General features: G+C 29.8%; 4 protein-coding genes across 5 annotated transcripts; 1 reads left to right on the top strand and 3 right to left on the bottom strand.

Moving 5' to 3' along the window:
• Positions 1-14,036: 14,036 nt before the first annotated feature.
• On the bottom strand, positions 14,037-37,442 carry Ttc26 (tetratricopeptide repeat domain 26). Its single transcript, XM_067273470.1, has 18 exons — positions 37,367-37,442; positions 36,126-36,260; positions 32,550-32,642; positions 32,328-32,442; positions 30,515-30,710; positions 29,919-29,988; positions 28,594-28,695; positions 26,064-26,138; positions 24,573-24,675; positions 22,494-22,603; positions 22,291-22,354; positions 22,090-22,178; positions 21,922-22,005; positions 21,784-21,853; positions 15,980-16,086; positions 15,488-15,621; positions 14,943-15,055; positions 14,037-14,495 (listed from the first exon to the last, which is right to left on the bottom strand). Exons 1-17 carry the CDS (start codon positions 37,367-37,369, stop codon positions 14,944-14,946), a joined length of 1,662 nt encoding a protein of 553 aa, XP_067129571.1. The 5' UTR covers positions 37,370-37,442; the 3' UTR covers positions 14,037-14,495; position 14,943.
• A 507-nt stretch (positions 37,443-37,949) lies between these two features.
• On the top strand, positions 37,950-84,368 carry LOC136977878 (mitotic spindle assembly checkpoint protein MAD1-like). 2 transcript variants are annotated; one of them, XM_067273468.1, is made up of 16 exons: positions 37,950-38,226; positions 42,152-42,315; positions 44,473-44,655; positions 44,750-44,802; positions 45,127-45,198; positions 45,577-45,658; positions 45,754-45,884; positions 45,956-46,135; positions 50,102-50,188; positions 53,405-53,549; positions 63,142-63,270; positions 65,615-65,706; positions 76,716-76,809; positions 76,892-77,108; positions 77,450-77,640; positions 84,114-84,368. In XM_067273468.1, exons 1-16 carry the CDS (start codon positions 38,043-38,045, stop codon positions 84,276-84,278), a joined length of 2,169 nt encoding a protein of 722 aa, XP_067129569.1. In that variant the 5' UTR covers positions 37,950-38,042; the 3' UTR covers positions 84,279-84,368. The 2 variants fall into 2 exon arrangements, with proteins under 2 accessions (XP_067129569.1, XP_067129570.1); XM_067273469.1 differs by lacking the exons at positions 77,450-77,640; positions 84,114-84,368 and having other exon boundaries at positions 37,951-38,226; positions 76,716-76,828; positions 76,920-77,113.
• Positions 84,369-86,396: 2,028 nt separating this feature from the next.
• On the bottom strand, positions 86,397-99,363 carry LOC136977871 (matrix-remodeling-associated protein 7-like). The gene is made up of 3 exons (XM_067273460.1): positions 99,087-99,363; positions 92,531-92,706; positions 86,397-87,002 (listed from the first exon to the last, which is right to left on the bottom strand). Exons 1-3 carry the CDS (start codon positions 99,207-99,209, stop codon positions 86,891-86,893), a joined length of 411 nt encoding a protein of 136 aa, XP_067129561.1. The 5' UTR covers positions 99,210-99,363; the 3' UTR covers positions 86,397-86,890.
• A 12,487-nt stretch (positions 99,364-111,850) lies between these two features.
• On the bottom strand, positions 111,851-123,006 carry LOC136977877 (homeobox protein engrailed-1-B-like). Its single transcript, XM_067273467.1, has 2 exons — positions 122,535-123,006; positions 111,851-112,221 (listed from the first exon to the last, which is right to left on the bottom strand). Exons 1-2 carry the CDS (start codon positions 122,848-122,850, stop codon positions 111,887-111,889), a joined length of 651 nt encoding a protein of 216 aa, XP_067129568.1. The 5' UTR covers positions 122,851-123,006; the 3' UTR covers positions 111,851-111,886.
• Positions 123,007-123,220: the final 214 nt, after the last annotated feature.

The raw sequence follows: 123,220 nt of genomic DNA, 5'->3' as shown, positions 1-123,220 counted from the left end.
GGAAACCTCTAACGTTTCCAATCCAACAATCAGATTTATCTATTGTTAAATTTCCGACATCGGTTTCCATCTAAACTATCTCCATTCACTCTATTTTTATCCTTATTTTGTCAAACCAACGAAGTAAAAGTACTTTTCTAAGGACTTTTAACAAGCAGTTAGATCGTGCCTTTAAAAAAAATGCGGTCGGAGGCACCATCTGTTTGTTTAAGCGATTTATAGTCAGACGGGAAAAAAAACAATACTTTTCCCTTCGATAATAAAGTAAACCAGCAATCGTTTCTTATGTGAAAACTGGAAAAATTGAGACCAGAATAACAATTATATCCAAATGTAACTGCAAAGTAAAGAGCAAACTTTGTTTCTGGCGTTCTAGAAAGAAAGGACATTTGCCAGTGCTTCAGGCTATTAATTAACGTCTTGTGGATCCTCCAGAGCTTTTATCATCCGTAAAAGAAGCTAAGCACAGTTGGAGTGAATAGTAATTTAGACGATGATTGAAAATAATAAAGGAAAATACTCGAAAAGATTAACTTGGATAGGAGAAAAGCATTCGATTGATTTTCGACAGCCAAAATAAAAAGGATCATACGAACCGAACGTAATCATCTACAGTTCTATTAAGAAGTCTTCTCGAACTTCTTCCGATGGATACTGGAATTAACTTGATCAAACCATCGACGTGATAAAGATTCTAACGTCAATATATTAATAAAAATAACGAAATTTACTTGTTTACTAACTTCAGCATTCTATAATATATTAACTGTAGGAAATAAAACTAGTTGCAATTTATATTTTGTACTGGCGGAGTAAATGGAAAAGCAAAGACGGGAGCTTTGTTAATTTACAAAGTAGTTGAGCGGTAGAAGGTCTTCGATTTAATTTTACCGGGGTTAAACGATTAGAGAGGGTTTAAGAGATTGTTTTGCGACAACAGAGGCGGTAGCGAAGAGGACAGCCATCTCATGGTGGGTAGGAGTTAAGTAGCGCGATCGGATCCGCTTTAATCCCGGGATAATTCAATTTGGAAGAGAAAGGAGGGAGGAAGCAATTACGACGTTTCGACGGAAAAGTCTGTCTTTCCTTTTGCTGGAAAGTAGTCGTCGGATAGACTAGATCGTCCCCGTACCAGTCGACGCCACTCGTTTCCATTTTCGCAAATGTCAACGTTCCTCTTGGGAGTCCGGGATCGAATCTCGTATCGTCCGATTGGTTAAACGGTCGAATAAATTCTATTGGTCAGTTACAATACGATTCGTTTTAAAAGCTTGATAAAGTCGAAGGCGCCATTACATTCGATTCGATATTGTCGGTGTCGGAGAGGGAAAGAGATGAGACGAGTGGCAACGGCGATGAATGGACGGAGACACGGCTCTTTTGGTAAAAACCCAGAGGAAATTGTCGAAAGAGATTAGAGAGAAAGATTTTAAGTGATGTAGACGACAGGTTGGTCGGGCGCCCGTAAACCGGGCGAGAGAATGGCGGACGATTCTCGAGCTTTATCTACAGATACGAACTATAGCCGTTACACAACGCGAAAACAAACGCCTTCGCTTTCTTATTTTCCTCCGTCAAATTTATAACCAATCGGTTTGACCGTTATTATACATTATAAAGGAGCATTCGGCTCTGTTATTTCTCTTCTAGACTCGCTCGGATTACGGAGGAGAAAACAAGACTTCCGTCGTCGTTTGAATGCGAATTTATTAAATTCTCGACTGTCGTCTCCAGTCACCCCCCTTCTCCGGTAGGAAATGTTTTCCTTTAATTAGTCACGGCACTGGGTGGGCAACCGACTCGCGGGAAAGACGCCTTCTTTAATGAAGATGCCACCGACTGAATTGGTAAAGGAATCGTTTTAGAATTACTCGGGTTTGCCTAAATCCAACAAGCTGCTTTTAATTAAAAAACTCCGCAAACACCTCACGTAGAAAATGCAATAGAGATTTTCACCTATCCGCAAATGCTTTTTCTTCCCGATACAATTTAAAAAAAAAAATGCAATTTTAAAGTGGAAATTCAATTCGTTTGCTTAAGATATAATTGAAATAATTTGAGAAATATTGCTGTAAATCTGTTATTTTTTAATTAATAAAATACATAATGATTTTCTTTATAGACGTGTGGCTGTATGGAAACGTGTCGTGTTTCCACAAGAAGAACCGAATTTGATTTTCATTTAAGGCATAGGCCGCCCTTGGTCGGGCTGAAAGATTATCGTTCAGAATAACTTCTTAGTAACCTTAGAAGAAACTTAAAACAAAATAAAATATAATCTTATTTAGTTATATTCTAGGGAATTAAATAAAAAAACATGTAGCGAATCTTTCTTGGCTCTGTGGGCTTTCTTCTGACTGCAGGAAAGGTCGTCTCTCTCGACTTTAAACGGAGAAAAAATAAATCACTAAATTAAACAAATTCTAGTAAAAAGAATTAGAACTTAACGAATCGAACTGAATAGAACCTCTGCCAGTCTGCCTAACTAATCCGTAGTAATAAAGATTTGCATTCATAATTCCCAATTACCGAATCCTTTCTTTTGTGTGAACAGTAATCGATAAAGGCAAAAATAAGAGTTAGAAAAACTAAAGAGCAGAAATTTAGCAAAGTGAAAAAGGGCGAGCCTCAATTAACCCAGGAAAAGTTTAGTTAAAAAGAAAGAAATAGTAAAGAAAGCTTTTAATTCGTGATGGCATTCTTTGTTTACGTCCCCACTTCTCCATCTCTTGTCAAGCAGTCGTTCTCCTCTCCGATTGCTTACTCCCCACGATAATGGCCGTCGACTATAGAAAGCAGAAACTATTCTTGTGGGATTCATAATTTTCGATTCTTCATTCTGCTGGCATCGGCTATGCATCATCTTAATAAGGAATGCAAAAGATATGTGGTTCTGGTTAGCCACGCTTACAGGAAAGAATAGCGCCGCACTTTAGTAAATATGAGAAAGGAGTTTAGTAGGAGGTAAAGTAATTGGACAACTTTAGGAATATCACCGAATCGAAGTCACGTGCCCGGTCCGGAATAGTATATTAATCTCTGGAGAAAAGTGGACGAAGCGGGAACACGTGACAATTTTTTACTATTAAATAATTGAGTGCAAATAGAAGAAATTCCTGGTCCCCCCTCCATTAAGAAACAGAAATTATTAATTCGCCACACTGAATTTTTTATGGTTCAAATTTCAGAAACTTCTCAAATTAAATCAGGATGATTTCTTATCCATTAACCCGAATAAAAATGGCTGCTTAGCCAACTTCGAGTTACAAACGGCAATGAAATATTTTAAAGATATAACCCGAATGCACGGTCAACGGGGCCTAGAAACTGCTCCGTTTTCTTAATTGAAAAAGCGGAATAATCTTTCGTCCCCATTCCTTAATCCTTTGCTTCGGCACTTATCCTACTCTCCCCTTCCCTTCTCGGGTTTCGACAAAAATATATATATATATAAACGAGCAATTATTTATTGTCACATCGTCACAATGCCGGAATGCAATTTTAATAATATTTTTTTAAAAATTTGTTTAATTTATAATATATGCTCTCCACCTCAAATTAGTAGCGACTTGCCCCTGTAAATCATACTTTCCCTGCTAGCGATGGAGTCGTGCCGGTCATCTATTAACTCCTTTCGGAGGAAAAGCTTTGAATTGAAATAAGGTGAATTCCAGTTTGCATTGAAAGTTTGTATATAGTTAATTGGGGCCTCCCGCCCCTAATCTTTCCATATCTGGTCTCGCCTTTCATCTATCTAACTCTGTTCTTGAGATTGAGGAAATAAAGACAGTGGGCATTCATAGGTCTACAATGTTTTCAAATTGCAGCCCAAAAAATTAATTAAGGCGTAAATATCCCTAAAACGATGTCGAATTTCCCTATTTTGGTATTTTTTCCTATTCTTTATTACATTGTTTCTCTACCATTTCCCCATTCACCTCTTTGTTTACGAGGATGGAAACGGTGGGAAAGATAAGTTTAATTTATCGCTGGGATTTTGAAAGAAGACAAACAAGAGGGGGGAAAGGAAGAACGCATCTTTCACGCGTCTGTCACCGACGTCGAAACGAGTTGTAACGACCACATTTTATTTTCTCTTCGGTTCTAAACCGAGCGTGACGCTTGGCGTAACGTCGCGACGGGATACATCCGTCCAAGCCCATTTGCTTAATATACTAGTTATAGTCTATTCGTGTGTTATTCGTCGGATGTCGTTCTTCATCCCTCCTGACGCTCGTACAACCGGCCATTGGAAATAAACGGCGCGCATCCACTTATCGCACTCTCTAATCTCTAGCATACTACAGAAATGAATTACGCCAATGCAAACCGTGCAGGGAAAGTGCAGGAAAACTAATAATTTTCCTTACTTTTATTTTAATTCGCTAAATAAACAACGAAATTAATTAAAAAGCATCTTTATCACACTGAAAATATTTTAAAGAAATCCCTAAAAGTATTGTATTTTCGTGCAAAAACATTTCTTTCTTGCTTCTTCTGACAATCATCGGCGGTTAGAAGAAAGTAGAAGAGAGAGGGAAAAAAGGAGCTTGTTTTTTGGTCTCGAGGGGCAACTCTCGCCGATAACCTAACTTCCGTTTCCGGATTAGAATCTAACCGGAGGGATTCGGCGCTTTGATATACAGCGATATGATTTTGGAACTGGAACTCGTTGCGACTACACAAAGAGAAGGGGAAGAGGAAGATTACACTCGGATTACTACGAATAAGTTAGTTTACGATTAAAGCTTAATACATAAATCTTCCACTCTTTGAGTTCTTATTAAGAATCGGTTCATGCATCAATCGCCATATTAACCCGAAGACCTTAAGTATAGATTGATATCCGCCTCCATTACCAGTAGTTAGTGCAGCGGGTGGAAGCGCCCGCGCGCGTGTTGATGTCTGTCTGTCCGTCCTTTTCTCTCGGAATCATCGATTTACAAAGAGAGACGAGAGCTTCGGTGCGGTGGACCGACATGCCATTCTCTAAACGAAGCAACGGGGAGCCCGAGGCACAGTGTTTCTGATCAAAACCGGGAGAATCTCCTGTCGACTGGCGCCTTAGCATCTAGTCCGGAAGGTAGTAGAAAGTCGCTGGCGCAGAAATCGAAGAGGAAAGACGGAGCAAAACTTGAAATTTGATTATAGTATTGTTTCCGGTTGTCTGAGAAAGTCGAGATCCTTTAAATTATCGATCGATAAATACACCGTTTCAATATCGTGTCTCTATTCTGTTAATTTAAGGGATAACTTACTCCTTTACGTCAATTCGACGTCACACTTTTACTTTTATAGATACAAAAATGACGTCGAATTGACGTAGACCAGTTCGCCCACGTTTTCTTCAATCGGTTTTCGTTTATTCTACAAATGTCATCGATTTCTCTCCGTATTTTATTAATATGCACTTTAATATTAATTAAATACGGCATCATCACAATTGTACGGCTTATATACGTATAAAGTGACAAAAAAGTCTTACTAGTCTCGTGTATTCTTAATGTAAATCCCCTCCCAAACTTCCACTTCCAACACGACTAATCTAACTGACGATAGAAGATGAAGGAACTTTCTGCACGTTTCTATAAACCCTACAGCAAAAATTCTGTTAAAACTCATTTTAAAAACTCCAAAAATAAAATTGATAAGCTTTAAAAAAAATTTAAAATCCGTGTAAACATGTAAGAAGATTATCTTTTATTAAATTTGCTTATGTTCCTCCTCCTAGTTGATAGAAACTATATAAAGTTTCACTCATTTTTTCTTTAAGTTTTAAGTAAATTATAAATATAATTAATCTTTAATTTGATTATTAATGTAAAATCAATAAGGAAATTAGTAGATTGATCTATAAGTCTTTAGGTATAATTATATAAATTACACGTCAATCCAAAACATTCTTGAGATAAAATTACTTCACCAAATTTACTCGTCATTAGATATACGAGTCGTTTCCTCAATTTCTTATCGATTTTTCTGTTAATTTGAGATTTATTTTATGAAAAATTTTACTAATATCATATAATTACTTTACTAACACGTGTAATTCTGCAAGATAAAAACACGATACAAGAATTTACTGCTGTTAAAATCTTAAAAATCTGTCGTGCTGTATATCTCCGCTTTACGACCGCTCGCTTTACGACATACGACTTTTACCAGTAGAAATACCGTATTTAAATACTGTATTTTTTTACTGTTAAATAGTTTACGTAATTAATTACTAATTACTTCATTATTTAAGCTTATGGGCAATTTCAATTTCGACCAATTTCTACCTTGGATATGTCCCCGTCCCTCACCATCCGGCGCTTCATTTTGGAGTCTAGCCGAACCTACAATTAGTTGTGGGTTCAATTGTTCGGGCCTTTCCGGTTAGTAGGCATTAAAAGGGCCTAAAAAAGGCTATCTTAATGCCTACTGACTGGAAATAGACGAAAAAACCGCATTTAAATAAGCGATTTATCTCGTAAACTGATAAAATTATAAAGGAAACTCAAGAGAAAATTATTATGTTTACCGGTAAATATTAAAATTAATATAAACCGAGAATTGTTATAAAAATAAAAAGTAAAATATTTCTCGTATAAAGATTGTTTTAAGAATAAAATTTACAAATTTTATACCATTCGTCGCTGTTTCTCAGACCTCTGTGACACGTTTATGTATCTTAAATTTATGTAGGATTAACGTGACCTTTACGTAAGTTATCTCGAGTTTCAACCATTTATTTTGCCTGTAGGCATGAACTATATAATTCTCAGTAATGAGATAGAAATATATATATACACATATATAGATCAGAAGGAATTTTGAAACAATTTTTAGTAATTTATTTCCTCGAGTGCATCATTTGTAATCCTTTCGCGAAATGGATTTCAAGTAGCACAGTGAAAAAAAAGAAAGAAAAGAAATGTAATCCCTAAAAAATAGTATAATAGAACCGTACGAACGAGACTACATTTATTTATTTGTGGTCCATTCCGACTAATAACAATAAAATTAAAAGCGCGAGGCCCTAAATTGTAACCCGGTATCGTGAAGCCCCAGGCTGTAACCAGGGCTGTATTAGGCTAATCCAAACATCGGAGGGGGCCCTAAATATCCGAAAGCCTAGAGGCTCGGCCTCTAGGCTTTCGGATATTTAGGGCCCCACCGCTACTTCAGCCTTTTATCCCACTACAGCTGACCCTGGGACCACAGAAATGGAATTCGATCTTGACGTAAACAAGTTCGAGATTAACAACCGAAGTAATTTAAAATAAACGTTAATTTTGGGGGAAATATTTAAAATTTAACAATTAAGAAAACACAAAAAGAAAAATAGATTGGTTTGTAGTGCACTAGTCTTATTTATTTAAAGAAAAATCGAAGATAAACGACTGCAATTAAGATAAAAGTAGCTCCCGAACGAGAAGAAAAGAAAATTCTCCTCGTTTCTAAAGCCGATTCGGTACCAGAAAAATGGAATTTTTGTGAAAAATTCTACGTGTTTCTACTAAATCCGTGATTAATTTCTAAGAGTTTCTTTACCACAAAGTTTTTAAATTTTGTACACCACTTAAATAACCCATTATTAAGAAAGAGAGAGAGAGAGAGAAGAAAAGGGATAAAAATACTTTCGAATTTTTAATTTAGTACATAAAAAACTTCAACTTGGCTGTTCAATTTTTGTCGAACCATTTTTATTTTCGTATCTTTTTTTCTAACGACAAGATAATTAAGCTTTTAATAATATCATACAAGTTGATGGATATAAATTAAACCTCGTCCCGCATTAAATATGCAATTATTTTTATTGTTTAAGTCTTATATGGGATGCAGTTCTCTGGAAGACTGGATCTTTACCGTAAAAGTTTTTTGTTTGTTTAACACACAAAAAATGGAATAATTTACAAAACGTTTTTGGGGCCCGTAAATATGAGTTTCGGGAAGGAGGATTCTGGTGGTCTTACTGCGATGGTTCCTGCTTATATCTCGTTCATAAACAGTGGCGCGTTATGGGCAAAAAAGGCAATTGCCCGAGAGGGCCCAAACCAATCTTTTATAAACTCATGAAATTTAAATTTAGGCCACATCCGGGGACCCTAGATTGCAGGAGCAGGGTGCACTGGCACGGCATAAAAAACGAGGATACTGGAGAATTCCTCCCGAAGAAAAATGTTTGAATACTGCACAGTGGCCCCCTAATTTAAATTTGCCTGGACCTCACAAAGCTGTAAGCGCCATCGTTCGTAAACAACGAGAGAAAATTGCAATAAATGTTTTTGAGGCCTCCGCAAACGAAGGCCCTGCTGGGACAAGTAGACCCGCAGGTCTGCCGCGATAAGCCCAATTTATATCACATTCACACAACACAAAAAACTCGAGATTCTCAACACGAAACATTAACACATTAATAAAGATTCGGAATAAGAATTAAGTGAAATTACCTTGTCTCTGACATGTTCATAAACAATCGACCATCCAACATGTACAGAGTCAATACAAATCCTAGATAAATAATTGAGTAAGATCAACTATAGAACTATAAAAGGATCGTTAAATGGCTTAGTCTAATATTGTTTCTTTCTTTTTTATTTGTTTTTATTGTGGCAATGTTAAGTATTGTTCTTTCATAAATTGATTTATCGGACAAGATAATAAAATCTTAACACTTCTCCTCGTATCGTAATCATTGACGCGCTTTATTTAATGTCAGAATTGCTGTAACTAGCCTAGGAGACATTTATCATTTGTTAATTCAATAAATAACGGAGAAGTGACATTACGTTGCAATTCTCTATTTCGAATTTAATTCGTTTAAAATTGCTCACGTTGTAGTTAAAGAGGTTATTAGTAAGCCAATAATTATCTGATGTTTAGTTTACGTATCGAACTGATTATTCGCTCGATGGGTGACAAACTACCAAGTAATTATGAACGACAACTGTAAAGATTTTCGTTACATACAGGAAAGATCGCCCACAGGATAACGGGGGTCTGGGGCAAAATATAACGAGCAATTATTTATTGTGACATGACCACAATGTTCTCAATTTTAGTAGTGTCTCGCACCTGTAAATCATACTTCTCCTGTTAGCAATAGAGTCGTGAGGATCATCTATCAATCTCTTCAGGAGAAAATTAAATAACGTATATAGTAATCGGGCCTCATGCCCCTAAGTTTTCCGTATCTGGTCTCGAATTTCATCTATCTAACTCCGTTCTCGAGATTAAGGAAGGACAGACGAGCAGACACAATGGAAATTTATAGATCAATTTTTGAAAATTGCAGCCCAATAAACTAATTTAACTAATAACTAATATTTCTCGAATACTTTTTTTTATTTATCGACATCATATAAGACCTTACTTCCTCGGGGCCCGGGGCGATTTGTTTCTTTTGTTCCCTCTGGACCTTGCGTTCTTAGGGACCTCATTACTATTATCTTTGTCCTGTATAATGCAATCAAAAGAAATTGGACCCTCAATAATGCATAACACAAGCCTGGGCATACGAAATTGTTCGCATATAAATCCATTGGAATATTTTTAGAATCTAAAAATATAAAATTACAATTTGAAATCGTAGATTTTTATAATATAATAATTGATCATAAGAGAATTTTATTTGGAATTTTTTCTCTTATTTAAAATGTCGAAATCTTTTTATTTATTTATTTTTTTTAATAAAATAAATTGAAATAATAAAATATAATTCTTTCAATCAATTTATTTTCCATTTAAATATTAACATGCCGTTAAAATCATTTTAAATTTATTCATTAGTTATAATATAACCAAATCGTAAAAGAGGACGTATAATACAAAATAGATAAGAATTTCAATTTCGTTTGTAGTTTTACGTTCGAGTAGACACGTCCGGGAAAAAGAGGACTTACCTCTAAAGTTAACATATAAATAGAAAATCAATTACTACAGCCAATCGGGTCCTATCGCAGGAAGGGGATTCAGCAGAATTATTCGGATGGGGCATAATATTTAAGGGGTTTCAAAGCAGCATTAATCGTAAATTATTCCAGTCCATTCCATTCCAACGATGCTAGATGAAAGTCGAGACCAGACATGGAAAGGTTATGGGCATGAAGCCCCGAATAACTATATAAAACTTCCGATATACGGCTTTTCTGACCGGCACGACTCGATTGTTAACAGGAAAAGTATGATGTACAGGGGCAAGACACTACTAAAATTGAGAGCATTGTGAGGAAAAATTGCAGCCCGGCATTGAGACCATGTCACAATAAATAATTTCTATTTTTAACATACGAAGGCCTCAAAAATTCGGGCCTCTCTCGACTCGAGAGGTCTTTCTTTCTATCATGATATTAAAAAAATATACAAAGCTAATCCCACGTTGATGTTTGATTTCCTAATTAACCTTTCTTAATTTTTTCTGTATAACTTCAGTTATTATTATTATTATTATTTAAATAAAATTTCAAAATAAACTGGATTAACTCAAATTACAGTTTTCCTAAACGACCCTTTTGCTCCTAATTTTAAAGTTCTTTCCGATATTCGAATATCTTTTAAAATTGTGGACTGAAACTAAAATATATTTCGATAAGTAATGGTCTTAGGATATATTAAAAATGCCAACCATTAACTTTTTACTCCGTTCGACTCCAACGAAATCGATAAAGTTCGAAAAGAAATGCTGATCGAATCCAAATTTTCCAAACTAAATTTCATGCGGGGGAAAAAAGAAATAAACATAATTGAGACATTGACGAGAATCTGATTAACTAGAGCGTAAATTTTGAACGAATTTTTTAAATAAATGTAAATAAATTTGCAATTTAATCTATTTTATTTTTATTTATTAAAATGGAATGTTGTGATTTAACAATTCTGTATTTTATTTTATTTTTTATTTTTTGCAAATCTAATAAAATATTCAACATCGATTCGAGTTGCTTCAAGGTTTTTCCATTGTCGCATTCGGAACATTACACTTAAAAACACTTTATATAGAGGGAACACTTTATAAAGGAAGAAAAAGGAGCAACGAATGATGGCCTATAGAAAACCTATCGGAATTATATTCTTATAATCAGGCCCTATTACAGTGGTGGATGTATCTAGGATTCCGAGGGGTCCGGTTAATTAATAAACGTAAAATGTGAGGCTCCGTGACATTGCACAGGGCCTCACATTAGCAGTAAATCTAACACAACCTTTAAACACTGCTTTGTTTTTTCTTAACGTGCACTGGGCCTCAAACACGTAAAAGTAGACTCCTCCTCTCACCTCCGAGATGAATTTTTAATAGTGCAGGAAACGTGGGACGAGTTTAAAATGTTGTTCGACTAGAAATATATCATACAGAAGTGAATATTTACAAGAAAGAAGTACAGAGAAATGTAGACCCGCAACCGATGGAAATTCACGCTGGGAAACGATTGTATTGATTGAGTCGAAGGAGTAACAATCTTGGTTTCAGATAAGAATGGATTTACTCCAGAGTGTCTTCGAAGAGAATTTTACTTACGATCAAACCGGATAAGAGTTAGACAAAACGAGTAACGAGTTACACGAAGTATATTGTTAACTAGTGTTACTTTAAGTAAACCTTTGCGCCATGTACTTGCATATTAATGAAGACAAACTAACGTCCTCCTCTTCGATATTAATTTTTAAAGTTATGATTATAGACAAACATAATTAAATCAAGAAGGCCTTATTATGCATATAAACTCGATATAACGTTAAATTTATTCTCGAGAATTTTCTTTGTAACTATGCATCGTTGCCATTAATTTTGATAGATTAAATGCATTCGACATGAAGTATTACTCGATCTGGAACCGCTCTTCCGGAAATGTTTGTTTCGTTCTAAGTTTAGAAATCAAAATACCATACATCACTATCGAAGATAATTGGATTCTACCGATATTTTCGTCTACGTCGATAGTTCAGAGTTTAATATTGGCTTATCTTCTAATCGATCTCCTGTCAATTTATTATCAATCATCGTGTAAATCTTTCTGTTTAATAACTAAATAGGAACTATTGAAATATATATATATATAATATATATATATTATCGTTTAGTAGAAGCAATTTAAAAAAAAAATCTCTGTTGGATTGGATAGATGAATGGATTAATGGGGTAAGGTAACGCAACACGCGGGTGATCTGCCACGGAGGATATTTCCCGGGAGGACTTTCTATAGGAAACTGGCACCTATATAGGTATTAGGAACGTGAAAAAACCCGGAAAAAATTCAGCCAATCCGTGAGCGAAACTGCGACCAACTATTCGTTGTTTCTATGAAGTTATCCACTCCCCTACTGTTGGGCAACCGATTTTGGGCCACTTTTTTCTATAAATAAACAATTTGAAAGCTGTAAGAATGATTTTTAATGCTTTAAAACGATTTCTAAAATGTTAAAATTCTTTCATTGGTGTAAATTTAATGATCTCCGTTCGAAAATTTTATGATTTAATAAATTAATATTTAACATAATTCAATAACGCAGATCATTTTACTCTATCATTTCTCATCAGAAGTAATACTAATTCAATTATTTTATGTGATTATCCTTAACCATATTCATAACATTAAACAATGAATATCTTTTTTTTCTAAATATGATGTATGTTTAGTTAACCTTAGATAAACAGTATCCAATATCATTATCAAACTTAATAGATGGAGTTAATTAAATAAAGTTATTTTGAAGGCATAATTCAATTTGGAAAATCATATTATGATATAATTGTTAAGAATTAATAGCAAACTGAATGATGTATTATACATATATACACACATATACTTGTATAGCTTTTGAATATTTTTATAGTGTAGTTTATTAACATATATTATCTATAGTATGTATGCAAATTAAAGTTTAATTTCAATTGCTAATGTCTTTGTAGCTCAGGTATATATTAAATTCACTGTACACCAGGGTATACCGACAATTAAATTACCGATAGTGTAATTAGAAGTTTTACAATTTCGGGAAACATTACATGCGTACAGTACATAACTACATGCACATGTAATATGTACGAGTATATAGGTGTACAGTTTATTACGTTAAACATACAGCAGATTCTCAACTTTATCAAGCTAGCGTCACACTTCGCAATTTCAAAGTTTAGGTGGCACGCCAAGAATGTCCTTATATGTATAAAATGTTAATGGCTTGCAATTTTTTGCATAAAATGTGGACAAATTATAAGAAATTTTCAGATTATTTACTAAATTCTATAGCAAATCTATGTAAGTTCATTGCACACTGCTTATCATCTTTAAAAATACATTTAATCAGCTAAAGGTTTTAAAATATTCATTAACTTTTATACTTTCTGAGAATGAATATGCACAATTATTATTTTGATTTATTAGTTTTATAATTTTAAATATATATTATTATTTAGCATAAAATATTTCATAAGAGTTTCGACAAATTTGAAAGTACATTTTGTGATTTTGTGTAGATGGATTATTAATATTTTTATTTTTAATTAACTTCACAATTTACTAAAAATAAAATCAAATTTTATAAACACGTTATACTTTTATACTTAAATTAAACAAAAAAAAACAATACAGTAGTGTAGAAAAATAAAATTTTGTTTTTACAAATAAATAGCGTATTGACAATAAAGTATAATTTATGAAGACCAAAATTTAACAAAAGTATTATATAGCTACCAAGAAAAAGAAGAAAGGAGGAAAAAAGCCTTTTATTTTGGATTAATCAATTTAATTTGTGACTTGGTAAAAACAAATACACCAGAGAAAAAAAATTGCAAATCTCTGCAATAAAAAATGGAAAAGAAATTGTCAATAAGAATTAAAATAAAGTTATAATCCCAGAACAAGATTTCAAATAAAACTCAATGTTTTCTTTGTTTTTAATTAGCCTAAAAAATTGTTTAATATGTTAATGATAACTAACTTAAACTAATTTAATTGTAAAATATACAAAATATCAAAAAAGTAATTTAATTTTCACTCACAAACAAAATTACCTTTCTTTTGTTTTATTCAAATATCAATTAATTGGGCTTGTTCAAAAAAATTGACTTCCTGCACAAAGATTACCTTTCACTTTAATACTTCCTAATCTACTTAATAAAGTAATCACCACGCAAACAGTTGTCTGTTTTTTTTTTCTTTTATTAAACTTTTTTAATTACAGTTCTTTAAAAAACGAAAAAATTCGAAATTTTCTTTTAAATATACATATATATTTTCAGATTAAATAATTTATAATTCATCAACTCCAGTTTGATGATTTACAAAATGTTTAACCTTTAAAAATCCTAGAATTAGATTGTGTGGATATGACTAGAACAAGTGGAAAATTTACAATTCTTTAAGGTGTAATTGCAGTTCCTAGTACAATGGAATGCTTAGATTCCAATCAGATTATTAAAATAACGGCTCTTGATATTTTTATTAAAATAATGAACGGAATGCATACTCTCAAATGGACGAAAAAGCCAAAACTTTTCACCTTTTCGAGATCTGTAATAAAATATAGAAATTTTTATGAATAATCTCTATTTTAAAAATTTTAAGATTAAAATTTCGATTTATTAATACATTTTAAGAACCGAAAGAAATTGATTATAATTTTTCGTGCAAATAAAAATAGCCACAATTAGTAAAGATAAAATAAATGAATTATATTATGTTCCTAAAGTAAAACAGCTGCTATTCATTAAATAATTAAACAGTTTTAGTCTATTGTTTAAAGAAATTAATACCTGAGAGAGATAAGATAGAATTAATTTGAGAATTGTAAGGACAACATTAAATTTAAATATATCAAAATACACAATTTAATTAAATGTTATAATTATTTTATAAATAAACTTTGTTTAGTATTTTCAAAATTACATTAAAATTTATTTAATAAAACATTATTATTTACATAATTTTAAAAATTATAGATTAAAAAAAATTTCTCACCTTAAAGTGGAACTCTATTTTCTTTGGCCCAGTTTTTCATGGCTCGGACAATGTTCTCGACTTGGGGATTCGAAGTGTTACGTAGTATTTGTAAAACTTCGTGTATTGATTCCCTAAAATTTTATACATTAAGTAATTGCAAACTCTTAGACTATTTTCTGTAATTAACAGATAAGATGTAAATTGAATGTTTCTTTACAAACTAAAGTTTGAAATAAGTTATAAGGTAATAAAAACAAATTTTATTTAGTAATAAAACTTGTAAAAAGTTTATATGCAAATTAAATAATTTACTCTCTCTCTCTCTCTCTCAACTAAGTATTAAAATTTAATCAGAATTATTTATAATCTAATTTCAACAGAATCAGTCTTGCAGATGTATTAATCATTAATGGATTCTTTAATTATTTTCTGTATATGCAAATTTAATTTTTTAAATATGATTTATGTTGAAATAAAAATTAATATTAAGTAATTAAGAAGTAAACATTAAATAATTTATTTGAAAAACTTTGTGCTTATTTAATGAAAATATAAAAACTTACTTTGGTTCATTTCCTGCAATGATCATTTGAAGAACTCCAATACAAGCTCCTCTCTTACCCTCCCAATATTCTGGATTTGGATCCATTTTTTCTAAAATATCAAATGCCTTAGCAGCATAAAAAAACTGACCAACCTATCAATTAAAATAAATAAATAAGAATCAAAAACAACAGTTTTTGCTGAAACTTGTAATATATATATAACTTCAAAGACTATGCTGTTATATACTGTATAGTCAATTCACAGATTTAAAAGCCCCAAGTTAACAAAACACACTAATAGATAACAATTAAAGCTACTTAAAAGTTACATAAACAGTAAGTGCTTTTGTAACTTTGATATTAATATATTGAACATTTGCATTATACTTCTAATTACTGCTAGACTTATGTACACTTTTCATCTATAGAAAATTAAACAAATTAAATAAGAGATGAGGACAGCTGGCACTGAGCCATTAAAATAAAGTCTTATCTGAAATTTAATTTTACCTTATAACAATCATTGGCAATTAGTTGAAGGAGACTGAACGATTCTGCAGAAGTTTCCATTTTTAGATACAATTCCCATGCCAATCTTGATTTTTTATTCATTATATCTAATTGAAAAACATTTCGTAATGTAATTTGTACATAATTACAAATTCAAAAATTTGTTTATATTTAATATAAAATTATCACTTATTTTAAGAGTTAAATAATAGGGGAAAATATTCATTTCATTTCAAAGTTTATTTCCATTTTATAGTAATTTTTTGCTGATTATTTTAAATCAAATTGGCTTCATATTAATAAGTAAAATGTTTAATAACCTTATTGGAAAGCAGGTCTATATATTTAAATTAATGTATTTTTTCAAATAATTTTAACTAAAAAAATGCTTAACAATGTGAAAAAAATGATTATGACATAGGTTAAGGTATATACTTCCACTAATTATCTATTCAACTGTAAACAATTAAGCAGAAAATAGTTTTTAACAATTAAATAAAATTTTTAATCTCTTAATATGGATTTTAAGTATTTATAATATGTAAGCTATGCGTTTTAATAATAATTTTAAAAATTTTAAATAAATAAAAAAATTTTTAAATATTTTACTCTATTTTTTCCTAAAATTAAAAATATATTTAATAGTTGTTAATCTAAAATATATAAAAATACAAATTCTTAGTAAGATATATATTAATTTAACATTATCATCATTCATCATATAGTTTAACTAATACAACTATGCAAATTAGAATAATTCTCTTTCATTCATTTAATAAAGTCAATAAAATTCTTATTAAATTAACTGTTAAAAAATTAAAAGATTTTACAGTTTAAAAATTCATTCAATGCAATGGAAAATTTAAATATTTATTTTCCATTTATTTACTTATTTAATAGTTATTGAAAATGCAAATCTAATTCACATTACAATAAAAATATATGTTCTATTCAATATTAAATTATGTTACTTTAAATTAAATTTATAAGTAACAATGGTTTCTTTAATTATTTATATATAAATTTCGTATAAAAAAAAAATATAAGTTATATAACAAATTATGAATTTAAATCAATCGTCATCGTCAGTTTTCAATAATTCTTATAATTGAATTAGTTTAAATATTTTGTTTTATTAATAATTTAAATGTAACATGAGGCAATTACATATTTATATATTTTACATTATAATTAATTAAAAAAAAATTCAGATAAACTTAATATAAGTCTATACAAACAAGTTTAAATATTACCTGAATGCAAGACTTTTTGTTTACAAAATGTAAAAGTCAACTAAGCTCTTTTAAAATCATTAAACTAATATTTGTTTTGTATATAATCTTATAAAAAGAATTTTAATATGTTATATAAAATAGATTTTTAAGAAATTATAAGGTAAAATTCTATCTAAACTTGTCTAAAACAATTTACTTTAATTTCTAAAAATAACTTCATAAATTTATTAATTAATCTCATCTGTATCCAATGAATCTATATTTAATGATTAACTGCAGAAATTTCATAAAAGTGAAAAGCATTTAAACCGATTTATACAATTTAGATAAGTGAATTTATAATATATCTAACATTTATTCATAATAGATCTAAAGTTAACAGTATCATTTGATAATTAGTCATTTATCATATCATATACTAATTTCTATGCATGTTAAAAATAATTATTAAAGGAATAGCTAGCTATATGAATATTAATATGCATATTATGCAAACTTTATTAATATCAATCTAAAAAAGTAACATATGTATTAATTAAAAATTTTAAATATTTATATATTTAAAATTTTAGTGCAGATATTTGCCCATCTTTTAGAATTATATAAATAGTAGTGATGTAACGAATAGTATATTCGGCCTCAGCCGAATACCGAATATTCGGCCAGGAGCGTGGCTGAATGGCCAAATATTCGGCCAAACTATTTGGCTTGATTAACGCACATATAAAAATTAGCGCGCAAATCTCATTATGCAAGGATCGCGCACCCTGCTCTCTATTGGCCCAATGACACTACAATTTTTTCTTCCAGTAGGTCTAAATCATTTAAATTAATTAATTAAATTATAATTATTAAAGTTAATATGAGATGGAGCCTAACGTCTACCTCTAGTGCCAAATTGGTTTATAATTTATGTAATAGCCGTAAATAGCCCGATATGATTCGGCAGTTGTTGGTATTTAGATGTAAGTTATAAGTTATTTGCAATCGATCTTTTTAACTCTTTAATTAAGCAGTAAAATTTTACTTTTACTACGTATTTGTAGACTGAATAGTACCCTAAGGATATATACTTTAGTGGGGACATATGGTCTAGTTTCTCCCCAGATGTGAAACAGTTCAAATATATTATTGGGGGTTTCTATTTGTGAAGTTTTATGATATTTTGTTGCTATTGTTTTTGTCAATATTTTTAAAATTAACATGATTTCAAACGTTATCTTTTGCATATAATGAGAAATGCTCATTCTTTGCTTTATATATAAAATAAATTATATAGTAGTTACTCATCTTCTAGAAATAAATAATTCTTTCATTAAATACGATAAGTTTCAGTAAAACGTTTCGTAAATCATTTTAAAATATCGTAAAAAATATTAAAATATACAAGAATACGAATATAACATAATTAACTAAACAATAACACTAATGCCTGATACATTCTAACCTACATGCCATCAATGCCATAAGATATCGGGCTAGATAAAGGCTATAATATTATTTTAATTACGAAATAATTTACTAGAGTTAGACGCTATTTCTTATTAACTTTAATAATTATAATTTAATGATTAGCATTAATAAAAGTTTCCAAAATGATTAATTTACTGTGTTTTTGTTATTTCTTACTCCTGTTTTTAGGTATTCAGTATTCGGCCGAATACCGAATATTTAATCACTATTCGGCCGAATACCAAATAGTGATTTAAATATTTGGTATTCGGCCGAATAGCGAAAAATAGGCCGAATAGGCTGAATACTGGGTAGTAACCGAATATTCGTTACATCACTAATAAATAAACAAAAACATTTTTTTAAATATTTAAATTAAAAATTATAAATAAATAATCAATGTGTTAATGCTTAATAAGTAATAGTAAATTTATTCATTGTAACAAATACTCTATTCAAAGTATTGTAATTAAAGAAATTATTAAATATCCATTATGAAAATCATAAATGTTTTCTTTAATTATAAAGATAAACTTTATTGAAATAACAACTATACTTCTTACTGTAGACTGGATGAATTATAATTCTTTCTTCCACGAAAAACCTTGACAATCCAGTGTGTTTATACAACTGCTAACGTTTTCAACCACTTCGGGGTCTTCATCAGGCACAGCACAAAGGTAGTTTCAAATGCCCGTGAATGGAACCAAGAAAAATAACTCTCAGATTATATTATTCTTTAAATGGTGGTTGTACTCAACTATTTTTCTTGCACTAATATCGGCGGATCTTATGTTACTATTATCTTATGTTGTGTTTATTGCTTTTATGAAATTGTACAAGTAATTATTAAAACGGATTTACTACAGACAAAAGTTATCAATTACCAATACATTCAGAACTTAAATCATTTTGTTAGACTCATAACTAGATAAACTGTAAGACAAAAAGAAATGATTTCATAGATCTTAATAATTATACACAATAAATATTATTGTAATGAGTAAAATTCTCTAAGAAACATAACGTCATGCAAAATGCTTAGCACTGCTCTGGGGCATACTCTTACCTCTGAGAAAGTCAGAGATAATGTATACAGGTATTCCTTGATTAATGCAGCTAATTAATCCCACCACATATATCAAAATTGCACTGATTAAATACAGTGGTAAGCACTCGACTGAACAATCATGTCCCATTAGAACAAATTTTTGATTAATAACAAATATTTTTATTTTTATTTTATCATTGGTAAAAATGGTTTCTGTGATAAAAATGTGTAACTAATTTAAAAATAAAATGAAATCTTAAAGCTCCCTTGGAGATTAAAAAAAGGGCAATCCAACAACAAAGGGGGCACATGTCAAATGTCCGGGCACCCCAATCCTAAATGTGTCTTAACATGTGTCCTAAATGGCTTTGCTGCTTTTGCTGAATGCCTGCACTCAACGTGCCATTAATTGATATGGCAATGCTACATTGCCACATGCTTCACACAGTTCCTAAAAACGTTCTTAAGCATTATAAACTCATGCCATCTTGCCAGCTTCTTTTAGGTGCTTGCACTTTGAGCCAATGCCCACTGCTACATAAAAATCATGACCATCACCACTACAAATACTTGTACATCTCACAGTTCCCTATCACCTATCAACATCTGAAATAAGCAGCTTGTGTGAATGAATGTGAATGAAGCTTTTTGAATAGATACACCATTTACATCTTTGCTACAATATACAGTCAAACCTGTTTTTATGCGCTCTTTTTATGTGCGATTTTTATTTGTGCGATATCAATATTTTATAATTTGTAAAATTTTTGATTATCAAATATTTATATTAAACAAACATCATCATTTTCTTTTAATAAAAATAAATTATCAAAAGAAAAAATAATAATCTTTATATGAACTTATTCATTTAATAAATTAGTAATCAATTTTAACATATGCCATTGATTACTAATTTATTAAAAGAATAAGTTCATGTAATTATAAACGTTTTTATTCATATCAGATTTATACAATGTTCTAAGATAAATTTTTCTTGCTCTAAACAGATCATTTTAGCCAATTCCAAATGAAATTTTAAACATAAGAAATTTAAATCAAGTATAAATATGCTAATAAAATTTTAAAAAATAGTTATAATCAAAGTTATAAAAAGATTAAAATTTATTATTTCCTGCAGATTTCAAGCATATTTATTTATATGCTTTTTGCTTATGCTGTTTTTTCTTATATGCTATTTGCTACAATATTGTATCTGCATTTCTCTGAATTTTATATTTTTATTAGCAAAAAGAAATAATACTGTTTATAAATAAATTTTGCAATTCTTTCAAAGATGCATTTGTTATAAAAGCTTAAACTGGTAAAATACAAAAGATATTTTATTGTTCTACTCAGCCAGTTTTAAACAAAAAATTATATTAATTTATTAAAAGTACTCACTACCAAGCAAAGTTCATTTGTATTTTTGTGTTTATTTTATTCTCTTGAAAATTAAACAACATTTAAACATAGAAAGATAGTATTCGCAACTATATTTTGATTGATTTCATTGATGTTAAATGTCTCTTATCTTATTAAATTAAATATCATGATCACAAATTACTGATACTGAAATTGGTAATAACAAAATGTATAAAGTAATATAATTTTAAAATTATAATACTTACAAATATTAAAATAAAAGTTAATGAACAAATGAACAAATATTAAAAATATATTGTATAAAGCATAAAACATTATAACTTCCATTTCTATACACAAAAACACAAATATTAATGTTTACCACGTGTAAGACAAATATTTATATATATATATATGTGTATAATATATTTTATTATATATGTAATATAATCTATATCTACTACAAATAAAGTTGTTATTCTTCTAACTTATATCAGCATTTCATAACATAAAAATCATATTTATATTTTTATTGGAAATACCTTTCCAGCACTATATGAATAATTAATTAATCTCATCTTCAGACTCTCACAAAAGCAAAACTTTATAGCTTTTATAACATGATATATTGTTTATTAAATTAGATTTATTTTAAACAATATAAGAAAATAACATAATGAATAATAATAATAATTTTAACTTACAACATCTGGCTAGCCAACTTAAATAAACATAATCATTTTTGATTTTCTCATTTTGAATTAGAGAAAAAATCTGAAAAATTAATTTCAATATTTGAGAATTTTAAAAATATAAATTTAATTATATAGAAATTTATATACTTCTTCAGCTTCTTTATAATTTCCTGTAGCTGCTTTTGCTTGAGCATAATTAAAATTAAAAGTGTCATCATTGTAAAAGTAACTCTGAAATTTTATAAAAAAAGATTAATATTACATTAGATAAGAAAGACACAAAATAAGAAATTCCTGAAAATAAATTCAACATACTTTGATGGAATTGAGATATAATAAAACATCATCAAATTGCTTCAAAAGAAAAAAACATGATGCCATACACTGTCTTCCTGGGATGGTATCTGATGTAAAATTACTGATATTATTATAATAAATATTTTTATTTACATTAATATTTAACTTAAAAATGATTATTTTAACTATTTTTTACAGTATAAAAATTAATTTCCTAACCACATTCACTGGCAGATCCTCCTACTAATTGAAAAAATTGCTGAGCAACCTTTAAGTGTTCTCTCTAAATGATATAAGAAAGTAGTAAGGAATAAAAATAATTTATATAAATATTGATAAATAATAAAATAATAATGTGAATTTTAATAGAACAGTGACAAAGAAAAAAAGACCACAATAAATGTATGTCATAAAAAACTCACAGAGCCTTGTTCTTGTCCAATAGCTGCATTTACTACTCCTTTTAAAATGTATTCGTGTGGAACAGCTGGTTCCAAATCTTTAATTAAATTGTAAGCTTCATGTACATCATCTAAAAATACAATTCATCATTTATTTCTTAATAATGTTCTAATATAATGCTTTCAAAATTACAAAAAAGAAAAACTGTCCTTAGAAAATTTCATTTAGCAAAATAAGTAACATAAAATAAAACTATAATTTTTATTTTCAGTTAAGTTTTGTTTCAATTATACATTATTTCTTATAGTATTTGCAGAGTTACTAAAAACTTCTTTCAATTTATAAAGATAAAATAAAAATATAATTTTTGATAATCAACTTTTTTATTTAAAATTATTATCTTTTTATTTCTGTAGTAATATTTTAAGTCATTTAACATTGTTAACATTTTAAAAAATTCTTAATTTCTTAAAATAGTTATACAAGTTATTTTATAAAGTATTTTCATATATTTTATCAAATAACTCAATTAATTTATATTCACAAATTCAGATAAAATTTATCTGTTTGATAATTAAGTAAACAACTACATATTAACTTAGCATTAAAACAAGTTTTTAATTAAAACAGTATAGGATAATTTATAATTATAATATAGTATATTTGTCATATAAATACTATATTATATTACACTTGTGTACAGGGTGTCTAAAAAGTCTGTGTGCACTTTTAAATATTAATACTGTAGTTTTAGAACTATACATGATAGGATTAATTTATAAAAAACATTTATAAGTCTGATATGTCTTTTTCTCATTATTTCAAAAATTGATTATTATCGTCTTCTCATCCATTATTAATTAATTTTTTTTTTTTAAATTTCAAAATGACTGTTTTCTTTTTAGAATTGTTATTGACCCATGGCTTCTCTAAAAGGGAAAGTAAACTGCATCCTTTTGTTGGCTGAGCTGACATCTGTCATTCTGTCTAAAGAAGAGTCCATAGATCAATAACAATTGAAATTTCAAAAAATATGTATAAATAAATAACAATGGATCAATTTTTAAAATAATGAGAAAAAACTAGATACATCAGGCTGTTTTTATAGATTAATTCTACCATGTATAGTTCAAAGACTATTAATATTTAAAAATGCACATGGACTTTATAGACACCCTGAATTACAGTAGTTCATTAATTTGGCACCTAATAATTTAAAATGTCTGATATAAGCAGAATTACCAGTATGTATATACCAGAAACTCCACTTATAGTGATCTACACTTGCTGTTTGGACTGATGAGGAACTGAGTCTGAAATGCATTTTTAAACTAATAAAGTGTATATTTTTGAACTTGATCTCTGACTTCATTTTATCACTTAATCTATGAGATGTGATAAGTCTGTGCAATCAGCCAACTTTGAGCTGCATCATGAACATCAACCCAGACAAATAACGAGAATATTTACAAGTAATCAAGAAAGTTGACTCATTTTGTTACAGCACCTTATTTGTGTTGGGTTGAATGCTTTCACAGATATATTCCAATGCCTAATGTATATTTATGCAATAACTGCTAAATAAATTGGTGTAAACATCTATTTTGCGAAAAACACAAAAGCATCCAACAATCCAACATTTCAAATAATTTACCACTACCATGGTATGGTAGCAATGAATTAGTGAACTTCTACTGTACAGTCTATATAACTGTTATTTTAATGTTTTAATGAGTAAGCTGAAATATCGTATCTACATATTATGCAGTTATTAAATATGCTCAACAGAAAATTTGAAAATTTGTATACATTTATAAAGCTAACAGAAAACATCAAGTACATAATTGACTGTAACATAGAATCTCATTCAAATTACATTGATGGTTTTTGGTAATATATTTTGAAAATGCTTGAAAAGATTTTAAAATAGTTTTTAAAATAACCTTTATCTTATAATTTTCAAAACAACAAAATATATAACAATCAGTTTTAGACCTCATCATCATCAGAGAAACTAATTTTTCATTAAATTTTTTTATTTCAATATCATATATTTTTATTGTTAATTTTTAAAATGATAATTATTTTAAATTTTATACCTTGTCGAAGATAATAAATTACTAAATTTAATCTTGCTTCTGGTATCACATCTACCAAATGAGGTAATACTTGTAAGGCACCTTCTCCTCCTCTAAATACAACCTACAATAACAAAAAGTGCATATTAATTAATTTTAATTGTAATAATACAAAAACATTATAAAAATATATTAATATAATTTTTACTTGAAAAAGGTTTACAAACTTTATTTGTTTTTGTTTAGCAAATAAATTAAAAACAATTTTAAATTACATCATAAATGATGGAATGAAAAAGTATAATTTTATCTATTTTTATTAAAAATGAGTTAATTTCTATAAAGATAAAAGAAACTAATACAAATAAAAATATATTGTAATAACTGATATGCCAAAACATTTAAAATAAATTTTAAAATTTGCCATATTAAAAAATAATTATTATTATATAAATATGTATTCAAATTTTATAAATCATATGCATTATAAAGTGAAGCATCATTTATGAATTTCTCAAAAGACTAGACCAAAAAAGATATAACTGAAATTTAAGTAAAGATGCATCACAAGATGACAGAATTAATAATTTGTCATAAAATTTGTTTTTTTACAGCTTTAACAAGTGTTTTAATTTTTATCTTTTATTTTGTGTTTCATTATAAAAAAGAATTAAAACAGCAATATCCTTTAATTGCATAACTTTTTTAAAGTGGTAATGGCCAGGTAGACATATTTCATTTATCTGATAAACAGCAAATAAATTCTAGACTGATTTTTGCCTATTGAAGACTCAAATGCTACTAATAAAGATTTGTCCTCTGCAAACTTTTTCTTTTTAACTTTAGAATGCCCATCAAGAACTGCTCTAATTCTTAACAATTTCTAATATAGAATTCATATTAGTATGGTTAAGTCTAATCTTATTATATTGTATATATTGCAGAATTATTCATTTAATATAAAATTGAAGTTTATATTCATTTAATGAAACAAGTTTATTTCAGGAATAGATCCTGAAATAAATTTGTTTTGTTAAATGAATATTCTTTGTTCAGAAATGTTTTGCTGTTGTCTATATGTTTATATATAATGAGTGTAAAGCAATCACAATATACAGGAAGTATATTGAGTATTCCTGTAAACTGTGATTGTTTCACACTCATTAAGAAATAACTTGTTGCTAATCTTCTCTCTATGAGAGATGATAACTTATTTGGGTCAATTTTATGGCATTTAATTCTGTGAATATGAGGAAAATGGTGTGAGAATACAACAAATATATTTCTAGAAATTCAAAATACATTTTATAATATAATGTTGTGATATCTATTATCTGTTTCAGAAAGGAAAATCATTTAAGTAAAATATTTCACTATTGAAAGGAATAGGAATGTTTTGGGACCAATGTAAAACACTGTATAAATGATAAAGACACATAGATGTAAAATGCATAAACAGTTCTATATTATAATTATAATTATTATTACATTTAGAAAGAAAACAGAACTCACTAAATTGTGTTTTATAAGATCTTTTGCAAAATTAAAAGAAGGTGATGCCATTTCTTGTAAACTTTTCAGTTCTGTCTACAAAAATAAAAATTTTTTTATTAAAATTTATGCTAAATATATTTCAGTTGAATAATAAATGATATTTAAATTGAAAACATTTTTAATCGACGTTAAATTAAAATATACAGGCAATGAAAAATTGTGTTCTTTCTCATAATGCACTAAATTGTTGTTTATGTATTTGTGCTATTGTATAGGGTTGAACCAAAAGTTTGTTCAGGTATTTACATAATCGCTCGTCTGTGTTGCCTTTGTTCTGCTTATCAGGTTTTAACTTGTTTAGGTCAGCATTATGAATATTTGCATATTTAATAAGTAAGTCTAGTTACAGTTAGTTTTTTAAAATTCCATTATCTTTCAAGAAAAAAAAAACATTAAAATGGAAGATAAGAAGGTGCAATTTCGACATCTCATGCTCTGTTATTTCTGAACTGGAAAAAGTGTGACAAAAACTCAAAAGAAAATATGTGCTGTATGTGGCTGTATGCAGTTATTGATTGAACAAGCCAGAAATAATTTGCAAAATTTAGGACAGGAGATTTTTCTCTCAAAGATGCACCTTCACGACAGCCCTCAATCATAGAAGATGAGTCCGTAATGGCTTTAATCCAAAATGATCGGCATAGAACAACACGAGAGATAGCTGACATTTTAAAAATATCCCAAACATCCATTGTCAGACATTTGCTATCCTTGGATAAACTTCCCATTATGATGTTTGGGTTCTCCATCAGTTAAGTAAATGAAACCTTATTGAGTGTGTTTCTGTTTGTGATTCACTTTAAAACACAAGGAAAATGATCCATTTTTGAAGCGATTAATAACAGGCAATGAAAAATGGATCATCTTCATTGAGTCACCCTCCATATTCTCTGGATATTGCTTCCTCAGACTCTCATCTTTTTTGTTCATTGCAGAATAATTTAAATGATATAGAATTTCAATCTTTAGAAAGTATCAAAAATTACATTGATAATTTCTTCAATCAGAAACCCACCCAATTCTACGCAGATGGAATTATGAAACTACCCATCAAATGGCACAAGGTTATCAAACAGAAGAGTGAATACATTGTGAATTAAAAGTTTTTATTTTTTTCAAAATAGTGTGTTATTTTTCTCTAAAAACCAAACGAATTTTCGATTTAACCCTATACTATGTTCGTTTTAAAAAATAAATTTTTAAAATTATATGATAATGCACTAAGTATATTAAATAGCACAATATCTTCCCAATCACTGAAAATTTTTTTAAAAAATTTATATTGTATTTTTAAATAAATATTATGCAATTTATTAAAAATTTAACTGACAAAATAACTTATAGTTAATTAGATTCTGAAGATTATAAAAATTAAAACAGAACTCAGTACAAGGAAGTAACATTAAACAAACATTTTGTTTAACATATTCATAGTATAATCTGAAGAAATGAATTCTGATTTTTATACAGAAGTCCTTATAAGGTATACTTTATAAATTTAAATAAAAATTAAAAGATTTTTCCATGTTTACATTAATTTTTAATTTAACAAGGAAAGTCAAATAATATATTATTTTTCTTTAAATTTGTTGATAAAAAGTTGCATAATCAATTAAAGGCATGGATAATGTGGAAACATAGATAATCTGCAAGTCTGTTTTAATGAAAGCTAATCAATTTTTATTTTATTTAGTTTTTAATTTCATATTAAATTTAACATAATAGTTCATATATTATGAATAAAATACACGTTTCGACAATGATAATTAATAAATTAACAAATTAATCAACAGTAAATTCAGAAAAATTTATTGAACTAGTGCCATGCAGTTTGCAATCAATTTCTTGTACTATAACACCTGTCCAAAATGAAATCTGAGTAAAATGAAAACGGACCAAATGGGAAAATCTTCAGAATAGAGCATTTTCTATGTTAAAAAACCCCATGATTGTATTTATCCTGCCAAACCGGAAAATATTTGGTATAGTATGATTCCAGTTTACACAGGTTTAACTGTATTATTAACCAAAAATGACAAGTTTCCAGCTAGATATTGTTATAAAATATTATTAATTCTGTAATGTAATGATTTATTAATAAGTAAATGATTCAAAATATCTTCTTCAAACAATTTTACAAGTTATTTAATGAAAAAAAGAAAAAAAAAATTACAGTATACACATAAGTAGTCTTATTGTTCAAGAATCAACTGTACTGTACTTGTGTATTTGTTAAGTCATTTAATTTATGCCTTGATGTTCTGGAAGTAGTTATGATGCTCAACATACTATTATAAATAGCAAAAGTTAAAGCACATTTTTTTTAATTTTAATGCTAATATTTGTATTACTGACATAAATTTTTATCAAGACAAGCTTACACAAATAATCTGCAAACTGGATAATCCACATATAATAGAGAGTATACTATATTTTTAATGTAGATTGATTTTTTATTATTTAAATAAAGGAACGTAAGAACACTTACTTCTGCTGCCTTTCCATTATACAATCTGAAATGATTGCATGCTTTCAAATTAATTGCCGTTGCACTATCAGGAAAATTTTGTAGATATACTGCTAAGACCTCCTAAAAATTTTTTTTAAAATTTAGTTCATGTTTTACATAAATATACATTACTAATTTATTATTAATAAAACACAGAATTGTGGTTTATAAATTAAATGTATTCGTAATAAACAACATAACTAAAATATATGCAGAATTTATTTAGAGTATTTTTGCTAAAAAGTAAAGTACAACAAAATAGACAATATTTCTACTCTCATTAAACCCATACATATGATTTGTAGTAAGTATAGTACAGTATTTTAAAAATATAAAATTAACTAATATTAATATTAAAGTAAAAATACAATATTTATAATAAAGAAATTAGTATTATTCACTGTTGTTATTAAAAATATTACAAAAAAAAAAAACAAAAACAAATATTAATATTAAACTTCAATAAAAATAATAATAAAAAATGTGTGATTTCACATAACCCATCTTTTTCTATTTTTTCTTCATTTTAATTAAAGTTCAGTTAATAATAATTGTTTGGGTAGTTATGACTTGACTGTAGTCTGGCATAGCACTTGGCACCAGTATCAGCAGAGCACAACATTTGCAATATAACAATAATAAATGTTTGTTTTTCTATAAATGTTAATCATTTTCAATTAATTTAACTAACATAATTAAGTTTAAAAACTAAGATTTTAAAAAAAAAGTTGTTATATAATTTTCAAATAAATATATGAATGTGATAAAATTAAAATTTGAAATAAAAAATAAATAACAATAAAATAATACACAATATCCAATCATATTTAACTGCAAGAACTGAATTAGTGACAATTTAAATAAGAAAAGAATTTTTTGCCATTAATTAAACTATCCATTCACACAAATCCAATCTAGCCTACTATGATGATTATTATGGATTGTTTTTATGGACAAAAACACAATTTTATATGTAAGCAAAAATAAGAATAAATAAAAATAAAAAGTTCTGTTAATGTATATTTTGTCTCTCACCTTCAAAATGAACTAAATTATTGAACATATGAAAGAAAAGACTAAACTGTTCATAGCTTATAAACATAAATCATAGAAAATTTAGAGAATAAGTATTTAAAGTATAAATTTAATTACTGTACATAAATTTTTAGAAATATTTTAAAAAATTTTATATTTTAATATAATAAAGCAAACAATTAAATTTTTAAATGTAAAGTAAAAAGTTGTTTAATAAATAACAAAAATCAATCAAAATTATTCATATAAATTAATTAATTTATACATACTTGTGATACATCATAATAATCAAGTTTGTAGTAACAAAGAGCAACATACACATTAAGAGCAAGATAATCTCTATAAAATAAATAATGCAATATATCAGTTTAATTCAATAAATTACATAAATTATATTAATAAATGTAAAAATTCAATACAATTATAATCTATAACAATAATTTATAATCACAAAAATTCTAATATTTTCAATACTTAGAGATTGAGTAAATGTTTTCTTTAGTATTTTCTAGAAAAAATTTTAATTAAACTCATAATAATAAAATTACATATTATGAAAACTCTCATTTTCATATAGATGCTTAAAAGTCCACTATGTTCAAGAAACAATATGAAGTGCTATAAAGTATTTCTTAACATTTATTTTTGATTGTGAATTAATTCTGGAAAGAAACAATATTTTTCAAGGCAATCGTAATTTGCAAATTGAATTTGTTTGTATTCATATCATTGAAGTTTTTGTAATTGTGTCAATATTTTAGTCTTATTTTGTAAGATTATATGTTCTTATAAAATATAGATGAAATATTTGTAGGCATTTATGTGGTTTGTATCACATGATTCTAATAATAGATATTTTTATTACCTGTTGTCCAATAAAATATGCTTATATATATCAATAGCTTCTTGATAGTGAGATCGTAGATAATGTATAGATGCTAAAGAAAGTTGATCTTCTATAATATCTTGGAGTTGCTGATGATATGTCATTAATTGTTTTTCTTCTCCAAATTTATGAGCAAGATGAAACAATAAACGATTCTGTAACTGAGAGCTTGGACCTTCAGATAAAAAGTCTTTAATTTATTTTTATACCTCTAAAGACTTAATTCAAAAAATTACAGAATTAAAACATAATTTATTATTTATTTATATTTAAATGTCCATATCAAAGTACAAAAAATCTAAAATGTAAATAAATAACTATTTATAACATATATAGAAAATTTTATAATAAAAGTTGAAAAAATGAATTTATAAAAAAAAATTCCCATCAGATTTAAGAAGAATAGAAGATAAATACTATACAAAACCAAACAAAATAAAATTATGTTTGAACTAAGAAGATTCTAATAAAATCATATATATATACACAGTGGGTGATCGGTTAATGAACAGTTTGGACAGTGAACAAATCGGATAACGAATACTTTCTCGAAAGATTTTTATGTTCAAACAATGAACACTTTACAGAACAAACACAAAAAGACATGACATAAAATAACAAATACTGATTGGTTTTCCCTTGTCTACAGGTAACAATTCAAAACCTTTCAGAGTGCAGGAGATGCTCAACCCAATACCAATCAGATATTATTCCTCTGAACTTTGAAACTCTCTATTGTAATTCCAGCTTTTTGTTTACCTTTCTGACAAATAATTTTTAGTCTTTGTGAGACTGTTGGGCACTCGTTAAGTTTTATGTCAGTTTTTATTTTCTAAAGGTGAGAATTTAACTGTCCTATCAGATATTCGTTAACAGTTAGCTACCAAAATTTTGAATTTCATTTGGGCCTCACATTTACATACTTCTTTTGTGTGCTAGTTGATTTCTGTTCACTGAATTTTTCTAAGTGCTTTTCTAAACAATTTATTTAAAAAGACATTGATAATATTAAGAAGCCTAAAAAGAGTGGAGTGTCAAGAACTGCGCTCACCTTAGAAACAAAGCAAGAGATATTAGCCAAGGTAGAAAATGGGCAGGTGTCTGATGTTGCTAGGCAGTATGGCTTGAACAGGTCTACAGTAGGCACAATTTATATCTTTCTTAGCTAAGATAATCAAGAAGACTCGAGCAGCTAAATCACATCTCACAAAGATGTGCCATCTATGAAAAAAAAATGGAGAGATTGCTTTTGTTTCTTATTACATGTAAATGAACATAGTAAGAATGTATATATTTTTTTAATTTTTGGGGGGAATTATCAAAATGAATTAATCAAATTCCCATAAAAATCTATGGTAAATCGATAATCAAACAATTCGGATAGCAAACAAAATCTTGGAATGAATTATGTTCATTAACCAATCACCCACTGTATATTTTTTGACACTTCCTGCCCTATGGATACTAAGACGGCCTTTTTAATCATATCCATTGTAAGTTTGGCCAGGCCCACAATGGAGTAGCTGGGTAGTGAGGACTGGGCCTGACATATCTGGTAAAGATTACCTCCAAAACATTGTTGGGGTTTTTAACTGTATTAGATTATGGGTCCCAGAACATTAGTCTGACACCTTAACTCTCAACCATCCAGCTGTCAATACAATCTTATATATCAATCATATTTAAATTATGATTAACATAATTACAAGTACAATATATAGAATTAATATAGTTACAAATGAAATTCAGTCAGATATTAAGATAACAAAAACTATAAATGCTAATTAAATACCTTTTTTAACAAAATTTTCAGCTTCTTTATACATTCCCAAATAAAAATAACAACATGCCAAGTATATATTTACAATAGGAGGCACATTATCTTTCTTCAATACTTTTTCATATATCTAAAAATATGTATTAAAATTGATAAAATAAACTATTTTTATAAATTATTATATAAATTAATCAATAAAACACACTTTCTGCCAATATGAATATTCCAAAAACATACCTCCATAGCATGTCTATATTCTCCTAAATGAAATGCGCAATAACTAATCCATAAATCATTTTCTATACTTCCCTTTCCACTGTTTTTTGCAAACTGAAAAATTAATTACATATATAATATTCAATATTTAATATAATAAAAATGCTTATTAATTTACATGAGATTAAAAGATATATTCTCAATGACAAAATTTTCTCTATATACACTCAACTTTTCATATTCATAGATCCCTGCTGCAAATTTATAATGTTTATGACTAGTTTATTGTTACTCCATGGACTTAGTGTAGCTTAAAAAAATTAGTAACAATAAAATAAATTTTTAATTTCTTCAATTGTTTATATATTATTGCAGGAAAAAATATGTTAAAACATAGAATACATGAAATAAATGAAAATCATTTATTCTTATCTCTATTCCTAGCTACACTGAGAAATATGTAGGCATATCAAGTACTTACTATACTGATGTCATATATAATTTGTAATGACTGGAACTTTATGTATTTGCATAAAAGTATACGAAAAATGTATACTTTCACCTTTCATTGAATAAATACATATTTGGTATCTTTTTTAACCACAGTTTGCTCCAAAAATATGTCAAAGATCATTCAATATTACTCCCTTGGATTTCTTCCTCTGGAATTTTGTGAAAGACCATATTTATATGGCAAAACTGATTTCTATTCATGAACTTATGAACAGAATTTTGGTGATTGATCATCTTGTGATACCAGAAAAATTGTCAAAAATCTTTGAGGAAACAAAATGCTGTATGAAAATGTGTGTCAACGTTGCAGGTAGCCATACCAAAATAAAGTGAGACTCAAAATTCGTTGCTGAGACACATTTTGCAATATCATGCAATTTAATGTGCATGAATTTCAACATGATTGCTTATAAATAAAATAGGCCCAAACATAATTATGGCCCACCCTGTATATTAAAAATTTTTATACTATATTTAATACATACATTTATAATAAAATGTGTAGTACATATTAATTTTACAAATTTATCATGTTTTTAATACAGATATAATTTGTAAATATTTTTTATATTTTTGGCCAAAACATTTTGCAAATGAACAGATTTTTAGTTCATATTAGCCAGGGGCAGACTAAGGCCTAGGCAACCTAGGCACGTGCCTAGGGCCCGTAATTTTTGGGGCCCGAAAATTAGGTTTTTAATTTTTTAATTTTTATAATTAATTTTTATTTTTATTTAACAGAAAAACGTGATATTCATAATTATTGCTGAAACGTATCCAAATTATGCCGAATCGATGATTGATAAAGTCAACAAGTGTGGACGAGCGTTCCCGTGCTTATGCATCCACGCCCGCGAGTGTCGATGTGTGTAAATACGATCGAGCCTTGCGCCTATCGAGCCTTTACTATGCACGTGTTTAAAAAGTCAAATGTAGCTATTTAAAATCAGTGTCTCCTGAACGTATTGCATCTTATGTGAGTTGTGATTGAAAATGGTGCAATTAAGACTTAAGTACCTAGACTTGATTGCAAATAGATTGTTTTGGATTCATAGTTAATACTTTCTGGAATTCCTAAAATAAAAATGTAAGTTTTCATAAAAGTATTATATTATTTAATTAAAATAATATATAATATAAAATACCACAAATTGTGATTTTGTTTGTGATTGTGATAGGTGCTTTGGAATATTTATCCGAATTCGATCCATTTTTGCGGGAACACGTGAAAAAATGTGCAAACTGCGGCACCGGTACTATAAAATACCGTCTACAATATGTGATGAATTTATTTCTATTATATCGAAGGATTTACAACTCACAATAGTGAACGAAATAAAGGAAGCCAAATTTTACTCTCTAATTATTGATTCAACACCTGATATATCTCACGTAGATCAGCTGACCGTCATTATTCATTATGTTCTTCCAAGTGGTATAAAAGAAAGATTTTTGGGATTTCTACCAATATTTTCTCATACGGGTGAAAAGTTGGAGAAAGTTATTTTAGAATTTTTAAATAATATAGATTTAGACATCACTAACTGTCGGGGACAGAGTTATGATAATGCGTTCCATATGTCAGGTAAATATAAGGGACTCCAATCCAGAATAAAACAACATATTTTTTCTGCCCATTTTATACCATGCGCAAATCATTCATTAAATTTAATTGGAAATGCGGCTGCCGAAAGTTGCATGGAAATGACCACTTTTTTCAATATCGTTCAGGAATTGTACGTATTTTTTTCAAGTTCTACACATAGGTGGAATGCATTACAAAAATTTTGTAAGAGCAAACACTTGAGTATTAAACCTATTTGTGACACCTGGTGATCTGCTCGTTCCAATGCTGTGAAATCCTTAAAGGAAAATTATGAAGAAATTAAACATTGTTTATGTCATTTTTCCTCAAACAAAGATGAAAAACCATTAACAAGGTCCGAAGCTGCCGATTTACATAAAAAAACTTGATACATTTGAGTATGTACTGTTACTTACTATATGGGAAAAGATTTTAGAGAAAATAGATGCTTCAAACAAGACTCAACAAAAAGACGAATCCCTAAATACAGCAGTTTTAATATATGATTCATTGATAGATTTTATACAAACTGTTAGAGATGATTTTGACAATTTAGAAAAGGAAGCAGAAAAAGTTAAAGATATTGCATATTCTAATGATAAAAAACGGCAGAAAATACGAAAACTATTTCATGATGAAATTCCAGAACATGAAATAAGATTCAGTGGCAAAGAACATTTTAAAGTTAATAATTTTTTGTTGTATGCTTAATTAGCAACATTAAAAAAAGATCTGAGGGATATAAAACTATTAACAATAAATTCAAAACAATTTTTCATGATAGTGATGTTAGTGACTCTTCAATAGAGGAATTAAAATGTTATAAACAACATTTAAACCTAGCAGATCTGAAAAATGAAGTATTACAATTTAAGACTTTTATAAGTAAAGAAAATGTTATTTCGCCTGTATGCATGTGGTCATTTATTCAGGAAAATGATTTTATTTCAACATTCCCTAATATAAACATAATTCTGAGAATTTATTTAACCCTTCCAATATGCAATGCAAGCGGTGAAAGATCATTCTCAGTAATGGCCAGAATAAAAAATTTTTTAAGATCCACATTAGGCCAATAAAAATTAAATAGTTTATCATTACTTTATATAGAAAATGAGTTATTAAATAACTCTATTAATTATGACAAACTAATTGACGAGTTTGCAGAATTAAAAGTGAGAAAAAAGGCAATATAACTAATCAATCTGGGTATATTTGTTTAAGTATTATTGTTTGTTTTAATAAATTATGTTTATTTAATTTTTGTACATGTATATTACTTTTTCCTTTTTTTTCTTGGAATCCGATAATTAAATACAACTACATATTATATGCTTTAAAACCAAACTACCAAACGCTAAGTATGTGTCATGACTGAAAAATAGGCCCGGAATTACAATGTTGCCTAGGGCCCGCTTTAGCCTTAGTCCACCACTGATATTAGCACAAATTTGGATTAGCAATATGTATGGTATATTAATGAATACAATTTATATTACCTCCAATAAAGTCATTGCGCCCGTAAAATCTCTATTCTTTAGAAAGTCTTCCAAACTAGGCACTTTGGATTTATTACGCGATTCGGTAGAGGGTGCGACTCCGGGTCCCGTCGCAGGTTTTGTTCTAGACAGTAACTGCATGAATAATTAATATTAATAAAACTATTCTAATTAAATGTTTGCTAGTTAAGAATGAAGTTAAAAACAAAATTATAACATAAATTATTTATACATAGTTAATAAAAGAGGAAAATAGGAGAAAGTAATTACAAACCTCAGTAAAATTGAGAAGAAACATAAATGGTCATGATTCAAATTTTAAAAAAATTAAATACAGTAGACCTCCCTATAACACGAATTCATATAAGACGGATTCGTATAACACGGTGGAAAAATTGCGATCGTGTTCATATAACACGCTAAAAGAATGAGACAGATTGTCATGGCCGACTCGTGTCTCGACAAGATTGATCGAATCTGGACCAATAGTGGACATTACATAAACCGTTGAGTTTAAACAAGCAGCGGACCTACTAAAAACATTTATTATTCAACGGCCATAAAAATTATATTTCTATTAATGATGTCTCCAAAGTTCAGCAAATTTTTTGCAGAAAGAATAACTTATCAGGAAATGTGTCCGCCATTTGATGAGCTGCTCCGTGACAAAAACAAGCTTAAGCATCTTTGAATGGTGCACACTCGGTAAGTATTCCTACAATTTTTTGTTTATAGCATAGTTTATATGGGTTATTCCCAAAAAATTATACCTGTTTTGGAAATGTTCGAGTCAAATTAGTCTAAAATCAATTAATTTTATGGAAGAAAACCCTTCAAACAGCCGTAGCCCCTAAACTGCACAAGTGCCGGGCTGTGAACGGCTCGTGTATTTGTAAAATCTAAGTGACTCGTACAACACAGAATTCATATAACACGGAATGTATCTACCATGTTATAGGGGGTCTACTGTATAGTAACATACAGTATATAATTTGTCTACAGGTAGGCGATTAAACCGCCATCTGGTAATTATTTTAATAAATTAATTTTAATTTAAAGGACTCCTTCGAAGGTTGAGGGTTCTTGTCCCGTTCCGGGACTCGAACCCGCAACCTGTTTACAGTGCAGATGTTATTAACATTATAGTACCACATAAAATATTTTAATTTATTACAAATATACGATTATTATTAATACATCATAACTGAACGTAAATAAGACGATTAAAAATACGTTTTTACCATTTTTAATTCATGCAATCGTAGAATTTACTCCTCCATACAATAATATAGTCTGCTATTTGTCGAACTACGCCACCTATTGGCAGATACAGTATTAAAAATAAAACATTATAAAATCATAAAAATCTTATCAATAGCAAATATAATTTATTATTCATATATTAAAAATATTGATTATTAATTTATATAAAATCATTCGCTATACGGCATTTAATATATAAGGACATAGTACAGTAGTTCTGGCACCACCAATATGTCTACGCTTGCTCTTTTAATCAGTTCGAAAGACGTGCAGTACATGTTACACGGTTACACCGCGTTAAGAGCGATTGCAAAACTTACAAAAACTTTAATCGACAGAATAATTATTGTCCTGAGTATTTAGACTCCGGACCACGCGTCCGAACAAACCCCGATTCGCGGAATATTAGTGTGCCGGATCCATATCGGTATATGTACTATATATTACGAAAATTTAATTAAAAAATTTATATATTATTAAAAAAAAATTAATAAATATAATTATTGATTTATCAAATTAAAAAATAAATAAATTTCTTTATTATTTCGCCCTCTAGTGAGATTTTAAGAAAGTACGAGAAGCGTGTTTAGTTTTGTTCGTATGCGTAGGCAGGAAGACTATCGTTGAGTTTGTTATTGTTTTAAAATATAAAATATGGAAATGTCATCGTCTACGAGTCACATCGGAGTGATCCGCATGATGAGAGATTACGCCAGTTTTGTTAGTTCGCCTTCTCGAAAATCTAATTGTCTTCGTCAAGAAGAATTCCTACCGAAACTTCAGTTCGATAACAGCGATTTGGACACGACCACTTCAGAACCTTCCACTCCCGAGACAGGTTCCACCTAATTTCATTATTATTATTATTAGTATTATGTAATTGAATTGTTTAAATCAATCATTTAATGTTTGATCAAACATTTGATCAATCATTTAATATTCGATCAAAGTATTAAGTGGTGTAGATTTTGGTAGAACTTTAAAGTAATTTGTATGTTTTCTGGTGTAAAGTGGATTAGCTAAATTATTTCTCAGATTTTTATATATATAGACCACATGTTGTAATTAGAATTAATTATAAGATTTCTAGGTTAATGTTACCTTAGGATACTAGATGGAGAGAGGAGGAAAAACTATTAATGTCAAAACAAACGCGATGCAAAGATGAACGGTGTAGGGGAATGTCCACCGGGAGAGATGGGACTTTGATGGGATGCTCTGTATACAAGCAGTTAGAACTTAGGAAATCGGGGAAAAGGGGATAAATTGATGGTCTAAGGGACATTGTGTCAGATCGTTAAAATTCTAAAACGTTACAGAAAAGACAACAATAAAGTAAAATACAAGCACAGGTTTCAAAGTTTCGTCAACACTTCCCAGTCAGTCTGTTCTGATGGTATCAGATGGGATGGACTTTATGAAGCAGACCTTTCTTGCCATGCAAGCAGGTCTCATTTTTCACCTGGGATGGGAAGACTAATCGAGAAATGAGAAAAGGGATGCAGAGCCAATCAAAAGGCAGATGGAGAGGGAGAAATCTATAAAAACCCCGGAATTCAAGATCAAAAAGCAGTTTTTCGTCAATTGTGTGCCACGATTAAGACCCGCATTCCACCACACAGTGGTCGAAGATATCTTACGGATACCCCAAGTCGCAGGCTCAAAGTCACTAACTTGTGCCTGCTCCTCTAAGTTCTTGCTGGACACCGCACGCTGCACAGTCGTAGCCCTGGGACTGTCGGCCGTCCTACCTAGAGCTCGACATTCTCCGAAAGGAACTTTTAGCTCTGAATGAGCCTCGCAACTGTTACTTGTCTCGAGATCAAATTGAGATTGATCTTATGTAAGTTATCTTAAGCTCCAATAAATGGTTTACTGTTAGACATTTGTCATCGTTGTCTCTTCTGTCACTACCCACATGCAAACAGACCCTAGACCAGGGGTCAGCAACCTTTCAGTGGTGTTATGCCAAACCTAAGTTATAGTGTTATTCTGGGTGCCATCATGATTCTACCAATTTTGTTATATATAGTATCAAAATTGGTTCAAAAATTAATAATTTAAATTTAATTTTTACTAATTTCTATTTAATCGAAGTGCCACTGAAAATCGTCCCACATGCCGTGTACTATAGGTTGCCAATCCCTGCCCTAGATCATCACCAATGCAGAGTTAATGGATTCCCCCTAAAAGTTGGATTCTTACAATTGGTGATTGTGAAAGTTAAGTGGGAAGATGCCAATAAACTGGGGTGTTGAAAGTGGGATTATTTTTTAAAAACTGAAGAAAATATTAGAAATTATCATGCAAATGCTTTGTTGTAGATACTAATAAGCTTATATTTATTTCTGTAAGGCAAATGTCATATTTAATCTGCCACCGTTGAGAGGTGCTAATTTCTATTTTGCGGGAAGGTGCCTCTTAAGATTTATTCTGGGTGGATGTAAGCGAGTGTGGTCCGGACACTGCATTTAATGTGTGTGTCACAGACATTTATGGGAATAGTGGAGGTGGCAAATTACAGTATATTTTCTTACTATAATATGAATGATTTTATTAGTAATGGAAAGTCTTTCAGAGTTTAACAATGGTATCAAGTTCTGTATGTTCCATTTTGCTAATGGAAAATAGTTTAATGAAACTGTAAATATTTAAAAAAAAGAGATGTAACAAAGAAAAGATTTATAAGGACAGGTCAATTATAGTGAATTTCATCACTTGAATTTTCAATTATTAACAAACGAAAAGGTATTTTGCCAATACACAAGAATGATACCTTTAAAATTTCTCTTTTGAACTTCGGAAATTAATACTTCCGTTGCAAAAATTAGACGACTACTACAGAAAAAAATCAAACTGTTGCAATGTAGCATTGTTTCAATCATGTGTGTTGTGTGCTTAATTTGGATATATTCATTTGTTCCGTACAATTTTATTGTGAACAATTACCACATTGCTTGCATTACATCACTCGCTTCATACTGCCCACATTCACTTGGGACATGGACTCTGACTCACATTCCATTTCCTTTGTTCATTGTTATACTGTATTACATTTTTATTTTTATTTTGTAATTTTATTCTTATGTTTATTTATTTTTGTTATATAATCCATAACATTTTTATATGCATATATACTTTATTGTATAAAGAAGCCAATTTAAAATATTAACACACTAAAAATTTAAGATCAGAGCTATAAATATTGATTAAGTAGTATAACAAACATCTTTTTCTTTGAAAAATAATTAATCAAGCATTTATCAATATTAGGAAATTTTATAAAACTCGTATGTCCTAGAATGTAAACCTTGTAAGTCACAAAATCACTTTCTGGCCTGTCTGTCAAGTTTACCCATTAAAATCTAAAAATATATTAAAACACTGTTAAAAAATACAAAGTGAGCAAAAAGCCCTAAATACAAACATCTTTTTATCCAAATAATAGGACCAACTTCTAACATTTCTGAAAAATGGGACACTGAAAATTCAATGTTTAGTTTATAAGTCTTTAGTTTATTAGTTTATTTTCACATATTTTTATTTGTGATTACATGCTATGTCAGCATAAGCAAATAAGCTTCAGACTGTACTGTAGATAGACAAAAAAAGAGAAGGTTGATATGAAAATAGGTGGCATAGTCACAATGTTTTTTTTAATTGTTAATGTTATGGACAATTTCCTCATGCATTCATGTTTGTTACACTTCAAATATAACAATACCACAAATCTGAAAATAAATATGAAGAAATAAAAATTTTATTTAACAAGATACAAGAATTAAATCTAGAGACTCCACTTTTGCTAAACAGGAAATGACATCATATATTTTTAATTTCTTGTTTTATAAGCTTTAAATGTGAGGAATAATAATTGTAATAATAATGCAAATTGATATGGTAAAATAATAAAATAATTTTGCTACACATAAAAAAACAATTGAAATTGCAAAGGTTCAAACCTTATGTAGCTATAGAGCAGCGGTTCCCAACCTTTTTTTGACCAGGGACCACTTTGATTTCATTGTTGTTAGCAGGGACCACAAGGTTTAAGAAAAATAAACTGTGTCAATTTAAAAATAAACTTTAATCAAAACTTTTAACATAAGTAATCGTTAAACTCGAGTAACATGCTTTAACAGTACTATTATAATAGAAAACATGACATTTTTAGTAAAAATTAAATTCAGTTTGTATCAATGTGGGAATAATAATTTAAAACGAATAAAAGTTTTAAATCTTTCGCGGACCACTGGTTGGGAACCGCTGCTATAGAGGCTAGCATCTTATCCACTCTGCCCTCATCATTACATGAAGAGAAACTTTCAAACTTACAATCTAAACACTCAATTTTCAGAGGTTCATTTTTCGGAAATGCTTGAGAAGTGGGTCCTATTATTTGGACAAGGAGCTGTTTGTGTTTAGGGTTATGTGCTCATCAAGTTTCGATCAAATCGGAGACTTGAATAGACATTCAAGTCTGTCTCTTTGCTAGTACAGCTGTCTCCTTGTTAGTACAGGTTAGACTTCCTCATTGGTATTAAGTTGCTTTGCTTATAGTGGATATGTAAAATCACAGCATTCAAAATGCACCAGTAACAGGTACAGGTGCATTTTGTTTACATCCCAGTGTTCTGTGGAAGTAGAAGATCACAGTATTCTTTCGAAATTATCCTGTTGAGGATAATAATTTTTTAATAGATGATATTATTAATATTTTACATAGTTACTGTATTTATAATTGCTTTTTATTAATTTCTTAGTTTCAAAATTGAAAAGAAAACTTTTGGAAAAAGATGCAGAGATTCAGCACAGTCATGCTACCATTAGTCATCTGAAATCATCAATGCAATCTTTAGAGCCAAGTAGCAAGCATTTGTGTGTTGAATTAGAGAAAGAACTAGAACTTTGCAAGCAACAATGTGAAGTAAGTAAAAAATGAGTTGTCATTACATTTTCATTTGGTAAGAAATGATTTTATTATATTGACAGAAATGTCAATATATAAGAATTTAAACTATCAAAATTGCAATTGAGAAATTCTAAACGCTTATTACATATTTAAAATACAGTAGAGAGTCGTTAATCCGAATCAATTGGGGACTGGGGTTGTTTGGATTAGTGATTTGTTCGGATAACCGATTACGTACGAAAAAATATATTAACCTGTCCGATGTTCAAATTTTTCTCCGTTGCGTGTCGCTTTGTGTTGAATTTTTCTCCGTTGCGTGTCGCTTCGTGTTGAATTTTTGTCGATTTTAAGCCTAACGAAAATTTTTATAATAATAATCGAGGCTATTGTATCGTTAAAAATTATTTCTTTATTTTGTACAAACAAAGTAAATATATTGAAGAATATAAAAACATGAAAATTATACTTTAGAAGTAAATCTAGTATCAAAAACGTTCGATTCAGCACAACACAGTCTGACTGAAAATCGTTCGGATAACCGGCGATTCGGATTACCATGGTTTGGATTAACGACTCTCTACTGTACTATAAATTTTATGAGATTTAATTGAAATGATTAATTCTATGTTGTATCTGATAAAATTGTTCAGAATATTTTTACACTATTAAATTTCCTGTAGTATAATGTTAATATTTGTATGTTGTATGAGATTTTTGGGAAACTAAATAATTGCTCTATAATTTCTGTTAGGATTGAATGGTTTTTCTAATTTCATTTAAAATCTGGCATATCTTAGAAACTGCAAAGTTTCTTTAAAATTGAAAGTTTGTATAGTTGATTCTTTTATATTTAAATTTTTTTCCATTAATTTTTACACACTATTCTTCATAAATGATTTTAATTAATTTTTATAAAGAATTTTAGTTAGCTGTATGTTTAATGCATAAGTATTGTGGAATACGTCAGAATTACAGTAGAGCATCGATTATTCGACTCAATTGGGGACTGAGTTGGTCAGATTACTGAAAAAAATGGATAACCGAAAAGTATGAAAAAATACATTATTAGTATATCCCATGTAATTAGTATATTAGTATATCGCTACTAACCTACTTTGCGTTGAATTTTCATCAATGTTAAGCCTAACAACATTTTTTTTAAAAATAATAATTGCCGCTATTGTATCGTTAAAAATTATTTCTTTATTTTGCACAAAATAAATACAGTACTGTACTGTATATTGAAAAATATATTTGGGTTACATATTTTACATAAAGTAGGCCTATACATTAGAAAAAGAAATCCAAAATTTTCTTTTGCTTCACAGCTGACACTCGGTTTTTTGCCGCTAAATCTCACAGACATTTTGAAAACAGCAATTGGATAGCATCGTTAAATAAAATTAAGCCTCGTTTAAATACTGGCCTCCCTTTCATAGTCGAGCCAGTGTTGCCAGCTAAAACACGCAAAAATTTAACAAAAATAATAATAAAGTAGCCAAGACATAGCCAAATATTGTAGCGCCACATCAATAGCGGACATTTGAATTTGCTGACTAGAACCTGGTCGGTTAACCGATGTGACGGTTAATCGGGGGGTCAGATAATCGATGCTCTACTGTATTAATGAAAATATCTGGAGAAAAGTCATCTCTTTTGCATCTAATCTAGTACAATACCTTTTATCAATTTTGTTTTCCTTTGCTTTCTGTTTAGCTTTACTGTGAAATTAGAATAATTTAGAAGATTAATAATAAATTCTAACAACAGGAACTAATTCAGTGATTGAAAATTTCTTTTCTTAAGATATAACTAAGAACTGATTTCTAGCAATTTTTTAAACACTTTTCAGACTGATATAAAAATATTAATTTTTAAAATAACAACAAAGAATAATACCATTTGTAAAATTAAATTAAAAATTTCTTGTATTCAGTATTGAATTTTAATATTTTTTAAGCTCTATTGATGCAACACTTTTAAATATAAGAAAGTAAACAAATTTGTTTTATGACGTGTGTTTGAATCATTTTCTCCATGTATGTTAATGTATCAAATATTTATAACAAATTGTTTTAGAACAATGTACTGTACATAATATATAAATACATTTATTAATAAAATTTTAAAATTTAGAAATAAGTAATTTTTATAATATTTTATTATTATTAGATTAAAGAAGAACGTATAATTGAACTTCAGAATCAACTTCAACTTCTAAAAGAAGAAGAAAAAGACTTTCATGCAGAGTTTTCCCAAATGAAGGAACAAATGGATACATATCAAGAGAATTATGAACAACAAATTAAAACTTTGCAACAGAAATGTCAAAAATTGCAATTAGATTTAGAAGAAGTAATATTAAGTGTTTTATCTTTTAAATTTTGTAAACAGTGAAATAAGAATAATTTTCTTATCATATTTTCTTTATATCAATGAATTTTTATAGGCAAAATCTAGTGAAAAAAAGATAGCTCAGGATCTTACTGCTGAAATTAAAAGGTAAATAAATATAGTATTCCGATTTGAAATTTTTAAATTTTAATAATTAATTATAAATGTTTGGCAACTTGTAATATTTAATATAAACTTAGATTTTATTTTCACTCTCAATATTGAGATTTTGTATTTTCCTCTTTTATAAATAAGCCTGAGAATTATAATAAATTATAAATTATTTTTAGTTATAGTTAGTTATAAAGCTTAGTTTAGCTGAAATTTTACTTTATCACTAATAGTATAATTTTTTAAAACCAAATTTATGTAGAAATCAAACAATGAAGAATTTGTTTTTATGATTTTTATTTATTTAAAAATTACTTTTAGATTACAGTCTGAACTGAAGTTAAAGAAGAAAGAAATAGAACAAAATAAAGATCAAATACAGTTGTTGTTAAAGTAACTATTTCCTTATTTCTAGCATTTTTGACAAGACTATGTCTCATCTCTAAAATCGTGCTGCCGTGAATGGCTGCACACTTTAGAGGTATGAAGGAGTACATGTCAGGAGTAGCAATTTGGCACAGAATATTTGGTGCCCAAATCATGTTCCTTATAAATAAACCAGACTTGTAGGTAGTCAGGGGACTGAGAACCAGATCAAAAGAAAATACAAAATGCTGAGACTGTTTCTGCAAGCAGGTGCAAGTGCAAGATTTGCGCATGCATTGCTCGTGCTCTCCGAGACATAGTCTCATCCCAAAAATGGCTTTGCTGTTTTACTTGTTTCATATTTTAATAATTTGAAATTTAATGTTTAATTTATTATTTATTTAGACAAACACAGGAGCAATCAAAAACTATTCAAGAAAGTGAAAATCTCAAAACACTTTTAAAAAAGCTTCAACAAAGAGTAACTGTAAGTAGGTTTTTTTACATATTGAATATAGATATATTTTTACATTTTACACATTAAATATTTATGAGCATATTACTAATTCTGAAAAAATTTAGGAATTAGAAAATGAAATAGCATCTAATGAAGATGCTGCAATCATTGTTCAAGTTAAACAAGAAGAACTCAAAGTATTACCTGACCTTAAAAAAGAAAATTTAAAATTAAAAGAAGAAAATAAATTTATGAAGTAAATTTTGTTATATAATTAAAATAATTTATATAAACATAATATATTCTAAAAATAATTATATTTTACAGAGAAAGTTGTAAGAATTATTTATTATTAAAAGAACAACTTCAATCTGCTCAAAAACGTTTAGAATATCTTCAGCAGAAAAATGCATCTTTACCACAACTTGAACTAGAACATGAAGCATTAAAACAAAAACTCTCTGAATGGGAATCACTAATGTCTGATGGAAATGAAAATGTACAAAGGTATGTAGTTATATTAATATCTTGAATTAATCTGATTGTTAGTTTTTAGTAGGTATTAAATTGAATGAACTTTATGTAAATCACACGTGATTATAAATGTTTTTAATAATCTCATTATTATACTTTAAATTAATTAAATATGATTAGAATTTCAGATATAAAAATTTATAAATTTTGTTCTGGTAAATATAATATCAGTTAGAAAACATTATTTTATGACTTGATAATAGACAGCTTTATATCCAAAATTATTTATAATTTTTAGCATGAAATAAAAATATATTGAGTATATACTATTGAAGAATTAAAAAATAATAATTCTAATAATTTTTAAAAAATACAGAAAATATAAATGTATAATGAAAACTAAAGTGCAGTTTTAGAAATTACCTTCAAGTAGCATTAGTTCAAAATACTATTAGATGACAAAAATATTGTGGACAGAAAAACTATATAGAGTAAATAAATAAAATATGAAATAATATAGCATACATAGCAAAGAAAATGATGGAAAGTAGCTGATGATGCAATTAATTAAAAATAATTTTTTTAAATATCAGGTCAGTCCATAACTTCATGCATATTTTTATATACAAAAAAAGCAGCAAAAAATTTTAATTAAATTTTATTTCAATCTATAATGTATTCACCATTATTTTGTACAATTTCTTGCCATCTTGATGGTAGCTTTTTAATCCCGTTAATCCCTTTTTAATCCTTCGTAAAATGATTTCGGTTTTGAATCAAAATACAGTCTAACTCATTTATAAGGTCATCCATGAAACCGGCAATTTTTTGACGTTATAACCAAGTGTCGTTATCTGCGAAGTCTGTTATTATCATAATAAATTTATTATTATATGTATAAAAATGCAAACTACATGTTTAAATCAACTTTATTTACATTATTATGTCGAAGTTTACATCGATGTAATTAAAAATTTCAAAAATTTCCTTTTATAAGAAATTTATATTTGTCATAAGTTTCAATAATGTTGGAACTTCCGGTTTTGAGAATAATATCGAATCAAAAGGCAACAAAAGGTTAAACTAATGTATGCCAATTAAAAATAATTCAATTATTTCTTTATAAACTATTTAATGTAATGTTATATAAAAAATAATAGAATATTTAACAATTTAGCATAAAGTAATTTAAAAATGAGTACATAATAACCGATCATCACGTCGTTAAAAGGGTAGCAAACCTCACCCCACCGAAGTCAGGTGGGGAGAGTACCACCCACAGTCGTTCTAGAAAGTGGACTCTGACCCTAGGTCTAAACACAGTATTTTCTTTGTGAAATAAAATTTGTAAATTTGGGAGTGCTCCAAATATGACGTTAAAACAGGGTATTATGTCGTTACAAGCAGGATTTTTAACATTATCTAGTATAGTAAAGTCGTGGGACCGATAAAAATTTGACGTTACATAAGGGTTGTCGTTACATCCGATGACGTTATAACCAAGTTAGACTGTATTCAGAAATAGCCTTTTTTACATTGTTCTCATCCTCAAAAGTTTTCCCTTTTAAAAAATTCTGCAAACTGCGAAAAAGATGATAATCACTGCGAGCAATATCTGGCGAATATGGTGGATGAGGTAAAATTTTCCAGTTGTAGCTTTCAAGTTTCTGTACAGTTATTTTTGCAGTGTGTGGTCTGGCATTGTTATGCTGCAAGAGAACCTGCTTTATGTTCACTGACGGTCGATTTTTTTTTCAATTTTTCATTTAAACGCTCTAATTGCTCACAATACATTTGAGCTGTAATTGTTTGATTAGGTTCTAACAGCTCAAAGTGAATTACACCTGACATATCCCACCAAACAGACAAAAAAATTTTTTTTGGATGCAACCCACCTTTTGCAGTCGGTTTTGGCTGCTTGTCGCGATCCATCCATTGTCTTTTTCTCATCACATTATTATAGCGGATCCATTTTTCGTCTCCTGTAACCAGCCTACCAAGAAAAGGTTCTAAAGCAATATGGGATAAAAGAGACGTGCAAATGTTTACACGTTGTTGTCGGTTAGCTATTGACAGTTCATGTGGTATCCATTTTCCTAGCTTTGAAACTTTTCCGATTTGTTGTAGGTGTCTATGAACAGTTCCATGGGATGAATTTAAACGTTCCACAATTTCATCAACTGTTAAAGATGTTCTGCTTCAACTAGTGCAGAGAAAGCATCATTATCAAAGTCAACAGGTTTTCCAGTACGAGCCTTATCCTCCACACTAAAATCATTGTTTCTAAATCTTTCAAACCACTTCTTCGCAGTCCTTGCACTAATTACAATTTGATTATGTACAGTATTTATTTTTTTGGCTGCATTTGTAGCATTCTCACCACTTAAAAATAAAAAGTATAAAACATGTCTTTTATATTCATTGGTTACTTCCATTTTAACGAAAATAAACAACTGAAATGTTCACAATTCTGAACAGCATTATATGAATGAGATCCAATTTAACACTTCAGTGTAAAAATTATCACATTAGACTGACATTTTTAACAGCAAAACAAGATTTTTCTCAAGGTCATAAAAATGGCATGGACTTATGGACTGACCTGATAGTTTCAACATGTATTTTTAATTTTTCAAAATCAGTTTTATTGCTTATGAGGATTTGTAATGAGTAACATTAAGATGCCACAGTGGCGTAGCATGGGTGTCAGTCACCCGGGGCAGAGGAAAATTTCGCCTTCCCCTTATTTAGGTATCTCAGTTTAAAAGACTAAAATATACAGTAATTCTAAAGAACTTTTCAGCAAGAACAATTATCATTATTGTGTATTGTATAGGTGTATTGTATTATTATTATTTATTGTGAAACTTTGCCGCCCCTGCCGCCCCCACTAAGCTACGCCACTGAGATGCCAGCATCATTCTTGATATTATCATTTGTGATATGTGTGGCTTGTGTTGTACATTGATACCACTGATTATATTATTTGACATTATTGTGCAAAATGAAAACAGAATTGTATTTGCTGAACAAACATTGCTTCATTAGAGCTAGCATATGTATTCTGTGTCAAAAATGTGTGAGTGATGTATTTTTTCCGCTTAGGCCAATGCAAAGGCAAGACACCTATGGCAATCTGGCAAAAAATGACCCCCCCCCTAGATTTTTACATTTTTGGACTTAGGACACATTGAAACATCAAGAAATGCAAAAAAATTCAGGGGTAATTTTTGTATGTATGGATGTTTGTGTGTGGAGCATGATTTTGTTTGCTCTGTTTGAAGCTCAATAACTCTCATAATTTTTATCAAAAATTTCTGATATTTTGCAGGGAGGTTTGCTTATTAGGGAGGATTGATACTATTAAATTTTGGTGGTTAAAGGTTGAGGGATGAGGAGATAATGGGTGTTGTGTGTATCTCCAATAGGGTTGGACTTAATGACAATTTTACTCATTATTAGCATTTCCAATTTTTTATAAAATTCATCCCTACCCTTCAAATTAAGGTTTTTGATGTTTTATAATAGTTAAAAATATGACAAGTTTTTTAAATAAAACTTGATAACAGTTGGCACCACCAAAATTTTAAATGTTGCTGAGAAAGTTGAGCAACTCATTGCTGGTTTATTAACTCTTTCTGCTCTATACATTAAGAGGGTCTATATCCAGACTGATTATGGGTTCAGCTAGGCACATAACAGGGCAGCCAAATTTTGAATCTAGGAATTTAATTTTATTATGAATCTTAGTTTATTATTTACTACATAATGTCATTATATTAATTACATAGTTAAAATACTGTTGATAAATAAAGTTATTAACTTAAAATGAAAGTTAACTCCTAAATATCTTTATTTTCTATTAGAAACAACTTTCATATCTAAGTTTTGTTTATAATTATGAATCTGAGAATATAAAAAAATAATCATATTATTTTTTAAAGGATTAATATTGATGATAAGTTACATTTCCAAATTAATTTTTTATATTTATTCTAGATCACCTTCTGTTTTTTCAAAAAGATGGAATGAATTTCAAAAGAATGAAGCAATCTTGATGGATACAATAGGAAAATTAAAAGCAGAGTAAGTAAAATTACATATCTGAATTATATAATATCTTTTATGTATGAAAAACAGCTTAAATGTAATTAAAAGTATTATCAATATTAAACTTTTATAAAATTTTATCTTTGACTATCATCTAGTTCTAAAATTCTTGCATATATTTCATTTCTGTAGTTTGTCTTTAAGTTAGATATGATTCCTAGGTTGCATGGCTGAATTAATGGTGATGTATTCACAGGAAGGAATATTATTTTAATAACACATTAACATGTGAATGTTCTGTACAATTGTCTACTGACAAAACAATTTTTCATTTCAAGCTTATCTTCCATTTAACTAACCAGTTATTAAAAATGTCAGTTTTCATCTAGGGCTTTACATTTGAACAGTAATCTATTAGTAAATGTTTGCACCATTAACACATCTAGTATTTTTACTTTTTTCAATCACTAGATGTCTTTGTTTCTAGCTTTGTGTATTAGCACAGTAAAGAAGTCTAATAGTTGTACTGTACATTGCTTTAGTGATTTAAATCCTTTAGCATTTTTTTATATTTAAACATATAAGTTTGGTCATGATTAGATATCGCACAAAAATAAAATGCTGTTTCATCTGTATTTTAGATATTCCTCAGTGAATAAGTAGCAACAACTTTTGGTCATTCTGTCTTTAGCCACAGTTCAGCTGACACACAATCAGAACTTTTCTCCTTGCCCTGATTGCATCTGTATACAGTGTTCTCTCATTTTCTCCATTGATTGCAATAAAATTATTCTTTTCCATATTTTTAGCTAATTCTTCTGTTTTATGACATATTAGTGTGTAACCTCTGGGTCAGCACCAGACTGGTGATGCCTACAACAGGACTAATATTACTGTATCCTTTAAGGCTGATACAGAAACCTACAGCTGCTATTCCAATTGTTTCCGCGAGCGATCGCGTATGTAAACACTAGGAATCTGGGATGGAGACAGACTAAGAGACAACGCAGCTGAAAGAAGTGCACACTTCAACTTATTTATAAAGGAAAAAATATCCATTTATTTATAAATCCTATTTACACATATACATAGGATAACAGAGAGTTCTGTTTAGCTTTTACACAGCATCTAAAAATTGGATAAAGCTATATAGCGTAACATGTTTGTATATTTAAGTTATCGAGTTCCTAGCCAAGAGAGAGCTTACAATATTTTGCGTGATGTGAAATATCTTGATTGGAGCGTTGATTGTCGAGGCCATAGATCAAATTTGTAGATCGCTTGATGAACGGGATCATCCTGGATTGTTGAGGGAATTTTAGCTTGTCAGGTTCGGAGAATGGTAACAATGGACAAGAACGGCGGTCAAGGTATCAGTGGAAGGGTGGATGAAAGGATCAGCAATGGAGCACTCGCATGAAAAGCAGGTAGATCAGCGAACTCCCGTACTCTCGACGACCTTCTTGCCCTCGATTCAATCCTTTTATATTGGGGTCCTCCTCCTTTGATTTTGATGCCCTCTTTTTAGCTAAGTTACTAATTTCAACCAATGGTGAATATTTGTTGTTAGTCCCTGGTGACACATTCAATGAGTTCTCTGAGAAAGGAAGTGACTCTGGGGGAATGTGATCATCTTCCGGTAATTAAATAGAAAAAATTTTGTTTTTGTTGGGTTTTGAACTAGTTTAACATTCTAAAGATAAAAAATTTTTTCTAAAAAATTTTGTTAAGTCCAATCTCTCACCAGTGGTTTATTAACATGAACATCAATAAATCAAAGTTTTAAAGCTATCAACTTCACTATCTTCTTTGGTTTGATTTTCATTGCACAAATTGTGGTTTAATTTTTTCCTGCTTATATTTCAATATGTTCTTGTTTTTGAAATCTTGCACAAAACTAGCTTTGAAATTTTTAATTGTGAAGCAGCATTGTATTGACTCATTTTTTGGCAACTTAGTGTTGCATTCTAAAATTTAAAGTTTTTCTTGAGGAACAAGCCTGCATTTCTTATTTTCTTCTTCCATTAAGCTAATTACAATACAGTGTTGAAATTCAATTAAATAGTAATGAAAATCACAGTCTTTGACAACAGCAACAAAACTAGTCTATAAATGAAGTAACAAGTGTCAGAAATTGAAATTTAAACCAGTGTTGTATATAGTATTGAAGGCAAGATTAAAATTTACATTTAACACGTTAAGAGTAAGTTAAATCTGATGTGATTGCATGATTTAATTAAACTGTTTTGTCAATTGACTGTTATTAATCATTTAAGTAAATTCAAACTTATTATGTTGTTTACTGATAAGTTTATTATTAACAATCTATTTAGATTGTTAATAATATAATTGTTAATTGTTAAATAATTCAATCAAATTTCTGATTACAATAAGCTAAACTTTTGTACTTATTTAATTTATATGTTGATATAAAATCACCACTTATTATATTTTAATGTAGATTAGAATGGAAATTCAAAATGTTATTTTTATTGTTGATGGGTTAAAGAAAAACATCAATTTGCAGCTAATTTATTTTTAGATCTAAATTGTCTAGAATTAATAAAATTCTGACAGTTAAATCTTATATTCTGTAAGTCTACTATGAAAATGTTTTTAGTAGATAAAGTGCATACATTTTGTTTTTATTTAATACTAGATGCTTATTCATTACACAGGAAAAACATAAGAATAAATGTCAAATTAATTTAATCAAAGAATATATTGAAAAAACTTTATAACTAACTTTTACCAAACTATGATTAAATAGTACAAAATAGCTAAAATTTTAAAATAAACTTAATATATACAGAATTTAATACACACCCCAAAAAAAAAAAACAAAAGCTATTAAATAAATATTAAAATGACTAAAACCATTTTGTCACAGTTGATCAGTACTAAATCAAACTGAAGATAAAAAAATCCCAAGATATGTTTATAGCAAATAAGTAATAAATTGCATAAATATATATTAAATGTTCTATTGAAAGTTTGATATAAAAGTAAAATGCAACAGTTTATAAACTTTTTATTTTTAAATGTGAATATATTAATATGATTAATTTGGTTAAAACATAACTCTGAAAATTAATAATTAATTTAATAAGTTTTTAGTATTTCTTTTAGTATGTAATAATGAATTGAATTTCAATACTAAAAATATCTGAATTTATCTTTTATGTTTATATGTATCATAGAAATAGAATCATTTTTAAGTTATTGTTACTAATTAATGCACTTTTTCGATAGTATAAGTGTTCTAGAGACATCTAATCAAAAGCTATCAAGTAAAGTCGCTTCTTTGACTACAGAATTGCAACGTGAAAAAAAGCATGGTATTGATCAGGCAACACTCTATAGACGACTACAAAAAAAGGTTCTTCTTGTTAGTAAGGTTGGTTTTTATCTGTTAATCTAATTTTATAAATATAATTTTTTAATCAAAGAAATAACAAAAATATTTTGTTTAGTAGTTAAAAATGAACTGCACGATTTTGATGATGATTATATTTTCCATTTATATTTAATTTAATATCATCATCATTTATATTTAAAATCATTACTTTTTAAAATTGCAGTTATAAAATTAGTTAAAAAAGAAATGCAAACATTTGTCTTTACAAAGTGATTAATATGGGCATTATGAATAATAACCAACAAAATCAGTCATTGTAATAAATTTCAATAATTTATCAAATTAACCGGTCTTTATGAATACTGCTATCACCTAGTCGGGCAAAGTGATAATAATATGTTGAGGAGTGATCATCTGACATATGCTAGCCAATCAGAACTTACATCTTAGTTGTGCATGCGTATTGCATTTAATACCAAATTTTAAATTTATGTGACCAGTAGTTAATCTTTCTTCTTTGACAAAAGTAATGATCATGGTGGAATCATTAAGTGATATGAATAATTGCTTCAACAACTTATTAAACGAGTTAATAGCAGAAAAGGGTGAGAACAATCAAATTTTTACAAAATCAGTGTATTTGTCAATGATACAAAAAGTGAGAGTCAAAAATGAAAGTTACTTCTAAGTTACCAGAAGAATATCAGTTAATAGTACTTTGAAATAATTCACAAAAAATAAATATTTCTAAATGAAATAAGTGGAGTTTTTTTAATCAAATTTAAAACTTGGTACTAAACATGATATACGCAACTGAGTGCCGATTGGCTAGCGTATGTCAGATAATCACTTCTCAACTTATTATTATCGCTTTGCCTGACTAGGTGATAGCAGTATTCATAATGACTGGTCAATTTGATAAATTTATCAATATTTATCAGACTGTGCACCCTTTTTGGTCATTATTCATAATGCCTGACTAATCACTTTGTCCATAACATATATATATGGTTAAGAATGTAATATTCCAGAATATAAAATACAATATATAACTTACACCAAATGTAATTGAATGAATAAGTATTTTAAGACACAAAAGATGTATTTAGTTTTAACAAAATTAATCTTGATATGATTTTACAGTCATCCCTTACCAACTGCAACTACTTTCATGCTATAAAAGGTACGGTGTGGTTGGTAAAACTACAGTGGGCTAAACAAATTTTTAGTTAATAAAAAGTTATGGGAAGAATGATAATTTCAACAGTTAATGTATTGATATATTGCATAATAAAAACTTTAATTCCACATTAAAAATACAACAATAAAATACAAATTTTTGTAAACCATAAGAAGCAAAAACTTCTAAAATTGTTTCAAACTGGTTGAGAAAAATCACAACTTTTCTTAAAAAAGCTAAGAATTGAAGACTAGTACATTTTGCATTTTCAAATCTTTGTGAATGTTATTTAAGTTGTATTTTTGAACAAACAAAAATAAAACAAAGTTCAGTCACTGATGTGATGTAAGTCAAGACAAAAATTTATTTACTTCCATGTAAGTTTATCACAATAATACATACAACAAGAAATTACAGTAATTTTGAGGTACATATACAAAGTCACTGCTACAATCCTTTCCCAAATAGTTCCACAATCTATCACAATATTGGGTTTATTACTCCCAATCTTCAATTCAACACCCCTTGGTGTTATTGTTTGAATTTGATTAGAAGAAAAACATTTTTTTTTTCATTCTCAATACCCGACAATGCAACTCTGTCATTCAGTTTGAATTTTCTCCAGAAATTTTTTATTTTGACATTCTAAAACAAAAACATTTGTTCCTTCAAATATTTTTTCTTGTGCTTCCATTCCTCTCATTCCATGTTTGATGCTTTAATTGGGCTGCAATTTGAAGAAATTGTAGATCTATAAATTCTTTCTGTTTTCTCTTAATCTCAAGAACAGAGTTATACAGTTGGTGATCAGTTAACGAACATAATCTGTTCCAAGACTTTGTTTGCTATCCAAATTATTCGTTAACTGATTATCAATTTACCATAGGTTTTATGGGAATTTGATTAATTTGTTCTGTAGACCCCAAAAAATAAAAAATATATACTTTCTTACTATGTTTATTTATATGTAATAATAAAAATACATATATACACAGTCTTGCATATTTATTAGTCGTGTTTTTTCCATTTGTGGGGGTTAAAGAATCTGTCTAATGTTGACTGTTTTTCTCTCTCCAGGATTTTTCAGAAGTAATTAATAGCATTGTAATTGTAGAGATCCTCAAGCCTATTAACCTCAACCTGGTTTGGATGCCATTCTAAGACCATTGTTCTGACATCCTCCCACTTCTTCAAAAATTCTTTAATAGCAGATATTGGCATTAATCCTCTTTTTCAGAAGAAAACATATCTTACCAGGATTCTTGGTGTTCTTCATTCAAGAGTTCTTGGCTTTCTTCTGTTGTCCAATCCGTTTCAGGTTTCATTATGAACTCTTCAATGTTCTTTATTTCTCAGATGTGGTTTTTGTTACTCCTTAAGCTGCTGGAGTCTTCTTGATTACACTGTATCTTTCTTAGATAAGATTGAACTGTGGCCTACTGTAGACCTGTTTAAGCCATACTGCCCAGCAACATCAGACATCTTCTGTCCACTCTCTACCTTTGCTATTATACGCTCACCTTTCGAAAATAAAAACTCACGCAAAACGTAACAAGCGTCCACCCAACAGTTTCGCGAATACTATAAAAGAATTGTTTCTGTCAGAAAAATAAAAGGATGGAATTACAAGGGAGAGTTTCAAAGTTTGAAGGAATACTATCCGATCAGTACATACTAGGTTGAGCGTCGATTTCAACATCTCTCGCAATCCGAAAAGTTTCGAATTGTTGTTTGAAGTTAAGGGAAGATCAATCAGTATTCATTATTTTACATTGCTTTTTCTTGTGTTTGTTCTGTGAGGTGTTCGTTGTCCAAACATAAAAATATTTCGCAAAAGTGTTCATTATGCAATTTGTTCGTTAACCGATCACCCACTGTATAATGAAATCCAAGACCTGATATGGAAATCTTAAGGGCAGGAGGCCCTGATTAATTATATATGAACTTTCAATGCAAACCAGAAGTCAATTCAAAACTTTTTCTGAATGTAGTCAATAGCATGACTTTATTGCTAACAGAGAAATATGATGTACAGGGGCAAGACACTATAGTACTAATTTGAGATGGAAAGCATATAGTTTAAATTAAATTAATTAAAAATATGATTAAAAATTGCAGCCCAGCATTGTGACAATGTCACAATAAATAATTGCTCATTTAATTCTTAAATTTTTGTAGATTGAATTCTGTGGGACTGATTCTCTATCCTAACAATTTGTAAGGCATCAACAATGCTTCCAATCCTAATTTAAAGTTTAAGGTATGTTCTGTGACTGATTTGATTCTTATAACATTATCTGTATAGTTGTATACTTTCAGTAAAAGTAAATAAAAAGAATATTATTTTTGGCATTTAATTACAAATAAATTTTTGCCTTTTTTTTTTTAATTTATGCAGAAAAGGCTTCTTTCCGCTCAAAGAGCACTAAGAGGCCCAGGGAAGCCTAGGCATAGTTGGTACATGAGAATCAACATGATGGCACAAAGAAGGGACAGCGGGTGAAGCGACATATCCTATTCTAATATTAGAGTTAGAACAGTGCATACGACACCCACATAAACACACACATATAACTAGAAACATATACACACAACAAAATATAACAAGTATACGAAAACATATATTACCAAGATAGACCCTGTAGAAACACCAAATAGCCCAGCCAGGAACAGTGACAGTATGCCGCAGCCAGCAGAAAGAGGGGACCGTAATGACTAGCACATTGAATAAAGCAATCTTTTAGTAAGTTAAAACCCTCAACGTTCTCTACTAAAGCATGGAGAGGAGCTGGCCAGACCTGCAACCGGTCGCAAAGGAAGGTGATCAATTTTCTTTGACAGATATCAAAAAGACTACAGTCATACAAGATATGCTCAATAGTGTCCGGAACCTGGCAACCACAGTTACAATTTGGGTTATTTATGATTTTGAATCTATAAAGATAGCTATTTAGTTTACCATGCTGCGTTAATAAAGTCATAGTGAGATGGTCATGATGCTTCCAATTAATTTTAATCCTGTGACTGACAGTAGGAAAGAAGCTATGCATAATGGCACCATTTGTGTCTGCTTGCCATCTGGAGTCCCACAGCTGAATTGAACTCTGCCGAAGAATATGCTTAGCATGCCCTAAAGGAAGAATAGAATAGTCTATATTACTATTTAAATGTGCACTAGTAGCCAGGAGTTCAGCCAAGGCATTCCCCGGGCAAGCAGAGTGTGCCTTAATCCAAGAGGCCTTAGTGTTGTACAAGGCGACACACTTTTTGAATAAGTTGTAGATGTCTAAACTTAGCTTGGTAGATATCTTAGGCTTTTTAAACAAGCCAATGCAGTCTGCGAATCAATGCAAAGTAACACATGGTTCAGCTTATTTTTAATTATGTAATTTAAAGCATGCCAGACAGCTAAAATTTCAGCCTGAACAATGGAACAATCCTGATGTAACTTAAAGTCTAAACAATGCAAAACTTGCATGCCTGACAGGAAAGCCACAGCTGCCCCGTGCCGCGCTCGGACCTCGACCCATCAGTGAATATCTTAAGCGGATGGTGGTCAGCATAATCGATCAATGCACCTTCATGTGAATATGCAGGGTGAGGAAGCTGCTCCACACTAGCATGGATAGCATACTGAACACAATAATTATTAAGGTGCAATGTACCTTCCCTCTTAATGTTAAAATAATCATAATGCTCTCTAAGCAGAAGATCCAATGGTAATTTGTTAGCTAAAAGTAAAGCAGTTTCTCTTGAAATAGTCCTATATCCCTTAATTATTTTAATACATACAAATACGTCGTTGAAACTTTAAAAGCATATCCCTATTCTTTTGGTACTTGAGCATTCCCCCATACCCCTACAGCATATCCCAAATACGGTAGTACAGCTCCCTCATAAATAACATCTAAAGTCTTAGAAGCAAGTCCCCACCGTAGGGTCGCTATTCTATTTAATGTGTAGCAGTTTCTCAGCCTTCCCCAACTGCACACGGATATGGGGCGACCAGCTAAGCTTGTCATGTAATGTAACCCCCAGGTATTTAATTGAATTTACATACTCCAAGACTTTCCCATTTAAAGTCAAAGGTGGTTTATTAATCTTACGCTTCCTCGTTACAAATAGCAATTTAGTCTTGTCAGTATTAAATTTTAATTTAGTTTCATTAGCCCAATTTTGAAGACTGGCTAGTATGGAACTAGCTTTCTTTTTAAGAGAATAAATATTTTTGTCAGTTACCGTCACAAGCAGGTCGTCGGCAAAGGCAAAGAGTTCACTACCGGTAGGAAGCTTGATTCTAAAAACAGTGTTCATTAAAATATTCCACAGGGCTGGGCCAGAAGCAGAACCCTGAGGAACATCCAGCGACACATCCCTAGTGGATACTACAGTATTATACCGTAAAGATACCTTCCTGTCCTGAAAGAAACTTACCACAAGATCATACAGATTCTTTGGTACTTCGGCAGTCCAAAGTTCGCGTAGAATGAGGATGGGCCAGGTGGTATCAAATGCCGAGGAAATGTCCAGAGAGATTACAATGCATATTTTTTTGTTACTTAAGGCATGCTGCATAATATCTCTAACTTTAATCAGGGGGGTCAACAGTACTCATCTGAGGAGTGAAGCCAAATTGGTTTTTATTTAGGAATTTTTTAAGATTTAAGTGGTAATTTATTCTATTGATCATTAATTTTTCTAAAATTTTACCTAATACAGGGAGCAAACTAATTGACCTAAAGGATTTCGGATTATCCAGAGTTTTGCCTGGTTTCGGAATGAGTTTCACCACTGCATGCTTCCATGCTGTGGGGAAGACACCAACAGCTAAACGCATATTGTAAATAATAACAAGGGAGTCTGGCGAGGTGCTAAAGGCATTTTTTATGATCTCCGCATTCAACCCATCCTGACCAGGCGCCTTCTTATTCTTTTGAGCCAAAATGATTTCTTTAATTTCCGAATGAACAAAGGGCAGATCATCGCCCATATGGTAAGGTTGCTGAATACAGTTCCTTATATCTCTGTGAGAATCACTATCATTATCAGTATTATCAGTATGAAAGAAATGATTTAAGAGCATATTGACAATTTCTTTGTCATCGTACAGTCTTGCCTTGTACATTTTTGATAGTTAAATTGGAAGAACTAGTAATAAAACTCTTCTTTAATAATTTATAAACGCGACCCCATGGATCAATGTTGCCCTTGTCTGTACAGAATCTCTTCCAGGATTCAGTTTTTGAAGACTTAATTAAATTTTGATAGCTCTGTCTAGCTTCTAGATACCACTTCTTAAAATCTGTACGATCTGGACCACAAGATTGCTGAAACCTACGCCTTAACCTATTAACACTTGCTCTGGAGAGCGTCAATTCACGACTCCACCAGGGAACAGAGTGTCTATACCATTTTTTGAGTGGAATACTTTTGTCAGCAGCTTTTTGAATAATTTCTATGTATTTTTGAATAATGTATTCCACTGGATGATTATGATGAATTAAATTATTAATCTCTGGAATATCTTCAGAGAATGTTTCGCTAAAACTGCTCCAGTCAGCTTTATGGACGTTTTTTACTAAATGGCATGCACGCTGGCTGTACATAATTCAACGTCAAATAATATATACCTATGGCCTGAAAGTGATTCAGCTAGCGAGACTCTCCAATTTTTGATATTAATGCTACCTTTAGTTAAGGTCAAATCAATATAGCTTTCTCCCTGGTGGGTAGAGAATATAGGCGGTCCCCCTAAATTATGTATGACTAAATCTAAATCGTATATTAGTTCTAGTATTCTCACTCCTCTTGGATTTTGAAGTCTGTCAAACCAGACAGGCAACCTACCATTTGCATCAGTACCAATCACGTAAGGAAATTTAAAGGCAGAGAAAAGCCTATTAATGGCCAGAATCTGTTCATCAATATCACCAGATGGTTTTAAATAAGTAGAGTTTACAATAAATTTAGAAGTATTTGTACTAATTAAAACAGTGCTAGAAAACTCATTCGATAGCTCCTCGATAAGAGAGGACGAGATGCTTTTATTAAATACCAGCACTGCAGAGGCCAAACCTAGGCTATAGCAATTGATCCACCCCAGAATACCCAGTGTCTGAGAGGAAGCATATGGATCTTGAATCAATGCTATATTGATCTTGTGGTCTAAGGCAAACTTAATTAAGTGATCTACAGCAGTAGAGCAGTGCTTGAGGTTAATCTGCACTATTTTTAGTTCCATTATTGCTTAGTGCTGTCAGTACTTAGTTTAATGTAATAGTTTAACACAGGGCAGTGACGGCTACGGGCCCCATGCCTGGGATCCACACGGTCTGCTTCCTGGCTGCACCTCTTATTGTAACACAGGCAGTTGATACACAGCATTTCGTGAGGTTCCACGTTACATTCTCTTGAGCAATGATTTGCTTTTGCACATTCGGTACAGCGAAGTTCACTGTGGCACATTTTAGTAGTATGCCCGTATTCCCAACACTTGCCACATCTTTTGTAGTAGTGAAAAGTATATACTTTCCTCTTCCTCCAGCCCATGTATAGAGTGTCACCCGCCTCCACAAACATCCTCCTGAGCTCAGGAGTGATGACAAACACCCACGACCGTATACCCCTCTCTTCCCTGCCCAGGAAGAAGACGTGCTTAATATGGTTCTCAGTGAGCATGTGAGCATTTTGTTTTAGGATGTATTCTTTCATCTTCTCTTCACTGATCCCCCAAGAAACCCCTGGGATAATAATCCTTGGGTCCCTTAGACTGGGAGCTCTTACTTTTACATATCCCCTGCTCTTTAGAGTGTTTAGCAACTTAACTGATCCTTCTTTATTGTTGCAGTTTATAGCAAACCCTTTTTTGATTTTGTGGACACCCGCTACACCTATGCCCAAATTGGTGATGTCCACCTCCTCCTCAATTTTTCCAATAATTTCCTAGCTGTCAGCATTCTCATCTGGATAAACCAATACAACTTTATCGTTAGCAGAACGTGAGTGCCTCCTCACAACGTCCGCATAAGTACATTTGTTTCTTGTGGGACTTAAATTCCCCAAACCGTGGCCATTATTAACAGGTTGCTGGAGGGAGTTAATGTGGAGTTTTTGCTGTTGGATGACATTATTAAAGCTTTTCTCGAGCTACTGCATCCGACTGCCTACACCAGTCAGACTCTGTATGGCTTTATCTTTGAGATCCGTCCGCATGTTGCGGGCTGCCTCTAAACATTCTTTAATGATGGACAGCTTCTTCTTTATTTCCTCTCCTAGCCCCATGATGATATCTTGAGACTCAGCCATGTTAACACAAATCAGCAAAACTTCTTAACAGAATGAGCAGACAATTGGGATGTCAAGAAAGATCCAGAAAAAATGCTTGAACTAGAGTTCGCCAAATGGCTTGGCAGCGCGGACAACTAGATAAAGACGGACAGCTGGACGATGCCGAAAGGAAAATAGATACGCCGATCAGCTAATGAGCCACGTGTACTGAGACAACTGGCTTTGTCCTTCCGCTACAACATTTACCCTTATTGTACCGTAAATAATGACTCGACTTTCACGAAAAATAATATATACAGTCGTGACAATGTACACAGTCTACAAGCTACAGTTGAGCTCGATTGCGATAATACGAGGCCCGCGATTAACACAATTATGGCCGAGTAGGCTGGTTGGCGTAACAGCACAAAAACAGTTTATAAATGTACAGTAATAGCACAGTGTATAGAGCTTCAGATGCTGATCCCAGTAATACCCCACACAAAAGGGCCTTCACAGTAGAAGCGAAGAATGCGACCACATGGTTCTAAGAGAACAATGGTCTTTGTTCTGGTACTCCTAGATAAAGCGTATAACATCGTACAAAAGTGCTTGATTGATATAACATTTGATAAAATCACTTACGGTGTAATCCGCTAAGCTTCCGTGCCGGTGAAAATCCTTACTCCTACGCTCGAAGCGCGCAATAAGGCCAAAGCCTACTAAAAAGTCTTCATTATAGTTCCTTATAAATGGCACGACACATAAAACACATATCAGATGAAGGCTCTCGTTGAGACAAGTCGAACGATATATATGTTCCACCAGTAAATCAAAATCGCCGCCGAAAAAAACGATCGAAAGCAGGAGCACATGCACCTATGTGCCTGCTCAAACGCCGACCTAAACTACCTCCTCGTAAATTTTTGCCTATAAAAGAACACATGTTAATTTTTGTTTTGGTTTAAAATACAGTATAATTTATCAGTAATCAAAGTTTTAAATAATAATACAATATTATTAAAATGTTTTGTAATATTTTCATTAATTCATTTTTTGATAACAATTGCATCATTTAAAAACCACAGTTGGGAAAATTGCTGTTGAAAAGGGATGTCTGTGTATTTATATGAAAAATGACTTATATATGTATACTATGCATTTAAAAGTTTTTATTTATACCAGGAACTAGATAGTTACAAAAGGGTTGTCAGTTCATATGAAGACGATAAATCCAGTATTTCATCTGTACAAAGTGAACATATTAAATCATTAGAAAACATTACAGAGAATTATCGAAATAGAGTTGATCAGGTTTGTTTTAGTCCATCATCATCTTATATAAACAATTATATTACTTAGTTTTAGTAGTTAGTCTTGGAACATTGTTATAATTTACTAATTTTTTCTGCAATAACTAATATTAGTCCATATTAGTTTGTCTTATCAAACATTTTTATTTCACAAAATGTCATTTAATATGTGCAGATATGTTTTGAGGTCATTTATCACCTCTTCAGTATGGCTAGTAAAATACATAACTTTTTATTAATAAATGTATTAACAAAAAGTTATGTATTTTACTAGCCATACTGAAGAAGAAATAAATGATCCCAAAACATTTATGATAATTAGAAGTAAATTTTTGTGAAATAAAAATGTTTAACAATAAGACATTTCTATTTCGCAAACTAATCTGGTTTTAATAGTTCTTGCAGAAAAAATTAGTATATTTAGCTATGGTTTGAAAAATTTTGATAATATTTATATATATTAAAGTACATATAATATTTAAACTTATTATTCATATCAAAAAGGGTACTTTTAGCAGTAGAATTTACTTATTGTAAAGACACAAGAGCTTGGGACTTATCAGTCAGTTAGTGTTATCAGAATAGGTAACATTAAACAGGGTAAGTAAAGAAATTTACAATTAGTAGAAATTCTGGTTTTATTGACTCTGAAATATTGTCTGGCTGGCAAAAATGATATAATTGGTATAATAAATGCTAGAAATTAAAGTACTATCCTGTGAGCAAATAGCGATTAAAAAGTATATCTATTTATTTTTAATTGGAGTGAAGGTTTATTTATTATTTTTAATTATTGATTAATACTAATTCATTCAGTGTTGTTTGCAGTACACTCTTTAACAGGACTGTTTAGAGGGGAGTGGGAGATTTTTCAATGCGCCATAAGTTTTTTTAGGGATCTTTGTTTATAGAAGTAGGAATCTCTGTGTTTCTACTAACAGAAAATAAAATCTTTAAAACTCCCTTTTATTAATAAAGAAACATGCTATGTATTTTATTTGATAAAAAAGTCAAAACACTAAAAGGTTCTGTTCTACACTGGGCTCCACCCAATGTTCAATGTTTCTTGGTCTTTAAAGACCATTTACACCTGGTCATTAGCCATGCTAGTATATGATTGAAATAAGAAATGCTAGCAATTTAAAGTATTGTTCTATGAGCAAATAACAATTAAAATGATTAACGTTTAACATTTCTAAGTACTGATTAAGATACGATAACTTTTTTAAAACCTCTTTTTATCTTGTAGGCACTGAGAGCCTTTTTCAGACTTACAGTGGGTTTGGCCAGGCCCACAATGTGGTGGTCAAGTGATGGTGGACAGAGTTGACATATCCGGGACAGCCCACCTCCAAAAAATTGCTTTTAATTGCTTTAGTGTATAGTTTTAATATCAGAATTCAATAAAATTAGAATTTCCTCTAATTGTAATCTTATTTACTTAACCTACTGCAAATTTCAGTCTGTTGTTGTTATCAGTATATGTGAGTTTCAAATTGATTAGAATAAATGGATTAATTGTATAGTTGTACATGCATGTACATATAAATATAAAATCTTATAATAAATTAATCAGTTATTAAATGATGAGTATTATTAATAAAAGTTTAGCTAATAAAATTATTTTTTGCAGTTAAAAATTTATAAAAATTTGAACAATGATTAAATTAATTTATACATTAACTAATATTTGATTACCTTATTTTAATGAACAAGACAAAATTATAAGTTAAAGTTTTGTATACCAGAGAATAGTACTAAAACTAAATAGTATTTATAACATTAAAGTTTCCTCTTAGTTCTTTGTTAATTTGTATTTTTTATTGTGTAATTGGAATTCATAATAATATAGTAAAGCTAAATAATAATAAGAATATTAACCAGTTATAAGTTCTTATATTTAATCCAGTAACAAATAAATTTTAAAAGTTCAATAGCAGTAAAATTCTGCTATAGAGTTTCATGTTTATTATAACAAAATATTATTATAAGTTAATATATATATTAACTTATAATATTACTAACTTATAATTTATGTATACTAACTTATTAAGATTATAAGTTAGTATATATTATAAATAAGTTAAAGTTTTATTTTATTTGGACATTAAAAATTGATATTAAAACATAAAAAGCTTTATAGCTTAAAGTAAAATTACCTAACATTTTGCATTTAAATTGAAGTAAAAAAATTAAGAAAATTGCTGAGATTTACTATTAACTATTTAAATGAAAGTGTTATTTCAAAATTATATATAATAGAAAAAATTTGTTTTCAGTCTTGTATAATGTAATACTTAAACAAAATAAAATTTTAACTATTTATATTTTATATTACTTTTCAGCTTGAAAAAGAATGCAATGAATTACAGAAACAAATAGACAAAAATAGTCAGTTTATTAATTTAGAAGAGGCAGAAGATATAGAAAAGTTAAGGTTTGTATTTTATCAAATTTAATTTTTACTAACTTTTATTTATATATAGCTTTATTTAAAATATAGGTAGCTGTCAGTATTTACGAAGGTTTATTCATTAGAAATGTTGCAAATACCAAATTTACAAAGCCCAAGTAGAAAGGTCTATGGGAAAATCCAGTTAGAAAATACAGGTTGTGTCAGTGTGGCTGAGCTGAAGCATCTGCTACATTGGGAATATTTAAACTTTGTAAATGATTCAATAAGCAAATACAGTAATATTAACTAATGTTTATTTTATTCATGTATTTAATTATATTAAAAGCCTTGTCTTGCATTTTAAGATTATTGTGGAGGAGTTAAAACAATTTGGAAAAATTGAGTTAACATTGCTTGATGAGAGTGATGTCACATCTGTTGTGATGAATTGTTTTATCTGTGAGTATGGCTCTGTCGTAGTATATTTCGCATGTCATTTTCTAATATTGCCTGTGGAGTATATTTGTAGTTTGGTACTTGGATTTTAGTAATCTGTGTTTGTGTGCAAGCTCTTCATATGTAATATTTGCTATTTGATTATGCCTATGTAAATAGTCTGTTTTTGCTAAGAGCTTGCAACCAGAAGTTATATGAATTATTGTTTCTGGCAGAATGTGGCATTTTCTGCAAGAGTCATTTGTGAGTGATATGTCCTTCAGGATATTTTTTGTAGTTTTTGGTTTTTATGACCTGGTCTTGAATGGCAACCATAAAACCCTGTCTCTCCAAACAGGCAGCCCTTAGTCAGCCAATAGTTTGATGCAATTTTGTCAACATAGTCCTGAGCTAGGTCATAGGCATACCTGCCGTGAAGTGCATTTTGGGCCCTGCCATGATTTCTTAGTGGTGTCTATGTTTATTATGTGTTGAGCTATGTCCAGGTGCTCAGATTGTGCCAGAGTTATAGTTTTATTTAATTTTGATGTTTCTTGTTTTTTGTGGAATTTTTCCACACGACTCCACAGAAAAACTCTCACAGTGTCAAACTTTGTAGTGCAGGTTAACTATATTAGTCAGGCCACAGCCACTATCTTTACTAGAAACAGTTAGTCTTTCTACAGAAGATTTAGGATGATATTGTTCATGTTTAATAAGTGTTTTTCTTATTTTTCTTTGGAGTTGCTCAAGATCTGTGCATGTCTAGTGTATAACTCTAAAAGAATAAATGAGTACAGGGACAACATATGTATTAGTAGCCTTAATAGTATTTTTTCCGTTTAGGTGTGTTTTCAGTACTGCATGTAATTTGTTCTTATTGGGCTACAATTTGAAAAAATTGTAGACCTATAAATTACCACTGTCATCCATCCGTCTGTGTGTCTGTCCTTAATCTCGAGTTAGACAGATGAAAGACAAGACTAGATATGGAAACCTTAGTGGCAGGAGTTCCCAATTAACTATATGTGAACTTCTAAAGCAAACCAAAAGTCATTATTTCAATCTAAAAATTTTTCCTTGAAAGGTATTATATAGATGACCAGCATTACTCTATTGTTAATGAAAAAGTATGATGTACAAGGACAAGCCACTACTAAATTGAGGTGGAGAGCATATATTTTAAATTAAATAAATTAAAAATATGATTGTCACAATGCTGGGCTGCAATTTTTAATGCCACAATAAATAATTGCTCATTATTATTATTATTATTATTAATATAGAACTACGTTATGGACGAAGTGATTAATAGAGCATTATTTATAATGTCCAGCCATTATGAATAATGACTAAAATGGCAGCACAGCCTGATAAATATTGACTAATTTATTAAATTGACCAGACACTATGAATACAGCTACATTTCCTTTAGGCAACTTGATTTTTTTTAAAATCTCTACTTTTTTCATTAAGAATTATTTCAAAGTATTTTAAAATTGACATGAGATCTTTTAAAACTATTATTAGCAGTATTACTTAAACTAATGTTAACAAAAAGTATTATTAACAAATTTATACTTCAATCAAAAAATCAACTTAAAGAAAACTTCTGGAATGTCATTTTTATTATATTTTTATATAACAAAAATTGTTGTTAATTTTAAAGTGAATCTCTAAATCTTCCTCTGTATTAATGTTGGTCAATGATTCATTAGGTATAAAATTCTTTAGTCCACTTTAACTTTGCTGCAAACATGACCTCATTGAAGCTGCAGTTTATACCTGTATGATGCACTCGATTTTTCGTCAGTTGTACAAAACGTAATCCTTCTGACCATTTGTTAGCGTTGTTAGTCTCTGACCAAGAACTAACCATATTTTCTATGTCTTGATTTCATCTTTCTATTGAACACTAACTTTGTGAGTGCTTGGGCTTTCCATGCACTAGTTTTAACTCAGGCACATACTACACAGTTTTTTATGACATTATTGGTGAATCCTCTGCTGTATCACCTTTAAAGATACCTAGTGCACTGAAAATCGTAAAAATGTCTATAAGAACATAGGCTACATCTTCAGCCCTTTTGGTTTTTAATGGTAATAATTAAATGAATTCAGTCAGGTGGTCTTGGTATACATGAATATAAATTTATATTGCTCATCGGCTTGTGACTGCATATCTATAAGGTTGACCTGACGTCTCTAGTTCATTTCATTACTTAAAATTGGTTTAACTACCAAGCCTTTCTTAGGAACATTCTGTTTTTTCTGACAAATTTCACATAAGTTCAAGTAAATTATGATCATATTTTGTATTCCTTGTAATATTTCGTAATATTTTCCATATGGTTTTTGCCACCATGGTCAATAGCAATGTCTGAAATATTTCTTCAGTGTGAACATATTTAATCAAATTACTTTCTTTTACAGGCACAATTAATTTTTCTATTTCTCCGATAGATACAACATCACATCTATGTAAACCCTGATATTCTTCTCATAGCTTCAAAGTCACTTTGATTTTTGACTCTTTCACTTTTTGTATCATTGTCAAATACACTGATTTTGTAAAAATTTGACTGTTTTGATTTTGTCCTGCTATTAACTCATTTAATTGATCATTGAAGCAGCTATTCATATCACTTAATCATTGCTTCATGATCGTTACTTTTTTCAAAGAAGAAAACACTTTAATTTTACTTTTGCCTCTTAAAAATTATATTAATTAGATTATCAACAATCATGAGACAGATAATAGTGAGGGCTTATCACACCAATGATGGGAACAAACACTCAGGAATCAAAGTGAAAACGTTTAATAAATACGAAAATGACTACATAAGTAGTATGGAAACGAAAAACCCAAAATGCATTTTGGACTATTTTCCGATAGCAAATTAGTATTATCTAAAGATATTAGTATATTTAAAATTATACAAGGTAAAGGTAAACTTAAAACTATGCCTAAAGCTATACAATATAAATATTATAATGCCATTATAACTGTATGAGCAGCTCATAGTTATAACGGTGTTTTCATCTTTATATTGTATGGCTTTAGGCATAGTTTTAAGTTTACCTTTACCTTGTGTAATTTTAAATATATTAAAGCCTTTAGTTAATACCAACTGATGATGGACTATTTTCTATTGGAAAATAGTCCAAAATGCATTTTGGGTTTTTTGTTTCCATACTTATGTAGTCATTTTTGTGTTTATTAAACATTTTCACTTTAATTCCTGAATGTTTGTGCCCATTATTGGTGTGATAAGCCCTCACTATTATCTGCCTCACGGTTGTTGATAATTTAATTAATGTAATTATACCAAGGGCTAGAAGCAACTTTTGTAATAATTTTGTAAAATTAAAATGTTGCACAAGATTAACTACTGGTCACATGAATTTAAAATTTGATACTAAATGCAATATACATGTGCAACTCAAACACGAATAATGATTGGTTAGTGTATGTCAGATAATACCTTGAGGAGTGTATTATCACCACTTTGCCCGACCAGGTGAGAGCAGTATTCATAGTGACCAGTCACTATGAATACTGCTGACTAGTCAATCTGATAAATTATGATAAAAAACCTGAAATTTATTACAGTGCCTTATTTCATTTGTCATTATTCATAATGCCTATACTAATCATTTAGTCCATAACATATATATTTACATAGTTGTGGCATAGACTTCATCATATATGATTTGGCAGGAGGTATTGTTGCTGTAATATGATGACTTCAGTTTGGTAGTACAGTAGTCATTGTACTTTTCTTGGTTATATCAAAAAATGTAAAAATTAGAGATAATGAAGTGTGTGTTTTTTAAAGTACTGCACTGTAATTGAAATATTATAAAAGCAATTCATGAATACGAAAATGTTTTATGAAGAGTTGTGCAGTTGGTCATATCTTTTCAATCGTGAATAAGCAAAAGTACAAACACCAAATATGTGAATACTGAAGTTACCTGTATAGCACACGAATATCTTGTTCTATAAATATTAAACTTCTTGAAATAAAATGATATTTTTGTGAGGGTATAGCTCTTGGGAAACCCTGGTGTGACGGTCTATGGGAGTCTCCCATGTGACGGCACCCCCCTGTTGGGCCCCATGGTGGGTGGGGTCACTAGGAGCTGAATATAAATTCTTAAATATGGATACCAAAAACCAAAAACAAGCACAGACAAAAGAAAAGACCTCCAGCCAACCTGCTTACTTAATAGTGCATGCAACTGGAGAAAAACCCCTTGCTAAGTGTTCTCCTTTTTTGATTCAAAAGCTATTTGAATCAACCATTGGGCATTTAAAAAAAACGCAAAAATTGAGGTCAGGGGATCTACTAGTAGAAACAGCCTCTCCTCAACAAACAGTAAAGCTTTTGTCAATGAAGACTCTTGGAGACATGGCAATTTCGGTCACACCACACGTAAGTTTGAACTCCTCACGAGGTGTGATATCTGAGTTTGACTTAATGTCTGAAGACGAATCAGACATTCAGATCGGCCTCTCAGACCAAGGTGTCACTTCCGTTCGACGCATTTCGATCCGTCGAGACGGCAAGTTGATACCCACAAAACATTTAATCCTCACGTTCAACAAGCCTACATTGCCATCCTTTGTTACAGCCGGGTATCTGCGCTGTGCAGTTCGTCCGTATATTCCAAATCCGCTGCGTTGCTTTAAATGCCAGCGATTTGGACATTCCCAGACGTCTTGCCGAGGCAAAAGCTTATGTGCACAGTGTGGAACTGAAGGTCACGACAGTACTGAATGTAAAAGTACTCCACACTGTGTGAACTGCAAAGATGCCCATCCTTCCTACTCCCGGAAATGCCCTGCATGGCAAAGAGAAAAAGAAATTCAACGGATAAAAACTGAGAAAAACATATCATATCCAGAGGCTCGTCGCATGGTCACTCCAAGTGCACCTATGCAACAAAAGACATTTGCTGCCGTGTTGAAATCTACTACGACACGTGGGGTTCAAACAGATATTTCTGTATCCCCAAGCGAATCTCTTACATGCCATGCAAGATGCTTATTGATCCCATCTACACAATCAGAAGAAAAGGAGATCACAAAGACTAAAACCTCTGTAAGTAAATCAGGGGTAACAACCAGAAATGTGGGTTCTAAAAAAGCCAGTAAGAACCCACTTAACAAACAAAGAGTGAAAGCAGCCCTCTCTAAAGTTTCAAAAAAATCAGAAGCTCAATCTGTGAGTGAGTTTTCTGACATATCTGACGAAGAGCCTAATATGGAGGTTACGAAACCAAAGTCACCTCCAAAAGAGAGACCCCCTGTTAAATTAAAGAGGGATACCCTCGCAAAGAATGCTACCTCAAACACATAATGGATTATAAAATAATCCAATGGAACTGTCGTGGTTTCCGCAACAACTTCTCTGACGTTAAACACCTGACATACTCTACCTCATCTCTCTGCGTGGCACTCCAGGAAACACATCTAAAACCTGGAGAAAGAATTTCTTTAAAAGGATTCGATCTTTACCGTAAAGATGACGACAGCCACACCCGCGCCAGTGGAGGTGTGGCTGTACTGGTTTCAAACCGCATCCCGTCTTTACCGGTACAAATAACAACAGAACTGCAAGCTGTGGCAGTCAGAATTTCAATTGGCGTTACTGTCACAGTTTGTTCGATATACTTGCCACCAGATGTCAGAGTCAATGACGATGAATTGGATGCCTTGGTTGAACAGCTGCCAACTCCATTCTTTCTACTTGGTGATTTCAATGGTCACAATCCAATGTGGGGCAGTCCCGACATCAATCGTCGTGGCAGGGCCATTGAGAGATTTATAGGCAATCACCAACTGTATATATTTAATACCGGAGAAGTGACATACTTCCATGCCCAACAAGAACATTTACTGCCATTGATTTATCATTAGCTAGCCCAAACTTGTTTTCAGCATTTACATGGGGAGTTGGATCTAATCCACTCTCTAGTGACCACTTCCCAATATTTTTAAAATACCGAGGCAGAGAAAGCTGTGAAACAGCCCGTCCACCACGCTGGAAACTTGAAACAGCAGATTGGCCTGCATTTTCTTCTTTGGCTAAAATCACTGAGGAAATGGTCAATACTGCTGATATCAATGATGCAGTTGAAGCCGTCACATCGACTATTATTCAGGCAGCTGAAAAAACAATGGGGATAACATCAACCAGATATCCAAAGCATCCGAAACCATGGTGGAGTCAAAATTGCGAGGCAGCATTTAAAAAACAAAAGAAAGCATGGGGGATTTTCAGAAGATACCCCACTGCTAACAATTTGATTGCTTTTAAGAAAGCAAAGGCAAATGCCAGGAAAATAAGGAGGCAAAGCCAAAGGGATTCTTGGAGGAAGTATGTATCTAGCATAACATCTTCCACCAGCTCAAAAGCAGTCTGGGATAAAATCCATAAAATTAATGGGAAATATGCTTCTCATTCTCTGTCCATGTTGGAAAATAATGGCACAATAATCAGCGATATACGGGGTATTGCTGATCTGTTGGGTGAGACGTTTTCGGCTTCATCCAGCAATATTGTGTATACAAGGGATTTTCAGGTTTATAAAGCTCAAAGTGAAAAACAGTACTTAAACTTTTACTCCTCATCTAATGAGGAATATAATGTGCCATTCACCAGAATAGAATTACATAGAGCGATGTCTCGCTCGGGGAATACTGCTGTAGGCCCGGATAAAATCCACTACAGCATGATTAAAAATTTGTCAGACAATTCCCTTTGTAATCTTTTGAATCTGTTCAACAGAATATGGACAGAACATACCTTTCCTGACTCTTGGAGGCTATCTATCATCATTCCCATACCCAAGCCAGGTAAAGACTGCAAGAATCCCTCTAATTACAGACCAATCTCTCTTACGAGTTGTCTCTGTAAACTTTTTGAGAGAATGGTAAATGGACGTTTGATGTTCCTCTTAGAGGAAAAGGATTACTTTTCACCACATCAGAGTGGATTTCGTAGGAACAGAAGTACCACGGACAATTTAGTAAACCTTGAAGCATCCATACGCGAAGCGTTCGTTAGACGACAGCACTTAGTGTCTGTGTTTTTCGATATAGAGAAGGCCTATGATCGCTGCTGGCGATACGGAATACTTCGTGATCTGCACCAATTCGGATTGCGGGGTAATTTGCCAACTTTTATAAAAAACTTTTTACGGAATCGAAGATTCCAAGTCAGGATGGGCACAACTTTATCTAGGCCTTACACACAAGAAGAAGGTGTTCTTCAAGGTTCTATTTTGAGTGTGACTCTGTTTCTAATTAAAATTAACAGCATGGCGAAATGTCTCCCTCCCAGTGTGAAACACTCTCTGTATGTGGATGACTTTCAGATCTCCTGCCAGTCTAGTAATATGAGTTTTATTGAGAGACAACTGCAAACCTCCCTAAATCGCATAGACAATTGGTCCAAGACCAATGGTTTCAGCTTTAACGTAGAGAAGACGTCGTGCATTCACTTTTGCCGAAGGCGTGGTTTGCACCTGGAGCCTGAAATTTACCTAAATGGGGTTAAAATCCCAATGGTCAACGAAGCAAAATTTTTGGGTGTCGTGTTTGACCATAAATTGACGTTCTTACCACACTTGCGCAATTTGAAGAGTAGATGTTTAAAATCTCTGAACCTTTTAAAGGTATTATGCTGCTCATTCTGGGGAGCAGACAAATGTTCGATGCTCAGAATATATAGAGCTCTTGTTCGCTCTAAGCTTGATTATGGATGTATTGTGTATGGCTCTGCGCGAGAATCTACTCTTCGGATGCTGGATCCAATCCACCATCAAGCATTGCGTTTGTGCACTGGTGCGTTTCGAACTTCTCCTGTCCAAAGTTTATACGTAGATGCTTATGAGCCCCCACTATCTCTCAGGCGAGAGCAGTTGTCTCTGTTCTATTACATTAAACAGAAATCTTTGGCTAAACCTTCAGTTTATTGTAGAGTATCAGATACTCAGCTGAAAAGATTATTTACAGCCCGCCCAAGTTGTGTCCCTACATTTGACATTAGAATGGAGAATGTAAGCAGCACGATTGACCTGGACACAAGCAACATTTCACAGGCCGAGGTCGATAATATATCACCTTGGTCAACTCCTGTGATTAATGTTGACATTAGCTTAAAGCAGTTTCCTAAGGAATCCACCCCGGACTACATCTATAGGCAGCACTTTGCAGAAATTCAACATCACGACAGGAATTTAATTCCTATTTATACAGATGGATCGAAATCGGTTGATTACGTTGGCTCAGCCTTTGTCTGCCAGGATGAGATCGTGGCAGAACAAATTGCATCAAATTCTTCCATCTTTACTGCAGAGGTGCAGGCTATTTACCTAGCCTTAAAATATGTAATTAGGAAAGGTCATCGTTGCTGTGTTATTTACACTGACTCAGTTAGTGCACTTCAGGCTTTGATCTCACATGAACCTAGTTCTCACTCTATAGTGATTAAAATTCGCAAACTGTTTTGCCATCTTATTGCAAGTAATATTTTTGTAAAATTTTGTTGGGTCCCAGGCCATGTAGGTATAAAAGGGAATGAAGCAGCTGATGCAGCTGCAAAGTCAGCAAGTTCTTCTCAGCATACAATGCTTATTGAAGGAGGTGACTTGAAGCTGGTTGTTAAAAAACGACTAGCAGAGAGATGGCAAAATGTGTGGAACGAACAAGTCCACAATAAACTTTACGAGATCAAACCTATAATAGAAAATTGGACACACAAGAAACAGTATGATAGGAGATCTGAAGTCGTTCTTACTCGTCTGAGAATTGGACATACTCGGCTTACTCATCAATACCTTTTGAAGGGTGATGACCAGCCAGTATGCCAGTATTGCATTTGTACTTTAAGTGTTAAACATATACTTTGCAACTGTGTTGCTTTTGACCAGAGTCGCAGACAGCATTTTGGAAATGCAACTTTGAGAGAGATTTTGGGCCAGAGGCCAAATCTTGATAAGATACTGAACTTTTTGAAAGTTATAAATATTAAGAGAGAGATTTAAGTTAACTAATTTATTTATTTATTTATTATATATTTATATTTGTGTTGTTCTGTTTGTTTGTGTTTTTGTGTTGTATTGACGCCTTGTGATATATATATTTAGCTTTGTTTAATTTTACCATTTGTCATGGCGCAGCATAGCCTGTTTGGCTCTTGTGCCAAAAAACTAGAACTAACTAACTAACTAACTAACTAACTAACCAAAATGATATTTTAATTAATATTCTTTTAATATATTTATTACTGATTAATAAAAAATAGACTTTTGTATTAATAATTTTATAATTTAGCAAATTTATTTTTAACTAAGTTCAAAAACTTACTTTATTTAATATTGGAATACAAATTGTAAAATGATAATTTATCTACTAATTATATGAGTTGTTGATTTTGAAAGTGGGGCAAGTCCATTTTATATTATTGCTAGATATTTAATGGTTTGCATTTGAATGGATTTAAAAATATTCGTAAACAGTAATAGACTTATTTTATATTTTTTTGGTCTTATTTCATGTAAATTTAATATGCAGTAATGGTTATCCATGTTAGGTGAAAAAATCGTGGTTTTGGTATGCGCCGATGGACTTGCCTCACTTTCAAAAGCAATGATTCGTTGAAAACATTGATTTTTTTTGAATGGAATGTAATTATAATAACAAAGAAGTGAATATTTTATTTATTTACTTATTTATTTTATTTCAACATTTCATACTTCTTTTGAAAAGCTACAATAAAACAAAAAAATAAATTTAATTTTATAGGAAAATGTGGATAAAATTTTAAAAAATATTCAGTAATAAGTTGCATGCATATAATTATATTTCTTAGTTTAGATGGTGCAGATTTTTAAAGTATTCATAATGAATGGGTAGTACATAGGGTAATAAATCCATCATATCTTTTTATATTTTTCTTTAGAGTGGACTTGCTTCACTTTCAGAATCAAAACAATAAATATCGTTGACAATATAAATTACTAGGAACAAATTTATACTGATATTAAAACATATTTATTGTGAATTGATTAAAAACATAAATTTTATGTTCATTTGTAATAAAAATTAGCTTTAACTATTTTTTTTTTTCACAAAATGGACTTGCCCCACTTTCAAAATCAACGGCTCACATGTCAAAGCTAGCATCCAAAGTTTTCGGTATTTTTAAAGTAGTTTCTATTCTTTTTTATTTTCCTCCATCTATTCAGTCTACTTAGACATTTGAGTTTAATATTTGAATATATTTTAAATATCAATATCACACAAGAATTACCACTAGTATTTATGTGTTTTAAGAGTGAACTAAATGGTATTGATATGAGAACTTTAATGCTCAATGTTCAAAAAGTTGTTAATATTAATATTCTTAATTTCAATTAAATTGGCCTACATGTTTTCATTTTTTATTTATTAAAGTTTAATAGTTCTAAGATAACAGACAGAGACAAATATGTTTACATTTTAAAAATTACATCATTTCATATTTCATCAAATAACATTAAACTTTTAAGTTTTTGTTAATTATAATACATAATAGTTATTATTTATTTATATTTTTTTGCAGAAAATCATTGGCAGATCAACAACTGAAAATACAACAACTGGAGAAAGAAAAACTAGAATTAGAAGAGAAATTAAATAATGAATTAAAACAAGAAGTGAGATTTATTTGAAAGTGTAATTTATACGTCTTTACAAATGAAAATTTTTTTTTACAATATTTTCATAAATATTTTTTAGGAAACTGATAATTCAAATTTTAAAATAGTTCATTTCAAACAAAATCCACAACAACTGGTGATTCAGCAAAAATTTGCCCAGATAAAACAATTGAAAGAAGAGAATGAACAACTTCGTGCTCGTATTAAAATACTAGAAGAATCGGGAGCAGACGCACAAAATGTCACATTGAAGATTCAACAGCATATTCAAGAACATGATTCAAGCACAGTAGAGAGTATGTGATTTGATTCCTTTCGTATAACTTATCCTTTTCTACAAATATTAAATCTTTATGTTAAAATGTGGAATACTAAAATTTTCTGATAATTTTTGTCTCTCTTAAAGATTACATATTTATGTATTTATTTTGTTATAACATTACAAACTTGTTAAACAATTCTTGTTTTCTGAAATTTAATTGTTATTTTTAATAAATTATTTCATTCTATAAAATGTCTTTCTTTCTTTCTATGCTGTCTTAAACTACATATTTATTAACTGGGTAACACGTTTAAAAGATAAATTTAATCTGATCTGATTCTTTTTTAAAAATAAATAAATAAATATATCAAATAGGTTTGAAAAAGAAACTAGCTACTGCAAAAGCTTGTCAAAAAAGGTTAATGGAAGGAGTTCGTAAAACTGGCATAGAATTTAGAGAATTGTGTTATGTCCTCTTGGGATATAGAATAGATATGGTTGTGAAAAATAAATATAAGTTATCTCATTTGTATGCAGAGTCTCCTGATGATTATTTAATGTTTGAGGTAGGGTGAGATTTATTATTTTTAATTTTAAGTTAATTGTATTTTTTTACAGATATATTAGATACATAGTTCTGATAATTCATAACTAAAAATAATTTAAAAGTTAAATGTTTTGAATTATTGTTTCTTAAAGAAATATGATGAATAACATTGAATACACTTGTCATAGATATTACATAATTACTAGCAAGGTTGAGGCCGAAGTTTTGAACATGAAAACGTGTACGTCGGACATTCAGCGCCGCTTTCCTGAAAGCCTAGAAATTTGACAATGGTGTTTGGGAATCATGCTCGACATTCCAAATGCCATTGTCAAACTTCTAGGCTTACAGGAAAGCGGCGCTCAACGTCCGACGTACATGTTTTTGCATTTAAAACTTTGGCCTCAACCTCACTACTTAGTACTTAAGTACATATAAAATAATTTATAATTCCAAAAATATTATATGAACTGTTTTATAATTATTGGAAAGCATGTGGAAATTAAATTTTATTACTAAAAATATAATTTTTTTTAACTGAAAAAGAAAATAAGTTGATGAGTTACAGTACTTAATTCAACGCATCAAAAAAATGTTTTATACTAATTTAAATAAAGTAGAATTAATGAAAATTATTTATTATAGTACCTTTCAATTAAAATAAAACAAAAATTTGAACAAATGTGTTGAAACAATAATTTTAGAACGAAAAAATTCATTTTTCAAGTTTCACAAAGTTGTCAAGTTTCTGAACGGTTTGAACAAATTAGAAGTTCAAATTTCTTGGAATGAAGTGTACATATTTTAAAAATATTTTTGATTAAATATAATTTATGACGTAATTTAAAGCTTATAAATTTTATTGAACAGAAGAATTATAATTTCTTATTGTCTTAGATTAATAAAAATAAATGCCAATGTTATCCCAAATAAGAATTTCCATTAAAATTTGTCAAACACAAAGTCACGATCTAGTAAAATGAAAAAAATGCTTCCATAAACTCTAACAATAAAAACAAATAATATTGGATTGATGGCATAGAACAAGGATGAGCAACACGCAGCCCGTTAAACATGTTTATGCGGCCCGCCAAGCATTTCTAAAATTGAATTTATTTTATCGACTTTCTCCCATCAATATATTGTTATAAAATTAATTATAATAAAATGGTAGTACATACTAAACCGAAACAATTTTTTGTGACGAGTTACTCACTTGTCGGCGACTTGTTCAAACATGCAATACGAACGCGCCGCATCTGTGCTTGTTTGTGTTTGCTTCTGTCACACAATCAGTCAGACTGGTAAGCTGTTAACTAGCAATTTTAACAATTCTTGTGTTTCTTGAAAGGCGTGAGTGCAATATTATTGTCAAAAAGGTAATATTAGAGTTTTTTTTATTCAAAATTAAGTTTTCCTACAAATTTTTTTAACTTTCAAATTTTTAATCCATAATAGCATGTTGGAAAAGCAAACAAAAAAACGGAAGGTTGCGGATGAGCACAGGCATTTCCAAGAAAAGTGGAAATTTGATTATTTTTTTACTTTCGTCAAAGATAGAGCTGTATGCTTAATATGCTCAGAGACTGTGTCGACATTAAAAGAATATAACATAAAAAGGCATTGCGATACAAAACATGAACAACAATATAAAAATTTAACAGGACAACTCCGGATAGATAAGTTTAATCAAATGGAGAAAAAACTTGGGAAATCAACAGGCTATTTTTAAAAATCAAGCTATTTTATCAAATACGGCAGTAAAGGCTAGTTTTGTTGTCAGTCAAATACGGGCAAAAAAAATGAAACCCTTTGTGGATGGAGAGATGATAAAAGAATGTCTGACTGCTGTTGCAGAAATAGCATTTCCTGATAAAATAAATATTATTTCAAACATTAGTTTATCAAGATTCACCATTGCAAGGAGAATTGAAGACTTGACCGAGAACATAGCAACAACGCTTCGTGAACACATTGCAAAATTCGAATACTGTTCTTTGGCACTTGATGAGAGTTGTGATATTAGCGATACAGCACAACTGGCTATATTTTTACATGGTATTGACACCAAATTTAATATTACCGAAGAATTGTGTTTACTGATTCCAATGCAAGGGACTACAACCGGCAAAGACCTGTACAACGAACTAAAGTCTGTGTTGGAAAATTTTTCAATTTTATTAGAAAAGATTATTGGTATATCGACAGATGGAGCACGAGCAATGTCAAGCATGGAGGTAGGAGTATCGGGAAGGCTATTTCAAGACATTAAGAAGGTCACAGGAAGGGAAATATTCGTTAACCACTGCATAATTCACCAGGAAAATTTGTGCGTGAAAAGATTGAGTTTGCCAAATGTCACAGTACCAATAATTAAACTAATCAATTTTATAAAGTCGCGCTTTAAATCACTGTGAATTTAAAGAATTCCTGAAAGATTTAGAAACTGAATATGGCGACGTGGTTTTTAATACCGAAGTACGTTGGCTTAGTAGAGGTGCAATGCTAAAAAGAGTATACAACTTAAAAAGCGAAATACAATTGTTCTTGGATATGAAGGGATATGACTTTCCTCATTTTGGTAATAAAGGATGGATGTGCGATTTTGGGTTTCTTATCGACATGACTCAGCATCTCAATGATCTTAATGTGGAACTTCAAGGCAAAGGACAGTTTATTCACAATTTGTATGATAAAATTCAGGGTTTTGAGCACAAATTAAAATTGTGGAAACAGCATCTTTTGCAGAATAATGTGTCTCACTTTCCACATTTAGAAAAAGAAAATGTTACTACTTCTCAAAAATACACACAATATATAGACATTTTAATCAACGAATTTCAATTACGATTCCAAATGTTCAAAGCTGAGAAGACAGCGGTTTCCATGAAAATGTTTTCCTCGCCATTTAATATCGATGTGGATACAGTTCCCGAAGACTTTCAAATGGAAGTGATTGACATGCAGAATAATACCGATTTAAAAAATGTATTTTTCTCAGTAAACATCGAAAATTTTTATAAATCTTATGTGAGCCCTGAGAAATTTCCGCTTTTGATGAAAAATGCAAAGCAAATGATGTCTCTGTTCGGAAGTACGTATGTTTGCGAACAATTATTTTCAACCATGAAATTAATCAAAAATGACCACCGGTCAAGACTGAGTGATGCACGATTAGAAAGCTGCGTACGTGTAGCTACCTCATCAATTCCGGCTGATATTGATCAGCTTGTATCGAAAAAACAGTGCCAAATTTCTCATTAAAAATTTCAAGTAAATTCGTTTTTCTGTTCTTTTCTTGTTTGTTTTTATTTTGCATTAAAATTTGTATATGAAATCTTTACTTTTTTTAAATTTTATATTTTTTTATTCTAATGTTTATTATTAATAAGTGTTACTTTATGTGCGGCCCGCCAAAAAATTTTAAAATTTAAATTGGCCCGTTGATTAAAAAGGTTGCTCACCCCTGGCATAGAATATTCTTAGACATTCATTATATGTGATATATTTTTTTTTAAACCATAGTTGATGTATTTAAATGAAGGGAAAATATTAAAATAATTTTTGTCATAACAGTATAATTGTTAGTGATTAATAACAATTATACATAATAAACAAACTGCAATTAGTATATATTTAAGTATTTCTAGCTTAAAATTTATTTACTCTATATATGTGTATATATGTAATATATAATAGAGTATATACTCTATATATGTGTATATATGTAATATATAATAGAGTATATACTCTATATATAATAACTAAGCAATGCATTTTAGTTCAAGTTCTGCAATATATATTTATATATATATTACAGAACTTGAACTAAAATGCATTGCTGTAGTTATTATATCTTTATTATTATGAACATGTTATTTTTGGTAAACATACATATTGCTAGATACACTTCATATTTCATATGATAAAAATACATCTGTTTTAAAATTAAAGTAACAAAATAATTTGTATAGGTAAATTTTATTTATTAAAAACTGTTAAATATAATAGCAGAACTACCATAGATGCAGACTATGCAACTGTGTACAACTATGTAGGGGTCCAAGTCAACTGGGGCCCATTTTATGAAAAAGGGGACAAAAGACTGGGGAACAAAATATACAATCATAAATTAAAGTATAAAATATTGGAAATAGGTAATATCAGTATTCAGTAAGGCACTAAAGAGGTTAGCAATTCACAGGAAGATCTATATTGCTGTATTTGCACGGAGAGTGCAAAATTTGAAGTTCTTCTGCCAGTTAAATGTATTTATAAATAATTAAAATATTGTAAAATTATAATAAATAACATTAAACTTTTCATGAAATATCTTTTCTCATAAATAATTATTCTTTCATATTTTTTTTTTTAAATTTGTAGCAAAGACTGAAAAAGTTTAAATATTGAGTATGAGTTATTTTGTATGTGTTTCATTATCTGTTTTCACTTGATAATTTTTAATTGATTTGTACTTACAAATATAGAATGCATTATATGATAACTTTTCATATACTGAAACTAACAGAATATGAATAAAAGTGATAATGTTATCTACATTAAGAGTAATTTCACTGCACAGTATAAACTATATACAGATTATAACAAATATTTCTGTTTAATTCTAAAGATCATTTGTAATGTTAATGCTCAAATGAAACAAGAGATAAACATGGAAAAAAATGCAAACAATCAGATATTTCAGGAATATTAATTAATGCAGATCAAAATATTTATAATTAAAAAACTTTTAATTGAAGATTTCATGAATATTCAATGAAATAATATTTCAGAGTTTGAAAATTCTTTATACAGTAAAACCTGTCTAAAGCAAAATCTTAATAAAATGGAAACTTGCCTAAATGGAAAGAAAACTCAAAATGGAGCAATTTTCTTTGTTAAATTTTATTATAAGCTGGAAAATTGTCTAATGTGGAAACAGAAGGGCTTTTGGATACAATGAATGTAACTTAACCTAAATAAAGTGAAAAAATTAAGATTCCACTTGTAGATGAAAAAGTTTGCCTCCAGGTATAACAGTCGCAGCAGTGCGGGGCAAGCTCTATTCTGAGAATAATTTTTTACCTTTTCAGAACATTATATTCCCTTGTCAAATGAAGGTCACTTGACAAGAGAATATATGGATACAAGCTCTCTGTTAATATTGATCTGTTAGAATTAACCAGGGCAGAATCAAATACTTTTAGGACTCAAAAACTTTCAAGAATCAAGTTTTCTAAACAAGCAACTAATGTATTTCATTGAAAACAGTAATAATAAGGTAACATAGTGCTGTTGATTTGCTTTGTATGGTGTAATTAGTAACTAACTAGCACCAAGTATTCAAGAAAAATTAATTAACATTTATGTTAACAATTAATTAATCACCAGTAATCTCTATAGAGTATTAAAATTCCTTGAGAAGTCTAGATGACAGAATAGCTTGGTCTCTGTAATTAGAATTTTCAGTGACAGAGCAAGACACTAATTCTTGGTACTGGAATTGGCTCACTTGTTCACTGTTGTGTGAACTCAAAGATTATGGCTGAGAAGTATTTGAATGTGTAGTACATCTTAAAGACATTTAAATACTCCCATCTTCAGTTAGAATCACTGGATTAATTTGGATTAAATCTAATAATAAATTTTTTTAAACTATAAAAATGAACATAACTTTGACATTTATCTGGTACGGTTTATAGATGGGGAAAAAATACTAAAACCTGTTCAAAACAGAAACCTGCCAAAACAAAAAATTTGCTATGGAACAATTCTGGTTTACACAGGTTTTACTGTATTATCAACTTGTAATAGCTCCTCCTTTTTTGTACTTACTTGTGCAAAAAGGTGGTGGTATTAAAGGTTGTACCATATTTTAGTGTGTTAGATATTACAATCTAATTACCAGATTATTGTAATTTAATTGAACAGTTAGTTGAAATATAATGAAAAAGTGAATGTAAATAAGATGGGATTTCATTATGGTCTATGATTCTCTGTAATTCAAATATGAAAGAAAAAGGAATCAAAATATCTGTAATGATTATTTATTGTTTTCAAGTGTGTGCATTTCACTTGAATTGTGTGTATTATTTTACATAACCATTTCTTGATACAGCATATTGAAAAAATTTACAATATTAGTAATGATTTTTATTTGTAAAAGCAGTAAATAGTGATTTTCTATAAAGTAAACTGCCAAGAAAATATAAAATGAGCACACTTTCTATAATAATTACAAATTTAAATGTGAAAAAATATTATTTATCTAAATTATTTTGCTATCAATAAATAGGTGTTTGACAATGAATTATTTCTTTCATTATTTTGAATGTTCAGCATTTAAATATTAGTAAAATTCTACTTTAATATATTATTAAGATAATTAAATGCTAAAAATTTTTAATTTAAATTAGTTTTTCAAAATAAAAAATTTCAATTTAATCAATTTATGTGCTATTCTCAAAATATATATTCTTTTTTTTTTTCCAGTATGAATCAGGTGGTGTTGCAAAATTATTAGAAACTTCATATTCAGCAACTCTTTCTGAAATGATTGATTTATATTTAAAGCAACATGACTGCATTCCCGCATTTTTGAGCTCCTTAACACTTGATCTGTTCAATCGTCAGACTTTTGCTGTTGCTTGTGGATAAGTAGTTAATACTAAATATTATTGAATACCAATGCATTTCCAATTTTAATTATTTTTATATTAAAATAAGTATACATTTTTTTTTATGAAATAAAAAAGATGTAAAAAGAATTTAATATTAGCATTTTTCTATGTCTTTAATGTTTTACTTTTTTTGCTTTTATGTTGTCTACTTGGACCTTGTTTATAAATAGGACTTATTATACTGGTGTAGTTTCTGATTAGAAAAGAGGAAATTTTAGTCAAAATGTAAAACAAAATATCTTTATTTTCACCTGTAAGCCCCTCTTCAGCAGGTTGACAAGAACATTCTATAACAATTATTTTATCTCCTCGAAACAATTCTAAGTTATTTTCTGATAAGAATGTTTTTACACGTTTAAATATTACTTATATTTAAAGTGATAAAAGAATTATTAGAAGGAAACTATAAGAAATTAAATAAGAGCCAACAAAAGATTTGTCAACATTATTGGATAAAGAATTACAAATATATTAAAAACCAGCAAATAATAACACAAGAAGGTATTAAGAAAATAGAAACAGAAGATAATAGAATACCTAAATTCAATATTCAGGTAAAGACACATGAAGATCCAGTTAAGTATAGACCTTTAATAGATGTTAAATATTATATATCAGACATGGGCAAATGCGGCTCTTTTTGAGTTACATGCGGCTCTTGCTGAAAGTGTTAATTTCTGTTTTTTATTATTATTTTTACAATTTCATGAAAATATGTTTATTAAAAAAATTCAATATTTGTTTTATATTATATTTATATTATATAATAAAATCACGCGCCTTACCATACTATCCTCCACGACAGTACAGAACTGCGGTTCTCATGCATTTTGCAAGACCTACGTTTCGGCTCCCACTGAACTCTTGCTTGCCCACCTGTTATATATACTACAATTTGGAGAAATTTTTGAAAAATAAATTGTATTTATTAAATATATCAAGATATAGTTTTAAAAATGTTGAAGAATTTCATATTATTATTAATAGTTATATAATGTTTATAGTTATATTTGGATACATGCTTTTTATATCTATGGATAATTAATTTATGTATGATAATAATAGAAAATTATTATTATTCAAACTGAAAATAATTTACTCCGAAGGAATACCCAGAGGAACATGTATTACATGTAAAGACAATTATTTGAACATACCATATATCTCAGCAGATAAGACGATAGTTGAATCATAAAAAAAGGCTCCCAAAATTCGGGGTCGTCTTATAGGACAGATACAAAAAAATAGATTAAAATTTATATAAATTAAAGTCATTATAAAAAAAAAAAAACGGACAACCGTAATTATTTAATAGTAGAGTGTAGGGTATGTGCACAAAATGGAATAGCCCATACGATGTTTTTGTGAATAGTCAAGGTCATTACCTGAATGCCGAAGCAGTGCGAATGTTTGCAACAATCTCAAGGCAGTGCAAGAAAATAACATTTGTTTATTCAAAAAGTTACAAATAGGACATAATTCCATATACGCTATACAGTATTATTATTCAGATGATGATCACTGATCTAAACTAAATTCATAGGCCATTGATAGTTTGAGGGTCGTCTTATAGGACAGATATATGCTAAAACTATAAAACTTCGATGAAAATTTATACCTTGTCTTATCTGCCAAGATATACAGTATATAAAAAACAACATAATAGAATTAATGATAATTTAGGAAGAGAAATCCACCAGTCATGTCATGGAACAGTTAAATTCATTATGAGTAGAAAAGTATTTAAAACAGAAGTAACAGTGAAAAAGATATTATGAAAAGACAGTAAAGAATTTTTGACTAACTGATTTTGTTTAACATTTTGTACAAACTTAATTTTTAATTGTTTTCTAATTTATGCCTGTATAAAATGATAAAACATTATGGTAATTATGTCACAATCTGTTTTTTGGATGCTTTATGTCAGTATTAGTGTTGTATTAATATCGGTTAGCGAAGATGATGTAATTTTTATCTCATCTCAAATATTGTCAGGAATCATTGTTTAAACATTTTTTATACAATTGTTATAGAATGTTGTAAACTTGATGAAGAGGGACTTATGGGTCTGAAACACAGAAAATGAGTCAAAAGGTAAAACAAAATATCTTTATTTTCACCTGTAAAAAGACTTCCTCTCTTTGCTAAGCAGAAACTACACCAGTATAATAAGTCCTATTTATAAACAAGGTCCAAGTAGACAATATAAAAACAATGCTTAATTGTATTGTAAATTAAGCATTGTTTGTAATAAAAAATAAACTAGATATTCTGCAGGTTTTTTTAAGCAATCATGTTGCTTAAGATTTTAATCAGTGAGATTTTTTTACAAAAATTACATAATTAAGAAGCATTTACAGATCATCATATGAAAAGTAAATATTTTATATAAGAAATCATATTATTATTTTGTATTGTAAATTAAATTTTCATTTTGTAATAAATCGGATTTTTTAAAATTTTTGACGAAGTAAAATATTTCCAATGAAAACATGGAATCTTAATATTGTGAATCTGAAATATTCTTTATTTTATACCCTGTCATAATTAACAATTTTTTTAAATAGACTAAAAGCATCACAATTAATTTTAGCGGTATAATTTCATCTGTTCTTCTACATCTGACATTGTTGTGACTCCAAATTTATCAGCTTGTTCTTGCATGAGACGGAAAATTTCAGACAGCTGCTGCTTTTGCACCCTATAAAAATTTAAAACACACTTTATATAAATCCTTTAAAAATTTATTTCTTCAGAAAACATTCAACAAATAATCTTGATATAAAATATTAAGTCTACGAAATGCTTAAAAAAAGTCTTTACTATAATACAGCAATTAAATGAAATTTATTAATAATTTAGTTGAGATACTGAATCTTACATTATTACATTTTAGATATCATGTACTGGTACATAGCTAATGAACAACATTTAGAAAATATATCTCTCTGTTGTAATTGCTGAATTTATAAACAATTTTAAACATTTTTTAGTTTTCAGTTGCAATTTATTCTTTCAAAGCCTTAGTTTTATCATTATTCATATACATATTCAGTGGATAAAATTAATTTGAAAAAATACATAATTTCTTGCATGACAGTTTTACTGATAAATCAATGACTAAGTTATTTCATTTCAGATAAATTGTTAAAAAGTGTGAATATTAACTGGATTATATACGGTAAAACTAAGACAAGAATACGCACAGTTTTTAATTCATATTGTTACTATAACATATTTTAAAACTTTTTAAAATTAATAATCTTGCTTTAATTTGAAGGACACTAAAATAAATTTCTTAATTTTATTTTTGAATTATTATTATTAATCTTTATTAGCGTATTATGGGAAATTCCCGTTACAAGGGGGAAATCATAGAAAAGCGGAACAATAATAAATATGGCTGTACAATTTTGTATTATTTCTAAGTTACAATTTATATCAATTAACTCTATGATTCGCTTTCTATGTTTTTACTTACATTCTCAGACATTTTAATATATTTATTGAAAAAGTTATATAGCCTAATTAACACTGTTGCACTTATTTGAAATAAGTTGTTATAGAATTTCGTGATTGATTTACTGTTAGACAGGACAGTAATACCAAATTGATTTCTGATCTCTGTACATTCCTTACATACACAAATTATATGATAAATCGAGATTTGTTCTTTACATAAGTTACACAAATTGTTTTTAATATTCAGATAATTCTGATTAACTATTACATAAAAACTATTCAGTCGGAGTTGCATGTAAAATCTTTTCATCGCGAATGGAATGGGAAAATGCAAATAAACAGACGAAGGAGGGAAAATTAGATTATCAATATACCAGGGATGAAATTTAGAGTTCTGTAGTTTATCCATTTCTTGCTGGATTGAGTTATTAAACATGTTTTCTATTAGAATGGAGTACCCAAAATTCCAATCTGCTTCCGTATTATTAAATAGTATAGGTGATATTCCATATTTTGCCAACATTCGACAAAATTTATTATACCAATTATTTACGTAATTTTCCTTTGTCTCAGTTAGACTCTTAAGTTTTTTTAATATAATATCTATCCAAATATTATGACTATTTGTCAATCTCTTATAGAATTTTAGAATTCTTACTACCAAATAAGACTCTAGTTGTAATCGATTTGTATCATGCCGGATCGCATATCCGGGTACAGCTCTGTCTAAGCCATATATTTTCCTTATGTATAATAATTGAATTTTTTCCAGTCGGGATATCCAGTCCATGCCCCATATTGGAAAGCCATAACATATTGAGTTTATGACTATTGTTGAAAAGAGCTGCATTTGTTTCTGTATAGAGTTTATTCTTATTTTAATTAATAAGTGAATAAGGTTATTAATTAATTTGTGTGCTTTGTTCCATATATATTGCGCATGAGCTTCAAAAGATAATGTTGAAGATAAACTAATTCCCAGGTACGAAATCTCCTCGACTACTTTTAGTTTCTCATTTAAAAGGTAAAAATTATAATCTTGTCTAGACAGTCTTCCACCCCTTCGGAATATCTGAACATACGTTTTGTTTGGATTAATTTTTAAACCTAGTTGTAAGAAGTATTTCTGCATTAAATTAATTTTTCTCTGTAGACCCATTTTAGTGTTCGAAATTAACACAATGTCGTCTGCATATTGAATTGAATGAATTAGCTGATTCTCTATCAAAATCCCATCCTCTTCTTTATTAAATTGCCCATTAATGTCGTAAATCATAAAATTGAATAAGTGAGGCGACAGTGGATCACCCTGCAGAAGACCACCATAAATATCAAATGGTGGGTATACATTTTTTCCACATTTAATTGTAACGGAGTAATGACCAAATAAAAACTTTATAGCCTTAATAAACAAAGTATCTGCACCATGATTTTTTAGTTTATCACATAATGTTCCTATTGAAACCGAGTCAAAAGCCTTTTCTAGGTCCAAATAAACTGTATATAATTTGTGTCTTTTTCTGGATAAATGGATTTGAATGATTGAGATTAATGTAAATAATGCTGTTTCTGTTCCACTCTTTTTAGTAAATGCAAATTGGGAGTCTGAAATCAGGGAATTTGCTTCCAACCATTGAATAAATCTTGTCGCCAAGATTGATGTAAAAATCTTCCTTAATGAAGAGAGAATTGCGATAGGTCTGTAGTTGCTAGGATTTAATTCATCGCCTTTTTTAAATATCATTCGGAAATATGACGAGCACCATGACTCAGGGTAAATACTGTTTTCATACATATAATTAAAACTAAGTGCTAACAATTCAGCCGTATCAAATGGTAATCTTTTTAAAAAACTATTTGGAATGGAATCAGGTCCCACAGCAGTAGTTTCTTTTAATTTTTTAATAATGTTTACTATTTCTAGAGCCTGAATTGGCGAATCCAATACACCCTCATTTCTGTTCATTGTATCCTGTCCTGATTCTAGAGTATTATTTATATTATTTGCCTTCCTTTTTCCAAAAAATTCAAACCATTTTTCAAATCCAACAAACACTTGCTTTTCCTCCTTTATCCTCGGTCGATATTTTTTAACTGTTGACCAGAAAAAATTATTGTTTTTCTCAGTAAGTAATTTTTGATTAATCGTATTAAAATATTTCTTTTTCTTCGCCTTTATAAGATTATTATATCCTTTTCTTGAATCTATATATTCCTTTAGTTGTTCTCTTAATCGATGTTTACGAAATAATACCAATGCATGTTCTTTTTTTCTCTTTGCTCTATAACACTCCATATCAAACCATTCTTGCTTAAATTTATATTTCTTCTTATTTAAGTTTTTAGTTTTATGACAATTCGGTTCTATAATATAGTCTTTAAAAATTTTTATTAAAGAATTGTATATTTCTCCAATCTGTACTCTATGGATTAGTTTGATTCTTTCTCCTATTTCACTTTCGTATTTTCTAATGTTAAATCTACATTTCATCTCTTGTAAGTTCTCTTTTATATTTTTCTTTTCGCACAATAATAGGTTAGGCAGGTCTTCTCCTATAATTAGTTGTAAAGGGAAGTGATCGGATTGGTCGTTATCTAACACCTTAAATTCAATACAATGGTCCAATATAAATTCTGAACATATTATATAATCTATGACCGATGCTCCTCTTGGAGACAAAAAGGTATGTCTGCCAGGATAATCCTCTATAGTACGACCATTTAGTATGTATAAATCGTGACTTTTGGCAAGTTTAAGTAACAAGTTTCCTTTTTTATTACTTCCTGTGTCAGAGCTACTTCTTATATTGTAAATTATTCGGTTATTTCCTTTATAATATGAATCGTTGAGATTTCCAATTCTGGCGTTAAAATCGCCTATAATTAGCCATAATGGAGTAAAATGTAACCAGTTCGATAAAATCTTTTCAATTTCTTGATAAGGACTTTGAAGCGTTTCATAAGGCGGAATATAATTGACTATTATTGCCAGATATCTTTCGGCGAAATTACTAAGTTTTTTTGTTTCCAATTTGATCAAAGAAAATATTAAATATGAACTTGTATAAGAGTAAATCAAGCTCCCCAAAGTTTTATTCATTATTAACATAATTCCACCTTTAGGCCTGCCTACACCAGGATTTTTTAAAGCAGGGACCATTATGTAATCAAAAGTCTGTAAAATTTGTATGTCGTTTGTGGTTAATTTATTAACCCAAGTTTCTTCTATACCTATTATATCATACTTCTCCATCATCTTTTTTAAATAAGTTGAAGAAAACTTATTTCTGAATCCTTGGACATTCCAAGTGAGTATTCTAATTCCAGACTCTTTCATATATTCCATTTTAGATTTATCGCACTTACTGCTATTATTATTAAAAACATTAGTATTATTGGGTAAATTTAGTAATTGAAATTTACATCTAAAAAAGTTTTAGCATCCACTAGGCAGTTATTTGTAAAACTATATGTAATTTTCATGTTTTTATAAATGATATAGTCATTTCTTAGTAAAATCTGGACACCTTTTTTCTTAGCCTCTATATAATATGGAAGAATTTTGGCTCTACGATCTCTTGTTTCTTGGGTAAAGTCAGATGACATGCGCAAATTATTATATGGCTCTTCCAATGAAACTTTTTTATAATTATAAAAATAAGATATTATTTGGTTCTTCCTTTGAACATTAGTTAAAGAAATTTTTAGAATAGTAGGTTTTTCCTTTTTAATTATATAAATGTCTTTAATTTCTTCTAATTTAAAGTCTGTTATTTTTAAGGTCTTCTGAATAAATTTAACTAGGCTTTCTTTTATAATTGTACTTTCTTCTATTGGGTATCCGAATAACATTAAGTTAGCTTGCTTAATTATATTTAAAGTGTTATTTACCATATATTGCTGGGCTTCCATTTTTCTGTCAAGGTCAGGAACCATCGCCTCAAGTTGATTTACTTTCTGCTCCAACAGGCCAAACTTTGTTTTGAATTCCTTTAACTCCTGGTGAATTAAACTTATTTCGGATTTAAGTTCCAGAATTTGTTCAGTTATGGATTTATGAGAAGCTTGTACAAGTTTTGACAGTTGTTCTATGCTGGTTGTTATCGGATTATCATCTCTCTCCCTCACTTCACCATAGATTTCCAACATAGACTCCTTTTCCTTTTCTCTCTCATTTTCATGTGTTATTTCCGTCCCTTCCTTCTCCTTGGATGATGTATGTTGTCTACGGAGCATTGTATCCACACAAGCTGCTTTAGACATCTTAACTGTACTTGTACTTCTAGTCAATGGCGGTCGTCCTCTCTTTGGCGGAGAATGTGACAATGGACCTGGGTTTTGTTCTATCCCAGCCATTATCAGCTTTATCCGTATAATTATTAATAAATATACCTGATTTAACCACAAATTTATCGACAAAAGTTTCTTTCTTTCACACCAAAAAAGCTCCGACTTAATTCGCACCCTCATGATTAAACGCCTGGAGCGCCCCCCCCCTTAATTTTATTTTATTAAATAAGATTTAAACATTTAGTAAAATAATTTCCAAGTACTTTATTTAAAATATTCTGACATTTGGATATTATTTTTGATCTAGCTCTTCTGGGGTGATATAAACTTGAAAAGTATTTATGAATCTTAATAAATTTTATATTTTTAATCACTGAAATCATTTTCTTAAGTTAATAATAAAATTTAAAAGAAAATAAACATAATCTGAAAGAAAGTAAAGATTTGTTAATTTAAATATTTTAAAATTATATTTACTCTTTTTCTTCTTGTTTCTGTTGTTCTGTCAAGCCAGCATTGATAACCATTTCAGCAATGCGTGCAGGTTTGTTTACCTCTTTGGATGATTCTTTATCAATTATCTCATCATTTACTTCTGGTATCAGATTTTTGTTTTTTATACTTTCTTCTGTTGGTTTTGTACTTGCTGGTTGCTATTTAAATAAATAAATTTATACTAATTGATATACTTATTTCATTCAAATAGTCATTAAATGAGAATTTCTAAAATAAAATGAAGTCTTAAGTAATTCTTTTTTAATTTAAAACTCAAAGTAAAAAACTAAAGTTTTTTTTAGATTATAATCTACTCTTTAAATCTGATTTCGAGTGAGTTAATTAGACAATAAATAACGAAAAGATGCTATACTTTCATGAACTTTTTAATTTTATTTCCCAAATGCATTTCGCAATGCCTCATCAGTGGGTCACTTGAAATCGGATTTAAAGAGTAGTTTTTTACTTGGATTATAATCTAAAGTTTTTTTTAGAGTTTTAAATTAAAAAAGAATTAGAAATTTGACCAATCCCATTGGCTCTTTTAAATTTTTTGAAGTCTTAAGTATTTATAATATTTTTCACTGAATGATTTTGATATTATCCTACTCTGTCTTCTACTAGATGTAACACTGGACTACAGAATGAAGTAATGTTTTTGTGAAATATTTCAATCCAGCTTAACAATTTTGGCATGTTCTTCTTATGGATTATTTTTACTTTTTATAATAATGTTGATAATTTTGACTAAAATGGTTCTTATGAAAGATTTATTTGAACTGCTTAAGTTGTTACTATATCATTTATGATGGGGAAAAATTTCTTTGTAAGTAAATTAAGAATATTACATTTAAAAGCAAGTACATTCTGTCATCAGCCAAATTTTTCCAGCATCTAGATACATTAAAGAAACAGTAGTTAAAACTGGGGATGGGTAATGAAGCTATTGGAATATGTAATGTATTTTATAGAGAGAAATAATTTAATTATTCTTTCCTATAATCTATATACATATATATATATAAATGAAAATGTTTGTTTGCTATACATTCCTAGGCTGTTTGAGCAACTGCTGCAAAACTTGGCAGTTACATTTATATACCCCCTAAATTAGATAATGTCATACATCTCACCCCAAAATATCTATTGGATTTCTGCAAATCAATTCATTTCTATCTACATTAGATTTGCTGATTTACACGTAGCACCATCTATTAGCAAAAAATTTAACAAAATAATAAATTAAATATAATGCTTATAAAAAAAAGGATATAATTTAAAAAAATACATATTCACTTAATTACTGTGACAATGGTATAGCACAAAACAGACACTCTATATAATTACTGCGACAGGTAGTATATGGCACTTGCCTGCGTGCAATCAAAAGTGTTATCCTGTGAAAAATCTATAAGTATTTAATTTTCCACATCTAATTTTTCATTTCTGAATGATACATTTTTAATTTTAATAAGTGCCCTCCAGTAGCTGAGTGCATAAAACCACGAAACTCTGGTAGTTGGTTAGTCGTGGGTTCGGGCATGGCAAATGGGCTGGCCACGTGGAGTTTTCTTCACTTAAATAGGGTCCAGCTTTCCATAAAAGTTTTCCTGGGATGCATTCCCCTGGCAGATCGCTCACGTGTCATATTGCAGTAACTAAATAAACCAAACTAATTCTATTGCGCAATTATTTATTGTGACATTGGCCTGCAACTTTTTGTCATAATTTTCTCAATTTTAGTGATGATTTTGCCCCTGTACATCATACTTTCCCTGTTAGCAATAGTGTCATGCCAATCATCTATCTAACTTTGTTCAGGGGAAAATTTTGAATCAAAGTAACATGACATCCATTCTAAACCTGAAGTTCCTATATAGTTAATCTGGGTCTCCTGCCCCTAAGCTTCCTATATCTGGTCTCAACTTTTACATACCTAACTCCTTTTTCAAGATTGAGGATGGACAGACAGCAGACATACAGATGAACAACAGTCAAAATTTATAGGTCTACAGTTTTTTCAAATTGCAGCCCAATAATTTTTCTATAAACATAATATTTACAAGAACATGCTTCCAACATACTTTATACAGTTAAGAACACATTTAAAATAGCTCTTATTCCAAAGAATTTGTATTTGGAACCAAAAAATAAATTACAGTAATATATACAGTATATATACAATTTAAAATAACAAAATAATAAAATAGATAAAAAATGTTGGTTAAAGGTTGAAAACATTCGTTACTGTTAATAAATATTTCTTGGTGAGATAAGGTGTTTTTGCATAGGTATAGCATAAAAGCAATTATTCTCACAGTTTTACAAGATTTTTTTTTATTTAAACAAGTCATATGAAGTCTTTCGGACATTAAAATTAGCAACTCGATCACACGTGAGGCCATCACAACCTGTCTAACACGGATCACTTTTCAAATATTAACAGTAGATCAGTATTAATTAGAAGTTGTTGACCATCCTCTCTTCTGGGAGGTCAACAACTACTTTTGCTCGAATTACTTCAACCCCCTTCTGCAACATTCCTTTCTTCCTATTGAACCGAGTGATATGGTGACATTCGAATAGGAAAATCCAAAATATGAGGTTCCCAGCCTGCACAAAATATGATTCAAGTGGTTTTCGAGGGTGCCGAGTTTAAATATTTGGTCTGTTTTTTGTGAAATTTGATTTGCTGTCAGATGACCATTTGATATTCGGATATGAATGGAACTGTTTCTCAGAGGTAACATTCTTAGAGGTAGTGAAAAAATTTAACATACCACATTTTCAATTGGTGTCTACTTAACCAATGAAATTGTGCCATTTCGTACCATTCTAGTATCATGATAAATATGACAATGGTAGGCTAAAATAACCAAACTTTTTAATATAATAAATATTAAAACGAAAACCATATATAGTATATGATTTATATAACTACAAAGGTTATTCTATATTGTTCACTTGGTATGATAAACCCTTACATTAGATAACATTTGTAGTTATATAAATCAAATACTATAATATAATATAATAGAAGCGTTAGAAGTACAAAAAATCGAACAATCTTAATGTTTGTTGTTATTTTTTGCCCGAGCAATGCCTGGCTCATTTGCTAGTTATTATTATAATACAATATAATACTGTGATATAAATAAAGTAACATTAAAAGTTTTTATGATCTCAAATTGCAGAATATTCATGACATATCCGAGTCATATTCAATTAACAAAATTCCATCAATAGCAAGATTGTTGGAACCAGTTATGATTGTTCATTTGTACAGTCACTTCTCATTTAACAAATATTATTTAGTTATATGAATTTATACTATTTCTGTCAAAAAAGCTTTTTTTAATAATTATAAAATTTCACAATATATCATTTAATTCTGGAAAATATTTTCTTTGTAAATTGTTGTTATTACTTCATATTTCTTGATTAATTTATTTGGTTCATATTATAAATTTCAGTCTATAGGAATTCATTTTTAATCAATATTAAAAACATGTTCATTATCACTATAGCCATAAATAATATTTTTAGTTTTTAAAAAAAAATTATCTAATTATTTCCTTAAACTTAAGCTTAGTTAAGAAATTTTTTTTATTAATACATAAAATATAACATAGTTATTTAATCATTACATAAAAATCCTATTTATGGATGAAAAATAATAATTATAATGTTCAGATATCGAATAAAACTACCGTATAACTTATTATCAGTTAACTTTTTAAAACTTTTCTTGGTTTGGATAATGTTATCTAATTACTACATAATTTGATCATGAAATTAAAATAAAGATATTTATAGATTTGAATCAAATTTCAATGTACATGTAATCATGATTCCAAAGTCTCAAATTATACATTCATGTAAAAAAAAGTACATCAAGTTGTCTTATGTAGTTTAAAGTTAACATCTTTTATCAATTAAAGCTGTGATGTTTTGCAAAGTATATGCTAATTTTATTTAATTAGTAAGAATTTTTTAAATTAATTTCACTGAACTGTTACTGATAAATTTCAAGAGAGTCAAAGAACAACCAGACCCTTCACCTCTTATCAAACAGTTAAGCAATAGCAGTATGCATTTATTTCCTAGAATATGAACAAATATCTCTTAAATGAAATTACAAACACACTAAAATTATTTTTAAAAAAATAACAAAAACTAGTTACTCATTGATATTATTGGGCTGAAGTTTTGCATTTTGCTTAATCTTCTTCAGCCTAAATTTAGTTTTAAATAATGAGATTATTGTTGTCATTTAAGTATTAAAAGATAGTGATATTCTTCCCTTTTATATATTTTTAATATACGTCATCATTAATTCTAAATTTTATTTATTTTTAGAATGCTCAAACTTATTTCTTAGCATGTATAGTTCTCTGCTTTTTTGGGATCAAGACAACGGTTTAGTGGAATTTTTTGTCTCGATCGTCAAAAATGAAGAGAACCATACGTGTCAAGGAAGCTGGAAAAATAAATTTAGTTGACTTATTTCTTAATGTAATATTTATTAATCGAGTACTTTGAATCAATAAAGCAATAAACTGTAGGAATATAATAAGCATTTACTTTTGAAATGAAATATCAAAGATATTAAAAGCATAATGAAAATCCTGCTTTTAATATCTTTGAGATTTCATTTCATTATTTAGAAAACAATACTTTGTTTTTATTTAGTTAGAAATGACAGGTTGAATATTATATATTTTAATGTCAATTACAGTTGACTTCTTTTTTTTACTTGATATATTTGTTGTATTAAACATTTAGATAAAACTCAAACCTTCTTCAGGTCTTACCACTTAGCCTCAGAAATTTTAAGTTATACTTATTCCATATTACAAAAAAAAAAAAAAAAAAAAAAAACACAATATGCTTTTTCTTCAGTAACATATTTAGAAATCAGCTGTTTCAACCATAGTTTAAAAATGTTAATGAAGCATTTAGTTTTTGCCGTATGTTATAAAAGAACGAAATTTTAATGTTCTTCAGAACATAGAACAAACAAGTGTAAAAGAAATTGCTAGGGATTGGATGATATGGTCTGAAAATGTTCTGATTTAAACAATTTTAGGATGTTTTTTTTATATTATTGTTATGTGTAATTTTTTAAAAATCATTCAAATTATTATAGGCACTTTAAAATGCCTGAAGTAGTGCCCAGAATGGGTAACGAAAACATTCGTCACTTAAACGTTATTCACACCGGGTGAGTCGTAAGTTTTATTTACATTCCGATGTTGTGCAGTTAAACATTTAAAATGCCTATTGAAATGTATTTGATGAAATGAATTCTTGATTACTTTTGCTTATAAGAGAAAGAGTCTGTCTGTAAAATTAAGGAAGAGAGATACACTCATATTTTCAAAATTATTGAAGATTTAAAAAAGTTGACATTAATGTGGCTTAAAGAGTTCAAGTAGAAAAGTTTTTGATAAACATTTTTTCTTACTTTCCACAGAAATTAATTTATAACGAAGCAAAAAAATATGCCAAACAAGTAAAAAAATAATAAAATAAAAGTCAAAATAACAAATAATAGAATTTATATTTATTTAATTTTAAAAAAGTTCTTTCTTTTTCTTGGTTCGATATTTATACAAGCAATTTAGCAAATGTGGATTTAACATTTATTTAGCCACCGCAGACAATCCCAAAACTCTAACTCGTTTACAAGTCGAACTACCAATTTATAAATAAATGCATTCAAATATTATTTGATACATTATCATCAAATGAATATAAACAATAGATGAAACAGCTGACGACGTCGCCGGCCGGGTTTTGTCTATGGCACCGATCGACATCCAGTCGATTTCATCACATTTTCCACTCATTAATGGACATTGGACAGAAAATGCACTTTTAAATCGTTTAATATCTAAACAGACTTCCAGACCTCTCGGTACTTTACTTTAGATATTTACGTCGACTATACGAAATGCGGATATTTTGTCATTCATTACTCAGATATACAAATCACAACCGAAGTTTCAAATTCTAAACTTAATAATCAATTTTCCATTATATTTAAAGTAACTAAAAATCTATATACGGGTAAATTCGAATTTCAAAAAATATTTTACGACGCGTATGACATCCTTAATGGTAGCTTCCGAAGAATTTTTCAAACGACTTCATATAATTTTTAATTATTCCATAATTTCTAGCAGCTTTATTTAAATAAAAACAGGCAGTTAATTAGCATTTATTATTTCTTATATTGTTTAAAGTGTTGACCAAAAAAAAAAAAAAACTAGATATTGTAGAGAAATAATGTATGGATTTCTGTTAAATTCGTTAAATAGAAGCAGCAACTGTTAAATATAATTTGCCATAGCAACTGGAAAGTAAGAGAATGGTTAATCAATCATCAAAGTTGTAAAGTTTTATCTGACAATTTAATCAATTATTTTTTCAATAAACGACCAAGTATTAAATTAGCATTTTATGTGTGAAATTATACAAGAACAGTAACAATATACAGGATGCTGGAGCGAAGGTGATGATGTTTACAACTCACCTGTACGTTCTTTTTTCGACATAACCAGTAAGTACCTAATAGAGCAGCGACAGTTGTCAACACAGACACCAGATAGTAAGAGGTAAGCGAGTCGTATAATATGGCAAGACCTACGTCCACCATGGGGGAAAGTTATCGGTGAATCATCTGCATGCCCAATTTATTAGATAAGAAGTGAAAATTACGTCTTCTAGGCCACTGTTTACTTCCTGAGATCCCCAGCGCAGCGGTCTCTCCACATTACCGTCGTACCTCGATTCGATTCCAACGACCTCTACTGGTTGAAACCGAAATGTTTTTTTTTCGATAGTTACGTCACAGCAATGGTATTGTTTACCGTTTTTAAAAATAAATTAATTTAACGTAGAGTTATAATTACCATTTTATAATATTGAGGTATTTACGATGTTGTCTACATTATATTAAAGGCCGCATTTCTTTGTTATTGTGGTCGTATGACCGAAAGAATAAGGGCCTGTCGATCTGGATTAGGGTTTTTTGACCCTGGAAATCCCGCAAATTTCTTAAAAGAACACAAAATAAAAATGAAAAGGTCGAGGAAATTTTGCAAATAGAAAGTATAATTAACCATGCCCATGCCAGGTTGTGCAAATTGGGCAAGGATACAAACGAGTATGAAGTTTTTTTTCATAAACCTGATTATTAAAGCCAAACGAACTGCCGAATTATCGGGTTATAAGCTCGATGTCGCTATTAAAGCAGCCGAGATAGACAAATCAAGACATCAGCTTGTCGCTTTGGGTGATTCGGGCGAAGAACCCCGGAAATATTTCACGGATATGTCCGGATCGTCCCATTGTGGGCCTGGATAAAAGACCCCTTACCACTCACGGGACAGAAAGAGTCGAAAGAAAATAATAAAAATATAATAGGGGTATTTATGAAATAATTCAAATATATAATTTTAAAGATACGATTTTATAAATATAGTGAAATGCAAAATCTAAAATGTTAAAATCTTTTTTGAATGGGCTATATGTAAGTGGATAACTTATTATATCGCTTTGTATTTTGCTTATACAGTGTATACAGGTATCCCTCCTACAACACGGTTTCGCTTCAACACTGTTTGAAAATTGGGGATATCCCTGTATAACACGACTTCCGGTTTCGCTCTAACACAGTTTTGGAAATCTTCCGTACAGAATTTCACAATTTTTAAGTGTAAACTTCGTTATTCGATAGTTTTTATTGTTATTATTATTCAATTAAGCACGCGTGTTGTCTCAAATTTGCCCAAGGAGTTTAGAATATTGAAATTTTGAAATTATTTTGTGTTTTTCGTCAGGTTTACTTTAATGAAAAGCGATAGTGCAAATTTTTTCTTCCTTGTCTTAACTTTCCTATGAACCAGGTGTCCTTGTCGTTGCTTTCAGACTTTAACCCTTAAGATTGTCGCTGTGTTTTCTTATAGATTAATTTTCGTAATTAGTAAGTTTATTTAAAAATTTTAGGTAAGTATTATTAAACATTTTCAACTGTAGGTAAGCAATCGTCCATAAAATGACGAACGAAATACAGCGGTGTCTCAGTACTCGAACAATTCGGTATTCGAACACAAATCCTGGAAAAATGTCTCTCGGTACTCGATGAACAAACGCGATTCGCTAGAACAAATTTTCCATTAATAACATATTTTTATTTCGTCATCCATGAAATTTTTTTATGATAAAAACGAGCAATTATTTATTGTGACGTCGTTACGATGAGGGGCTGCAATTTTTAATCATATTTTAAATTTATTTAATTTAAAAAAATATATATGCTCTCCGCTTCAAGTTAGTAGTGTGTGATATATGGCTCCTATCGTAAAAAATTTTACATAGATGACCGGCACGACTCTATTGTTAAACAAAAAGTATGATGTACTGTACAGGGGTAAGCCTATACACGAAGACGGCCGGATGGCCGAGCGGTCAAGGTGGCAGCCTACCGCTCTGGGGGACCCGGATCGAATCGAACGGGTCGAATAATCCCCAGGAATTTTTCGGGGGGTGGTCCGTTCGGATATGTCGGCCCCGTCCCTCGCCACCGGTCGCCCCATTGTGGGCCTGGCCGAACTCATAATGGGCCTACTAAAAGAAGCCCTCTTAGTGCCCACAGGGCGGAAAGAGTTAAAAAAAAAAAAAAAAAAGCCTATACACGAGAGCCGCATCCTTTATGGAAACGGTATTTTATATTTTGTACTAGTTGACCCGGCCACGCGTTGCTGTGGCTCAAAATGTATCTATTATAAATGTATAACACTTCCCCCGTGGGGAGAATTTCAAAAAATCCCTTCTTAGTGTAGATTCTCTTGACGTACCCTATTAAAACGCAATCAAAAACGCATCTAAAATAGTATAATAAAAGCCGAGTTCTTCACAGTAAGCCTTAATCCTGTCCCTTTCCCCGTGGGGAATATCGAAAAATCCATTTTTAGTGTATATTCTGTTGACGTAACCTATTAAAACGCAATTAAAAACGCAAAAAACCGCATGCAAAATAGTATAAATAGAAGCCGAGTTCTTCACAGTAAGCCTTAATCCTGTCCCTCTCCCCCAGTGGGGGGAATTTCGACATGTATATTATATAAAAACACGTGCGTATTCGAATGCAACGTGGTGTCAAAATTTCAAAGGAATCGGTAGGAACAAACGAACGTTATATTTTATTTATATAGATAGATAGAAAATGATCTGCTTCAGTCCATTCTCACAGAAAAGCATAATGCCTCACAGAAAAGCAAACTTAGGTCGTCGGAAGTTAGCGCCATCTGTTGGACATAAAAGCCTTAATCCATATATAAATATATTTTTGAAAGGGGGAAATGGTGGTCTTCACATATGCCAGAAACCTTCGCGGGAATGTATTAAACAACTTTCCGAAGTTTCATGGCAATCAGATAAATGGTGTGGTAATGCATGAAGGACAAACATTCGTTTTTATATATATAGATAGTTATTGTTACTTTGTAACCGTCTAGGTAAGCATTAATTTAATTTCGATTTTACGAACGTACTGTACCTTTGGCTTTCAATTGCCAAAGGTACAAGGTTAAGTTGCTGGTGACGCTTACAATCGGTTTGAATATCACACTACATACTTTACAGGTCAGAAAACTAGCAAATATATTACATATGTGTAAATAGTACATATTAAGATTTAAAAAAAAAAAAAAAAAATTATATAAGTATACGGGAACCGCAGTTTGGCCACTGTGGATATGGAATTATCAAATGCAAACACTAACATCTGTGTGTAATTACTAATTAAAACGTTACGGAAATGTCTGTTGAAATAAAACAGTGCGTCTCTAGATGACATTAACCAGATAAAAGTTCTAATAAGATGTTACCAACGGCCTTTATTACAAAGATATAACTCAAATATTAAAAAAATCTAGCAACAAATTGAGTAACTGTCCCGGCTTTTATGAGATTTTATTTTAAAAACATTTGTATTACTAATCAAATTAAATAACTAAATTATATGTGGCGCCATCTATTATGAAATTTTGTTATAAAAACTATATATATATATATTTAATTATTGTAAAATAGCAAAAAAATTAATTTTGAGGGTAAAAGTGAGTTTTATAAAACATTATAAATGCTAACAAGTGAAATATTCGTTAAGTCTGACCCCCTCTCGAAATATATCACGTGACCATTCTCTATCTTTCCATTTTCTTGACCTTTCACGACCAAAATTTAATAGCATCAATGTCCCTTATATACATGTTACCGTGCCAGATTTCGTTTCTTTATATTCTCCACGTCCTGAGATATTAAGAGAAATAAACGCCAATACACACGCACAAACATACATATCCACGGAACTTTTTTTTGCCTTTTTTGACCTTTTTAGGGTTCATTGAAAAAATGTTTTAAAACGTTTTTTTAATATCTCAGGATGGGGTAAAAATTAAGAAACGAAATTTGGCACGGTGGCTTGTATACGAGGGCATCGATGCTATTAAATTTTGGTGGTGAAAGGTCCAGAGGATGGGGAGATAGAGGGGTCGTGTATCTCGAGAGGGATAGGACTTGATGAAGATTTTATTTGTTATTAAAATCTAAACTCTTTTTATAAAACTCGCATCTACACCCAAAATTATGCTTTTTGCCATTTTATAGTAATTAAAAATATTTTGTTTTTATAATACAATCGGATAACAGATGGCGCCACACATTTTTTGAATAAATCGTGGATTTTAAATTATCTTTTAGTATTTGGAAACGGCTTTTGGCTTTTAAATCGGCTTTTTCATTTCCCTAAATAAAGGAATATCGTGGAAGAAATATGAAGTTAATTCTATTATTAATGTATTGCTTTGTATTTTCTTACCTTACGGGCTCTGATTCCGAGACATTGTAAATATTGGAAGTTTTATATTCACGAAAAAACTTATTTGTATGTAAATAACCTTTATTTATCTTTATCTCAAGATTATAGACGCATCTGATTATACTGCAATCGATATTAATTACAAAAATTTAATTATATATTGCTACTTAATGAAGCATGTCGCTCCATGTCGTTATTTATCTATTTTACAATGTTTAGCACTACGCAAGATTAAACATATCCTGTTTATAGTCGAAAATGATAAAATGGGACACATTTTAAGCCTACTTCTGAACATTTTATAAACCTATATGATAAAATATATTATATAAAACTTACTTTTTGCATCAATATACAACCGTATGTTACTGTAAAGGTGTTAGATGACGGGCATGACTCTATTGCTAACAGGAAAAGTATGATTTACAGGGGCAACACTACTCATTTGAGGTGGAGAGCATATATTTTAAATTAAATAAATTAATAATTGCAGCTCGGCATTGTGACGATTTTAATAAATAATTGCTCGTTTTTAATCAATTGTACGGATTAAATCTTTTACATTATTTATTATTAATAAATGAAATGACTTAAATGTTATTTATTACGTTATGCGGTCTAAAGTAAAGCGAGGGAAGGGAGGTACTGTACATTATTCCGTATCCAATAATACAAGACACATCAGAGAGTGAATTATAGTGAGACATTCTAGAATTGTTAATCTCTGTAGAAAAAGTATTGTTATTTTGTGTATTTCAATACACAAAATTTATTATATAGTATTTCTATAGTCTTAACTCCAACCGCCGTCGATAATTTTATTATTGTTTTTTCATAAATGCGTTTATTAAATTTATTAGTTTCTATTCTCAAAATATGAATGATATAGGCCCATTAATTCTAAAAAATACCTCGTAAATTTCAACCTGTTGCAATTATAATTAATGGAGATTATTATATGGCAACGTATGATGTAAGTTAGATACTTTCTGTCATTATTCGCATCGTATTATGGGAAAGCATTGTTTTAGACATTTAATAAATTCATCTGTATATATTCGTTATAAATCTTCTTAAATTTAAGTCTACAATTATGATTTTTAGAGTATGTTTTATAACATTATAACGAGATACTCTCTGACACTTTTGGTAATTTATTCTTTTCTATTATTCGTGAAAACGTATTATATATATATTCGATATATTCTTTTATACTTTGCAAATAAATCCTGTAAATTTCTAGCCATTACCATTACAATTAATGCAGATACTTGACAAGAATACGACAATGTGTGACGTAGAACTTTCGGTATTAGTATCGTTTCTGTTACGAATAAACATATATGTTTATGTATGTGTATTCGAAAGAAACTTCTTTAAACTTAATAAATATTTTTAACACATTTGCCTTTGTAAATATTTAACACAGTAAATTGATGACTTGGCTCAGACAATTTTTTTTTTTTTGTATTTTTATTATTATTCAGAAGACGAATACAGATAAATATAAATTTTAACCCACTGTGATTATAATTAACGGAGATATTTGGTGGCATTATAACCATATCACCAGTTTTTATCGTTTGTGTATTACCAAAATATATAATTTTATATTTTCCACACATTCTTCTCTATATTTGAAATAAACTTTGTCGAATTCAAGCTATTATAATGTGAAGACTGGGTTTAACCCGGCCTAAAATCTTTTTTTGTTCAAACCCCCTCGTCGGAAATTCTAGAAAAGGTCGAAATTAAAAGGATGTTTAGCCTTCCGCCGCCGGAAAGCACTTCCCTTCTCTCCGGATCCAAACTCTTAGTCACGGAGATCGAATCATCAGCGATTCACCATCTATCGCGATTGGTGATCGAAGATAACGTGACCTGTAGTATATAAGGGGGAAAAGGCTAATAACGGGGTCGCTGAAGGTCCGAAGCAGACGCAGGTCCCGTCTGATCCGAATCGAGAATCGAGGGCCGAAACCCGAGGACTGCGAAGCCCGCCGACGACGAGCCGCCACGACTGATCCTCCTGCCAACCTCAACGACCGGAGAACAACCGATCCTCCTGCTTACCCATACGATTACTTCAGCTGATACATCCTAGGAAGAGGTATGACCCCGAAATTTGTAAACTTTCTCTCTCCCCCGCGGTTAGGAACCGGACGCGTTAGAGTAGAGCTATTCTCTGTATTTTGTTTGTCTGTCTAAATAAATCGTTGTTTGTTTTCCCCATGGTTCCATTTATTCGAATATCGCCTTAAACTTCTCGACGAACCCACACGCTTCCTCCACTCGACCTGACAAATAATTACCCAATTCCGACAAGTCGGGATATCATAAAAGTTTAGCCATCCGCGACAGTGGGGTGGGTCTTGCCGACCTGTTCGCCGAAAAAAAGGAGGTACGACTTCGTCCTACCTCCCGGCGTTCCCACAATAATTACATTTTACAGAGATATTCCATGCTACATGACCATAGATACTTCCTGCTTATATTGCCTGAGTATTATTGACAAACATCATTTTCTATTTTAAATACATTCCTCTGTCTAATAAGTAAACTATGCTATTACGATTATAATTTGCTCAAATATTTCATCTGTGTATGGCAGTTATGACGTATATGCTTCACGTGTTTATGTGTAGGCCTATGTGTTATCGAGACACATCACTATGTATTTTTCAACATATTTTTGTATATAATCGAAATAAAAGATAGTAAATTAAAAGCATTAGAGGAAATTCGACTTATCGAGAGTCTATTAAGAGTCGTAGATTAAGATGACAAAAATACGTTGGTAGCAGCGTATGATTTTTTAATTTTTAGTTTGCCTAACCGAGTTGTTTTTCATTTCAAATATTACTTATCACTAATATATTAAGAACAGCAACAGTTTCATTAAAAATAGCATTACGTAGGATTTATAACAGATTAACTCCGATACTTATTATGCAGATGGCGACTTATCACTCGAGACACTGCCTAACAAATTAACAAGTATTTTCCTTTTGCAGTCATTATATCGGCATATCAATATCTTTTAGCATAACTTAATAATAAACAGCAATTAAGGACAGGATGAAAGTGTCTCTCAGCTCGTGTACTAACTTCCTAAGCGGACATTAAACAATTGTCCCGATATCTATCTAAAAAGATAAGGCATTGCGTGTTTCAATCTGTAATTATGTTATGGCGTAACTGTTAATGAAATCATAAAATATAAATTATATTTTATTTCATAAACAAATCAACATTCGTTGTATATAGTAAAAAGTCATTTGCATAAAATTACTGTATCAATGTAACACGGCATAATAAGCTACAAAGCGAATTAAATTTGTTGCAAACTTACTATTTGTCGAATTCAAATCTTCAACAAAATTCTGTTCTAAATTTTATAATAACTTATATATGAAATTTCAATTAACTTCTTACGTGTCATTTTTTTAATTTTTATATACAGTAATTTGAATAATGCCTCATAACTGAATGACAAAAAATTGTATAAAAGTTATATAGACTTTGATTTAAAAATTCTGTTTAACGACAGCAATCTTAAAGGAACACAAAATTATTTATTTGTGACTACGTCACAATGCCGCCGGGCTGCAATTTTTAATTTATTTGACTTAAAATATATGCTCTCCACCTCAAATTAGTAGTGTCTTGCCTCCTGTACATCATACTTTCCCTGTTAGCAATGGAGTCGTGCCGGTTATCTATCTAACTCCTTTCAGAAGTAAAAAGTTTTAAATTGAAATAACGTGACTTTCGGTGTTTGCGTCAAATGTTCGTAGATAATTAATCGGGGTTTTCAGCCTCTACAGTTTCCATGTCTGGTCTCGCCTTTCATCTATCTAACTCCGTTCTTAAGATTAAGGAAGAGACGGACGGACGGACGGACAGACGGACGACAGTGGGAATTTATAGGTCTACAATATTTTAAAATTGTGGCCCAATCAAATTATCTGAAGAAATAAACTACTTATTCATTTAAAAAAATACTAGAATTTTATAATTAAATAATTTAACAGCATTATTTCAAAAATTTGTTATATGAGAATTCTATTAATAATGTTGGAATTAGAGTTAAGAGTTTCAAAAGTGAAGTACATTCAAAAGGGAATAACTTTATAATTACTCTTGCTTAGACTAGACCCTACAAACTGAAGCCTTATCCAGTATGCCTTACTTGTTACTCAGCAAAACCGCTTTATATCCGAGGCATAGAGGGGCCCATACATATTAAATTAAATACATATTAAAAAATTAAAGTTTTGTTTTAATAAGTAGTCAAAAAATTCTATTTCTACTTTTGTATTTTATCCGTATATTGTTTATGATTTTTGGAGAGTGATGAGGCCTCGTATTTGTGCCTGGTGTTACTCCCGGCTTCTCAAAAGTCAAGCGAACTTGTCTGTCCATTTGCCTTTTTCGGGTCGTAATACATTTTTTTTTTTTTTTTTTTAAATCAAAAGAGCATTTTAATATAGTATAAAGCCAAAGAAAGATATTTTTAAGACACAAGAAATACAATAGAATTAATGATACGTAACAAGTATTTAACTTAAAATTAATATAGAAAATCTCTTGAAAATCAAAGAAAAATTTGAGAATTACATCCGAAGAAAACAAGGAATAAATTCAATTCTTTTTTTTTCTCTCTTTATTTTTCTGTATGATAAAAATGGAAAATTTAAAGATTAATTTGACAGTCAAACAATGGGTACGATTCCGTTTGCGTAATTGCTGTTTCATAAGCTAAATTAATGGTGGATTTTCATATTCTTGTGGAAAATAGTGTAGCCAAACATCAATTTTAATAGCGAATGCTTAAATTCGATCCACGTTTCCGATACATTTGATAAATTATTTTAAATAAAAATCACTCTAATAAATAACGTGTTTCTCGAGAGATCGGATGGATCGGAATTCTAATTAAGAGAAGAGAATGAAGAGATTGATTGAAATGAATGACTTAAAATTGGACAAGTTGAGAACGAATGAATGGAAATTATATCAACAATGACAAATTCATTAACTCTTTTAAAACTATAAAGAATAATAAAGAGTTTAAGTGAATTTTAATCGCGTTTATATTCTCTATTTAAAATTCATATTTTCATTATTTAAATTGACTGTTTATAACGTTTAAAATCAATTCAATAATAAACAAGAGACATAATCGTATTTCGAAATTTTAAATAATCTTACATACTTTTTAAAGTCGTTATTATTATTATTATTATTATTATTTTTAATTTTTAAGAAATTTTAAAGTTAATTCGTTTTTTACTCGATAGATGGCCCGACGTGTTTGGAAAATTTTAAATGAATTAATTTAATCTTTTATTAATTATTATTTCTAATTAAGTAATGATTTATTTTGTGTGCGGTTCTTTTAAAATTCTGTTTAAATCATATATTATAAAACTTATTTATATATCCATAGACAATGATGTGCAAAGCCCTAAACAAGAGTGGATTTATAATATATAAGGGCCCCTTTTATATAAGTTTATATAAAGGCTATGCCGCATAATACTCGATATTACAAAGGCCTTAACTAGTATAGGATAGTGAATACTGGATAAAGGCCCAATAACCACAAAGTATAGAAGCCCGTAAGCAGTACTAAGCAAATGAGACTATGCCTAGGGCCTCCGGGTCTCGAGGTCCCGAAAATAATTGGAAAAAAGTAAAACAATTTTACCGTTGTAATTCTATATAATATTTATAAATAATTCTGTAGCTACAATTAAATGTTTATGATGTAAAATTATGTAGAGGGAAGTCAAATCTTGCCCGGAAAGTCTTCGTCTATTCAATACATGGTTTATAATAGAAATTTAATTGTTTAAGACTGCTTCTTTATTAATAAAAGCATTCTAAGTATTTCATTTGTTCAAAGAAAAAGGCAAAATATTGATGGACCTAACAGTCAATTTACAATTTGTGTAAATTTGTAAATATAGAAAAATGGACTTAATTGGGGTTCATTTTTTACCCATTTGTTAATATTAGTGCCTATGTAAGCGTTGAATCAAGAATTTTTGAATGGAAAGAAATTAGACCACTAATATATTCTGATTTTTCTTAATTCAATTATATTAGCAGCTCAATAAATAGTAATTTGAGCATAACTGAAGTCATATTGTGGAATTTGGGAACTCGGATGCTCTCAATATTGCAATGGCTTTTAGCTCTTATTGTTTAGGCCAGGGGTTCCCAAACTACGGCTCGATACTTACGATATTTGTAATATATTTTCTTAATTTTTAATAAAGTTCTTTGATTATTATTTTTTAAATTTACTTATATAGCCTTCCTCTTGGAAAGGACCCCTTATTTAGGCCATAAGAATAAAATGTTAAACGTTACATTATCCTAAAAACTAGACAATATTTAAATTGTTGGACATTTATGTATGTTAAAAATACCTGTAGCGATTACTACCTGTACATTAATCTGGTTCTCCGAGTCTCACAGCGTACAGGCCTGATGTTGTTTTGGTTTATAATGACTTAAAGATCTAATTTTTGATCCAATATAATAATATAGGGGCCTAATTATCAACCAATAAGGCCCGTCCGGTAAATCTCATCGGAATATCTTAAATATTTTGTGACGTCTTTTTATAATTATTCGACTTTGGATAATAATTCTTTATGGGTTTATTTATCAATATAAGAAAGCGATTTATGAATATTCAAAGCCTTCTATTGAACATGTAATTACTGTAAAATACTTACATTAAAAGAAATTACTGAAATTTTAATGGAAATAGTATAAAAATTTATAGTGAAAACACACTCTTAAGCATATATACATATACTTAAAAATGTTTTAATTACATTTTTATATATATTGTTTTCATAGTTTAAGGTTATAATAAGTATAACTAATCATAAACCCGTAATATTTTCGAAAAGCATCACGTAATGTGTGTAAAACAATAGGAAATAAAATTAGAATACACGGTAGAGCTTATACTTTAATATCATCTGTATTCGGTAATAATTAAACGAGAATTCGTATCTAATTTTTAATAATAATTACCATATTTGATATTAATTGGAGATTTATCTTTTTATGCCTATCTTATTTATAGAGAGAAAATAATTACAGTTAATATGAACACGATATCTCTCTACATCGAAGCTTGCCCAATTGACTTTCTTGTCCTTGATAATCAAGGCCAACTTTCGGATAATATAATGATATATGGATAGAGTCCCTGCTAAACAACTAAAGAGAAATGCCTCTTCCCCCCCTCCTTGTGGCATAAACTTAAACTTGTTTTCAAATTATAATTTTTAATTAATCTAACCTTCAACATTATTCCACGATAATTTGGTTTTTTAAGGTATTAAATGTTTAAAATCTCTAGATAATATGTAATAAAATAGCAAGAAATGATGTCGAACGAACAGTGTTTAGCTCGTAAATTGCGCCGAATTAGGCAAATTAATATTCAAAGCTCAGAGTAACAGAAATATTAAAAAGAATCGTTCATAATAAATAAATAAAAATAAATGATTGAAAGGGATGTAAATCAATGGGAAGAATCTTTTTTTTTATTTATGCAAAAAAATCGGAGATTTATTACGTTTTAAACGAATTCTGAAATATGGATTTTACTTTAAAACATTCGTCTAATGTACTGTACTGTGCATTCTTTCAACAGAAATAAGTCGAAAGTGTTTTTAAAAATTCTAAATTTAAAACAAAAAAAAAAGTTATTTAATTCGAAGAAATGGTTCCATAACAACAAAATAAGTAAATAAATTGATATATTTACTAGTGTAAAATGCAGATTTGGAAGGAGTAATAATCCTTCTTTTATTATTAGTCCTTCCAAATTTTTCATATATGTTACAGAACTTTGTATTTTATTCGTTATTATCTTTCTTCCTACGTTTACGATAAATTTGTGGTTTCGTCTTATTAATAATTTAATAGAAATATTAAAATATATTATAATCTTAATATGCGCTTAATCAATACACTTAAAAACCCGATATGTTATCAATTACACCAGACTCAATTGATTAAAATCAATGACAGGGAATATAAACAGAATATAAATTTCTTCCCTTCGATATATGTATTTTATTTTATATTTTGTTTTGCATTTTCTAAGACACACCAAAGACACGAATTGAGACACCAAGAGACATAGTTTTAACTCTATTTTAATACATTCAATTCGTTGGTCAATCACAGTAAATATCAGATAAGCTGCGTTATTTCTAAGCTTCTCCGATTAATTACAAAACAACGATACACAAGAGACAACCATTGATAAGACAATTAGCTTCTACCGGTTGAAATAATTAATTTTTATTAGTCTACGACGTGGCCGCTGATTTCTCTGGTAAAACTACATTATTATGGAATCGAGGAATGTTCAGTTTCGCTTAATAAATAGTTTGATATCACATGTAAATCTATAATGCCGTCGATGAGGTATTCTTTCTTCCATTTTCTTCCATTAGCAGTTTCGTACTGTGATTATACAGTCCTTGAGCCATCAATTGTAAAGCTAAAGGGTTCCTTTGACCGCTGGCTTTTTTAATCTTGGCTCTTTTATTCTGGAACCATATTTTTATTTGTGATTCGTTTAGTTTTAATTCCCTCGCGAGATATTGCCTTCGTTTTTCTGTTAGGTAACGATTTTCTTGAAATTCTTCTTTTAACCTGGCCAATTGATCGGAAGTGAATGCTGTCCTTGGTCTTTTCTCGTCGGCTTTCTTCTTTTCTTTTGATCGTCTGGATCGTGGACCTGAAAACATTCCAATATTTGTATAAATTTCATCCATTTCAATACAATTTCTTAAATTAATTTAGTAAAAATTCGTCGTTTAGAAAAGTTTACAATATCTTTGCCAATTCGCTTTTCTTATCACTTTATTCCGTTTTATTTCCTCGAATTCTATATAAACGGTCATTTTCTATTATAAAAATTACTTTTTAATTAATAGCATCCTCTCCTCTTAACTACCTGTATCATAATAAAAATCGCTTCATCATCAGTCTTCTAGTATAGAAAGTTTTGTAAAGATTTTTAATAATAATAATAAAACGAAATGATTTAATTTATAGCTTAATTCGATCAAAGTTTAAATACAAGTTACAGTATAATTATTAATATTAATTTCACAAAGGAACTGACTACAGTTTATCAAATTCAAATGTACAGTACGATGATTAAACGATTCGTTTTGCATTTCTTGTCAATAAATCTATTTGAAATTCATATTTAGAAAATATACTGAAAGCATTTTCTTTTTTTCTACATTGATACAATATACTGTTTTTATAAATTCACTTATTCTGACTAATGACTATTCTAGTCAAGAGTATACAAAAACTTGCATATTTTGATTCAGTAAAAACTGGAAAAAGCATTGTGAATACAAAGAAAGAAAGATAAAATATCTAAAATTAAATAAATAAATAATGGAAGTTACTTATTTTTAACTATTTATCGTAGCTTATATTTAATTTATACGGTTAAAGATTTAAATTACTTAAACCTGATAACCTGGCACCTCTACTTAAAAAAAATTTATATTTTTGGAATTTTTATAATTCTGTCTACTTTAGTTTACCTTTATTATTATTATTATTTTAATTTGCAGTGTTTTAAACTGTTCTCTTCCTTAAAGAGGGTAAAAATCAATTGCAATTCAACGTTTCCAGCAGCATAATGATACCTCGTTAAACTGGGTAAAATTAATAAAATATTCAGCTATAACATCAATAAAATATTTATTTTTTAAGGTATTACTCATATGTTTATTTTTTAAAAAAATTTAAATATTTCCTTCATACGAAAAGGATCCGAAACAATTTAGAAGTAGGACCCGTCTCAGCCTAATAACCATAAAAATCTTTTAATTAAAATCAGTAAAACAAATTTAAACTGATTTTTCACCGCTTATCAAAAGAAAGTTTAATTTATATTACTTTTCTACGTGTTTTTTTTTTTTTTTTTTTTAGTGTAACAGAGTAAATTTTTGGGATTCTTCTGTGTCCGCACACCCAGAAACAGATGAAAACCCTCTTAGACATCCTTTCTGTAATTAAATTATTAATAATCTCTGATATATATATTGGAAAAATGAAAATAAACAGACAAAATCCTTTAATTAGAAAGGAAAATATTCTGTAAATCGTATCGAAAATAAATTATTTCGACGAATCTTCGTTAGCCCATGATATAAAGCGATTAAAACGTAAGCGTTATTGGCGTGATGCGAATAACCAATCAACCAATTAAGCAATTAATTTGTTATTCCAAGATTTATTCAAAGATTTAAATTTAGGACCGGATTTAAAAGCTATAAAAGAAATTAAGTCCTTAATGTCTATAATTAAAAATTCGAGTTTTTATACTGTAGATACATAAAACATTTTTGCATTGAATCCGTCCGACTATAAAATATACAAACGGTAAATACAAAGCACTTTTAAGTGATAGTAATTTGAAATCTTTATAATTATATAGTGGACGTTTTCTTCTTCCATATCGAATCTCATTCCCCATTAACACTATCTTATCGCTCCCATCAAACACGTTCTCCATTAAAAAAAAAAAAATGAAATCTTTTTTTCTTCGTTGACTTACAATTCGACTTTTGTTTATTATAATTTATAAAATATTCGGAAGTTTTGTGTTAATATATATATATATATATAAATGCTCAAACCCGTACGAGTCCAGTTTACACGGGTTTCATTGTATTTAAACTCTTTTACATGGAGAAAAATGTGCGACTCTCCGCGTGGAGGATGCGAGAGGGAGAGAGATTTTAAGAGAATAAATCTATAATTACACCTTTATTAAATGAAAAATATTGATGCATTTGTCGCACAAACTTTATTAAATGTCTTTATATAAATATTTCGTTATTTATCGAGCGATTTTAATAAAAATTGCTCGAAGATACACAATTACTTGAACTATTATTAAATAGATGATTTATGATTAAAACAACCATTAAAATTAGACGTAATATTAAACAATTTATCGATCGTTTAAATAATATTAGAAGTGCCCTTTTTTTCCTGGATAAAGAACGTCTTTATTTAATAAATAACCTCCACGTTTGTGTCCTCGGCTAAGGATTATGAGTCAGAGTCGGTCGTTAACCAATTACAAATCATTCTGCATTAAAGTAGGCGAATGCTTATTGGTTGACTTCTGACTCTCGATCCTTGATTGTGAATACGTACTGCACGGAGTACATTAGAGATGTAATGGAGGCGAAAGAACGTATCGTCGTTTAGGCATTCTAAACCAACTTTTTTCTATTTAAAACGGTAAAAATCGCCTAAAAATTTGTCCCAATTTTCACCCCGTGTCTTCTCCAAACGGTGTATTATACAAATAAATAGACCAATAGCAAATAAGAATTTAAAGATAATAATTATCAAGAAAGGTTTCTTATATACATTGGTATAGTTGTAAACTGAACAGAGCGTATTTAAAATTGGTTTTGGTAGGTAGAAAACGAGCAATTGTAAAAAAGAAATAAAGATTTATCTATTAACTTTACATATATTTTGGTATAATTATAGGATATGTTAAGATTCATGTAAGCAGAGAGTAGATATATGTAAGAAAAAACACAGCGTATACTGTAGTGTAGGGAGTGTATAGTATACACTGTATATCCTCCACTACAGTTATGATTATATATCTGAAATTAGAAAGATTACAGATTAAAATACGCGTTTCTACGTCATCCACGTATATAATGTATTTAACATGTTTTTACACTTAGAAAACGAGCCGAAATTGTTCAAAAATGTCTTCTTTTTTTCGATAATCATAATCTGACCGACATCGAGAAGAGAAGAGGAATAAAGGGAAAACAAAGAAGAGAAGAGCAGCAATCTGAAATCAGTAGAAGGCAATTTTTGTATTAAGAGGATTCAGATGAGTCCATCTATTCTTCTCAGAGAGGATAAAAACTTTAACGGCGGATTACGGTTTTGGGAAAATCGCCATTCGAAAGACGAGACAATCCCCGGGTACGAATCCGTCTATCAGACCGTCGCCAGGTGGAGTTAGTTGTCAGATTAGGATGATGTATGCCCCGCGGCCGTGGGGCATATCTCAATTGCCGACTTTTCTAATTACATTGAAATAGAAGTTTACATAACGATACCGCATCCCCGCAGCTTTGATAGAGATGTAATAGTCCGTGTACAAACACCAAGCATCATTCTGATAACGATTTAACGGGTGAATTCAATTTGGCAAGTTTTTATCGGCTCCTTCTTTCGATGAAGATGATAAATGTGGCCAACGAGAGAACTGATATCTGGCAAATGGCAGCGCTGAATGAAAACCCCGGGCCTCCTCTATTATTGTTGCTAGAAGATTGTGTTTTAAAAAGGCGGTGCATGTAGCGAATACGAAAATGGATATTTTAAAAATATTTTATGGAAATAAAAATGTTCTTTCGTGCCAGGTTATAAATAGTACTCGCCAGGAATATCGCGACGTGTTCTGGCCCTTTCCAAATGAAAAATATCCAAATTATTCTCGCACTTAATGTTACCGTCCGTACGGAATCGACTTTGTTACACAAACTTATAATTGAAAAATGGCATTTTATATAGCTTAAATTTCAACTTTTTATATATTATAATAATAATAATTTCTCTATATATAACAGCGCTACTCCTTCACATAGACTAACGTAATTCATTTTAATTATCTACTGGATTGTAACGTGTATAAAGTGCATCCTTAATAAAATATAAAGCGTGCATTTAAATAAATACCTAAACTCTATCAACTCAATTGTTAATATTAATAAAATTACAGTTTTGTCCATTTTATATTGGAAAAAAGTATTTATCTAACTAATACTTGTCGTGTTTTTACACGGAAAAAATTAATAAAATACATAAAATTGAAAACATGGCACGCATTTATGTTCAAAGAATATAACATATTTCGTATATTTTTCCATGATTAATGGTAAATTTTAGACAAATCCTCCAAATTTACAAAGAAAAGGTGGTAAAAATGATATTTTAATTAGCGATAAGTTTAGGTGTAGGCTTGAATCTCTGAATTTGTTAATGAACTTACTCCTTTGTTTAGCATCTCTAAATGATATTTGTTACTTTAAACAATTTATTCAAACATTAACCATTGTAATATAACTAAATCCATAACGTTCCTTGTGGGTAAAATAGTAGATAGTTAGAATCTATTGTTTCTAATAAGAATTTGCCTGAGGATTTTGGTCATAATTGGAAATCAGATATATAAAATTTAACCATTTTAAAATATTTGTGAATAGTTACAAAGCAATGATGGTTTTTGATAAAATATTATAATAATTTAATACTGTTGTAACTGTCAATGTAGATGTTATATTTATTTATACAGGTACTGTACAATACTTTTGAAAGTATCTACTCGTGCTAAAATGCTAAATCACGAGTATCTAAACACCTATTCGTGTTAGAGTCAATTAGAAATCCTGCGGAAATCTTTGTATCTTTAACAACTTAGCATCCTTCATCCCTTCGTCTTGATATTTTTATGAATATGAAATGCATCAGAATATATTGAAAGGGTTGTATTATCGCATTACAGAGTATAAAACAATAAGAGAGAGAGAGAATCTTTTAATATAATAGTCACTACTTAAGCAATTTAATTGATATATATAATAAACAGATATACTGACTGATAAATCATTGTTCTCAGTTGTTTATAATTTAATATGGTGCAGAAAATTGGGAAAAAGTTTAGGTATTTAATTTGCGATACAAAATTCTAGAAGAGTAAAAGCAATATGTAACTTTTTAGTGAAAAATTGGCTATATATATACATAGAATAACAGATCTTGTATAGGTTACAGTATGATGATATTAGACTTATCTATGGGAAGATAAAGTAGACAATTCAAGAAGTTTTTCTATTTTCTTCAAACTCTTTTATTCTATTGATGAAAAAAAACGGTTATTTTCTTAATATAGATTATATATATATAAATGTTTATTATAAATTTTAATTATAAAACAATATATTGTATCTGTAAATGATATTTTATTAACGTTCAAGCTAATTTCTTTCATTTATTACTTTTGTGTTATTATTCATTTCTATTACAATGTTTATATATTAAACCATAATACAAATCTATTGAATGAATTAATGAAAGCTTATTATACTCGGTATTCGGTAAGATGTTAATCAAACATGGAGGCGATTTCTTATATAGAAATGTACAGTACTTTTATAAACAGGCGTAAACGTAGGCCTACATTTTCTATGTATTTTAGAACTTTATCTAGTCTATACGAATATTACTTAATTTATCTATGTTTTAAAAATCGTTATTAGTGTATTATAATTTAAGTATTAACCTTGTATAGTTAAGCGATTATTCATTTATATATCGTAGGGTGAGAACGTCATTTAATCCAACATGGCGACTTTTTCTTGTATCTCACATTTGGATGCATCGATTATACCGAGTACAATAAACAGAAGTCATTTAATCATAAATTGAATAAATACGGATTATTATTAAAGATGAACCGAGCTACAACTAAGAAGAGAAGAATTCCGAGTGCAGCCACTGTAGAATGTGTGCAGAAATGCATGAAGGAGAACGTTCCCGATTAACGAAGGAATTTTCAGAAACATTCTCCCTTACAAACAGAAATTGCTAACGTCAAATTGCAGTTTAACATTAATTTTAAACATTAAACGATTTTCGATAATGCTTTATGGGTAAATAATTAAAGCAAAAATTTTTTTAGTAAAGTGACTTTTTTTCTCCTGCGCCAGCGATGAAGGTAGGACCAAAAGTGAGCCCAACACATCTACATCTGCTCGATACAGCCTAGAGCTATCTATCTACCAACCTTTTCCTTTTTCCTTATCGTTAATCATTTTATGTTAATATATATGCATAATAAATTACAAACCGGCTCATTTCCTATTTGTTTAAATTTTATCTCGGGAAGCTTCTATTAAGTCTAATTGTAGTGATTTTCATTCATAATGTAAGCATTAACATAAACAGAAGGCCTTTGACCTCGGATCGAAAGCATTCCCTGGTGATGTATAATGGATTCTATGTTATAAATCTGTAAACGGATATTTCTTTATCTTTAGATGTAATCGAAAATATCAGCCCCTTGGCCTTGTTCTCTATCGAACTTAATGCTATAACTTTTATTTTTGAAGTTTTTTTTCAAACGGTGGAACAAAACAAATGGAAAATAATGTAGAAAACGAACATTTGCATTCCCGATATCCATCCAGACACATAAATTTGCTGTCTTCTTTTAAATGTGTGCATAACGGACACAAAACACACCTCACCGGTTACAAAGATGCCTCTATCAAAGGTGTGCAGGTTATGCCCTGCAGCTAAAACATCGGGACTGAAATTAATGATCCCAATTTCGATGTGTGTGGTCGTTTTTTCAAATGACAGGTGAAACTGCTTGGAATGGAAGCGATCTTGATTGAATCTGGGGCATACTTTTCCACGACTAATCCTACTTCTGCTACTTAAAAAAGTCGACTTTCGCACTCTTACTTTTTCCTGATTAAAACTAATTCACTTACATCAAATCATTCTTTTCGTACGGGTAATTATACATTCACATACTTAATAAGATATTAAAGATCCTAAGATTAAGAAGTACAAACACAAAAGAGAATTAATTGAGCCTTTGGCCACGCTTTATAGTTTAATGAGTTATTAAGAGCGTTAAGTCTAATAAATTAAATCTATATTCAACTTCAAACAAAGGAAAATAATAAACTTAATCGATTCTTTTTAATTTTAATTAATAGTTTATATTATACATTCTTTTCAGTGTATCTAAGCAATACACAAAATGCTATTTAGAAAATTACTTATGAATTATTAATGCGGAATTAACACAAAAAATTTTAATTAATACCATTTATAATAGGATTTTATCACGGCCTAATAATCTCTATAAAAATGAAACTGCTGAGAAAAATACAAATTAACTTCTATACAATTTATATGCAAGTTTTATCTAATAATTTTTTTATTTATATGCCACATAAATACATTAAATAGGCTATAAATATCATTTATTTTTAAATATTGTATTGTTAATAGCTTTCAATGAATTCAAAAATTGATTCCCAGACCAAAAATTCATAACGTAAATATTGCTTAACACAATGACTTACAATCAATGGGAATTATATTTGAAGCTTAAATATTTGATAATTAAATACAATATTTAGAGACGTTTAGGCCTACACTCCATAAATATTATCCTGTAACATAAATGTAAGTAATACACGTCGTAATTTAAACAATTCTTAGGATACAATTGAAATCCTCTTTATAATTTCAATAAAACTATATAATAAATAAAATGGAACCTCGTAATTATCATATCAACTTCTGTATACAGAGATATACAGGAATTGTTTTTCTCCTCTCCGTTTATCTCATAATTAACTTTTTAAAGAGAAAATCTTAAAATAATTACGAACAGTTTCCTACCTTAAATTATATTTTTTTTAAATTTACTCCCTCGATTATATTAGTTTAAAGTTTGAAATCAAATACACTTAACGTTAAAGAAGACAAAAGATCAGTCAAAATAGATGTTACTATACGAGCGGTTTGAATGTTCCTTAGTAAACACTACTAAGGTAATGCTAACTAAAGTGGACTGAGCAGATGTGCAACTATAATTAGTCAACGTCAAATTTGTATGAAACAAAACTAACTAGTAATTAGAAGGTCAATTAACAGGCAGTGACTACAGACTTCGCCCGAAGCTCGCTTCTCTTAGACCAAAGATGTCCGTCGAAACAACAACTAGGCCTGGAGCAGGAATAAATAACATACTTTCGATACGTGGGATAGTCTAATTTCGATAATTTATCTAATTCTTTATTCGTCCGAAACAATTGGATACTATATTCTTCTCGAGAGGATACCTAGGTGCAACTACTTCGTCCAACCACCCACAGGAAGAAAACTAAAATGGAGTGGGTAAGACTAGTTTGATGAGTTCCTAACCTATCTATAAGCCTAATTTATTTATAACTGGTTTCGTTGTGTTTATGATTTCTGCTCTTTTATTATTTACTTTTTTAAAAAATTTTAAAATTCTTTAAAATTTTACCTGTAATATAGTAAAAAATTTAATTAAAAGCTGTAATACTTCATAAAACTCTTTCAATTTTCTATAAGCAACTATTAAAAAGGTAATTAAATAATAGATAACGTGTATAAGTTAAATAAAACTTCTTTAATTAGTGAAAACTTAAATACTACTTTCAATTTACTAGGATTTCGTGTTTATTAGATAATGGATGTAGTAGGCCTATTACTGCTAATTGTATATAAATTTCACAATACATCTCTTAACTTTACAGTCTTAATTCGTTGATGCTGAAAATAACATTAGAATTTTAATGATAGTTTAAGTACAATTAACCTCATAATTGTTAGAAGAATTAATCAATGAAATGGGAAATAGTTTATCTTACTTTTAAAAAAACAAGAATTCAAGAAAATATTTTAATTTGGATTCTTTACAGCTTACTGTAAACCTCACAGAGGTTATAAATTGAAATATTTTCTATTAGAAAAACTTCACAGCTGTAATATATTCATAATAATATACAATAAAATATTAATTTTTATATTTTAATATAGATTTAATTCTCTAAAATAGTATAAAAAATTCCTTTATCAGCAAACAATTGATTCATATTTTGTACTTTTAATTAACATTAAATGTATTAAAAATTGAAAGTAAATATAATTTAATACTTTATTTAAAGATTTCACTGTTTCTTTTCTGTAAGTTAAGCATTTTAATTACCCTTTCTTTAAATTGATTACATACACATTATAAATTAGATTCTATTAATTAAGTATCATTAATGTCAGTAATTAAGTATCATTAAATATGAAAAAAAATTAATATCATAATCTTATGATAATAATATAGATTTTAGAATCAAAATTTTAAATCACATTAACATATCAATATTAATATGATTACTTATGATACACTAAATTTATTTATTAATAAAATGTCATGTGAAGAGTTTATTTAATTCTATACATAAAGCTAATTTCAGCATCAAATGAGAGTTATTGAGATGTTTTAAATGTCAACTTTAAAATATAGAGCCAATAACTTATGTTTTGAACTTTTGTATCAGTTATTATTTCTTAAGTAAGCTGTTTTCCTGGTGCCACATGCTTTATTCAGATGAAAAGGCATTTGAACAACCATAAAGACACCTAATTACCTCTAAACAAAGAGCGCGAATATAATAGAAATTTTTTTTTTTTTTTTTAATTTTCTGTACAAAAATGAGACATTTATGATGAAAATAATTGACGAGTTTCTATTCAGTTTTTTAAAATTATAAAAAGCAAACCTAAAATGCTATCAAAGCCTTGAGAATAATAGAAATATTAAGATGTAAAATATTAGATAATTATTATTATTATTTATTATAATAAAAGTGTATGAAAGTATACGGCCGAAAGAAATTTATAAATTAATTTTCCTAGCATATAACTTATTGTTTTTTAATCTGTCTTTATGCTTTAAGCGTATCTTAAACTTCTATTTCGATATTAAATTCGCGAGTTTACACACGATAAAGAATATAAAGTTTAAAAAAACCATACTTCGTGACATTCATCTTAATACAATTAAGTGTGATACTTTAAATGGATGAAACAAAACCTTATTCTAATTTAAACCGTATATTATAATCGTAATAAGAAAAAATCCGTAATATATAATTCATCTTTTATTATTTAGGCCTATATTAGGATATATTTACTAATACAATAAATATTTTTAAAGTAGATATTCCCGTTTAAAAGGTAAATATATTCGAATTCCTTTCAAATTTTATCGTAATTATGTCATAAGTAATTTATTATTCGTGCTTTAATAAGTAAAGGATAGTCAACTCTGTCGATATGTCTATCTTCTATAAGGAAAATTAGTGATATTTGTATGAATAATTTTGGTATTTTGTATTAAAAAAAAAGTATTAAAGTGAAGGAACTTACCGGAGGAAGGTCTGTCCGAATATCTCGTACAATAAACCCAGGCTGGCCAGAGAATTGAATCTTTTTGTTTGGCATCATTGTTTTTATTTTTGTTTGCAGAACAACGAATTGTTTCCGATTCATCGGCATAAACAAACTTAGTTTCTTTAGCAACTTTACCAAAATCCGGCGATAAAATTTTCTCGATGGAAAATTTCAAATGTCCAATTTTTTGTCTATGGTCTTTAGCTGGATGGGTGGCTTGACAAATTTGTCTTTCCATCCTGTTGGACCATTTCGTCGATTTCGACCACCAATAACCAACCCCGCATTTCATTTAACCTACATAATCTAATTATCGACAATCATATTAAATTGAAGACGTCACGGAACGTGTCAAGAACTCGGATTTTTCTCCCAACTTTGTCGAGGTTTAGGAAATAACGGCGATTTCATGACTCTAAATGTAAAGCCGTCTCGATCACACTTTCATTTCCAGTACCACCCATACTATTGAAGGCCACGTGTTTCTGACCAATCACGGTTTAGCAAAAGATGGTCGCCATGGTAACGCAGTAGTGATTATTACAATAGGGGGAGGTATGCGTTGTCGGTGAGTGACACAAACCTATACAGCTCCTTCGTCAATCTGTATAGATAATTAGGTAGACGGGAGCACCTCTTCTATCAACCGCACGTCAATTGAT

This window comes from Centruroides vittatus, unplaced genomic scaffold, assembly GCF_030686945.1.
Source record: "Centruroides vittatus isolate TY-2023 unplaced genomic scaffold, ASM3068694v2 contig_481, whole genome shotgun sequence".
NCBI classification, from domain to species: Eukaryota; Metazoa; Arthropoda; class Arachnida; order Scorpiones; family Buthidae; genus Centruroides; species Centruroides vittatus.
Note: the sequence above shows the minus strand (reverse complement) of the source record. Positions and strands in the feature narration are given on the sequence as shown.

Coding starts and splice junctions, on each gene's coding strand:
- LOC136977878 (XM_067273468.1), top strand. CDS start 38,043: ATGGAAATGTCATCGTCTACGAGTCACATCGGAGTGATCCGCATGATG. Junction 44,656..44,749: donor TGCAATTAGATTTAGAAGAA/GTAATATTAAGT, acceptor GAATTTTTATAG/GCAAAATCTAGTGAAAAAAA. Junction 45,659..45,753: donor AGCTTCAACAAAGAGTAACT/GTAAGTAGGTTT, acceptor GAAAAAATTTAG/GAATTAGAAAATGAAATAGC.
- LOC136977871 (XM_067273460.1), bottom strand. CDS start 99,209: ATGGTGGACGTAGGTCTTGCCATATTATACGACTCGCTTACCTCTTAC. Junction 92,707..99,086: donor GTCGAAAAAAGAACGTACAG/GTGAGTTGTAAA, acceptor TTATTTAAATAG/CAACCAGCAAGTACAAAACC. Junction 87,003..92,530: donor CAGAAACAAGAAGAAAAAGA/GTAAATATAATT, acceptor AAATTTTTATAG/GGTGCAAAAGCAGCAGCTGT.
- LOC136977877 (XM_067273467.1), bottom strand. CDS start 122,850: ATGAAATGCGGGGTTGGTTATTGGTGGTCGAAATCGACGAAATGGTCC. Junction 112,222..122,534: donor TTCGGACAGACCTTCCTCCG/GTAAGTTCCTTC, acceptor GAATGTTTTCAG/GTCCACGATCCAGACGATCA.
- Ttc26 (XM_067273470.1), bottom strand. Junction 29,989..30,514: donor CATATTTTATTGGACAACAG/GTAATAAAAATA, acceptor TTTATTTTATAG/AGATTATCTTGCTCTTAATG. Junction 22,604..24,572: donor AATTTATTATCTTCGACAAG/GTATAAAATTTA, acceptor TTGTATTTTTAG/ATGATGTACATGAAGCTTAC.